Genomic DNA, 144,179 nt, shown 5'->3' with positions numbered 1-144,179 from the left:
CCGTCTCACGACATAAATTTCCGGTGATCCCTCTTCATACCACATGCTTTTTCTACTTTTTCCTGGCCCCATCCCTCCAAAAGTGCCACTACGTTCTTATACTAAATTTAAATTACTCATCTCCAATAATTTTCGTTATTTAATTTATAATTAATATTTAATTTAATTAGGTAAAAAGCATATTTAAGCCCCTGAACTTTACCTGTTTTAAGGATCAAGCTACTGATCAATTATTTTTCCACATTGAACCTCTGATCATTGATTTTGTTATGGATTTGGCCCTTATTTAACTTTTCTGTCGAGTTTAGGAGATGAGAAGATCAATTTGGCAATTCTAATGTTGAAAATCACAAAATAAGAGAGAAGAAAATCGAGTTTGGAAGAATATACTAAAAATTAATTTCTATAATTTCGTTTTAATTTTTGATTTTTTATCTCTCCTAGTCAAAGAAATCTTTTTTTTATTTGTCCATGTCAACAAGCCGAATCGCTCTAATGATGTATGCAGTCTAAACTCGACAGAAAAGTTAATAAGGGCCAAATCCATAACAAAATCAATGATCAGGGGTTCAATGTGAAAAAATAATTGATTAGGGGCTTAATCCTTAAAACAGGTAAAGTTCAGGGGCTTAAATATGCTTTTTGCTATTTAATTATTAATTTTTGAGATAAGTTACACGATTTTGTTTTATAGTTTTGGAGGAATTTAACATAAACATAATCTTAACATTTATTATGTTATCCAATTTTACATCTGAGATTTTCTTCCTAAATTATAAAGACATCTCAAATACAAAAGAAGTAAAATCAGAATGGTTCGACTTGAGATGAGTGTGACATGTGATATTTCCATGGTTGTCCCTCCCACGTGGAAAATATAATTATATGGTAACTTAAGTTATTATTCCCTCCCACGTGGAAAATATAATTATATGGTAACTTAAGTTATTATCTAAATTGTTAAAATGTGGAGGTCTTATATGAGTTACTAGGATATATGTAAGAGAGTGGTTCTTACGGACTCTTTTAAAATTTTCCCGAAATTCGAGTTTTGTAGAGATAATATACATCAGGATTTAGCTGGCTTCAGCCAATTTAGATTTTCTTAATTTGTTTTGCCTCATTTGACTGTGGTTCATGTTCTTTGATACTGCTCTGTAACGATATTTCATTTATTTTTTATTATATATATTCTTTCGGGTTCGGTTCTGCCCTGGGTTCGGAGGGTGCCAACCTAGTTGGCATGCTCTGACCCAATGGCTATACCGGATTCCAGCTTTCATTCAAAATTAGTGGTGTTACAATACTTGAAAAAAAGGAAAGGAATTCCTGCTCGAGGCAGAGTAAGATTAAACTGGCAGTCAATGGAGGAGATTATTGGGATGCTTATTATTGGAAATCCCGTGTTATATAGAATGTGAGATAAGTGAAAATTATATAATTGATAAAAAAAATTTAAATAATTAAAATAATAATTATTTTTTTTCTCAAAAGAAATTCATTATTTTAATTCTCCAAATTAGCTGTCTATATTATGTTCCAAAAAGAAAAAAAAATGTTAAATATAGATTTTGTATTTCATTTCTTGGTGCCGCCGTAGTTTGATTAGCACTTTCTAAACTCCAATACAACTAATTAAATATGTTTAGAGATGGAAAATTGGTTGAAATTAAATAAATAAATTATAGAGATGTTGCGTTAATTATGACATCATAGTCAGGGAGAAATTTTCCACATAAAACAATTAAATTAGAATAAAACTTTATAGGAATTTTTGGATTTAAGTGAAGCTTCACATCACTTTCCCTCTCCAAATTATACGACTTTTGTAGCCTAAGATTGGTCGGAATACTTGTTTCTTAAGATACTAGGAAAAGACTAATGAATTTTTTTTTTTTTTTGGAAGAGACTAATGAATTTATAAGGACCTAATTTATCTAAAAAATGTAAGTTAATAAATAAAATTTTAGATTAGTTGTTATGTATTTTTTTTACATGCTTTCATATACAAATGTTTAGTAGATTTGATGAAGGGTGTATAATACAAACTCTACCCTTTATATATTAAAATTTAATAAATGAAATTGCTAAAATTTGAATATTCGACTAGTTAGTCCAAGAGTTTCTGATACATACAGTATTATTGAATCGATTAAGGGACATAAAATTCATATTATTTAGTACAGGTTTTAGTGTCTTTATGTTACATATCGGTTTCGGGACGTGTTAGTTTTAATTGTAAACTAACAAAGATATTTTTCTCTACCTAAACTAGAAGGAGTGAATCCCGGGTTTACGGCCTAAATCCGTAAGAAAATCATAGATTCCCCCATTGTTGAATGTTAGAAACCTTAATAAAACTTCAATGAAGAAGATGTAAAATTGTATTTGATAAAAGTTAGCTTTCCTTACAAAGAAATAACATAATGCAAAAGAATAAAAAGTCTAACTTGGGTTATACACAATAGAGAGTGATAAGATGTAGAATATTTAGGAAATTAAAAGAAAAGTATAAACAATAAGGTTAAAATGACATAATTGTAATTAGGGATATAAGTAATTGTGGTAGTCTTGGCCCCATTGTCCCCTAACCTTGTGTGTCTTTTCTTCTTGGTATGAAAAGCCGGTCGTCAGTAAAGATCAACATTCCATTACTGAAAGTGGATTTTCCATCGCAGAAAAGATTCGCTAAAGATCATCTCATTCCTACGAATTTATAAATTTTCTAGGTCAACCCAGGAGTAGATTAATATAGAAAATAACTCAAATCAACATATCACTGCCTAGATAACGATCCAAAACCGAGTAGTCCAATAGTTGTGTGTGGATTTGATACCTAGACTTCTCCGGATTATTACTTGATAACGACAGAGTATATTTATCCCTTAGCGAGTCTTTGAGCCTCATCACGGGACACATCACATGACCGATGAGTGTCAACTTCAACGATGGGATCACAACTTGATTGAATTGACACAGGGTTTGGACGTGTAATCTCTTCCGGGAGGTTACTCGTCCCGACATTCGAACTCGCAGTAGTTGTTTATCTATTGCTTGCAGTTCGAAAGTAACATATAGTTGGATCACATCGTTTGGATTCATTCAGAAATACTCTATGAAGTAGTGATCATCACTGGATCAATAATAGGTACTACTAAGTCAAGAACTTTGTTTGGACCATAAGTTGTTTGTATGGCCATACGCAGGTCAAATGAGGTTGAATCAACATATGCAGAAGTATAGACTATCTCTTGTAAAATCTCGAAGTTGATTTTTTTACTGAAAGCTAAAGCAAATTCAATTCACCACCCACTTATGTCATGGCTTTTCACTTTGTTTTTCATTGGTCGTTCCACGTGATCATACACAAAACATGATCGATTGACATAATGCTACTATTGAGAAATAAACACATTATCAAAACAAATTAAATAAAACTAGTCAAAAGTATCATATCATTTTTCGCAATTCAAACAACTGCGGAACATGGCAAAAAACTGCGAAGTTTACTTCGCAGTTAATTTAATTGTGAAGTCAATTTGCTTCACAGTACTTCACATTTAAATTAAATGCGAACCATTTTCCCATAAACCCAAAACATCCGCACTGTGGAGGCTTTTGCTTCGCAGTTTACGATTCTCCGGAGCAAAATTGAAAACCACGAACCCATCAGATTGGATAAGCCCTCCGAATTTCAATTTTCCAAGGTGCAAACTAACTTAAAATACACAGAATTAAACTATATAAAAGAATTTATGTATGTAAAATCAACAAAATATTCACCTGAAGAGTTTGGATCTTAGATTGATGAATTGAAATTGGATTGTATAAATGATGAGCAGTGAAGTATAAATGGTGTTAAGTGATAATATACTAAAAGTATTTCGGGAATGTAGATAATTAATGAAAGTGCCTAGTTTGATAGCATATGTTGTAATTGGTCTAAAAATATAAACAGACTGCTCAATTGAACCAGTTTCATAAAAAAATTAAATGATGAATACAATTATAACTTATAAATATTTGAAAATCTCTTGCTGAAATAAAATTTGATTAGTATAATTGCTTTGTAGGAAGTTTCATCCAATTTTACTATAAAATTTCAAATAAAACCACTGTGGTTTCACTAATTTTCAGATAAAAGATTGTGGTTTACTTTTTATCAAAACGAGGATTAAGGTTTCGCACTTTTAAAAAAACAAGGACCTTTTGGATTAATGCTATAAAACCATCTTTAATGACCTAAAAATGAAAATTTTCAAGAATTAAAGTTGTTCAATGTCATATTTGCTATGGAACTACATTTTCGATTTTCGAAAATCATCTTTTTTGGAACTTTCTCTCTCTTTACCAAACATCATCTAAATAATCTCAAAATAAAAAAAATTGACGAATTAAAGTTGTTTAGAATATTAGTAGTTCTTAAAATATATCATTTTTGAAGTTGTCAATGGCGATTTTAATAGTATCAATTGAAAAAGTCTTTATTTTGCTAAAGTTGAAAAGATCAATCCCTACTTTGAAAAAAAAAGTAAATTACAGTTCTTTATCTGAAAATTAGTGAAACCAGAATGGTTTTATTTGAAATTTACCCTAAAAATATTAAATATATATATATATATATATATATTAAATTTCCGTCTGTTAATTATATCCATTGGACTTTGAAAATAAAAAAATTAAACCATAACTATTAACTATTATTTTTAAAATGAAAAATTGTACATTACATCTGTTTCGGTTAACCTAATTTTCAATTCGATTTCAATTTGATTTTTTTTCGGTTTTTTGCTAATGTGGATTTTGTGTGCACCCACAAGACTCATCTCCTTCACCACTTCTAAATTTTATACGTAATTTGCCTATAAATACATTTAATAAATGTTAAAGAACATATATTGAAAATAATAAAAACATGTTTGAAACTTATATATGAACTTGATCAATTGGTACACAAAAAGATATCCCATTTTCAAATAAAATTTTCTCCTAAGATTGCTTGAAGAAATAAAATATTTGATAAGTATCTTTTAGTTAGCCTAACTCACTCACTTCTTTTGACAATCAAAACCTCACGTGGGGTTAGCTTCATCAAATTAGTATCTTTTTACGTACTTATATTGACTATTTTAGCTTAATTCATTAAAAGTTATGGTAGAGGTTAAATGTATTTGAATATTTCTTGATTAAAACTTTATGCTATTTATATTTAATGTATATGATTATGCATTACTAATTCCAAAACTAAGAATCTTATTCTCTATATCTTAATTTAGATTCAAAAGTCTTAATTATAATAGCAATTGTCGGTGCTTAAATTCTAGTCTCAGATTCCATTGTCATTTCCATGAAACTTACCTATTCTTTTTTTTCTTTCTTTCTTTTCTAAGGAGGGTCACTATTATTCCATGTACAATTATTATTATTTTTAACTCTTTTACCAATAAAATAAAATGACTAATTGATATGATTCCACATACTTATGAATAGAAGAATATCATGTTTTTATTACATAAATAACAATGTTCTTTATATAAAATGTTAACATATTTCATGTGTAAAATTTAACCATTAATGTCTTGTAAAAATAAACATGTATCACGTTAGCAATTTTTTTTTTAATTTACTTTACTAAAATATAAAAGACAAGATATTTGTTGAGAAAAGTATAAAAATAGACTTTGTGATTTGACCGATTTGGAAAGACATTCCTCGGGATTTAAAAGTTTGTAAATAGGGTCTGTACTTTTTGTAGTTTACAAATTTATTAATTCATTCAAAAATTGTTGTCGTGACTACTTACCCAAAAGAAAACAATTTTAGCAATTAAAAAGATTGAATTTGCAAATTATCCAAAATACAAGGTCTAATTTTGCAAGTTAATTAAACCACAATTATTATTTAATCGATAAATTGACTTACATATCATTGAACTACAAAATTCATAAAGTACAAATTTCTGCTTATAAGCTTTTAAATTATGAGAACTGTCTTTGTAAATAGGATAAACTACCAAATTTATTTTTTATATTTTTCCATATTTGTTTTATAATGAAATTTTCTAGCTTCCCCACTTACAAATGGGTATAGGAAGCTTCCATTGTGTTTCTTTCTGAGGCAATGCTATGGGCATCGCCTGCAAAGTACTACTATTATATAATTATGAGTTATTAGAAAGTTTGCATGCACAAAAACAAAAGGAAATAAATAAAGATTATAGATTTTTTTGAAGAAAGAAAGAAAAATATATTAATGTAGATAAAGTACAAAGTTAGGCAAATAAAATATGGTGGTATATAATGAGGCCATTCTAAAAGTCTTGATCTAGAAGAAACATCTCTGGCTAGTTCGTAAGACACACCATCACAAAACGATTAACAAACTTAATATTAATGTTAAGAAGAAAGTAAAAATTTATATTTCTCTAAAATAAGGTCATATGCTGACCGAAAAAAGACATTGTCTAAAATGTTCAATTACTATTGTTGCATCAGTCTCAACTAAACAATTATCCGAATCATAATTTTTGAGCTAACTAAGAGCCTCTTTAATCTCCATAATAACATTTTCATCTTTAGCTAATAATTACCCATAGAATGTTGTAAATAAAGACCTAGCTCACCCTAAAAGGTACCTTGAAGGGAAAAGATTGCCTTACACATATAAGGAGACCTATATAGCTCTCTAATAAAGTAATGCAGGAATTTTCACATGCACATTAATGAGCAAGTAAATTTGCCCATTCACCGTTAGATATAGACTTATTAAATCTAAGCCTCATGATATTTTGAATCTCCACCTTAGGATTCTAATAAGCCTAGATCTGCCGGTGAATGATCAAATTTTACATGCTCATTAAGGTGCATGTGATCAAGACTGTAAAGTATTGTGTGATGTTTACCGAACACCATGGTTGTTGCAAATAAGATGAAAGATGACGAATTAGATTTTAGGACTCCTGCATTTTCAATCTCTCTGGATTTTCATAAAAATAATCAACAATCAAAATATTATTGGAAGGCTGGAAACTTAGGTCAGTTAAACGAGCAACAACTTTTGCAGCATGCGACACAATCTCAATTTCATCCAAACTCTTAGATTTTAACCAGTTCAAGGTCTTTTGAAAACCCATGGCTTCCTTATCATGAGGCTAAAACTCCCCATGAAGGTGACGAGAAAACGCCCAAAAAAACTCACTCTTATGATTTTGCACAACAACGCGAATTCTTAGGACCCCAGAACCCGCAAACACCGAAACATCTACAATCAACTCCAGCTTAAGTAGGTCATCTGAAAGACGATGCATCAGATCCCTAGAAGCAGACCGACGAGCACGTTCAGAAATCCCATAAAAACTAGTACATATTACCCCAAACTAACTTCCGTATCCACAAAATGCCGATTACAATTTAGAATTTTAACCATCGCGGGAAGATACTAGAATAGACCCAAATCGTCACTCCTTCCTTCGTAGTCATCATTTACACATTCAGTAAACTTAATTCTTCTTCGAAGTGTAACTAAACGATTCAGACAGATGCGAAGCTAAAAAAGAAAAACGATATCAAGTTTATGTTGATGGACAAGATCCATAAAAACTCATACTACCCGTGGGTTATACAGCCCACACAGTTTCAAACTATTAAACTTATAACAGAAACTAAACAAAACTTGCAAATTCGACAAAACAAAACAATATAAATATATATATGTAATTATTGTTAATTAATTAATGCTTAACATTATAAATTCAACATTGTCGACCCGTGACATTTAATTGTTTTGTTAAACCACCTTTTTCGTATAATGTCTTAGACAATCTTTGTCTGGTAATTAATTTTCTTAATTAAAAATAAGATAACTCATTAAGAAATTATTATATATGAACTTAGAAAGATTTTCTTGCAGACTTCCTCATTAGAAGTTAAAAAGAAATAAATCCATGCCAGGAAAGGTTGAGGTATATACACGTAATAATGAGACAGAAATTAATAATAAGGAAAAGCTGAAATATATGATAAAATAATTATAAAAGAAACAAATTAATAAAAGAAGAAAATCGCTGCTGGTTTTGAATAAAAATTAGGTTATAGTTTCACTCACTTACAAGGGGCGATGTATAAAATTGTTTGCTTTAGTTTTTGTCAATGTTATCAGAACCGGACCGGACATCAAACCGGATTTATAACTGGGTCACGGGTCACTTGGTCAGATCGGATGGCTCGGATTGGTCGGACCGGATGACGTTATAAATAAAAAATAATATTTATATATATATAATTAATTTACATGAATGTACAACAATAATTGGTCCTCTTCACGGATAAACGAGCTAGTCCAAATTTGGTAGTGATTCGTTAATATCTCAAGTACTCATTTTGAATCAAGTTTTGATTGAATTGAGTTTTGATCAAATATGACTGAGCTTTGACTAAGCTGAGTCTTTAACAAGTTTTAACCAAATTCATCAAACATGTATAGAATAAGTACCGTATTTAACAAAAAAAAAATGGCGGAAATTCAAGAATAATAGATGTTACTCGTGGTGGAAGAACACAAACTCACATAAAAATTAAAACAATGAAATATATATTAAAGTTTATAATGTATTTTATTTTTATTGAACCTAATTTTCTAACTAAAGATCCAAATACCAAAACTGATACGGATCGGTAGTCAAGTGAAGATTTTGATCGTAAATCCACAAAAAAGTTTCTTCTCAAGCCAATACTTGAAGGAGTAAATCCTAAGTAATGAAGAACACTCCAATACTGGAGGCTAGGTTTTTTTTTATTAGATTGATAAAAAAATTACTTTCAATACAAATAAAGAGGTTTATATACCTTACCTAATTCAAGACAAAAGAATGGGCATGGCTAAATCAAAAGGTAAGTAATAGGAGAAAATATGGAAAGTAGAGGATAAGTGGCATTTAGGTATTTAAACCTAAGTGGAAAAACATTAATTATATGAATGGAAAAACAGTAAAATCAGAAAAAATGACAGTAAAACTGGTGTGTTGTCTGAAGATTCTTAGTGTTGGAAATCGTCCCACACACCAAGTCACTAACCACGACGTGTGAGTCAAGTGACACGTCAAGTGGGAAATTGGCTCGGCGAGTGAGTGACCTTTTGCCCGTTGTCGTCCGAAACTCGCTTTCCTCCACTCCAGTTATAGACTCACACAGCGTGTGATTTGACTGGCACGCCATGTGAGGGTCATTTTCTTATTGGTATCTATGCCCTTATCAAAACTTTTTTTGTGTGTCATTTTTTGGATGTAAGTTGTGAATTATGATGAAAAACTAATAATTATTAAGGAAAAAAAATTAATATATATATAATAATAATTTAATGAAATATATAGTAATTAAAAAATAATCAAATCTGTTCACGAGCTTTCGAACCGAATCTAAAGAAGCTCACATTCAAGGTCATTAGTGCTCGAGTCAGGACCGGTTCTGACAATTTATGTACCATTAACAAAATAAGAGATAAGAACCCCTTTAATAATAAAAAAACCTCTGCTTAAAAATTTAAAATATATTTTAATAAATTAAAAAACAAACAAATATTTCATTAATAATTGTACGGTACGTATTATTATATTCGCCAAATATATCTTTATTTATCCAAAATCAAAAAGATGTTTAATAATTCTCTTAATTAGCCCTTATTTTATATTAAAAAAACCAATTGGATCATTTTGAAGTCTAAAATATCAATTATTTAGGTTCTTTAAAACTAAATAATATTAATATATGTATATATATATAAAAAAATTACTCCATATATTTATAGACCTATTTTTTTTTTTGGCCCCTGCAGCCTTGGTTCGAGCCAATCTCAAACTCGTGTCGAATCCTATCAAACCGAACTTTAATCGAACTGAACTCGAATAGTTTGCTAATGGTGATTAACACTCATATTTCCTCTATTATACTAAAGATAAATTAAAAATCTATCATTCTCATAAAATTTTGAAAAAAGAAATAAAAAACTCTATAATTAGGATTAATATCCTACTTTTAATAGAATGATTCCCTAAAATTCCTCTCTATTCACACAAAACCATTTTGCATGAATTTGGATCTCATTCATTCATTCATTCATCCATTCATGCATGAATTCCCAAAACATGATGAAACATCGTAGCAAGCAATTGCAAGAAGACAGATACAAGATGCGTAGCAGCAAAAGAATGGGCATGGCTAAACGCGGCATGAAATCACTCGGCGTGGCACTTTCATTACCTCTTTCACTCACTCTTTTAAACATCTATTTCTTCGGCAGTGGCACCTCCAATGATAATAATGCTCGTTACACCGCTCTCGCTAAACCATTCTGGTTCCCACCTATATGGGCCCTGCATTTAACCTGCTTGGCTTCCAGTTTTTTGATGGCCCTATCGGCTTGGCTCGTCTGGGCTGAAGGTGGGTTCCATAAGAAACCTACGGCGTTGTCTTTTTACCTGGCGCAGCTAGCCCTCGGTTGCATTTGGGATCCGATTGTGTTTAGGATAGGAGCCAGTTGGGTTGGTTTGGTTGTTTGCTTGGCTATGTTTGGTGCTCTTCTGGCCTGTTCTCACCTGTTTAAACAGCTTAATCCTATTGCTGGTGATTTGGTTAAGCCTTGTTTGGCTTGGGCTGTGTTTTTAACCATTTTAAATGTTAAGCTTGTTTTTCTTTAGAGATTACAAAATCTTGTTTTGTTATGTAAAAAAAACATGTTGTTAGATACATTTTCTGTCTCGTTACAATTGCAATACATTTGAGATTATTTAATGTTAGCATGAGATGCATAAGATAACAACATATAGTTTGAGATTATTTTTGATATTGAATTTGTTCAGGATTCGGTTCCCTTTGATCTAAAAAATCAAAATTCATTTCCGAAATCAATAAAACGCAAACAACTAATCCTAAATGATTATTTCTACCGATTACTAGCATGCATTCTCTCTGATACTACTGAGGGTTTTCTTAAATGTAAAAAATGATGCGGAATAAAATATTTTCAACAGAAAACTGATCCATAGGATCACATGCATCAAGTGATTGTAAGAAAAGTGCCTTTCACTAAAGGAACCGAGTAGAGAACTTTTGAATGGAGATTAGAAATCATAAATGACAATCTCCTCTACCCTCATGCACACCAAAATCTTCCGAGTGAATGCTTTTGTGCTAGTACTTTTTGAATTCCCCGTTGGAATACGACCAACAAGTGTTTCTTCAAGTGGGGTGACAAGGGCTTGTTTTTTCTCTCCAGAAGAAAAATATGAGTATATGATCGTGTTGAAATCGGACCACCAAATCTTTCTTCAAGTAGGGCGACAAGGGCTTTTTTTTTCTCCCGAAGAAAAATATCAGTGTATAATTAAATTAGGTTAGATTAGAAAATAAAACTTATTTTCCTTTTATATTTTAGATTAGAATATTCTTTTTTTGAAGAGTTAGATTAGAATTAAAACCATTTTAATTCTTTTTTATTTATGTTAATCAATTAACGAAATAAAACCTAATGTATTGCTAGGGGATGGCACACACTTAGTAGGGATAGAAAGTCTTTCAATTTTTTTGAACTTTGATCCACTAATCATAAGATAAAATCTATCACCTTAATTAATTTAATTAGATTATTATCCTTTTTAAAAGATAATAATAACTAATAATTAATTAATTAAATTATATATAATTATTATATATATATATATATATATATATATATATTATCTTATTAGATTAAATCAAATGAAAAGATAATGTTTGATTTTTTAATTTATAATATCCAATATTACAAATATAACTTATTATATGATTTATATTCCAACCACTTGAAATATAATTTCCTATCAGATAATTCTTCTATTATTATTTATTTTTTTGGATTTGGGCTAAACTGAGTTTTAATCCGATTAAACTCTAGTTCACTCAAGCTAGATTCATCAAATATATTTCTGTTTGAATGTACATAACTATTAATATACATTCAAAACTACACTCAATGTGCATTCCAACCAGACTTTCTATACGTACAATCTTGTAGGTCTATCTAATTTTTGTAGTGGGCCCGAAAAATGCTTTCGCCCTACAAATCATAAACGGACTCTAGCAAGCCATTATGACAATGCAAATTAGATAGATACCTCATATCAAAAGATTGAGACTAATATTAATATCAAGCAATCCATGTTATTTGATATCAAGTCCTGCCTTTCGAACATTTCTTGATTTCCATGTGAATTGATAAGGTCGAAAGAGCAATAACTCTAATTGCATCATTCAGGTGTGGAAACACACTTCTTAGCTTCACTAACTCTCGATGATATCCCTCTACTGTAGGAAAGTAGCAATCTCTACACTTCACTCATGGCTCCTAAGTATGATTCAGAGTATACCCAACTAAACTCGTACTTGGCACCCAATCACGAGCTCATTAGGTGAATGATCTAAGTATATTGTGTCTCATCTATGTCTCATAGTAACTTTGGGTCTAACGACTTAAATATGAGTAATTATATGAGAAATACATGACACTACTACCATGTGGTGTTCTCATAGCAGATCGATCCAGCACTTACTGTTTCATAAGCCCTTGCGCCCTTGGCTGACTTCTAATTTCCACGACCAGTGAAACATCATCACCAACCAAGGTGCATACTAATCTTTAGTTCATCACCGTTCTTACTACGAGAACAAACTACAAATGTTTGAAAATAATATCTTATTGTCTTATGGTTTCATTTGTCCGGGTCCATAACTTGTCAAACATGAACGTATAACTAATCTCAGATATTCTATAAGGTTTTGCATAAGTAAATCAACAATATAAATTATTGTCTTACAATTAAGGGCACTGTCAAGATTATAATCTCTCAGGACTAGAACATACACCAACATTATCTTCTTTGGATGACCCACTGTTGGACTTCCCTTCTTGGTTCCACTAGCGTGGTGAAGAACCCTCATTAAAGTTTTCAGTGCGACTTCTTGCATATTCATCCTTATTTTTTAGAGAAAATCCACTTGCACAATCTCACATTGGATTCACCATAGCGGTAGAACGCTGGACAAACTACACAATTAGCACACCATCAACTCTCATATCATATCACTAAATTAATTGAATAAAAAAATTTAAGCTAGACGGTCTCAAGAATAACTTTTATTATTTTATGAACATATATAACATAATTATAATTATGACACCATAATCTATTTTTACATCCTGATGAGGGCATCCTTTCACTAAGCCCGAGCCCGGAGCCAAGAGACGAGAATGGTGAAAACCGGGAGAACTAGCCCAGCACGCGGGGCGTACTCGCCAAGGCGCGGGGCGCGAAGGCACCAATTCTCGAAGATGTGCCCAGAAGCTCAGGAACGCGGGGCGTCCGCCTAGGGGCGCGGGGCGTGGATTCGGCGTCGGAGGAGAAACCAACCCAGGAGGGCCAGCACGCGGGGCGTAATCCCGAAGACGCTCCGCATGAAGTTCACCAACCCTGGTCACCAGAAGCAGAAGCTCCAACACGCGGGGCGTGACTCCAGGAACGCCACGCGTAAAGCCCTCCGTGAAGATTCTTCCGGATCAGGAGCCGCGTTACGCGGAGCGTACCAAGACCCACGCGGGGCATGGACTGCTGAGAGAATACTTCTCCTCCAAGTTCTTACCAAGAGGGGACCAATACTGTTGGTGTTTATTTACTGTTTTGCCACCAACCTTTATTTACTAAACTACCATGGACTCTTTCCTTTCCCATTCTACCCTTAGGCACATACTTTGCCCAAAACCCTATGCATGGGTTTTTGGTCTTTATCCTTGTTATTTTGGAGAGTATTTAAACCCTCCTCTTTGTAATGTTCCTTAACTTTTGAATGAATTAAAACCAAAAGCCTCCATTGGAGCTTGGATTATCAATCCTTGGGTTTACTCAATCCTTCTAGTTTAGCTAGAGAAGTTTGTATTCTTTGTTGGTTTACGACTAAAACCTTCAGTCGATTTCAATCTACATCAGTTGGTATCAGAGACGAGTCGTTTTCCTTCCGGAGACTTCTTCTCGGAAATGGTTCAACCACGTATCACAAATGAAGCCACCGGATCCATGGAGCAACGAGTTGAGACGCTAGAAGGCAACGTGAAGCATATCATGGAGTCTCTAAGGGCGATAGAATAGAAGCACGACACGAGTACCCGAGATATTCATCTCATTCTTGAAGAACTCACTTAACAACCCACAATAATCAAGCTCTCTTAACCGGAGAGTCTCACCGTCGGTAAGAAGAACAAGCCCGTCCTCTACTTGACCGACAACAAACACCACCACCAAGGAGAACTTATACGCCCCAAGCCATGGACCCTCGGGTTCAAGAGGTAAGACAGACTAATCCCGTAATCATTAGAAATGCGGATAGTGATAGTGATGGGGACTTGTTTGATGATTACGATATGCCTAGGATTGCTAGGAATATGGGGATTAGGATGGATGATAATGCTATGCATGATAGACCTAGACATGATGTGCATGTGAATGATGTTGTTGGTCCCGCGCATGTGCGTGCCGAGAATATGGATATTGTGCATAATGATGTTGTAGGTGGTTATGAGAGGGAGAATGTTGGTTTGAATGACCCATATGGGGGTCGGGGTAATGAAAGAGGCGGATATAGAGGTGAGCCGAATGTGAGAATGGGGTTTGGAGGCAACTTTGAGAGGGACGACGCCTTCAAATTGAAAGTAGACTTACCGTCATTCGGGGGAGAACTCGACATAGAGGGTTTTCTCGATTGGTTGTTAGAGGTGGAACGGTTCTTTGATTATGCGGATATACCGGAGGATCGGAAAGTCCGTTTGGTAGCTTACCGATTGAAAGGAGGAGCTTCAGTTTGGTGGGATAATATGAAGGAAGGGAGAAGATGAGAAGGAAGGGAGCCGATTAGATCTTGGCTTAGAATGAAATCGATGTTGCGGGAAAGGCTTCTACCACCCGACTATGAGCAGTACATTTACAGTTCCTATCGGAATTGCTCTCAAGGTGCTAGGAGTGTGCACGAATACACCTCGGAGTTCTTGCGGCTTTCGGTAAGGGCTAACTTGTCGGAAATCGAAAGCCAAAAGACTTCAAGGTATCTTGAAGGATTGAGGTACAACATCCAAGATCGGATTGGAACACAGATGGTGATTCGGGTGCAAGACGCCCGTAATTTAGCACTGAAGGCCGAGGCACAGTTGAGTTTGAGGGGACATGAAGGCTATAGGAGAGTCGGGGCTGAGAGCACTTATGGAGGGAGAGGAGCTCCCAAGGGAATTGATAAGGGTAAAGGAATTACAAGTTCAAGCGATTCTAAGGCGCCAAGTGCGGGAAAGGCACCTAGTGGAGATATGAGGCCTTTTAAGGCGACACAACCCCCTAGGGGCAACAACCCCTATGCGAGACCGGCTCCATTCAAATGCTTCTGATGTAATGAGCCGGGTCACCGCTCAAATGAGTGTCCCAAGAGGATGAGTGCCAACATGGTTGAGCGATACGACGATGATGATGAATATGATGATGAAAGGGATGTTTGTTGTGATCCCGTGGATGATGAGTATGAGGGAGAGTATGAAGGGGGGCAGGCCATACATGTTGTGAGGAGACTCTTGATCTCAAGTAGAGTGGAGACGGACCAAAGGCATCAATTGTTCCGAACTCGATGTTTAGTTCAAGGGGTAAAGTGCAATGTGATTATTGACAGTGGTAGCCAAGAGAACATCATTAGCGACACAGCGGCTAAGAGGTTTAGGTTGGTTATCGAAGCACATCCGAGTCCGTATAGTGTGGGTTGGATCAAAAATGTCGGGGAGCTGAAAGTCACTCAAAGGTGTAGGGTACCTCTTGAGATAGGAGAGTACCGGGATGAAGTCTATTGTGACGTTGTGGAGATGGATGCTTGCCACCTATTGTTGGGACATCCGTGGCAATTTGATAGGGATGCTACCCATGCCGGAAGGAAGAACACCTATCGGTTTGTGAAGGATGGGATTCGTTATGTGCTTACACCTCTTGTAGGGGAATCCAAAAGCAATGAGAAATCTACGTTGATCGTTTGCCCAACTCACAAGGCGTTCATTAACGAGTGTGAGGAAAGTCAAACGGTCTATGTAGTGATGGTGAAATCTAGTACACCGTCGGAGAGGGTAGGTAGCGAAGGGGAGGAAGTTCCGGAAGAAGTCAGAAATTTGCTTAATGAGTTCCATGATGTGTTCCCGGAAGAATTACCTTATGGGCTACCACCCCTACGGGACATCCAACACCATATCGATCTTGTACCGGGAGCTAGCTTGCCTAGTCTTCCTCATTATCGGATGAGCCCCAAAGAGAGTGAGGTGATGAAGGAGAAGGTGGAAGAGCTGATAAGAATGGGCTATGTTAGGGAGAGCATGAGTCCATGTGCGGTGTCGGCCTTGTTGACACCCAAGAAAGATGGGTCGTGGAGGATGTGTGTGGACAGCCGGGCCATCAACAAGATCACTATTCGGTACAAGTTTCCAATTCCCCAACTTGATGACATCCTTGATCAATTGAGCGGATCCAAGGTCTTTTCCAAGATTGATTTGAGGAGTGGGTACCACCAAATCCGGATCAAGGCGGGAGATGAATGGAAAATGGTGTTTAAGATGCGTGATGGGTTGTATGAGTGGCTAGTGATGCCATTCGGGATGACCAATGCACCGAGTATATTCATGAGGTTGATGAACCAAGTATTGCGTCCGGTGATTGGTAAGTTTGTGGTGGTCTACTTTGACGACATCCTCATCCATAGTAAGACATTGGAAGAACATGTGGAACACTTGAGGACCGTACTATTCTTGCTTCGGGAGAACCAACTGTTTGCCAACACTAAGAAATGTGATTTTGTGATGGAAGCTTGGTGTTCCTCGGGTATGTGGTCAGTGGGAGTGGTATCCGGGTTGATGAAGAGAAAGTTAGGGCAATTCGGGAGTGGCCGACTCCGAAGACCGTCGGGGACATTAGGAGCTTTCACGGGTTGGCTACTTTCTACAGACGGTTCATCCAGAATTTCAGCGCCATTATGGCCCCCATGACCGAATGTTTGAAGAAGGGTAGAGGTTTCAAGTGGGGAGATGAGCAGGAGAGCAGCCTCGCCTTGATAAAGGAAAAACTAAGTACCGCTCCGGTTTTAGCATTCCCAGATTTTGATAAGCTTTTCGAGGTTGAATGTGATGCAAGTGGAGTAGGAGTTGGGGGTGTGTTAATGCAAGAGAAGAGGCCCGTAGCTTATTTCAGTGAGAAATTATGTGAATCAAGACAAAAATGGGCCACCTATAACAAGGAGTTTTATGCAGTAGTACGGGCTCTCAAGACGTGGGAACACTATCTCATCGGGAAGGAGTTTATGTTGTACACCGACCACCAAGCCCTCAAGTACTTGGGAAGTCAAAAACAACTCCGGAGCTCCATGCGTGCTAGATGGTCCGCTTTTGTGGATAAGTTTCCTTATCAACTTCTTCACAAAGCGGGTCAACAAAACAAAGTGGCGGATGCCTTGAGCCGTAGGATAACCCTCTTGAAAACAGTGGCTTTGGAGTTAGTGGATTTTGAGCACATCAAGGAAGAATATGAGGAGGATCCGGACTTTGGGCTTGAATGGGAGAAATGTAGGAGAGGTACCGAAGAGAGTGGGTATCAATTAGTGGATGGGTTCCTCATAAGGGGCAGTCAATTGTGTCTCCCATACACTTCCATACGGGACAGAGTGATCCGAGAGTTACACGGAGGGGTGTTGGGGGACACTTTGGAAGAGACAAAACCTTTGAAGCGGTTAACTCCCGTTACTATTGGCCTAGAGTAAGGAGGGATGTGGCATACATTGTGGAGCGATGTGAGGAGTGCCAATCTTCCAAGGGGCATGCTACTAATGCCGGATTACGCATGCATCATCCAATACCGGAGACCATTTGGGAAGATCTCTCCATAGACTTTATGTTAGGGTTGCAGAGAACTCAACGGGGTATGGACTCCATCTTTGTGGTGGTGGATAGATTCTCGAAGATGGCCCATTTCATCCCGTGTAGGAAGACTAATGACGCCACCGCCATCGCCAAGTTGTTTTTCCGTGAGGTAGTGAGGCTACATGGGGTTCCGAAGAGCATAGTGTCGGATAGGGATACGAAGTTTGTAAGCCACTTTTGGCGGACTCTTTGGGCCATTCTTGGAACCACATTAAAGTTTAGCACCACGGCCCACCCCCAAACGGATGGACAGACCGAAGTCGTAAACCGGACTTTGGAAAACTTATTGAGAAGCAAGTGTCGAGACAAACCCAAGATGTGGGATTATGTGCTCGCCCAAGCCGAGTTTGCCTACAACTCCGTCGTGAGTTCTACTACCGGGAAGTCCCCTTTCGAGATAGTATACACCAAGGCACCCAACCACTCACTTGATTTGAGCAAAGTTCCCAAGGGGGAGAAGAAGAGCGTAGCCGCACATAACTTGGCCAACGACTATCATAAAATGCACCAAGAAGTACGACATCGCATTGAGGAGAAGAATAGTCGGGTCAAAACCAAGGTGGATGAACGCCGACGAGATGTACAGTTTGAGGTGGGGGATGAGGTGATGGTATACTTGGGCAAAGAACGTCTTATGCATGCCCCAAGTAGTAAGCTAAGGCCGAGGAAGTATGGCCCCTACCGGATCACGAAGAAGATTAGTGCCAACGCGTATTAACTAACCCTTCCCAATTGGCTTGGGAAAATGTCTTCTTCTTTTAACGTGCATGATCTTAGCTTGTGGAAGCCGGAGGGAACGTTGCCAACCAAGGCATCGGGGGCGGAGTCCGACTCTTTCGAAGAAGGGGAGAATGATGAGGGCATCCTTTCACTAAGCCCGAGCCCGGAGCCAAGAGACGAGAATGGTGAAAACCGGGAGAACCAGCCCAGCACGCGGGGCGTACTCGCCAAGGCGCGGGGCGCGAAGGAACAAATTCTCGAAGATGTGCCTAGAAGCTCAGGAACGCGGGGCGTCCGCCTAGGGGCGCGGGGCGTGGATTCGGCGTCGGAGGAGAAACCAACCCAGGAGGGCCAGCACGTGGGGCGTAGTCCCGAAGACGCTCCGCGTGAAGTTCACCAACCTTGGTCACCAGAAGCAGAAGCTCCAACACGCGGGGCGTGACTCCAGGAACGCCACGCGTAAAGCCCTCCACGAAGATTCTTCCGGATCAGGAGCCGCGTTACGCGGAGCGTACGAAGACCCACGCGGGGCGTGGACTGCTGAGAGAATACTTCTCCTCCAAGTTCTTACCAAGAGGGGACCAATACTGTTGGTGTTTATTTACTGTTTTGCCACCAACCTTTATTTACTAAACTACCATGGACTCTTTCCTTTCCCATCCTACCCTTAGGCACATACTTTGCCCAAAACCCTATTCATGGGTTTTTGGTCTTTATCCTTGTTATTTTGGAGAGTATTTAAACCCTCCTCTTTGTAATGTTCCTTAACTTTTGAATGAATTAAAACCAAAAGCCTAGCTTGGATTATCAATCCTTGGGTTTACTCAATCCTTCTAGTTTAGCTAGAGAAGTTTGTATTCTTTGTTGGTTTACGATTAAAACCTTCAGTCGATTTCAATCTACATCACATCCCCACCTCAACTAAATGTCAAGAAAGAACCTAACATACTATATATTAAATATAAAGGTCATTGAAGACTCTAGAAATCATATATAATTGTTTCAAAAAAAAAAAAAAATCATATATAATTGGTGTTTCATGAAGGTTATATATATTCTGAATTGACCAATAAATAAATTGATATATTTGGAGAACATCTTTGACCGTTGAATTCATTGCAATGCCGGTAATTATTGTGCAACCAAGTCTACCATTTTTCAGAATATTGGAATCCAAATTTTACCTACCCAATTTCCTTCAATTTTTTAAATAAAAAATGAATTTCCAGACGTATGAAATGGTCTAACCATCTATATAATGACTACTAATTTACTATTACAAAATTATTAATTAATTAATTAAACATGAAACGTGTAATTAGTGACTAATAGAATACTCAGTTCTTGACGAAAATAATAATTAGCCAAATCACATTTATTAAAGGGGGTGTTTGGTAACTACTTTATATGCTCATGTTTACCTTTTTACTTCAAAATGGAGAGTTTTAGGTGTTTGGTTAGTGATCTCCTATTTGTCTTTTACACCTGAAAAGCAGCTTTTTACAAAAGCAGAGAATCCATGTCCAACAGCAAACAGCAAACCGTAACAGCAACAACAAACCGTAGATAACAAATGGGAGTACCCATTTGTTTTACCTACTGTTTGCTGTTGAAAAAAACTATTTTTCTAAAAAGCAGAAATTTCCTATTTTTGTAAAAAGCTGCTTTTAGGTGTAAAATGCAAACACGATATCACTAACCAAACACCTAAAACTCTCCATTTTGAAGTGAAAAGACAAACAGGAACATGAAAATGAGCAACCAAACACCCTATAATCTTTTTTTATTATTTTTAATTGGGAATGTCATTTTCAATTAACTTGCATTGACTGATTTTTTATATATATTTTTGTTTTAATGTACATGAAATTTGGGTTAATTGTATTAATAATGTTGATAAACAAAATTATGAAATAGACTTATAACTGATTTGAAACACCTTGATGTGATTTTGGTGCTTCTCGTACATTGATGTGATATCACTTTTTCAAAGCATGCAATTCCTTTTAATTTTTCAAACAATCTAATGTCAATTATTTATAGAACCGTCCAACTAAATAATTTAAATTCATTACTTATACATATAATATAAGTTTCCTTTTTTTTTTCTATTATTAAGATATATAATTAGAAGAGGCTTAAAGAACGTTTTGGCCCCTGACCTATCCAAACTTTGTGCATTTGGCCCCTGACCTATTATTTGGTCATATTTGGCCACTGACCTATCAAATTAGATAAAATTCAACTCATATTGAATGAAAAATTAACTTTGTTGGAAAATTAACAGCAGTCACCAATACAAAAACGACACATGACACATAAATAAAATTAATTCTAAAAATGCATAACGCTTATTTGAGTTCCTAAACTAAAACTTCAAAGTCAATTAGGATTTTATACTATCAAAATCATGAATTATATTCCTAAAGTAAGTATAAATCATTAATTGACTCATCATTTTATCTTAAAATCAGAAAGTGTGATTATTTGATATGGACTGTAATGATATCTCCGTTGGCTCAAAATGAGTTTGAAAAAGAGGGTTTGAAACTGTTTAACTGAATGATTTTCGACAAGGACTCAATTGGTGATTTTTACTTATGATGGGGACTCAATCGATGATTTTTGCTTAGTTCATAGACTTAATTGATGATTTTAATAATTTAAGGTTCTAATTAACTTCCAAACTTAAGTTTGGAGAGTCAAATAAGTGTTATACCTTCTAAAAAAATATATTACACAAGAAATGAATGGCTAAATTTATACTCAGTATTTTAATAATAGACCGTTTACTCCTTTATTTTTGTTATATTTAACAGTTTAGTCCTTTAAATATTCACATTTACTTTGGGACGGATCCACCAAAAAATTAATATATGAAAAATTGATGCATCGACTGAAGCACAAAATCTCTATTTGCAAACTTTTAAATTATGAGAATTGTTTTTTTTTTCAGATCAGTTAAATGGTAAAGTATGTAATAGAATTTGGCCCACATGGTTTAAGAAAAGATTAATATCTAGAAGCTCACAGATGTTACTGTGTTCTCCTTTCAAAATAGTTATTAACGGCGTAGTAACCAAAACACTTATATGTTAATTACCACTATATGAAGTAAAACAGAAAGAAAAAAAAAAAACAATAAATGACTGTTTGGTTTAGCTGTTAAATTGTAACTATTATCATTAGTTATTATTGTAGTTGTTTGTGACAATTGTAATTGTTGTAGTGACGGATTTAGTATTCAATAACAATGTATGTGTTTTTTTTTTTTTTTTTTTTTTTTTTTGATTTTTGGGTGTTCAACTCCGCGTGTGAGGGTCACTTGGTGGCCTTTACAGCCGGTCCCAAGCCCGGACAAAGGAGGAGGGTTGCGGTAGGTTTGTGGCGGCCAGCGTAAAACTTAGTCACATCTTATGACATGAACCATAATATAAATACCGTTGGGGCGTTCCCTACTCAGCGACGCGCTACACTTCCTAGACCCGGGTGTAGTGATAAATGTGCAAGGGTTGCTAGGTCGTCGCCCCGAAGCGGCGCGCCACCCCAGGACCCGGGGGTGGTGTCAAATATGCAAGGGTTGCGGGTAAATAAGCTAGTCCACGGTAATGGTAGGGGTAGGGGTAAGGGTAGTAGGTTACGCTTTGGGACATGGAACATAAGTTCTTTGACAGGAAGATTAGCTGAAATTGTAGATGTTATGAAGAGGAGGAGAATAAATATATTATGCCTACAAGAAACCAAGTGGGTTGGAGCTAAGGCTAGAGAGATAGCTCCTTGGGGTTATAAGCTTTGGTACTCAGGAAAGGATAAGGGTAGAAATGGAGTAGGTATTCTTATTGATAGGGAGTATATTGATGAGGTAGTAGCGGTGTCTAGGAAGAGCGATAGAATTATGAGTGTTAAGCTAGTGATAGGGGATGAGGTTGTGAATGTCATTAGTGCATATGCGCCACAAATAGGATTAGATGTGTCTATAAGACAAGCTTTTTGGGATGACTTAGAGGAAGTGGTGCAACAGGTTCCTAGGGATGAAAAAATGGTACTAGGGGGTGATCTCAATGGACACGTGGGTTCTAGGCGAGATGGGTTTGAGAGTGTTCATGGAGGGTATGGTTTTGGAGATAAGAATGAAGCAGGAAATGATATTTTGGAATTCGCATCAGCCTATGACTTGAGTATCATGAACACATGGTTTATGAAGAGAACATCCCACTTAGTGACTTATCGGAGTGGCGGTAATGCGAGCCAAATTGACTTCTTCTTAGTAAGGAGTGCTTGGAGAAAGAGTTATATTGATTGTAAGGTGATCCCTGGTGAGAGTACGACAACCCAACATAGAGTAGTGGTGCTAGATTTTCGAAGTAGGAAATGTATAAGAAAACAAACACCTCAAGTAGAGACTAAGATTAAGTGGTGGAAATTGCAAGGGGAGAATCAACAAAAATTTGTGGATGAGATGACGAAAAAAGATATTTGGACTTGCAATATGGATTCAGATATAGATTCGATATGGAATAAGATGGAGCATAGTATAAGGGAAGTAGCGAAGGAAGTTCTAGGGGAATCTAAAGGTAGCATGCCACCGGGTAAGGACACATCTTGGTGGACAGAAGAAGTACGACAAGCAGTAAAGAGTAAGAGAGAATCCTATAAACTATTGGGGAAATGTAGGAGTGACGAGAACTACGAAAAATACAAAGAGGCTAAAAGGGAAGTAAAGAAGGTCATACGAGATGCTAGAGCAAAGGTGAATCGGGATCTGTATACAAGATTGGATACGAAAGAAGGGGAAAGAGACATATATAGAATTGCTCGGATGAGAGATAGGAAGACGCGAGATCTCGGAAAAGTTAAATGTGTGAAGGATGTGGACCAGAAAGTCCTAGTTGGAGATAAGGATATCAAGGAACGATGGAGGTCCTATTTTGATGACTTATTTAATGGAGATCGCCAACAAGATGTTGGAGATATAAGTATCCATCACGATATGATAAATCATGAATGCCTGCGGAGAATTCAAAAGGGTGAAGTCAAAATGGCATTAAGTAAGATGAAGTTGAAGAAAGCAGTAGGACCTGATGGCATCCCTATTGAGATTTGGAGATGTTTGGGAGAAAGAGGAATCGAATGGTTGACGACGTTCTTCAACAAAATTTGGAGAAACAATAAGATGCCATCAGAATGGAGGAAAAGTACTTTAATCCCTTTGTATAAGAACAAAGGCGATGTCCAAGATTGTGCCAACTATCGGGGAATCAAATTAATGAGTCACACTATGAAACTTTGGGAGCGAGTGATTGAACAAAGGCTAAGGAGGACGGTGAAGATCTCGGAAAACCAGTTTGGCTTTATGCCGGGAAGATCAACTATGGAAGCCATCCATCTAATGAGACAATTAATGGAGCACTATCGAAATAAGAAGAAAGACTTGCATATGGTTTTCATTGACTTGGAGAAAGCATATGATAAGGTACCAAGGGAAGTACTTTGGTGGGCCTTGATAAGGAAAGGCATTTCGCGAAAATATATTGACATCATAAAGGACATGTATGAGGGAGTATGCACGAGTGTACGTACTAGTGTTGGGAAGACTGAAGAGTTTCCTATTACGATTGGAGTGCATCAAGGTTCCGCACTAAGCCCATTTCTTTTTGCCATCGTTATGGATGAACTAACAAGTTCACTTCAAGATGGTATACCATGGTGCATGCTGTTTGCAGATGATATTGTGTTGGTTGAGGAGACGAAAGAAGGAGTGGAGATGGAGTTGGAACTATGGAGGCAAACTCTAGAATCTAGAGGCTTTAAGTTGAGTCGAAGTAAGACAGAATATTTGGAGTGTAAGTTTAGCGGCCGTAGGAGTAGGGAGGCAGGGACAATCATCCTAGATGGGAGAGTTGTTCAGGCCTCGGATTGCTTCCGGTATTTAGGATCTATTATCCAAACGGATGGAGAAGTAGATGGAGATGTTGCTCATAGGATTAAAGCTGGTTGGTCGAAGTGGAAGAGTGCTACGGGTTTCCTTTGTGATCCCGGCATGCCTAATAGATTGAAGGGAAAATTCTACCGGACGGCAATTAGACCAGCATTGTTATATGGTACGGAGTGTTGGGCAGTGAAACACTGCCACATCCATAAGATGTCGGTGGCGGAGATGCGTATGTTGAGATGGATGTGTGGTCACACGAGAAAGGACCGGGTGCGTAATGAAATAATTAGGACAAAAGTAGGGGTCACATCTATTGAGAATAAAATGAGAGAAAACCGACTAAGGTGGTTTGGCCATGTGAGACGTAGAGCGCTTGATGCGCCGGTTAGGAGAACCGAAGAGTGGCAAAGGGATGTAGTGGTGAGGGGTAGGGGAAGACCTAAGCAAACTTGGAGGAGGGTGATCGAGAGTGATATGAGTTTATTGGGAATTGAGGAAAATATGGTAGTGGATAGGACGGAGTGGAGGGAGCGAATCTGTGTCGCTGACATGACTTGATTTTCACGGATTTATATGATGGTTCATGTTAGCCGACCCCGAATCATTTCGGGACTAAGGCTTTGTTGTTGTTGTTGTTTGATTTTTGGGTGTTCAGTTGATAATTGTTGGTATTTTTATAAAAAATATTAATGTTCTTACATATTTTTTTTATAGAATTTTCTAGCATTCTCCTTGCATCTGTCTTTTTTTTTTGGTGTTGTTTTCAACTTTTAGATTTTAATCGATTGATAAGTAGAAATTGAGAATTTTTTCATGAAAATGAATGTTGTAAATTAATAAATAAAAGTAAAAATGATAATTTGGTTAAAAAAACCATCTAGTTTGACTGATTTGCAATCACAGTTCTCGTGGTTTAAAAGTATAAAAATAAATTTTAATGCTTTGCGAAATGTGCATCTAAATAATTTATTAAACATTTTTTGATTAGTTAATTTTCAAAGTTAGATCTTATATTTTGGTTAATTTAAAAAATTAATCTTTTTAATTAGTTCAAATTGCACTTTTTTTTAACGAAATGATTGAATTTATAAACTGTACAAGATATAAGTCTTTTTTTTTATAAATATTTTAACAGAAACTATTTTTTATATAAATCAATCAAACCATATAATTAATTTTTATACTTTTCTCAAAAAAAAAAAATTCTTTAAAATCTACAAGAATTACATTTTTTCCATTAAAGAATTAAAATCTGCTTTTTAATAAATTTAATCAAACAATATATTCTCTAACTCCTCCAAGAATCAGAATCAAACAATTTTTAAATGTCATAGGATTTCAGAATGTTTTAACATAGCCGACTTATTATAACACCTCAAGTAAATATATTTTTCCCTTTTCCTTTCCTGTGTAAAAAATAAAAAAGACAAATAAAATGTCAAACCCTTTTAAAGGTGTTTTTACATGGCCGACTTAGAAGAAAGACACCTCAAGTAAGTTTCATTTTATTTAACTAGAAAGTAAATAAATAATAATTGAAGATTATGATATGTGGTTGTTTTATCAGTTAGTGGCCCAACTTCTGTCAATTTACCATTCCTACCCCTCCCTTCTTCCGCGTGTGGTTTTTTTTTTTTTTCTTTTCCACCTTTTTCATCCCTTTATTAACTCCCTCTCCCTCCTCTCTGTTGCATCCCTTCTTCTTCCTCCTCCTCCTCTCTGTTTTCTTCATTTCCCCCAAAAATGACGAACAAAAATGGAGTTCCGTCCGATTCAAAACCCTGCACTGTCGATTTCCGAATCAGATTAATCTTACCTGATTCTCTCTTCTCTTCTCATCCTTCCAATGCTATTGCCTGGGTTGATTCCATGCGAGATTCTTCTCCTACTCGTCTCAAATCCAATTTCCCCCAATCTGAACACATCTCCGATTCCTGGATCGTAAGTGTTCTTAATTTTTCTTTCGTTTACTCAAATCTTCTTTTACAATTGATTTAATTAAAATGATTTTGCTGTATTATCAGAGAAATCATCCTTCAGCTCTGAATATGTTCGAGCAGATAGCGAATGCTTCGAAAGGAAAGAAAATCGTTATGTTTCTCGATTATGATGGTACTCTTTCCCCCATTGTTGAAGATCCTGATCGAGCATTCATGACTCGTGAAGTTAGTTTCTACTTCTTTATATTTCTATTACGATTTTATTTATTTATTTATTTATTTTTGTTTAGTTCACTGATTTTGATTTTATTTTCCATTGATTAGATGAGAGAAGCAGTTAGAGATGTAGCAAGATATTTTCCTACTGCTATAGTCACAGGAAGGTGCAGGGACAAGGTAATTAATAAAGCAAAAATAAACGGATTATTTCTGTAAATCGTATTATCCTGTGAGAAATTTATCGCTTATAATAATAATAATGTTTTTGTGAAAATTGCAGGTTTATAGCTTTGTAAAATTAGCAGGACTTTACTATGCTGGCAGCCATGGTATGGACATAAAAGGACCGTCTAAACGACGTAGTTACAAGAAGGTAGTTCAATATAAGAAATACAGACTCAATTTAAACAAAAAAAAAATTTAATATAATGTTGATATTAATATTTATGAATATTTGGGAATATTTCAGGACCATCAATCTCTGTTGTTTCAACCTGCTGGTAAATTTTTGCCCATGATTGATGAGGTTAGTGTGTTTTTTTTTTTTATCTTATTTAGTATGGAGTTACTATAATAAGTAAAAAATTGCATGCATGAAATTGGAATAAATTCTTATTTATCTATTAATTTTGGAAAATTCAGGTGTGTAAAATTTTAGAAGAAAAAACAAAATCGATCCCAGGAGCAAAAGTGGAAAATAACAAATTTTGCCTCGCTGTCCACTTTAGATGTGTTGAGGAAAAGGTATAAATTATATATTTTTATTATTATTATTTTTTTTTTTGAGGAAAATTATTATTTTCTTTTTTGAATAAAAAATCCAAAATTAAAAAAATACTTATTATTATTATTTTGCTAAAACCAGATGTGGGAGGAATTAGCTGAAGAAGTTAGATCAGTACTTACCGATTATCCCATGCTTCGACTGACTCAAGGGAGAAAGGTAATTATTAATTAATTAATTAAATACTCTTAATTATATTATCTTTTTTATTATATTTTTAAATGTACCTAATTAATCTTATTTTATTTTCAAATTAACAGGTTTTTGAAATTCGACCAACCATTAAATGGGATAAGGGCAAAGCCCTTGAATTTTTGCTTGAATCACTCGGTAATTAATAAATTAAATTAAATTAAATTAATCTTATTTATTCTTTACAACAATAATCATTAATAATCAATGCATATAATGACATTAATTTTTTCTTCTCAGGTTACGCTAATTCTAACGATGTTTTACCCGTCTATATCGGAGATGATCGTACCGACGAAGACGCATTCAAGGTTTTACGAAACAGAGGGCAAGGCCTTGGGATTCTTGTATCTAAATTTCCAAAGGAAACAAATGCATCATATTCTTTACAAGAGCCAGCTGAGGCAAGTTCTTCATTCAATAATCATATATTAATTAATTAAATTTAATGATATTTCTTTTTGCGGAATTTAATTATAATTAATTATTGATTAATGCAGGTTAAAGATTTCTTAAAACGTTTGGTGGAATGGAAGAAATTATCTATACGAGGAGTGTGAAATTATAAATTATTTTTATTTAACAAGAATATGAGTTCCGTTCCACCCTATCTAGCTATAATACTTGCTCAACGGGTGGATTGGAATATGTATTTTTTTCTTTTTTTTTCTTTTTTTTCTTAATTAAGAAATTGTAAATGGAAAAAAAAGAAATTAAGAAAATGGAATACAAGAATTCCATAATTTTGGATGATACTTTTTGCTCTCTTGTCTTTTGCATAGATTGTGATGGTATGAGTTGGTTTATTATGGGCAAAAGCAATTATTAAGAAATCTAATTAAATAGAAAATATTTAAGTTTATGATGTTACATATTTTATATATAAATAAATGTAGAATAATTGAAATATTGGAAACTTAAGTTATGAATGAATGAGTGGCAAAGGTGGAAGATTATTATTAGCATTATTGTTATTAAATTTATGTAGAGAATAATAAAAAAGGGCAAAAAAGGGAATAAAAAGAAGGTACTAAGTAGTTACATACATTAATGGGTTAGAGGTACGTGTTTCCAAAGAAGGAATGAATTGATTTTAGTTTATATTATATGAAGGATTTAATTTTATGATTGCTACATGCATATAAAAAGGTTCCCACTTTAATCATTGATTTCACACTCGGACATATCAATCTTCCTTTGGAAATTTTTTATTTACCTTCAATACTCGAATTGAACCATTCAATTATTATTATTATTATTGTCAAAAAAAAAAAATTATTATTATTATGATTATTATTATATACTTTGTTGAAGTTCTAATTTGTAATTTTAATCTTAACAATGTACTATTTAACCAATAAGAATTAGTCCGAGTGGTTTGGGGTTTGAGATTTGACTATCTACTCCGTCAAAATTTGGCCATTATTTATAAATAACCTGTAAATTTCTATTTAAATTCTCATCAAGATCTATAATTTATCCCGGCATCAAAAGTACGTAAATCTACTCATACCTAAATTTTTTGGAACAAAACAAACAATCTACTATCTAAATTTATAGTATTGCCTTGAGTAACTTACTATTATTATTATTATTATTATTATTATTATTATTATTATTATATTATTATTATTATTATTAGGGTAAAGTACGAAAAAAATGCTTGTGGTTTACCTTATTTGCAAATAGAGGTCCGTTGTTTAAAAGTTTACAAATAGAGATATGTGGTATGTTTTTTTTACAAAACAAAGTATTTAAAATTAAACTTTTAAGTAATTGATGACAATAAGAGCATTTTTTAAATTTTTTTAAATTATATTTATATATTGACAAAACACAGATCCCAATATCAAATTGAAACGGTATAAAATGAATTTAAATATTAATTTAGTTCATAAACTGTCAGATTAGTAAAAAAACGTAAAATTCCACCATATTATTTATTATTTCGATTTAGTAAGTTGTTTTTTTCGGAGGTTATGTTTTGCTAATATTAATAATAAATTTTTTTAAGATAAAAATGTCCTTAGTTGTAGTCAGAACTTAACTGCGTAATTGTAATACTTTGTTTTATAAATAAAACATACCACAGACATTTATTTGTAAACTTTTAAACCACATATCTCTGTTTGCAAAATGGGCAAACCATATGCATTTTTATCGTACTTTTCCCTTATTATTATTATTATTAAATTATTACCTTAAATTTTTGAATTGAATGGTGCAATAATATGCATGGGCCTGATCTCAAGAGGCTAGAGTTCAAACCTTCGTAGCTTCGTACTTTTATAAAATTTGAATACATATATTGTGCAAAGTTACCAATATACTAAGGTTTTAAGATTAAATAAAAGGGTAAAGTACGAAAAAAATGCTCGCGGTTTGCCTTATTTGCAAATAGAGGTCCATGGTTTAAAAGTTTACAAATAGAGGTATGTGGTTTGCTTTTTTTACAAAACAAAATATGTAAAATTAAACTTTTAAGTAATTGATGACAATAAGAGCGTTTTTTAATTTTTTTTTTTCAATTACATTTATATATTGACAAAACATAGACCCAAAAATCAAATTGCAACTATGTAAAATGACTTAAATATCAATTTAGTTCGTAAACTGTCAGATTAGTAAAAAAACGTGATATTCAATCATATTATTTATTTTTTCGATTTAGGAAGTTTTTTTCGGAGGTTGTGTTTTGCTGATATGTAAGAATAATTTTTTTTAAGATAAAAATGTATTTAGTTGTAATTAGAACTTAAATGTGTAATTGTAATACTTTGTTTTCTAAATAAAATATACCACAAACCTTTATTTGTAAACTTTTAAACCACATGCTTCTGTTTATAAATTGGGCAAACCACAAACATTTTTTTCGTACTTTTCCCTAAATAAAACTCTAAAATGGTTAATGTCTTCGAGGATCTGACTAATAAATAAAAAATAAAAAATAAATTACACCATAGTTAGAATTGATAAATTATTTACAAGTGTCTCATTCTCTTAAACAAATTTATTAAAATGTCAAATTAGATAGATTTTTTTAAAAACTGTTTTTTTTCCTATAAGTGACTAACTGAAAATTTGATAAAAACAAAATTAAAGTTGGAATATTCTGATATTTTAATATTTGAAATCGTATACATATAAATGATTTTCATAAATGTAAATAAAAACTAAAATCTGATTTTTTGATGTAATTTCCTCTAAACAAAACATCAATATATTTACATATATACTTTTTAATACTTGTTTTTTTTTTTTTATATACATGCCTTTAAATTTAAAGTAGGAACAATCATAAGTTTGCAATTAAACGGAATTGCATTTGAATTGAAGGAGAGAATAAACACTCTCTATGAAATTAAAGTTTGGAAAACAAAATACAATTATAGAAAAAGTAAAAGTAACGTCTAACTAACAAGAGAGATAAAGCAAAAGCAAGCGCAAATGATGAGCTCATCCCGATCGAACCCTAATTTAAAAATGAAGATACCTACAGTTAATCAACAAAACTTCAAATTATTGAATGAATATGCAGTAGATGAGGTCCAACTAACATGCAGATAGTATATTAATTTCACATATTTAACATTTGAATACAACGTATTACTTAAATAAACCCTAATAAAATACTTACCAAGATGAAAAATTCATGAGGAAGAAGGCGATTCAGAAGATGTAGATGATAATGGAGAAGATATAGTTGAGTTTAGGGTTTTTAGAGGTTAGCTCAATGAAGAGGACGAGTGAAAGAGTGTGTTTATTCATAATGACCTTTTCCCTTTCAATTTGTGCGCGCTAAATAAATTTGCTAACTTTATGCTCCCCCACGAAACTTATAATAGTTTGCTGCTTTTTTATTTTCAGACAACCATGACAATCATATATAACTAGTGTCATATGATTATTATGTACTTTTTCAATTAAAATCACGTTTTTTAGGGATAACAAACGTGTGTCATCGTAACGCCACATGTGATTTGAGGTTGTTTGGACTTAAACGTTCAGATGAAATAAATTTATTATACTATCGCGAAAAACATTTAGACGACATGAAAATAAATGTCTGTCATATATCTTGTGACATGTCATGTGAGAGGGAAAATGGTGTAGTGTTAGCATTCCGCACATCGTATCACATTTTCCACACATTGTGCGAGGTTTAACAGTCAATAGTTATTTGTGTGCCCAACATGCATCGCTAATGACATTTATAGAAATTAATAACACGATAAATAGCAACACACGTTGGGCATGCGGATTGCAATTGACTATTGTACAGACATTCTCACATGTCGTGTGAGGTCTAACAGTCAATAACCATGCGAGTACCCAACGTGCATCGCTATTGACTGCTATATAAATTAGTAAAACGATGAATAACGATGCATGTTGCGTACATGCGTCGTTATTGACCGATCATTAGCGACACCGATTGAATAGATGTCACTATAGTCTATATTTACATAAATTATAAAAACGATTAAGGGTCAATAGTGATATTTGTTCCCTACTAGCGTCGCTAGTAACCATCAATAATGACGCATGTTATCTACATGTGTCACTGTTGACAGTCATTTGTGATGCTCGTTATATTGGCGTGTCACAAATGCTACATTTAAATATCATTTGCGTTGAATATTTGTTTAACCGTTGCTATGGTGGCATCACTAATGCCTATTTTTTCACCAGTGACTTATTCTATTGTTAATCCTATCTTTCATGAATGGAGCGAACACATTGAGGTTGGTTTTTTTTCTTTGTTCGAGATTGTATGTCCAAAAGTCTTCTCCATGTTTACTATATTTCTACAATAGATTAAGTTATTGATGTTCTTATTAAATATTTGTCTACGGATCACTTCTAGATTCTTTGTCACAAGTTAAGCATTTATAAAAAATACATTTAGGGCTTGATTGGATGAAGGGTAGGGAATGGTTAATAAAAGAAGGGTAGAGAAGGGTAGGGAAAGGTAAGGAAAGGGAAGGGTAATTTCTAACCCTTCCAAACCCACCAAATTGGAGGGTTGAAAATTGGATGGAATTTCTTAAAAAGAAACCCTTCAAAACCCCTCCAAACCCTTACCCTTCTAATTTTTGTGTGTTCCAAACATGGGTTTATAGAAACCCTTACTAACCCTTCCCCCTCCCAAACAAGGGTTTCTATCAACCCTTACTAACCCTTCCCTTACTAACCCCTCTAAACCCTCCATCCAATCAGGCCTTTAATATACTTGAGGGAGGGTGATAGAGATGTACATGGGGAAGGTTGATATGGGGTAGAAGTCTTATAAAGGAAGGTTTATATAATTAGTTTTGATTTATGTAATGTTCTTGTGTAGGAATATGTAATTAGGATTGTTAATAACTCTAACATTGGAGTGTATATAAATTTTATATATTTTGTGAATAAAGACCCTGTTAGCTGATTATTTTTTTGGTTAGCTGATTTGATTAGCGGATTGTGTAAACTTGTTTGGCAAATTTAGCTGATTGCTAATATTTGTTTGTGTAAAATGACATATAAGAACATGGTAAACTCTTTATTTAGAATTAAAGGGTAATAATTAGAGGTAAAAATGGTATTCAAAAGAGATTGAACAATAAGCTAATTAAAAAAGCTCCTAAAATGAGATTTTTCAAAATTAGCTTTTTGTACCAATAAGCTCTTTCAAATCTCTATTTACCGAATAGCACAATTAGAGATTTGACTAGTCAAAATCTCTAAAGTGGCTCAAACATCTAATTTTATTTCAAGAAGCTTTTTACCAAACAGGGTCAAAATCAAATAGCGAAACCTTCTTTAGAGCATTAATGTCAAAGATTCATTTAATAATTATAATAATAATTAACCTAATTAGTAAAACTCAAACTCTTAATTGAGGTGTTTAAATTATTAACAAATTATGGGTGCCTCTGGAAGAACTCGAACTCTTAAAATCAAGAACTCAGATGTTTAAATTGTTAAAAAATAACACATTCTTCAAGGATATTTTCTATATATATATATATATATATATATATATATGGTATATAACTGTATATTTAGTTATCGAATAAAAAGAAGAAAAAAAGGGTGGTAATAATGGTAAAGTGTAAATGTTAATTATATGGCACATGATGTCACTGAGGCATGCTCTTAAAATAACAATAATTCAGCTAGAAATAATAGCATTCCCTCGTGTGCAGCAAGGAAGTATAGTCCATTTTCAAAATATAATTGGTTGATTATGGATAACTATGACAACATCAGAAAAAACAACTACTCTTAACTATATCTCTGTTGCTTCCAACTATACAGTCAGTCTAAGATCTACCAGGTTAGATGGGGATTTAAATACTCCCTCATTATCGAATAACTATACAGTCAGTCTCAGATCTACAAGAATGAACTGAATCCTACGTCAGAAATCAACAGAGAGTGATTGTGGTTTTATTAGTAATGTGTGTATTAAATACATGTAGATGCATTTTAAAGACGTAATGACCAATGTGTTGGATTTGGCTCAAAGCTGGCAATATCTACATAGTATATATATGCTCAACATGTTACAATTGGTAGGTCTAATACATGTAGATGGGAGCTGGAAAGTCTGTAACGATCTGGTCCGGAGTGGGTGGCTACATGATAGAAAGACTAAGTAAAGAGCGACCCTTAAACGGATGGAGATGGGGCAGTAGTGAACTGAATCACATATCGAAAATGGAGAGAGAGTGACTGAAGCTTATTAGTAAGTTGGGAATCTAATACATGTAGTTGTATTTTAAAACCATGAGACCCAAGGTGTTAGATTTAGGTCAAAGCGGACAAAATCTAAATAGTATTGAGCTCGAATGTTATATATAAATACTTAAAAAATCCCAATTGAACATCCATGAAAATGAAAAACTCTTTATCACTGAATCATGGATCTACTACTACAAGAGAAAGAAAATCTTTTATCTCCATTCTATGTCCCTCTCATAAAAAAAAAATAGCATTTAATTAATTAAAATAATATATTTTATAAATTAGGATGATCCACATATTAAAAATGGACTACTTTTTATAAAAATGACATGAAAGAGAACAATAAAATGAAAACAACATATTTTCTTTCACTATAAGGCTACTTAAACAGTTATAGTATTGGGCTAGTAATGATCAATGCGTCAAGATCATATTAAAAACTATTATTCAATATTAAAAGTATGAACTTAATTTTTTTATTCAAATAGTTCATTAACATGATATTATAATCTCTTGGATTAAATGGTCGAAAATTCGAATTCTGACAATCCCATTTATCATGGAACATCTTTAAGTTCATATTTATGTTAGGAGTTATCGTAAATTATAATAATGTAACTATACTGAAGTATCTCTGTTAGTGAATTTTGGATCCGTTGACACCTGTCCATATATATATATATTGAGATGTATGGCCTGTTGTGTGGGTGTCTAGCAGTCTTTATCAAACTCTTTTTGACACCAAGAATTAGGCAAATGGAATTGTGGGCAGTCAAAATATACAAATGTGGAATTCTTGAAAGTTGTGTCCAAATAACAGCAACTCAATAATAGAGAGCATCTTAGGCCAACAGTTGTAATGATGCCACCAGTTCCTGTCTTAACTAATGAAATGCTCTTATTGGACATCTGTTGCTTAATTATAAGTATTATTAATTAATTAATTTCGTTCAAACCTAGGATTTGATTTGTGTGTCTGTTACCTAGGTTTTCTGCTTCTTTACTTCTTAAACCAATCAAACCCTACCAATACGGATTTCTATCACTACACTTGTCAGACATATCACAACCTTTTCAATTAAAAAGTCCACAACTTCAATTCTCATAACTAATAGATTTTTGGTGGTCGAATCTCTAGTTCTTCCTACGTGCGGTTTACTTCTTTTAAAATAAACAAACGAGACTATAAACGAGGCTATAAACGAAGAACTCTATATGTTTTTAAAAAAAAAACAGATAAAACAAAGAAAAATAAATAAAAGTATGTCAAAACATACCTGGAATCTTTTCAAGCCCTATATGAGGTAGTCTGTTATTGTCCTAATTAGAGTAGGATTTCACTTCTATTTAGAAGTAATGTCTTAATAGGAAGTTACTACAAACCTATCCATGTCGGACATCCAAGGGCTATGAATTATAATCGCAATGCAAGATTTGGATCCTTCCACATCAGAGTTGGGTCATTCGGTCCAAGATCTATTCACAAACCTAACAGATAATATTTGCATGTTATCATACAATAAGATGAAAATACGTTGTACACATTTCAAGATCAATAGGTATTAATAAGTGTATCAAAGATAATAATAAAAGTTAATATTTGACTTTACCAATCATCTAACAATAAAGATATTCATAGGTTTTAACTATAAACTGCTTAATTGGTTTATTATCATGGTATTAAAGTTGTTGGATAAGTAGCTATGGTCGAATATGTCATAACCGTCCCAATTTAATAATAGAATTTGAAGACATGATAAAATGGATCTGTGTTGTATATATTTCGAGTCCATGATGCATTCAACAACTTTGCTATGTATCAATAAAAAAAAATACATTTAGATTTTAACTATCAACTTAATGCAATTGATTATCTGATAAATACTATCGTCAAGAGATAAATTTAACACAACTTTTATATGGTATCAAACTCATGACAATTCATAAATTTTTAGTTTGCAAACATACAGCTCATAATATTCAACGAGCATGATGTATAAGTTAAAATAAGAGATTTATTATGTGTTTGCAATTTTTTTTTACTATTTTATTTCAAACAATAGATATAAATTGTTTGATTAATAATACAATAGATATAAAACGTTTGGTTAATATTAAAAATAATTATGTATAAATTCTTTTTTTTTTTTTTTTGAGAAATGTATGAATATTTGTTTTAAATAGTACTAATAATATTCGTAAATATAGCTAATAACAAACATTAAATAAAGGAATTAAATAACTTTAAATCCTGAAAATCTCATGTTACTAATTTTAGTATAAAGTATAGTGAGGCTATGTTCGTCCACGTTTCAACACGCATTACAAAGATATATATAATAAGTTTATATATTATCTTGAACTAAGTGACATTAAAATTAAATTAACAACTACCTAGTATATATATAACTATATAATATACAACTTGATGATTAAAATAGCAGCTATTTGAATGATATATATGATCAATCTATAGGTAGGCACCCTACTCTTGGTATATGCTATCAAGTTGAACCTTTTTCCTATCTATGGTAATTAAAAATAATATTAAATTAAATTACTATAGGTTACAATTATTAATCTAAAAATTGAAAAATGTTTTTATTACATTTATGTTTTCATATTAGTTGGAAGTACTGTACCCACTTTTAGCAACCTTGATATATATATTATATATTATAGTAATAATTCTAAAAATCATGCAATAGTACACCACACTATATATTTGTATGATGAACCCTATTGTTATTCTTATTTTTCACCTTTTCAAAAGAGATATTTTCCTTATTTAAATTCAATTATATTGTAAAAACTTTCCATTTTCAATTGAAATAATTTGAGTTTGACATATCCAACTAATTTAAAGGGTGATGGATTAGATCATCCATTATATTGAATAGGAAAATTATGATACATCTATTTAGGGGTAGATGTCGGAGTTACGATTGGAACATTGATCTTCTGACTCGGAATTGAAATAAAAAAATAAAATTAAAAAATACTGATAGAAATTTATAAAATATATATTTTCTGTTTAAAATTACAATCTATTCAGAATATATAACAGATTTAGTGTCAATGATATGGAATCGGTTAGAAATAGCTATTGATACGATGCAAATAAATAGACCTGAAACGCTTAAGCAGTAATTTAAGGCCCAGATCTACCATCTGGGTCTAAGTTTATTAATCCCATAGAGTTGAAGCGAGAAAGCTTAACATCGAAGAAAGCTTCTTTGAGAGCTGTCTAGGCGGACATGTAGACCAATAATTGTTTTGGATCCCAAAGATACGCTCTCAGCTTCCACTTAATGCGGCACAATAGGAAGGATAGTGTTCGAATCCATTGAGGAGTTGTCACGTGTAAAGCACATTACTCTGAATTACCTATAAATAGCTTGTGAATTAAGGATTTAGGCACGTCATTCTCAATACTCTCTTTCATATTCAATTGCTTTCTAGCTTTCATATTTTCTCAAGTACCATTTTGACTTAGGTATCAAGGAGGATTCGCTGGACTCCGACCCCCTTTTCTAACCTTTTGTTATCATCTCAGATCACCAAAAATAGTTAGGAAACAAAATTTAGTAACAAAGACATCATTGTTGTTTAATTTCAAAGAAAAACTTATAATTTTTAATATTTTTTATACATTAACACAAGATATTAATTTAAGTTAACTTGAGGCTAGGAAGCAAGAAGAAGATATATTTGATAGATATGGTAAACATCTTATCCATTGAAACTATACATTTTGATATTTTTTTTCAAGTCAAAATTCTCATTCCAAAATCCAAAGTCATATCTCCTAATAATAATATGTCCTGTTACCTTAAATAATTGGAGGTATTAATAATTAAGACTAAGACAAGACAAAAAACAAAAACACATGTACTTAATTAGGTTTAAAAGATAGAAAGAGTTGGCATCCATATAAGGTACATGAAACACTATTATTTAATCACATCTCAATATCTTTTCTAGATCTTTATGATACCCAAAAGCAAATAATTTTTCTACTTTTTCTAAATTATTTTAATCTACCCCCATAATGAATGGGGGCAAGACGCGGAGGCGGAAGCACAGATACCAATACACATCGTCACCGAAACCATTTTTAAAAGGGGTTTTGTCGCTCTCCTCTATAAAGATGATTAAGATAGAGTTTAAGCACGTACTAATCGCCAAAAAAATCAATTGAATTCGTGTATAAAATTTAAATTTTGTAGAAATACCTATAAACATTGAAGAATCACTATCAGTAAATTCTGAATCCGTCACTATCGACTCCACTCCCTCTATTCATTTATGAGGATGTTGAAGGCACCTTCAATTGATGAAGGTGTGCAACCTTATCTTTGGGTTGTACGCCTTTTTTCACAGCTCGACGAAAACACAGTCCTTCTGGCTTAAATAGGCGAAATTTTCTACATTTTTAAGAACTTGTCGTAATATGTCTCTATTATGAATAGGAGGAGACCGAGAGGCATAAGATATCAACATACACATAGCTAATGGAACCACTTTTGAAAGGAGTTGTTATCACCACATTTTCTCGCCATTTTATTAGCACTCTCATCGAATGAAAAGTCCAACTTTTTTGATATGACACTTTTTTTGTTATCTTCGATCGACCAAAATAGTGTCATTTTGGTTCAGGTTGGGGTTAGAAAAGCTTACCGAAACCCTAAAATTTTAGAAAAGTTTACCGAAACCCTAAATTTGCATCCTTAGTTTTAGAGGCTGGCTCCACCACTGATCATGATGGGAGTATTTAATTGATCTTAATTAGTAAATTATGATTTAATTAAGTAAGAAAATAAAAACAATAAAGTAAAAGAAGATATTAGAAGATGAGTGGAAATAAGGGGAAGTGATATAAGTAATGATGAGAAATTGAAATGTAAAGAAAAATGATTGGGCAGTTGGATTTGAGAGAGCCCACATTAGTAGATCAAAGGAATCTATATTAATATAGAAATAATAGATAGTTTAATGGTTATTTTCAAGGATTAGGTGGTGAAAGGGAAACCCACTAATGTGTGAAGGGGAATCCATGGTTGAAGTAGAGTTGGATTCCACTTAAAGTGCTTGATTTGAAGAGGACATACATTTTTTTATGGGGACACCCAACATGCTTCTTAATTATTTTCAATTATATAAATGTTTTTCTTATTTTAAAGATTTTTAAATATATAAAATTATAATTTCCTTCCTTCCTTGCTAGCTCTATCAAACGTGAAAAGAAAAGGTTCCCCACTAGATTCAACCCATCATTGGTGCTTTAACTTCAAATACATTAGGTTACTAGAAGCTACAATAATTGGTGGAGAAAATTAAACGTAGATATTGTTCGCTTTAGTTCAAATCCAATGGATTTAACACTTTAAATTTTACGGTTTTAAAATACGTCTATATGTATTAAAAACTAATCTTATAAATAAGTCTCAATCAAACTCTCTTCATTTTCAATGTGGGATTTAGTGCATTATTGGCTTCACGTTATTATCTCGATCCTTTAGAACCGCCCATTACTTACACCTTCTACCTTAACGCCCATCTAAAATCGTGTCGTACAGGCCATCAGCTTTCGCCCGGTTCGTCCCGAAACCAACACATCTTACGTGAAGTGTCGTCTCTGATATTAATTGTGACAGTTTGATCCAATGTCATGTAGTGGTGTAGATATTGTCTACTTTATCCACCTTACTTATAAGCTTGAGCTTCATGGATTTAAAATGTGTCTATATGTTTTAGAAATCCATCTAGTCACTTTCTCTCTATTTTCGTGTGGGATTTCAGTTCATTCTTACTCTCATCGCCGCCCCGTAGAACCATTCCTTATTAAGGCCTTCTACTCTGACATCACTCACTCTAGATCAAATCATTACTCTCATCGACACTCTATAGTTCCATTTAAGCAAAGGACTGTTTCACGTAAAAATGCATTATTTTTAGTATCTTCAGCAATGACAAACTAGTTTAGTTTTCCTATCTCATTTAACAACCCTACATTTTTTTATTCTAGTTCCGACATTACTCAAAACATATATGGCATTTAGAATGCATTTGACATTGCTTTTCTATACTCTAAAAACAGTTTTCACAGCTTTTGAAGCTAAAAGCAGCGGTTGGTAAACATAGAACTGCTTTTCTCAAAAGCTTAGAAAGCTACTTTCAGAAAAAAGCTACAATTTGTAACTTTTGGGGAAGTGAAATAAGTTATGATCAGAAATTGAGTAACATCGCATTATAATTAAGATTGTTGTTACTTTCAGAATCATACATTTAAAGTTTGAATAATTGCATATTCTAATTTGTATAACATGAATAATAAGATTGTTGTTACAATTATGCAACTGAAATCTATTGAAATGAGCTTAAAGGAAAATCATACAATAGGTGAAATCAGTTGAAACGAGCTGAAAGCCAAAAGCAACTAGCTAGTTTGCACCCTGAAACCAGTGAGATGCCCTTCTAGAAGATATCTCACTACGTCATTATCCATTCGAAAGATAAAGCAACCAATAGTAACCTAAGCAAGTATCACGTCTCCAAGCTAATAATAGAATCATCATAAGTCATTACACCTAACATTTTGTGAAAGTGCAATCTAATAAAATGTAAAATTTTATTCATAACATTTTCAACATGGAGCAATTTTCAGCCTAAACAATGGAGAGTTTACATTTGATTGCTTAAAGTGGAAAATATAAAAACATGGATTAAGTTTAAATATTTGTTTTGTCCCTATTCAAGTCAAAATGATATCGTTTTGGCTTGAGTTGGATCAAAAAAGAAAAAGATGCACAACCATATATTTCGTGAGAGTGCAATATTACTAGCACCCGACGTATAAAGATAAAAGGTGATCAAAGGAGGAAAAGGAGGAACCAACATTTAACCTTATAAGGGGTGATTCCTGACTATTAAAAGACCCCCTACCTCCATCTTCGAGTTCAAGTAACAGTCTCGTTTTATATATTATGTTACTTGGATATAAAATTACCCTACATACCATTATTAATTAGGGCTCAAAATTGATCTAAATTGGAACCTATAATAATTAATTTTACTATTTCTTGAAGTTAGAATTATATCTAAAATTCTTCAAAAAGTATTAGGATATAATTGTGATCTTATCCTAAGCATCCAAGATATTTAATAGCACTAAAAAGACATTGATTATACATTCCAAAGTTAATTACAGCCTAAACCCATCATGCTTAACCATTATTCAAGACTCAAAACCCAATTATAAAAACACATAAACAAGATTAATTAATTGACCAAGTACCTACATGCTTATACTAATTAATTAATTAATTATACTAAATACATGGTCTTAATTAATTTAGAGACGTGTCCTTCTAGGCTAAATTAATTGGTCCCCGCTTAGAGGGTCGAGCAAACACATGTATCCATAAATTAAATAAAATGATAAATATGTACGGTGAAATTTTATTTGGTAACATATGATAATTGAAATGGCATGGCATGTGACCCATATGATCATAACTTAGGGAGCAACTGAATTATGTGTTTGTATAATAGGGTTTGAATCTTGAATATTCCTATTCTTTCATTATTGGTGCAAAAAGATTCTTTCTTTCTTTCTTTTTTCATCAAAATTCAACAAAATATTATAGTATACTGACAAATGTATAATTAACTAAAAAAGCCAACTATTTTTAACGAATTCAAATAAATATATATGTTTGGGTTCGGTAGAATCATCTAAGAATATCCGGTGTTCAAGGGCATTATATTATTATCAGGATGGAAATATTTGAATTTGATTGTATGAAAAGATAATTTTTAATCAAAGATTGTATGAAAATATTGGATACAATATAATCTAGGATTTAGAAAACAATATATATCATACAATAAGGTACGTTAACACTAATATCTCGCACCTATTGATTTAAGCATCGAAGCGAGTTCTGGCCCCTCTTTGACCTCTGGTTCTATTTTACAAGTTGACTCGGGAAGATTCGGTAAGACATTCAGACTCTCAGTTACAAGTTCAGATACACAGTTGTTAGTGGTGTGGTAAGCATGGACCTCGAACAAAAATAAGTAGAATTCAGAAAACTTAGAGATGGAAGAAACAAATCGCATCTAGTCAGAAATCTATAGAGACAATAGAGAATAATCCACTCAAGAGTCTAGACGCCAGCCGCAACTGGAGCCTCACTAGCAAATATTGGTGGATGAAGTTTCTCGTCGATTTTGCCGAAACTTTAGAATGATGCAAAAGGAGATGGATGGCATAAAGGTTACATATGCGAAGAGATGACAGAGCTTAAGGAAAATTTGAGAAAAACCGAAGAGAATCTGTGAAACAATCTCAACAATACAGCAAAATCCAGCCATCAATAAAAAAGAACACCTGAAACCCGTCAACAACGAGAAGGTATTCTAGATCAATAAGCCCCTCTAGTCGAAGGGAAAGATAAAAAAAAAACCCCCAAAAACAAGCCCATGTGCTAGGGGTGCACGTGGTCGGTTAACCAGTCCATTAAGGTTGATTCGGTCGGTAAACCATTTTATCGGTGTTTAAAAATTAGTAAGTAAATGACTTTCCATGAACCTAGTCTTTGAAAGATAGAGTAGTCCCTCGTGATCACCTTTACTCATCTTTTCCCGTTGGCTGGACCAGGTGGCGACTCCACCTTTTAAAAACCAAGTGCTTCGAGTTATTCATATATATCGAACAATGTGAAATTATTTCTCATATACCCAATGTCGAACTACATGGTGCAGTTATTAAGCTCTCCCGAAAATAACCAATATTTAGATAATGATCTGCTTACTGTTCCTCTAAAGTAACAACTAAGTAAGTGATAATCGAGGTGCGAGTTTTCGGCCGCTTACACCTGTATAGTCTTCATAGTAAGAATTTTGTTGTAAAATGAAAGCCTAGATATTAGGGATATAGTCTTTATATCCTAATTCTATTATATATATTCATCATTATCTCAATAAAATCCTAGGGGGAATTGCACAATCCTTTACCAATTTGGAAAGAAAATATATTTTCCACATTTTCCTATCTCTATCTTCTATTCAATTTCTGACACATGTCATAATTATCTTACTTCAATTCTATTAACTTTGGTTAACTTATGTTAACAATAATTAAAATAAGATAATTACGTCACATGTTAAAAATTGAATGAAAAACAAATAAGAGAACAAGAAAATAGAGATAGCAAATTTTCTTCAACCAATCTGCACCACTTTCGCCTTTCCAATACCAAAATGGTGTCATGTAGATGAAGAGTCGACAACCCAATAACTTCGATCTTTAGAACTTCCTCTGATTAAAGATCATAAAAATTAGAAAAAATATATGAAAAAGGAATCTACGTTGTTTATCGATTTGCAAGTATAGGATTTTGTGTGTACAAAAAATGATATGTACTTTACGCAGTTAGGAAAAAAAAAAGAATTTGAATAGTAATGTTTATCAAGTTATCAAATCAACATGTCATACCATCAAATTAACATGTAACGTGGTTATCGAATTTAACATGTTATAAGACTAACTATAATTTTATATTTTGAAATGGAATAACTTTCTGAAAAAGTTACCAGGGCTTTTTATATAAAAAATATAGAATTAAAATCCTAATAAATTATGAATAAAATTGTAATCTAATTAAAAAGAAACATTAAGAAAAGAGGAATGACAGTGAAATTAGGTTAGGATATGGTGTTGCTATTGGTAGTGCAGTGAAGTGCTTTATCAGATGTTATTTCTTGTTCTTTTGTGGACGTGGCATCATTCTATAGTTTTTTTTCACCAAAAGAATGGCTAATTTCATTTTGAAGCCTTTTACTTGTCAGATGAACACATTTTTTTGGAGAATTAAATAAATTACACTCATATGTATAGACACATGTCACTTTATAACTAAGTTGATGAAAAAAAAAAAACTTGAAATTGTGAAATAAGTTGAATTTAGTTAATCATGGTTTTGTATTAATTTAAGAAAATAAAATGCACATATACATTTTCTTTTTTATTCAAATGGGCTTGATCTCAACTTCTAAGTTTTGTCACAAGTCCATTGTGGCCCAAAACACCATATAACTGCATTGATTCATTTTTTCTTATGTAACCTTAAGTATTTATTCAAAAATAAAACCCTAAAATGTCTACTAGCTCTATTGTTGTCTCTGACCCGTCGCTACCACCACCATCGCCGTCACTCCGGTCACCGATTCACTACTTGTTTTCTCCAACTGCTTTAGTATGTCGTTTGTTGTCAATACTCAAACATCATCCCTCTCTCAACTCCGACAACACCGACTCTCACTGATTCCGCCCTCTTTTTCACCATTAATGTGACTTGAAAAATCCCTTCAGACATGTCCTTCTTTTCATTTTTAAACATCACTAGTCAATTGATAATCAAGTTGAATGCAAGCAATTTTATACTTTGGAGGGAATGATTAATGTCCTGTTACATGGATGAAGGTAAGGTTGTAAAAAATGTTAGTCGTTAGCCGAGCGTATAGAGTCTTTATTAATCAGATTTGTATTTTTATATTTTGTTGAAGTTTTAAATTAAATTATTTTATAAATATAATTAAAATGTGAATTATACTACGTAAAAATAATAATATAAAAAATTTAAAATAGAAAAACATATCTATTTTAGGTCTTTTTTTTATAGTTTTAGGTTATTTAATATTTTACTTTAAATTGAAAATTTGACATAACATTTAAGGTTTTTTTTTTAAAAGGTCGCTTAGGTCCAATTGGGATCACCTAGAGCCGTCTAGATTTGCCTAGGCATCCAAAAATTGATAAATTGATTTATACTACCAATTTGAGAAAATCAGAACGATGTTGTAATAATCCCGACCCAGTCAGCTATTTGGGCCGATCTTTAGAACATTGGATGTAGGCTAACACATCACTTGGACAAAAATATTGCTCCACTGGCAAAGATTTTGTCGAATGACACTCCAAAACCGGAGTTTGATAATTGGGAGCAACATGACCAAGATGTCATCTGTTACTAAATCAATGCTTTCCCAAATTGTTCATGCAACTACAACTTTTGTTCTTTGGATAAGGTTGTGCGTGCTTATTCTTCTAGATCATATCAATATTCAGAATTTGAGAACTCCGCTGATTGGCTTACATAGAGGGAATGATAATTTACATCTTGAAAGCCTAAGGTATTTATGATCAATTCCTCTGTCTTCAACATCATAATATTGAAGATGATGTAGTTGATGTTATTCTTATGGGAGGCACGTCTTGAAGCCATTATAGTTTTGATGATGTTTATAACCTATTGTTATATGAAGAACGACAAATTGAAAGAGAATCTTCTTCTCAAGACACCACTTTACTACCCTCAATACAAACTGTTATTTTGGCTTCTCATATAACAAAAGAAAGGTTCGCCGGTATGAGCTTCTAGAGAGAACCGCATCAGATCCTGAAAAATAAATGCATTATGTCACGAGTGAAATAACAATCTGATATTTGAAAATGTAATTTGGAAGAGCAATATAGCTGAAACAATGTAGGCTCTCCACCTAGTTTTATTAAACTTGCAAATTCATCATAGTACATCCAAAGGTTCGACTACTGCATCTTTCAAAGGTAGGTTCGTGAGCAATCAGTTACTCATCCCTAATGTTAAATTATTTTAAACTTTAAATTATTGGTTTATTTTATATGAAGTGCTACGATTGATTGGTTAATGCATGTTAATACAATGGTTTTGATAAATTAATTAATTAATTCCATATTTACAACAAATAGGGATATAAAGAGAAAAATCTATTAGATTTGGAATTTATATTGTATTAGATTTTTAATTACGTGAATTATCTTAATTAATGATATATAATTTATATGTTATATAATTTATATATAATTTATATATAATTTATATGTTATCTAATTTTAGTAATTCTGTTCTATTTATTAATTTGCAATATTTAAATTTTGTATGATTTGGAATTCCCTTACGACACTCTCTTCTTCCCGTTTCGTATGTAGTGTGGCTAGAGCTGTTTTTTTTGGGCAATATGCTGCCTTATGCGGTCCTGTGCAAAGGAAAATATAAAATAATTATATATATACAAATAAATACTAACTTAAAATATCCAAACATCAAATTATACATGTAAATAAACACTTTTAGTATTTAACTCATTTTTAAAACATTTATTAAATAAAAAATTATGAAAAAAACTTTTAAAATAATGGTTCCCATTAAATGGAAACCATTTTTCTCCCATTCTTATGTCCCATAAGAAGGAAGGATATAGGGAGGGTTGGATTACAACCCTCCCTATCCAATGCTTCTTAGATGAAGGAAACATCATCCCTATTTACATGGTTGACTAAAAATCCTAGAGTAAAAAGTACAGTAAAACCTCTATATAGGAATACGTTTGGGACCGGACAATTTGTATAACAATTGGGAGGTTATTCTTATATAGAGTTTGGTACCCAAAAAAAAAATTCAACACTTAAAGTTTATAAATTTAACAACAATAAGAACTCTCTAATTGGAAGAGTTTTGAGTTTAGTTTAATAAAACAAATTAATGTTTAGCATATCAAGTCTACGAGTTTTATTTCCAATATCTAAAGAATTGGAAGAGTTTTGAGTTTAGTTTCCAATACATAAAGAAAAGAGTTTTATGGGAAAATGGTAAGAATTTATAGTTAAAGTTGGAATTTGTGTGCCAACTCATATTTAATCTCAATAATTTTTAAATTTTTTAATAAATTTTGTTTAAATCCTTAATACATATATACATTATTTACATAATTATTCCTATATAGAGGTATAGTTTCTAAAGGTGGGACTTGGATTATGTATAACAATTAACATTTGGGAGGTTATTCTTATTTATAACCGGCCCAAGTTGGGACCGAAATTTTTTATAACAAATTGGAGGTTATTCTTATATAGAGTATTCTTATATAGAGGTTTTACTGTAGTAAGGATAAAAATAAAAGGTATTTACAATAAAACTTATGTATTTCATGAAAATGTAATCTAGACTATTCCACATGAAGATAATATGTCGAGATATACTATTCTTTCTTTCAGTGAAACTATTGGCGGGCAAATTTCCTCATCAATCTTCGTGTTAAATATACTTATAACTCTTGAACTTTTGTGTTCATAACATGATGATACTTGAATTGCAAAATCGGGATATAAAAATTCTTAAACTTTGCAAATTGACCAAATTACTGTTGACCATATAAAACGACCAGGGTGGAGCTAGGGGGTCGGGACGGTCGGTCGACTCTCTGGCCCCATCGAAAACCCCCCCTGAGAGGGGGTTTTCAACCCTAGCTCTGCCAGGGGTCGCCATGGCTAGAATATACAAATGCTTTTAATAGTTTGATTGTATGAAGTGTTTTGAGAGCCTACTAAGCAAATGTAAGGAATAGTTAACACAACATTAGTTCTATTTTATATAGTTTCGAAGTTTAAGGCCTATAATATTAGCAACGACTGAAGTTCATAGGCCATGAGTGTATTTTACCCCCAAAATCTCCTAAATATGACCGGAATTTATTAGACGTTCTACACTCATTCCAGAGCAGATTGATTCGGGAGTCCGAGATTACTAAGATGTTGCAAGATGTACATCTAAACCGTCTGAACCAGTCTTATTCGTGATCATAGTAGAAATTTTGGAAGTTACACTATCTAGTATATTTTCAATAATTTCACGAAAAAAATTGACAAGTAGGAGAGCCATGCACAAACAATATGTAAAAAAAAAAAAACAAAAAAACAAATCTAGAAGAAATTGCACAATTTTAGAATTAAAAAAAATGACTTGAAAAAACAATTAATACAATTGATGAGTATATTCAACTAAACTATCTCATTTTCTTAATTCTATTCATTATTATTATCGATTATTCGTTACACATTTCTGATTAATTACTTTTGTTCCTTTCCCCAAAGTATCTACCTCGAAATTACATGAAATCAACAAATTCATCTCTTTCTTCGTTTTAATCTTCGCCGGTAAATTCATCTTTAAAGAAAACGAAACATTCGATTTCGAAGACTTCCCATTTTTTATGCTCTTCTTCATTTTTTCAGGCAAAGCAACATTTAATCCCTTCACAATTATTTCAATCTCCGTCGAATCATTACCATCTTGATCGAAACTTGGAAACTTCCCAGCCCCCAATTTTAAATCCCCAGAAAAAAGAGAAGAAACGCCGCCGTTTTTGTATCCAATCTCCGATTTTCCGTTAGGGTTTCGTACCAGTAGTTTAATATCATAATCGTAGCGGGATTTAGCGGCGGATGATTCTTTGACGGCGAAATGCCGGACTTTGAATTCAGGCTTTTTCCACTTCCCTAAACCGAATGATAACCCTACAGAAACTCCGATCACGAGCGCAGCAATCAAAATGAATGCGAAACAACACGAGCAACACCACCGCCGGTAAGGACAAGAAGATCTCGGTTTCTTCTGTTTAGGAGCTTGATGTTGTTCAACGTATCTAGCATTTTCTGGCGGTGGAATTCTGTAGATCTGATCTTTGGGGACTTGAACGACGTAGGTGCCGGATTGGAAAACTGGCGTGGATTGGGAGGAAACGGGATCATGGAGGCTAAAGGAGGGGGGATTTGGGAGATCGGAGGAGGAGGAAGAAGGAGGAGGAACCCGCTCCGCCATGAACAAATGGGGAGCGAGTGGTGGATGTATTAGTGATGAAAAAATGGAGGAAAGTTTGCATTGGAATGGTGGAAAACAGGTAATTAAAATTTAGATTGGCAATTAAATTTGTTTAGTTTGGATTATTGGAGAGATTAGTGCTATAATTAGGGTTTGTTTTACTTGGTCAATTGATTTACCATTAAAATTATAGTTTAGATATAACATCAAAACAAATTAAAGATTTCTCCTAATTAGCTTTGATGTATTAATCTAAGGTAGAACAATGGAAAATATGAAAGTCCCGTAGGGACTTACGTGATGGTTTACCTAGTTCTCCACCGATAGAAACTCCAATAATAACAACAAGAATCGAATTCAGATGGAGTGTAACAAGAGTCATTTTCTTATCGTTGAACTCACTCTCGCAAGTTTTGAGTTGAATTATATTGAATTAAACAATCTATGTTAACATGACAAGGTTAGAAGTTTATTTTCCACAAAATGAGAGTTGTTAATTATTTAAAACAATTTAAATTGGATTCCAAACTCGTGACCTTCTATATTAAAATCTACATCTTAAAACAATGTAATCATCTTGAAATATTTTTTTAAAAAAAAATACAACGATTGCATTAAAATAAGTCAATATTAGAGGAGCGGCCAGGTGGCGTCATCACCCATCCTCAAATGTGGTACTTAGGGCTACACAAATCTAACCGAAAAATAAGTATCAAAATCGATGGATTAAATTATAGTTTTTTATTTTAAAAACCAATGGTTAATCAAATCAAAAAAATAAACTAATATACATATATAGTTGATTTGGAAAACTGTTCGGACTGTGTGATAAAGTGGAATTTATTTATCTCAATGTAAAGGTTTTTTCAACTGCTTTAAGCTTATCTAAGCTGAGCCAAAATTTTGATTAGGAAAAAGATGTTGATTAACTGGCATCCACCTAGCATCGGATGAGTGAGAGTCAACTCTGATCACGCGAGAAAGGTGACTTAGGGCATGTTATGGTTTGAGAGTTGAATGGTGGTCTGTGTGCTCAATTAGATTGGCAGATATTTGGGGTTTTTCTTTAGTCTCCATATATCTTAGAATAAGCATTTTAAACCGACTGAAATATAGATTAATCGACCGATACAATAGGTCAACTCATGATATATAGCTAACCGAATTTAATGACTCATTAATATTTTTTATTAATGGACTGGTTACCTAATCATATACATTCCTAATAGTATTGGATGCCGGAGGGTTCTGGTTCTCTCGGGCGGTAAACTAGCTCCACCCATAGTTTGGATGAAAAGTAAGGATGGAAAAATTTCTGAAATCTATAATGAAAAATTCCCATATCCGTTCCTATAAGTGTTTGGGAAGCTCAATTTTGGTAAAGAGATTAATATGAGAAGAAAAATACTATTTGGAGGACTCTATTGTAAGAAAGTAATGAGGTTAAGGGGGGTTTCAACATTTTTATCTTTTCATTGCCAGGTCAGGCCCAGCTTGACTGGGCGTGGGTTCACTCCTCTGAAAAATAGGAAATTAGTTATTGAGGCCCAACACAGTCTTTATGCAATCCTATCTCTGCCTAAGCCCAACAAAAGTTTTAAAAACAATGTTTCAATTTCATCCCTATTCAACCGACTTTGAAGATTTTTAGTTTTATTGGATAATTTTTAAGTTTTTATAGAATATAATTTTAATATTCTAAAGTTACATAATAATATAATATATATATATATATATATATATGGATTATTTTTCAATGGGTATTACCCATCCATGGATACTCTTGAATGAAAAATGTGTATATTTATTAGAAATGATTTATAATACAAGTTACAAAATATAGTGTAATTAATTACACTTTTACATTTCCTAGACTAATTAAAGTCTTAGTTGAACTCCATTGTCCGTAACCTAAGTAGCCTAAACCATTATATCCACTATCATGTTGGCTTAATATATTTTCCTAGATTTTTTTTTTTTTTTTTTTTTTTTTTGAGGTAAACATTTTCCTAGATTTAGATAATTAAAGTCTTAATAAAACCCCATTATCACGTTAGCTATTGTAGATTTAGATAATTTAATAGCATACATCATTGCGTACAAGGAAAAAAAAATTGATTGGCTCCTGAACTATTAAAGATAGTTCATTCAATTTATGTAAAATATTCTGATAGCCCCCGTAATTTACTTAAAATGTTATCAATTAATTATTCACTTACAAAAAAAGTAAGTTGCATGACTTGAAAATGTAAAATAACTAAGGTCAGAGTATGAGGTTCCAATATTACAAAAGACAAATTTTACAGTTGAACAAGTAAAAATTTCTTCTTCAACATGCTTTAATCTATAATGTGAATTATGTAATAACATTTCAAGCCATGTCCAACACATCTTCCACGTGTAATTTACTTCCTTGCAACAGAGTGATTAATTGACTATATTTTAAACAATTTGAAGAAACTATCCGGACATTTTAAACAAGTTGAATGAGCCATCGAGATATTTTGCAAGTTCAGGAGTCAATCAAGCTTTTTGAGCAAGTTCAGGGGCCAATCAAGCTTTTTGAGCAAGTTCAGGAGCCAATCAAGTTTTTTGAACAAGTTCATGAGGGAAAATTATGTATTAAGCCTAATTTAATATTACATAGACTATAAGCACTAGATGAGCGGTTTGGCGTTCAACTCGATAAAAGCTTGATGGTGTTCGACTCAATTTATAAATGAGTCGAGTTTGAGTATGATTTTGAGACTCGATTTATAAAGGAGTTGAGCTTGAGCATGGTGAAACTCGAATCAAAAGCTCACAAACATGCTCGGTTATAAGTTTGTGAACAAGCTGATGAATAAACTCGATTATAATGTTCATGAACAGACTCGTGAGCAAGCTTAGTTTGACTTTTTTTTAATAATATTATTTTTATAAAGGGGAAAATATAAAGCTATGTAGTTTTGTATCAAACTTTTGTTTTGTAGGTTTCAAAACTATGTAGCTTGTGAACATAGTTAATGAATTATTCACGAGCAAAGTTTATGAACATAATTAACGAGGTACTTGTGAATAAAAACCGTGAACAAATAAATAAGGTGCTCGCAAGGAACTCAGAATCAAATAATTTTCTTAATGACCAAGCTCAAACTTGAGCTTGTCCATTTTCTGTCGAGCCGAGCTTGAGCATGCAAAAGCTCGACTTAGCTCAGTTCGTTATGTTACGTTACATTATGTTACATTACGTCACGTTACGTTACGCTAAGTTACAATAAGTTACGTTACGTTATGTTACATCACATTTCGTCCCATTCCGTCACGTCACGTCACGTCATGTTACGTTACGTTATGTTAGGTTATGTTACGTTACGTTACGTTACGCTATATGACGTTACGTCACGTTACATTACGTCACGTTACATCACATCACGTTACGTCACGTTATGTTATATTACGTCACGTTACGTCACGTTATGTTACATCACGTCACGTCACGTCACGTCACGTTACGTGATGTCACGTTACGTCACGTGACATTACGTCACATGACGTTACGTTACGTCACGTCACGTCACGTCACGTGACATTACGTTACGTCACGTCACGTTATGTTACGTTATGTCACGTCACGTTACGTTACGTTAAGTTAAGTTAAGTTAAGTTAAGTTATGTTATGTTACGTCACATCACGTTACATTACATTACGTTACATCACATTATGCTACGTTATGTCACGTTACGTTACATTATATTATGTTACACCACGCCATGTTACGTTACGTTACGCCATGTCACGTTACATTACATTACGTTACATCACGTTACGTTACATTATGCTAAGTTACATTCTGTTAGGTTACATTAAAATAAGTTATGTTACGCTAACTTACATTAAGCTTCGTTAAGTAAAGGTAAGCTACGTTACGTTACATTACGTCATGTTACGTTACATTAGGTCATGTCACGTTACGTTACGTCACGTTACGTTAAATTAGGTCACGTTATGTTACGTCATGTTACGCTATGTTATGTCACGTTATGTTACGTTATGTCACATTATGTCACGTTACATTATGTTATATCACGTTATGTTACGTTACGTCACATTACATTATATTACATTACGTTAAGTTACGTTATGTTATATTACGTTACCTTACATTAAATTACGTTACTTCACGTTACGCCACGTCACATTACGTTACATTATATTATGTTACGTTATGTCACGTCACGTCACGTTACGTTAGGTCATGTTACGTTACATGTTATGTAATGAGTTCAATTGCAACACGTGGGGACCTGATTGAAATGAGGAGGGATCAAATTGAATTGAACTTAAACAGTTGAGGTCTAATTAAAATGCGGAGGGGCATAATGAAAGGAATTAAGAACAGATAGAGTTAAATTGAGAGGGGTCAATTTGGGAATCTGGGATCCAATCGAATTAATTAAAACAGTTGGGGTGCGATTGAAAATGGGAAAGAGCTTAATTTTTATGGATATGAATCAACGAAGTTGAATTAAGACAATTAGAAATTTTCGAGGGTTGCAGTGATCGAAAAATTCAGGAGTTAATTAGTGAATGAAGAAACAATGAAAAAAAAAAGAGTATTATTAGGCTCCTGATCTTTCATTTTTTTTTGTTCATTAAGTCATTGATCTTTTATTTGGATACATTAAGCTCCTGATCATTTATTTTTGGTCTTTATGAGCAAATTAGTAAGTTATGAACATCTAATTCCATTAAAAATACATTATTAACTTCATCTGTATTTGAAATTATTAAAAAAAATATTTTTTACAGTTTATATTAAGGTTTTAACAATTTTTCCATAATCACATTACACATTCAAAACTGCTTTCAAACAGTGAAAAAGTACAAATTTCGAATGCATGTGCAATGAATAACAGTCAGTAACCGAATTTTATATTCAAAGTTACTTTTTTAGTCATAAAAAGCTTAATGAGACAAAAAAATAAATGATCAAGAACTTAATGTATCCAAATAAAAGATTAATGGTTTAATAAACCAAAAAATGAAAAATAAAGGGTCTATTGATATTTTTTGCCAAATACAATTAATGCGATTTTCATCGAAAACAGAAAAAATAATTAATGCTAAAAGCTATGGTGAATAATTATTTTTTATTTGGCTTAATACATACCCAACCCCTTAAAGTTGTCCATTTTATTCATTTAACCCCCTCAATTTAAGGGACATCCTTTTAACCCCCTAAACTCCAAAAAAACGCTACTTTTAACCCCATATTTTAGACTGTCGAGATATAATGTTGTCCGTGTGTATCACGCGCGTGACACGTGTGTATCCCGAATTACCCAGCCCCCTAAAGTTGTCCATTTTATTCATTTAACCCCCTCACCTCACGGGACAACCCTTTAACCCCCTAAACTCCAAAAAAACGCTACTTTTAACCCCATATTTTAGACTGCCGAGATATAATATTGTCCGTGTATATAACTTCAATTAGGACTTCTGCTCGGCGAGCAAGAGCATATGTGCTCGTCGAGCAAGGGCTACCTTTCTTGTATGCATTATATTGTGTAATGGTTACCTTTCTTTTTTGCTGTTGTTCTTATATTGTCTATGCATTATCTTGTGTAATAGCTACCTTTCTTGTATGCATTATATTGTGTAATGACTACCTTTTTTTAATATGATGAAATAAACTTGATTTGCTCTTTTCTTTCCTACTTTCTTCTTTTGAAAGTCCTTAATATTGAAAAATTGCTATAAATATCATTTATTCATCACTTCTCTTCCACTGTATTCTATACTTCATGTCAAATCAGATTTTAACTCTTCTTTTGTATTGCCTTCCACTGTATCTATATACACTGTGGTCATAATTCATACAAAGTTAAAGCATTTTTTACAATTCCAACGTGGATTGAGACCAAAAAAAGCACCAATTAAAAATTAGAAAGACACCAATTAAATCTTCTTTATCTCCAATACCCGTACTTGAGTTGGAACTAGGATTTTTTTGGAGTTTAGGGGGTTAAAGGGTTGTCCCGTGAGGTGAGGGGGTTAAATGAACAAAATGGACAACTTTAGGGGGCTGTATGCATTTTTTTTCCCGTTGGAGGCAAGAACAAAATCCTCCCACGCGCCTCCTGTGTTTGAGACACAAACGTTGACTAGGTCAATGCCACGTCGGACGATATGGGATTAAAAGTAGCGTTTTTTTTGGAGTTTAGGGGGTTAAAAGGATGTCCATTAAGTTGAGGGGGTTAAATGAATAAAATGGACAACTTTAGGGGGCTGGGTATGTATTAAGCCTTTTTATTTACTACTATATACACTATGCGTGAAATATATTTATGAGGGTTAAATTAGACATATTTTTTTATAGTTGTAAATTTCTATTCATTCTAATAAAAAAAATTACCCAAATATGAAAGTTCATAAAATTAATTCAAATTGTTTTTTTCAAGAAAACATTAATTTTCAAAATACATATTTTTTATTTTCTAGAAATTTTTTTATTATGAGAGATAAAATAAATTAGAGTAGAATAGTTGTATAATAAATTGCATTAATTGAAAAAAGAATCTCTACTTGAAATACACATTTTTCTAGGTACCCATGGCTAGGTAATACCCATTAAAAGTGAACCCATATATATATATATATATATATAAAGATGATATATCAGATTTTTTTTTATATAAATTTCGAAAATACACACAGAACATAAATAGAGCTTTTTTAGGTATTTCGTATGAAATTACTTTTTTCTTAAAAAAAAAAAACCTTTTTTAGACATTTTGAAACTTATTATGTTTTTTATGAAAAATATATTGTATTAAATATCAGAATGAACACAAAGTACATAAAACAAAGACACTGTCTTAATCCAAAGAAAAAACTCATTTATCACAACTAAAAAAAACTCAGCACCTCATAAAAAGGAACTACAACACCACAAAAAAGATGAAAAAACCATGAACAACCCAAACTACAGAAGCATAAAAAAACCAGAAACAACTACATAAAAATCAACCAGCCCCCGGATTAATGCCACACCTCCCAGTTACATATATGAGATCTATAATAACAATTCATGCTTAATGTCCGAGCCTTAACACAAGAATAAACATTGTTGAGCACTTTATGAGAATCAAAGGTCTTTTGACAAAAAAAAAACCACTTCATTTTTTTCTCTCCACAACCAATACACTATTGCATTCAGAACTAACCTTCGGATTGCAGAGTAACAGATTTCCCACGAGCCCTTCTAACATACCAGCTGATAATTCTTCTTCAATTATACATGTGCATTTTTTTTATAAAAATTGGGACGAGACAGAACTTGGGCGGGGTGAGCACCCGTGGCCCAAGAACTGACAAACCCGCAATATATTAATAAACGAAAAATGAGTGTTTGAACAAGAGAAGTGGAAGGAGAACAAACAAAAAGAAGGGAGAGGAGAAAAGTTTAGGAAAGTCAAGAAAAACGCAAGTGAGAAATACTACAAATGTCATCATTAATAAACCTGTGGCAAAAAGCAGGAGCTGAAGGCCACCAATTAATCACTGAGGAAGAGACTCCAAACTTTGCCAGTGCATCAGCAACTCTATTTCCTTCCCTAAAGATGTGTGAAAAAAAATGTTCATCCTAGAGCAAATGCTGAGACAATGCAACCATTCTTGACGAATACTCCAAGGAACATCCATGGAACGATGTCTAAGCAGATTAACAACGTACATTGAGTCTGACTCAACCCAAAGCTGATGCCAATTTTTTCTCCCAAGCAAGTTCAATTGCAAAAATAGTGGCTCTCAATTCAGCCATGTAAGCAAAAGAATGATGGGTAGAAAAAGCAAAACAGCCTTTGGGAAATCCACGATAGTTGCGAAAAATACCTCCCGCTCCTACCTCGCCTGGAGTGCCAAAAGCAGAGCCGTCCATATTGACTTTAACCCATCCCGGAGGAGGTTTAAGCCAATGGACCGGAATAATGTTGGGAGCCGGAGGCGGCCTAGGAGAAGCCAGAAGACGGGATAAGATAACATCATCTCTCCGTGAAGATCAAAAACCTTTAGAAGTTGCAAAGGACTCTCGAATCATTCGAAAGAGGGTGATCTTCGAGTGCTGAATAGAAGGAGAAACTTCCTTAAAGATTGCTTCATTCATGCAATGCCAGATTAACTAGATGCAAGTGACAGCGGCAACACGCCAGATCATTGACACCTGTGAGCCAAAATGAATGCTATGAAGAGAGCTGAAGAAGTGGATGAATTGTGAATAACGAGGCAAAGAGCAGTCAAAGTGAAACTCAAGGGCCCTACAAAGAGAATCTGCAAAAGAACAGCTAATGAATAGGTGGTTAATGGACTCAGCATCCCTACCATATAGAACACAACGAGAGGCAAAGGAGAATCCAAGATGCTGCAGGAGGTCGTGTGTAACATCCCTAAAACCCTAACATATACATCTTCCCACATTCATATATGTTTTCATGATTGAATACATACATTTTAGATTCATCGCATTGTCATTAGAAGTTTCATATGCATAATGCGATTACCGTGCGATTAGTAGACGATTAGTGTATCGTTAAGATGTAACGATTGGTTAATTGAGTTAGGACTTAAATGAATGAATGATTGAATTCATATGTCCTAAATTGATTAAGTTACACTTTAGGAGGGCTGAATTTGAGGTTTGTGAGCAAGCACGAGGTGTCACCCCAATATTAAGATAAAATACACCTCTTCATTTGCCAAATGATGTGCACAACTCATTCTTTATCTATTCCAGCCACAATTTCGACCAAAGCTTCAGCAAAACCTTCCTTGTTCATACCCTAAACCTCTCCAAAGAAAACTCTTCCAATTTCTTCCATTTTCGAGTCAAACAAGTCAAGTTAGGAAGCATACTAGGTGATAGACACGAGTTGAAGGTTAGTATGTTGTTTTAGCTTGTTTTCTATGAGTTTGAGATTCTGAAATACCTAGGTATGATCATAGGATTTGTTGTGGATGAGTTGTGATGGAGTTTGTTGAGTTTTGGTGTTGTTTAAAGTGGTTATAGGCTGTCCAAATGAAAGATATGTATCAAGTTCCCTAAACAGAAATCTAGGGTACTGCTTTCAGTCATTTTGGAGCATGTTTTTCATATTGATATTCTTCGAATTTGAAGATACATAAAGAATAACATATGTTGCTATATGTGTTATGAAACCCTCTGTAAAATATGGGACTTTAATTCCATATATAGATGAAGAAAACCTAGATGGAACATGACTGCCTCGAAATTGAATGTCATGTGAGGCAGCCATGTTGATGTAGCATTTTGAGGACCTTAGAGTCATAATTTGAGAAAGGTTATTTATACAAAAGTGTTACTAACTACTTGAAGTATATGTATGTAAAAGCTTTTGGCAATCCATTGTGTTTAGTGTGAGATAGGTTGAGTGCATTATGGTAGATGCAAATCTGGATAGTCTGTTTCTTGGCTGGAAACAGGACAGAATCATTTTGCATGCCATATATTGTGTAGAAGTGATATTAAAGTTAATTTTGGATATGTTATACCCATATATGTCTAGTTTCAGTAGGTTCAAGAATCAGGGAATTTGGATTAATATAGAGAATGTTATGGCAGAATGTGTGGAAGTAGGTCATGTGATGATCTAAGACAAAAAGATTAGATCGCATGAACTTTGTGGAGTTAGTGTCTTATAAATCATATAGCATTCATTAGTTTATATTTTTATTAAGTTTATGTTAAGGCTAATTGTATAAATGTTATGTGACATTAGGAGGGCAAGGTGCAACTGAACGCACACCCGATCGTGTTGAATAGATCGAACCAAGTGCGACGGTAAGCATATTGCTTATATATGTGTATGAATGTATTGTGCCTTGTGACTTGTTGAGTGTGAGATGTGGTTGAATCTGATGTGGATAATGTTTGAGTGTTTGTGATACGTCATGAGTGATAAAAAAGTGATATGATTGAGTATGTTGCAGTGTTATGAGTAAATACGGCATGTTGAGCCTTGTGCACATACTGGAACTGGATAATGGTTGGATTATAAATGAATATAAGCTTGCTTAGATGGATATGTGAAATGGTCCAAGTTGAGAGTGCTATCCGAATATTGTGAGCCGGAAGCACATGTGTTGAGATATATGAGTACGCGAGTTGAGTGTAACTCCTCCGTAGCACAGATGATTGTATTCCGAATTTAGTGAGCCGGAATACAGATTGGGCCCAAGGACCATTTTATATATATTGTTTAAGTACAGCAAGGCCTTTCTAAAATAAGTATTACTATAATAAGTGAAACAGGTGAATAAATTCTAACTTGGTATTGATGATCTGTAAAATATGGGACTTTAATTCCATATATAGATGAAGAAAACCTAGATGGAACATGACTGCCTCGAAATTGAATGTCATGTGAGGCAGCCATGTTGATGTAGCATTTTGAGGACCTTAGAGTCATAATTTGAGAAAGGTTATTCATACAAAAGTGTTACTAACTACTTGAAGTATATGTCTGTAAAAGCTTTTGGCAATCCATTGTGTTTAGTGTGAGATAGGTTGAGTGCATTATGGTAGATGCAAATCTGGATAGTCTGTTTCTTGGCTGGAAACAGGACAGAATCATTTTGCATGCCATATGCCACCAGTAAAAAGGTCTCAAATTTCTGTACATCTTTGTCATTCCTGGGTGCATAGCATAAGGAGAATTATGTGCTTCTTGTAGAATTTCTGATCTTAAATCTGCTACATCTGGAACACATAATCGACTACCTATCATCATAGTTCCATCATCTTCCACAGAAATATCAGGTCTTTTACCTTGTGGTACACGATCTCGCATTTTCTGTAAATAAGGATCATGCCATTGTGCTTCTTGGATCCTTTCTTTCAAATCTGGTTTTACCCGTAGTGTAGCCATCAAACCTGTTACTTCATTTACTTCTAACTGCACATCCATGGCTCGCATCTCCACTAGTGAATTTAAACTATAACTCTTCATACTAGCCACAAAACCCTAACATATGAGTCTTCCCACATTCATATATGTTTTCATGATTGAATACATACATTTTAGATTCATCTCATTGTCAGTAGAAGTTTTGTATGCATAATGCGATTATCGTGCGATTAGTAGGCGATTAGTGTGTCGTTAAGATGTAACGATTGGTTAATTGAGTTAGGACTTAAATGAATGAATGAATGAATTTATATGTCCTAAATTGATTAACTTACACTTTAGGAGGGCTGAATTTGAGGTTTGTGAGCAAGCATGAGGTGTCACCCCAATATTAAGACACAATACACCTCTTCATTTTACAGATGATGTGCACAACTCATTCTTTATCTATTCCAGCCACAATTTCGACCAAAGCTTCAGCAAAACCTTCCTTGTTCATACCCTAAACCTCTCCAAAGAAAACTCTTCCAATTTCTTCCATTTTCGAGTCAAACAAGTCAAGTTAGGAAGCATACTAGGTGATAGACACGAGTTGAAGGTTAGTATGTTGTTTTAGCTTGTTTTCTATGAGTTTGAGATTCTGAAATACCTACGTATGATTATAGGATTTGTTGTGGATGAGTTGTGATGGAGTTTTTTGAGTTTTGGTGTTGTTTCAAGTGGTTATAGGCTGTCCAAATGAAAGATATGTATCAAGTGCCCTAAACAGAAATCTAGGGTACTGCTTTCAGTCATTTTGGAGCATGTTTTTCATATTGATATTCTTCGCATTTGAAGATACATAAAGAATAACATATGTTGCTATATGTGTTATGAAACGCTCTGTAAAATATGGGACTTTAATTCCATATATAGATGAAGAAAACCTAGATGGAACATGACTGCCTAGAAATTGAATGTCATGTGAGGCATCCATGTTGATGTAGCATTTTGAGGACCTTAGAGTTATAATTTGAGAAAGGTTATTCATACAAAAGTGTTCCTAACTACTTGAAGTATATGTCTGTAAAAGGTTTTGGCAATCCATTGTGTTTAGTGTGAGATAGGTTGAGTGCATTATGGTAGATGCAAATCTGGATAGTCTGTTTCTTGGCTGGAAATAGGACAGAATCATTTTGCATTCCATATATTGTGTAGAAGTGATATTAAAGTGAATTTTGGATATGTTATACCCATATATGTCTAGTTTCAGTAGGTTCAAGAATCAGGGCATTTGGATTAATATAGAGAAAGTTATGGCAGAATGTGTGTAAGTAGGTCATGTGATGATCTAAGACAAAATGATTAGATTGCATGAACTTTGTGGAGTTAGTGTCTTGTAAATCATATAGCATTCATTAGTTTATATTTTTATTAAGTTTATGTTAAGGCTAATTGTATAAATGTTATGTGACATTAGGAGGGCAAGGTGCAACTGAACGCACACCCGATCGTGTTGAATAGATCGAACCAAGAGCGACGGTAAGCATATTGCTTATATATGTGTATGACTGTATTGTGCCTTGTGACTTGCTGAGTGTGAGATGTGGTTGAATCTGATGTGAATGATGTGGATAATGTTTGAGTGTTTGTGATACGTCATGATTGATAAGAAAGTGATATGATTGAGTATGTTGCAGTGTTATGAGTGAATACGGCATGTTGAGCCTTGTGCACAAACTGGAACTGAATAATGGTTGGATTATAAATGAATATGAGCTTGCTTAGATGGATATGTGAAATGGTCCAAGTTGAGAGTGCTATCCGAATATTGTGAGCCGGAAGCACATGTGTTGAGATATATGAGTACGTGAGTTGAGTGTAACTCCTCCGTAGCACAGATGATTGTATTCCGAATTTAGTGAGCCGGAATACAGATTGGGCCCAAGGACCATTTTATATATATTGTTTAAGTACAGTAAGGCCTTTCTAAAATAAGTATTATTATAATAAGTGAAACAAATGAATAAATTCTAACTTGGTACTAATGATATATTTTGCTTTGTGCTCTTTACATTACTTTTGTATATACATATATGCGTAATATGTTTATTGAGTAGGCAGCTCACCCCTTGCCAACAGATTTTACAGGTTAGGTGGAGTTCTTCTTGCTTAAGGTCGCACCAGCAGTGTCAGTCCATTCTCATCTAGGCATTTTGGAGTCTTGTGATGTACTTTTGTTTTGTAAATCCTCTATGCAGGATAATGACTTAAACGTGTATTGTAAATTGTAAATGCTTTCTCTTGTGTATAATATGTAAAGTTTATATGAGATTGAGGTTTATATGATTGAGAATTGAAAGCATGTCTATAACTGATATTGTGTGAGATATCATGTGATCCAAGTACATTATTTTGATTTGTGCTCTTTACATTATTTTTGTATACATATATGCGTAATATGATTATTGAGTAGGCAGCTCACCCCTTGCCAACAGATTTTACAGGTTAGGAGGAGTTCTTTTTGCTTAAGGTCGCACCGGCAGTGTCAGTCCATTCTCATCTAGGCATTTTGGAGTCTTGTGATGTACTTGAGTTTTGTAAATCCTCTATGTAGGATAATGACTTAAACGTGTATTGTAAATGCTTTCTCTTATGTATAATATGTAAAGTTTATATGAGATTGAAGTTTATATGATTGAGAATTGAAAGCATGTCTATAACTGATATTGTGTGAGATATCATGTGATCCAAGTGAGGGGGTTACATCGTGAGTCGGAACCCGGCCATGCAAAACTCTCCAGAAAGTGAAGGAATGAGAAGGGAGAGTGTGAGCATTCCAAACAAATTTATACCAGTCCACCGAAGAGGAACTAGGACTGATAATCGAATAGTACTCTTTGGCAGAGAAAATATCCTTCGTAGAGGGCTGCCAAACGCAGAAATCAAGATCATCTCTACCCCTGTGAATAGATCGAATACTGTCTTGAACAACCAAAGGAATAGTGCCTAAGTAAAGCCACTCCGAATTAACCAAAAAATCATCAACAAAATTAAAGCGTGAACGCTTATCCTGATGATCAAGACCCAATTTGTCTGCCACCGATGGAATGATCCACCTATCTGTCTAGAAATTAAGCTTTGAAGACTGGCCAATCCACCAAAAGGTCTGGTCCCAAATGGATGAATAAACAAACTTACAAGAAGATCAAATCGAGGACGGAGCAATGGAAGCTTTAGGCAAACCAGTGACAGCCAGAAATCTAGACTTCATCAGAGAAATAGCAACACTGGTGCCTTGAATTAATTCCCAACACATCTTACCCAAGAGAGCCTGGTTAAAGATTCTAAAGCCCTTAATGCCCAAACCTCCATCCTCCAAACTTTTGCAACAAGTTTGCCAGGGAACTGTGATTGACTTTCTCTGGTCAACACAACCCGTCCAAAGGAAATTCCTAACATTTCTATTGAGCTTATTCAACAAACCCACTGGCCAATTATAGATCAAGAATAAGTGAACCAGAGAACCAGTAATAGCAGATTTAATTAGAGTTAAACGCCCTGTAAAGGAGAGAGAGCTACCTTTCCACTTGCTAAATTGAGAGAGAAATTTATCTGCAAGGCTACTGAGATAACAAGCTCTTGGAGCTCCTTTAAATAGAGGGACTCCTAAGTAACTGAAAGGGAGAGACTCTAGACGGATGCCAAGACAGTGAGCAAGACGAACCCTCCTCGAGGGACTCACCCGAGAACCAAAAAAAGACAGCAAATTTGTCCCAACTAACCTGCTGACCAAAGATCTGTCCATATAGCAGGAAGAAATTCTTGAGAGCATGCAAATTGCTCAAGGATACCACTCCAAAAATGAGTATGTCATCGGCAAAAAGAAGGTGAGAGGGAAAAGAATTTCCACCAGAATAATACATAGGAGAATAAGTACCATCCATCACCATCTTAGCAAGCCAACGAGAAAATAAGTCCTCAGCAATGTCAAACAGAAGAGGAGAGAGGGGGTCCCCTTGTCTAACCCCTCTAGAACAAGAAAAGTAACCCTTTGGAGAACCGTTAATCATCACAGAAATACAAGCAGATGCCAGAATGTTTAGGATCCAATCTATGAAAGTGAGAGAATACCTAAAAGAGTCCAATACAGCCAAGAGGAAGTTCCAATCTAAAGTATCAAAAGCCTTACGAATATCAATTTTTAAGGCCATGTGACCACCAAAACGTTTTCTGTCAAGCATATTAACTCCCTCAGAAGCTAAGGCAATGCACTGGTGAATGCTTCTACCTTTAAGGAAACCATACTGGTTGGGAGAGACAATCCTTGCTGCAATAACTGCAAGTCGATCTGCAAGAATTTTTGAGATGATTTTGAAACCAAAGTTACTCATTACAATTGGACGAAAATTCTCTATTCTGACAGCTTCATCAACTTTAGGAATTAGAGCCATAATACTAGAGTTTAAGCCAGGCAGGATGCAACCATGATCAAAGAAAGCCTGAACCATATTGCAAACATCCTCCCCTACAATATCCCAAAAGAAACGGTAAAAAGTTTCCCCAAAACCATCAGGACCAGGGGCACTGTTAGGATCCATGGAAAAGACCGTATCTTTAATAGCTTCAATGGAAGGTTTAGAAATTAATTCCTCATTCTCCAAAGAAGTTACTAAGTTAGGAATTACCTTATTAATTGGAGAAAGATCAATATGCTCCCTAGAACTATGAAATAGATTAGAGAAATACTCAATAACATGATCAACTAATCTTACCGTGTCAGAAGTGGGACCCCCATCGCCGATTCTTAAATGATAAATGGCGGCCCAAGTCTTTCTAACTTTAGCAGACCTTTGGAAAAAACTAGTGTTCCTATCCCCCTCTTTAAGCCACTTAACACGGCTTTGCTCTCTGTACATCATCTCATGCCGAAGAAGTTGTAAATAAAGGTTGGAGCAGGCGGCAGGAGCAGCACTACTCAACTTCGGAGAATCTCCTTGCTCTGAAATGCTTTTGAATATCGGCAAGATGAACTTCTGCTAGATGGATATTAGAATCAATTCGGCCAAACACGTTTTTATTCCAATCCCTGAGAATAGGCCTAAGAGTGCGAAGTTTATGACATAATAGTTGTGCAGTAGGGAGAGAGATGTGGGATGTTGTCCAATGATTAGCAATTACCCCCTTTAAAGAATCATTAGTGGTCCACATGGCATGGAATCTGAACCTCGCAATCCTTGGTTCCCCAAATCTGCATTGAAGGAGGATCGGGCAATGATCAGAACTATACCTTGCCAAAGCCATGCAAAAGATAGAGTCCCAAGAATCTAAAAAGCCATCGGACACCAAAGCTCTATCCAGGCGACATTCAACATGAGCCGCCCCATGCCGACCATTGGACCAAGTAAACCTCTGACCCAAAGTATTAATATCAATAAGATCACAATCATCAATAAAATTCCTGAATTCCCTACAGGATCCAGCAGCGGGAGGAGAACCAAGTTTCTCATGAGAGCCCGTAATAGCATTGAAATCCCCAAACACCAACCAATTATTATGTGGAAATGCACAACCATAAAGAGAAGACCACAACTCCCTTCTTTCCGAAGCCAGGTTACTACCATAGACAAAAGAAAGCAGAAAAGACTTACCATCCAACTGGTGTTGAACAGTAACATGTTGGACATGAGAAGAATGAAGAGAAAGAGAAGAAGAATCCCTAGAAAGAAGCCAAAGAGTCGGCGAATCCTTATCATTCCACGCAAAGAGAGAAAGACCCAGAGATCTCCAAAATCGATCAGAAGTGTCACTAAAACAAACAAGAGGTTCTGCAAGACATAAAAAATCAGGACGATGTTGTTGGCACAGAAGTTTCAGGGCTCGTTGAGTGCGATCATTACCGATGCCCCTACAATTCCAAAATAACACAATCATTGAAACCGCAAAGGCGGCTTGCTATGCCATTTACCACTGACCTTAAGGGGAATGCTGTTATCTTTGGGCTTCTTTCTTTTCTAGACTTTAGACCAAGTCTTTTCCTCTGGTTCATTAACCACCTGCAAACTATCACTGTTTTCTGAATTCTCAATGATTTGCAAAGTAGGAAATTTAGAAGCCTAAGGATTGGAATGAGAGGTTTGCCAACCCAAGATTCCCAGCTCTTTATCAAGTTGATAAGATGGAAAGCCAAGAGAAGGAGAGGCGGGGGCCGTGCCAAAATCAGAATCAAGAACCGACTCACTCATCTTGACTGAACTATGAAGTACCATCTGCAAATCACAGTTAGGTTTATCAGACTCTCCTTTGTCAGGAGCCCCTTTAGAGGATTCACCAGTAACAATATGAACTCCTGGCTTCTGTTTCCAAATCCGAGTAACAGACCTACCTCGAGGCTCGGGAGATCCCATCTTTTGCTTCCCATTTCTTTGCTTTATGTCAACATGTTCTTCACGACGAAGGTCCTCCTACAAGCTCCAACAGCATGACCAATGGAATGGCAAATGGAGCATAAGTCAGGAAGCCTTTCATATTCAAGGGAAATCCAATGCATAGAGGTGTCATTATCCACCCTTAGTTTGTATTGAATTTCCTTAGAAAGCTCCACATCAATCAAGATCCGAGCATAATGACCCATTTCACCCTCCACAGTATTCTTGTCAAAACGAAGGGGCACGCCAATCGCCCTTGCAATGCTTGCCATGATCCGCTTATCCCAAAATTCCTAAGGAATATTGTAGAATCGGACCCATACTTGAGCAGATGTGATTTATGAGAGTCCGGATTAAATCCCGGGCTCCAAGGAATGAAACATATAATCCCAGGCCTAAGAGCAATGACACCACGACTCCAAACAGATTGGAGAGCCTCTGCGGATGAAAGAATGATCTGGTAAAAACCTCTACCCAGAGAAATCAATTTCCAATTAGGAGAACAACCCCAAATAGATGAAAGTTTGGCCTTCAAGTCCGGCTGCTTCCAAGGAGATTCCCCTTTAGCAAGAATGATACGCCCGATAATAGAATGCTTACAAAGATTGAGCCTTTCATTGTAAATATCCTGCTGAATTTTGATGGCCTTAAAGCCGCCTTCTTCAAATATAAGAGATCGGTCCACGGGGGGAGGAACATCAGGAGAAATAGCCGCAAAAGGAGCAGCACCAACAAGAGTAGCCGCATAGGACCTAGGCCCAGCAGAGGGCCCGGGTCTCGAAGGAGGACAAATCGCAGCATCACGAGATCCAGGCAAGGCATGCTTTAAGAAAGAGGATCTAGAAAAAAAGGTGAGCAATGGAGCAATCCATCTCCATCAGATCTGCGAGAGAGAGGACAGATCTGAGAAAGAGAAGACAGATCTGAGAAAGAGAAAATAGATCCGAGATCGAATGAAGACAGATCTGAGAGAGAAGACAGATTTGAGAGAGAGAATAGATCCGAGATAGAATGAAGACAGATCTGAGAGAGAGAAGACAAATCTGAGAGAGAGAAAACAAACCTCAAAATAACCAAACCATAAGCCATAGCTCCCACGAGAAGGAGAAAACCATAGCTTCCACGAGAAGGAGAAAACTTCTCTAATGAAAGAAAGAGAAAACTTCTCTCAAGGAGAAAACTTCTCTAATGGAGAAGGAGAAAACTTCTCTCAAGGAGAAAACTTCTCTAATGAAAGAAGGAGCTAATAGTTTATAGCATAATATATTGATCCAATTATACATGTGCATTGAATTATACAACATCTGACACTTATACAAAAGCTTTCTCCAACTTTCATTTTGCCGAGGGTCCGAATCATGGTAACCTCATTAGTTGAGAAAATTAAAAACACATGGTGAGATGGACCTTTATTGTAGACGTTGCAAGCCCACCTTAAACTTTTAGCTCAAATATCTCCTTAACAATTAATACTCTTTATCCCATAATTAATCTAAAATTACAATTTAAGCATTTACATGGCAATTTATATCTACTGGAATTGAAATTTATCGAAAATAGGAACTATAGACCTAACCCGAGATAAAATGAATTAAAGCAGAATTCTGGATTACTAGAACTGTAGTCAATTGGCTGCAGTGGGTGGCCGGTCGGCCACCTTCATCAGACTTCCGAAATTCTTCTTCAAAAGTCCAAAAACAGCAGCAACATATACGAAATTAAAAGCAAATTAGCATTTTAAGGAAGGGTTTTAAACCCTTCATATTGTTACCTTCGGAGATTTTAGCGAGCTTTGTCTAGTGGTAGACTCACGAACACAGATGAATAGAACCGCAACCGAAACTCGAGTGCAGTGTCTGGAATGGACGGAATTGAACCAGAATAAAAGGAAATAGTTCTAACTTGATGATTAGAAGCTTATTCCTTGTCTATAAGATTGAATTAGACTTTGAATTTGGTGTTTAATTGAGCAAAATCAAAATAGGAAACTTTAGAATTTGCTCTCTCTAGAAACTATCTATATAACTCTATTAGATCAAACGGTCGAGGGTTCGAATCATGACAATCTCATCAATTGAAAAAATTAAAAACACATGATGAGATGAGCCTGTGTTGTACATGTTGCAACCCCACCTTAATCTTTTAGTTCAAATAGCTCCTTAACAATTAATAACTCTAACAAGTTTATAATCACTAGATGCAATCAACTAAGGAAAATCGAGATTCGAGGTTTCGAACCTCGCATCTTGAAAGCAACCTTGTCGTAAGCAATTATAATGACCTCTCACCGCTAGAAAACACTCAAACTGTGATGGAAATTTTCATCACTATACGTCTAATTTCGTCGCTAAATCGTCTTAGTGACGGAAATTGTGACGGAAGTAAATTGTGGTTATATCGATCGACGCATATGCTTATTACGTTTATTGTGATGGATTTTAGTGACGGATATCTAAGGAATTCCGTCACTAGATGAGATGGAATTCAAGACGGAATTGAACGTTAGGACATATTGATGTAATGTACTAACATATTCCCATCAACCCCACTCCATGTCTATTTTATTTTGTTACAGAATTAAAGAATAATACGGCATTAAAGATCAGATAAGAAGGCATAAATCTTAGAAGTTCATAGACGGTTAAATGTAGTCCTCGGATAAGAACTAGGAGAAAGAACTCTAGCAATAGGGAAATCAATCAAATATAAAAAACAACGAATCAATGATCCTCAAATATAAAAACAACGAAACAATGGTCCTCAATATAAGGACGAGTTATAGTGGGTGGGGGGACTTTACTAGGTTTGCTTGACATGTACCTATTCTTGATTCATTAGGGTAGAAAAAATAGTAAGCTCAGTTGCCTACTCGAGCCCCGAACTCGCTTAAGGGAAAAAGAGCATGGAACTGATCTATGACCAGCCTCACGCACCTCAAAGACTATGCTAACATTCACTTAGCATGCTAACTTTGGTGGTCTTATTGCTGTTACCAAGGATGATAAACCTAAACTCCTAAACAAAAGAGATTAGCTCCTAACTCGTTAACTTGAGGATTTTACTGGACTTTTTATCACTAGGATTAGGCCCTCAGCCAATTATCGGCAATCTTGGGCGACATCCTATTATATCAAAATCGGCCAATTATAAAATCAGCCAATTATCAGCCAGTTAAAATCAGCAATAAACCTGTATGACCCATCTGGAACCCCTGGACAATTTATCAGCCTACCTACCTATTATATCAGCCCAAAATTGGTCTAATGGTAAAGGGAATATTATTTCTTTGCTTCACCTATGGGCCTTACCTTCTCTTGACGTACCACATGGCAGGGTTCGCGAAACTAAGAAGGCCAAAAGCTGAAAAAGGAGGTATATAAACTCACTAGAGCGAAAGATTTGGATAAAAGCCCAATTCAGATACAAGAAGCGGATTAAGCCAATAAAAGGATACACAAATATTTGGATAAAATGTTTTGTATCTTTCTAATAAAAAATAGAAAACAAAATTTAACTTCTACAACCAGTTATAAACAGAACCAAGATAACAGAAGACCAGTATATGCAACTCTTGGTCATAATAACGTTCTAATTTATATATATTAATGGTATCTTAAATATTAAGTTACTTTCAATAAGCTGATGAAAGAATAAACTAAGGACATTAATTCTAAATTGAAACAGAATAAGGATAAAAGGAAAAAGTGAGGAAATATATATTTTGAAGTGAAGAATTGAATATTTTAAAGTCAAGAATCAAACAAAAAAGCATAAAGATTACCTTCTTGGTAAGCGGACTAAAAACCCCCAATATGTACGATGTGATTAAATTTGAAGTTCATAATCAAGGTTTTATTGAAGATTCAGAGTTTGAAGTAAAGAATTGAAGGTTTCAAGTAAAGAATCGAACGTATGAAGCAAAATGCATAAATATTACCTTCGTGGAAAGCAAACTAAAAACCCCCCAACCTGTATGCCTCTGATAAATTCTGAAGTGAATAATGAAGGTTGGAAGTGAAGATTTGAAGTGAGAATCAAAGTTCCAGTTGAAGATTGTGGAACGTGCCTGGAAAGGAACTAGGGTTTCTCTTGGGAGAGCATTGCGGCGAGGAAAAAGAAAATGACAGCTGGCTTGTGAGAAAGAAAAACCTAATATATATATTTTTAGTTTAATATAATTTTTATATAAAATAAAATTATAAAGTATTATTTTTTGTTGTGACGGAAATCATAAAACGTTTCTGAAAATATCAAGGATGTTAGACGGAAATAATTTCGTCAGATTCCCCCTCAAAGGATGGCGGAATTTCTCCCGCCTTTAAATTTTAACGGAATATTTCATTTCGTCTTAGATTTCGTCTCCACCGTGTAACAAAAAACTTAGTGATGGAATTTCGTAACCATTTAGTGATGAAAAATTTTCTGTCATTCTGTCACGGTTTCAGAATTTTCTAGTAGTGTCTAGTTTCTTGTAAGTCCCAAGTCAAATTCTCACTCCATTCTTTTGTCGAATCCTTGATCTCCGTCGCATGAGGCCCCGTTGACCTTCTTCTCATTCCCCCACTCTGCCTCTGTGGTTTTTTTCTTCAGTGAATTTTTTTTTTTTTTTTACCGTCAAATTTACTTGATTGGAATAAGCATGATTTGGAGTACTCCGATATGTCTATAAACAAGCCTTCAATAAAATTTTCAATCATGCCCTTCATAAGTTTGTGAATCACACTCCAACCACATCAGATTTCTAAATTGCCAACTTGGAAAATAAAGAGTCAAAATTATAACAAAGAAGTTAAGTTGTGCAAGTGTAATAGGTACAACCAATAGTTTAGGTGCCAAAAGGTAAAAAATTACAAGTTGAAGCCATTTATTTATTTTATTGTGAGGTCATCTCTAATTTTAGCTCATTGTTTAAAACTTGAATTCGTTGGTTTTTCGTTTGAGAATAGTTGGAATATACATATGAATATTTTATTGAATACTTGTGATAGTTGTTATTTTATTTAAATATATACATGATAGGATTCATAATATATCCCATTAATCAACGTGTGCCTCGAGGAATATATATTCTCTTTTAATTTGATTGGACAATCTTCTACGAAGTAAGAATTCGATTCAAGCATATTACTAACTACTTAAAATACATCAATCATTCGGAAACTAATATTTATCTAAAGTGAATATCCATATCAACTACTAGTTTTATATTTGACTCCATGTGAATAGAATTCAACTTCATAGTCATGGTACATACACATATTTATTGTAATATACTCTCAATTGCTTAGCGCTCTCATCATATACCTTACTAATTTAGGTATTCAAGTGAGATCGTTGGTCAACTGCCTCGTCTTGATCCTTTTTCTTTCTTACTTCAGACATCGAATTAGTTCTCACCAATGTCGAAGTACCATTGCATAAATTCAGTCGTATCAATTTTAACATATTTTCTCACACGAATACATTTGAGTTTGGAGCGTGTACAACATATACATGTATGTTTTATGTTGAAATTCCATCAATAAATGTGTAAATAAAGACATAACTTATCCACTAAGTGCCTCAAAAAAAAAAAAAAGATGATTGTCTCACATATATAAAAGGGTTAACATACATATTTGTCAATGTATTATTACGGAAAAACAGATATGCACTTATATAAAATAAACCCACAAAATTATCCCTGAATTTTCTACAAACCTGTAATTATACCATAATCTAACAGACTAACTTTATTTGACCTAACACCATTAGTCTAGTCATCAGATTACTGACATACCACCAATTAACACACTACACATCATTGTCTTATTCTTCTTTCTCTCAAAATTCAAAAGCTTAGAAAGTATCGTCGACGACAGCCATCTCCTTCATTCTCTCTTCTTTGAGTGGGAATGAATCTGCCATTTTTTTTCTCGAAAATCCGACTGGTAGTTCGACATGATATGCACCCATATGTTTTCATCACCCAAAGAGATCAATGATCGGATAAACATATGAGCCTAGACACTCGAACAGCTCGACAACATAATGAAATTGGATTAAAGGCCTATATCATGTTCGTGAGCTTCACCATCTGTTTCCCTAATTCCTCAAGCTTAATGAGTTTAACTGGGTCAATGTTTTTAGTCACGAATGAAAGTAAGAGAGAAATGTAGGAGATGAAGTGAGGGAAAAAGGGAGAATTGTCACACCCGACCTTAGACGACCTCAATTGGCATCGGGCGTGAAATAGAAAGATCATAATAAATACTTAGGAGTCTCCAATTTATCTCAAATATCATAATATCATATTTATTTATGCATTTTGGCCTTCCTCTTCAATATATATTCTAAAATAATTCATATTTCTACTACATTAGTCATTCGAGGACCTCAACATATATTTACAAACTCCCTTATATTACACTTGAAATACCAAGGTTCTAACCATAATTCTAACAATAAGCAGCCAACTTCCAAATCTCGCCTAAACGGTCGGTAACCTGCTTTATATCCTGTACTTTCTCACCTAAAAATATTAAAACATTTAAAAACATGAGACAAAAATCTCAGTAAGAAACTATCAGCTATAAAAACCAACTCCGCCTATGAGGGTCACTTGGTGGCCTTTACAGCCGGTCCCAAGCCCGGACAAAGGAGGAGGGTTGCGGTAGGTTTGTGGCGGCCAGCGTAAAACTTAGCCACATCTTATGACATGAACCATAATATAAATACCGTTGGGGCGTTCCCTACTCAGCGACGCACTGCACTTCCTAGACCCGGGTGTAGTGATAAATGTGCAAGGGTTGCTAGGTCGTCGCCCCGAAGCGGCGCGCCACCCCAGGACCCGGGGGTGGTGTCAAATATGCAAGGGTTGCGGGTAAATAAGCTAGTCCACGGTAATGGTAGGGGTAGGGGTAAGGGTAGTAGGTTACGCTTTGGGACATGGAACATAGGTTCTTTGACAGGAAGATTAGCTGAAATTGTAGATGTTATGAAGAGGAGGAGAATAAATATATTATGCCTACAAGAAACCAAGTGGGTTGGAACCAAGGCTAGAGAGATAGCTCCTTGGGGTTATAAGCTTTGGTACTCAGGAAAGGATAAGGGTAGAAATGGAGTAGGTATTCTTATTGATAGGGAGTATATTGATGAGGTAGTAGCGGTGTCTAGGAAGAGCGATAGAATTATGAGTGTTAAGCTAGTGATAGGGGATGAGGTTGTGAATGTCATTAGTGCATATGCGCCACAAATAGGATTAGATGTGTCTATAAGACAAGCTTTTTGGGATGACTTAGAGGAAGTGGTGCAACAGGTTCCTAGGGATGAAAAAAATGGTACTAGGGGGTGATCTCAATGGACACGTGGGTTCTAGGCGAGATGGGTTTGAGAGTGTTCATGGAGGGTATGGCTTTGGAGATAAGAATGAAGCAGGAAATGATATTTTGGAATTCGCATCAGCCTATGACTTGAGTATCATGAACACATGGTTTATGAAGAGAACATCCCACTTAGTGACTTATCGGAGTGGCGGTAATGCGAGCCAAATTGACTTCTTCTTAGTAAGGAGTGCTTGGAGAAAGAGTTATATTGATTGTAAGGTGATCCCTGGTGAGAGTACGACAACCCAACATAGAGTAGTGGTGCTAGATTTTCGAAGTAGGAAATGTATAAGAAAACAAACACCTCAAGTAGAGACTAAGATTAAGTGGTGGAAATTGCAAGGGGAGAATCAACAAAAATTTGTGGATGAGATGACCAAAAAAGATATTTGGACTTGCAATATGGATTCAGATATAGATTCGATATGGAATAAGATGGAGCATAGTATAAGGGAAGTAGCGAAGGAAGTTCTAGGGGAATCTAAAGGTAGCATGCCACCGGGTAAGGACACATCTTGGTGGACAGAAGAAGTACGACAAGCAGTAAAGAGTAAGAGAGAATCCTATAAACTATTGGGGAAATGTAGGAGTGACGAGAACTACGAAAAATACAAAGAGGCTAAAAGGGAAGTAAAGAAGGTCATACGAGATGCTAGAGCAAAGGTGAATCGGGATCTGTATACAAGATTGGATACGAAAGAAGGGGAAAGAGACATATATAGAATTGCTCGGATGAGAGATAGGAAGACGCGAGATCTCGGAAAAGTTAAATGTGTGAAGGATGTGGACCAGAAAGTCCTAGTTGGAGATAAGGATATCAAGGAACGATGGAGGTCCTATTTTGATGACTTATTTAATGGAGATCGCCAACAAGATGTTGGAGATATAAGTATCCATCACGATGTGATAAATCATGAATGCCTGCGGAGAATTCAAAAGGGTGAAGTCAAAATGACATTAAGTAAGATGAAGTTGAAGAAAGCAGTAGGACCTGATGGCATCCCTATTGAGATTTGGAGATGTTTGGGAGAAAGAGGAATCGAATGGTTGACGACGTTCTTCAACAAAATTTGGAGAAACAATAAGATGCCATCAGAATGGAGGAAAAGTACCTTAATCCCTTTGTATAAGAACAAAGGCGATGTCCAAGATTGTGCCAACTATCGGGGAATCAAATTAATGAGTCACACTATGAAACTTTGGGAGCGAGTGATTGAACAAAGGCTAAGGAGGACGGTGAAGATCTCGGAAAACCAGTTTGGCTTTATGCCGGGAAGATCAACTATGGAAGCCATCCATCTAATGAGACAATTAATGGAGCACTATCGAAATAAGAAGAAAGACGTGCATATGGTTTTCATTGACTTGGAGAAAGCATATGATAAGGTACCAAGGGAAGTACTTTGGTGGGCCTTGACAAGGAAAGGCATTTCGCGGAAATATATTGACATCATAAAGGACATGTATGAGGGAGTATGCACGAGTGTACGGACTAGTGTTGGGAAGACTAAAGAGTTTCCTATTACGATTGGAGTGCATCAAGGTTCCGCACTAAGCCCATTTCTTTTTGCCATCGTTATGGATGAACTAACAAGTTCACTTCAAGATGGTATACCATGGTGCATGCTGTTTGCAGATGATATTGTGTTGGTTGATGAGACGAAAGAAGGAGTGGAGATGAAGTTGGAACTATGGAGGCAAACTCTAGAATCTAGAGGCTTTAAGTTGAGTCGAAGTAAGACAGAATATTTGGAGTGTAAGTTTAGCGGCCGTAGGAGTAGGGAGGTAGGGACAATCACCCTAGATGGGAGAGTTGTTCAGGCCTCGGATTGCTTCCGGTATTTAGGATCTATTATCCAAACGGATGGAGAAGTAGATGGAGATGTTGCTCATAGGATTAAAGCTGGTTGGTCGAAGTGGAAGAGTGCTACGGGTTTCCTTTGTGATCCCGGCATGCCTAATAGATTGAAGGGAAAATTCTACCGGACGGCAATTAGACCAGCATTGTTATATGGTACGGAGTGTTGGACAGTGAAACACTGCCACATCCATAAGATGTCGGTGGCGGAGATGCGTATGTTGAGATGGATGTGTGGTCACACGAGAAAGGACCGGGTGCGTAATGAAATAATTAGGACAAAAGTAGGGGTCACATCTATTGAGAATAAAATGAGAGAAAACCGACTAAGGTGGTTTGGCCATGTGAGACGTAGAGCGCTTGATGCGCCGGTTAGGAGAACCGAAGAGTGGCAAAGGGATGTAGTGGTGAGGGGTATGGGAAGACCTAAGCAAACTTGGAGGAGGGTGATCGAGAGTGATATGAGTTTACTGGGAATTGAGGAAAATATGGTAGTGGATAGGACGGAGTGGAGGGAGCGAATCTGTGTCGCTGACACGACTTGATTTTCACGGTTTTATATGATGGTTCATGTTAGCCGACCCCGAATCATTTCGGGACTAAGGCTTTGTTGTTGTTGTTGTTGTTGTACTTAACATAGCTACATATATACATTTATAAAGGGATTTAATCAAAATCTTATAAAATATACTCAAAACTTAAGTTCATATAACTTTATATATAAAATGCATCTTATCAAAACGAATCAAAACAAATAAACGTTTCATCAAACCATTTCATAATCAAATAAATGTTTTATCAAACCAACTCGTAATCAATCAAACGTAAAACCTTATATCAAAATCAATCATAACCGAAAACATAATCCAAATGAACTTAAAACATTGTATCCATCCTCGAATTTCTCCCCTTAAGTATCAATCCATAACCACATATATAGTCGAGACGTCTCTTAACATTGTCTATCCCCTATGGTCTTACCCAACACTTCGCTGCCATACCCAATAGGTCTTCAGACTGTGTACACAGGCCATGTCCCTCACTGAACATGGTCTTCAAATATAAAACCACCGATCCGGATAACTCTCGATGGATATAAAATCATAAAATCATAACGTGCTCAAATTTCCTTTCACAATCAAATTCCAAACTATTTCATCACCATAAATCATTTGGCTCAATTAGCCCTTTTGTAAAAGTAACCACAGTTATTCAAAATATCAATCCTTAATCAATAAAACTTCCAAAGTTAATCAACCAAATTAAACCTTAAATCAACATAATCAAGTAAAATCTGAAATTCACATAGAAGCATCGTCAATAGCTTCATTTGAACCATAATTTCACAATAAAAAGCAAAATCATAAAAAATCCAAATTTTACAAAATTTCTGCATAACCTTAAAATATCAATTTCTGAAACTTCTTTGATTATATACATAAAACTCAAAATATAGTTGATAGTTACTTACCTTGGCTACTAATTGAAGAAAACACACTCGTTCAATTCTCCTCTAAATTCTGTCTAAGACGTTTCCCTCCAAACATTACCGAAACTCAAAAAATCTTCGGTTAGGACTTAGATCTATGCATAAGAATGCTACATTTTAAATTTCGAGTGATTCGGACGGTCGAATCTCCGTAAATCAAAGAAACGGTGGAGAAACGGTCGAAGATCGATGAACTGGCAGAAAAAGAAAAAAAAAACAGAAAAAGAAAAGTGATAACATCGCCCACCTCTTCGATGATTTGGAAGATATATATCCAAATTTGTTAAATATCATATTTGATCCTCCATCTTTCTATAATCTTTTAAAACTTATCATAAACTTTTAATTTACACATAAAACCATCAAATTAACTCCAAACTTTTCCTATAGCACCAAATTAACTTCACGCATCCAATAATCATAATATATATTACTATTAAGGTATAAATTCTAGAAATTTAGACACGGACGTGACAAGAATGAATGAGATGACTGCCATGGATGAAAGCTTCCTAAACTTTTGAATTTTGAGAGAAAGAAGAAAATGTATTGTTTATGGTGATGACACCGTTTATGCCAAATAAGATAAGTCTATTAGATTAGGGTATAATTGTAGGTTTGTGGAAAATTCAGAAATAATTTTATGGGTTTATTTGATAGAAGAGCATATCTGTTTTTCCGTGATAATACAGGAACAAATATGTGTATTAACCCTATATAAAAAGCTATTCAGCAATATGAAATATTTAATACACCAATTCATGTAGAATGTGAAGCTAATAGCATTACAGAGAAATTAATTGAATTATAACATTCATACAATCTAAACAAAAAATTTAATCAGTCTAAAGATATTTTCAAAAAGTATGATTGTCTCACATATTTAAAAAAAATATATATTACTACATGAATTGTTATTTTTAATTAGGGCTGAAATGAAAAATATATGTGTATTAACCCTATATAAAAAGCTAAGGATGTCTTGTTATTTTTTTAAATTTGTTTAAAACGATATAATTAAGTTATTTTTAAGAGATTTATTTATTAGATTCTTAAATTAAATTTTAAAAAGTTTATGATAAAATTTAAATTCAAGAATCTCTTAAATCAGAGATCAATATATTACTTTGAAGAAATTCAATAGATTATTTTATTCGTTGTAAGTATATTTATTTAGTGAACTAATAGATGAGTTGAAATAAATTCAATTTAAAATGTATTTCAGACTAAATATTGTCAAAATTCATTGCTTAATTTCTTTCTTAGACCAATTACAAGAGCTTCGATACATTAAACTTGAAGCCAATAATAAAAGTTTTGACAAAAGTATAACATTACGACTGCTGGTTGCACGGTTTGGCATCCGCTATCGGAAGGTTTTCTCTCGTGTTGTGTTGATACCGCATGTTTTAACGCTGATGGGCGTGCAGAGATGAGAGCAGCAGTACGAGATGCACGAGGACAATTTGTAATGGGGAGATGTGCGGGTTTGTTATGTTGTCCGACAACACGAGAATGTGAGGCCGAAGCTCTATTACAGGCTATGCAATGACTCGAAGCTGATGGAATAAGGAATGTGGTTTTCGAATCTGATGCTAAACAAGTGATTGATGCAATAAATTCTAGTTTTGTTGATGATTCTGAATTTTTGGATAGAATTATTCAAATACGATCGATTCTAATATCAAATGGCTCTTACTCAGTCAAATGGATACGGCGGCAAGCGAATGGGATGACACATGTGTTAGCACAGTCTTTTTTTTTTTGAATAAAACATAATTTATTATTATCTTAAATCAGAAGATAGAACATCAAGTATAAATGATGGTGGACAAGCCCACTCACCACGAACAGAACTAGAAGTAACAGCCTTAGCAAGACTATGGGCTGCTAAATTCGCTGATCGTTTCACAAAAGAGATAGAACAAGTGTTCAAATCTCGTAATAAATCACAACACTCACAAATAACATCAGACAAATATGATAATCGAATGTTTTGATGTTGAATATCCCGAACCACCGCCAAACAATCAGATTGAAATTCGACGTGTCTTAGATTGAAATCCTTGACCCATGATAACGCTTCGGGGATCGCCATAGCCTCTGCCAAGGGAGGATTAACTGTATCTGCAAGATAGCCCATACGAGCCGCAAAACATCGCCATTGGTGATCTCGTAGAAGAAAACCATATGAACAGAAATTATTTTGGCTATCAATGCATGCGTCAACATTGCATATGAAGCTGCCGAAGTTGGGCTTTTTCCACTTACTCTGAGCATTTGAATATGGAGTAGCCTGACTCGGATGACAATTCTGTGCAGCCTGCCAAGCCACAAGTTCTGTGTTAGCACGGTCTTTTCGTTATCCATTTACCCTTCATTTTTTACTTTATTACCGAGTTCTGTTTCTAATTTATTTGTTACAATTTTACCATGTTCTGACTCATTAATGCATTGTTTTTTTTATTAAAAAAATATTACATATTCAAATACAAGGGCACCTGTTAGCTATATCTCTGTCGTTTACGTTTTTTTCGGGTTTAGCAAGAGCTGAAACGTATTATTTTATTCGTAGATTTACAGATCTACGGGGTTGCACCAGTAAAACGGACTTAGATCCGAGTAGCCGGAAGGGATTAAATGATGACGATTGGTTTGCAGTTGTCTTCCTGCGGAGTTGGATTCCTGAAAAGTATGAGTTTTGTTGTTTTACTGATTTAGTTGTACCTTTCATGGTTATTTTTACTCTTTGTAGTGTTTTTATTGCATCTATGGACGTTGTATTAGACATTAGTCTGTACTTGTGTAAGGTTTTTTTCCTTACTCTTTTCATGATGTACTTGTACTTTATTATGTACTTGTACTTTGTTATCTATTGAAATGATGAAACTTTACTATAAAAAAAATACAAGGGCATTGATATATTATTAAACTTAAAATAAAAATATGTTCTTATCCAATTTTATTATAGTTAATGGCTTAATTCTTAAATACTTGGAAGTTCAAGGTTTAACTATGTGCTTATCCAATTCTATTTGAAGAAAATTTCCTTAGTATCTAAGAAAAGCCGGCATTAAGGGAAAAACGCCAGATTTGCATACGCCACTGGCCCACTATTCCTTAGTATACTTAATTACGTCAACGGTCAAAAACTTAAGATGGGATTATAAAAACCCCAAAACTCATTTCATCCTCCAAAGATGGACGGCTTTGATCTGCTTCCAGATTCTATCATCCTCCTCATCTTCAACTCCGTCGCCGATGTCAAAACTCTCATCCGCTGCCGATCTGTTTCCAAACGCTTCAATTCACTCGTTCCACAGACTGACTCACTTCTTCTCCGAGTCGATTGCGTCATCTCGCCTGAATCGGATCACCAACCGCTTCTTTTCGCCTTCCTCAAATCGCTTCTCAACTCAATCCACGATCTCTTCAACTCCGATCTGAACTCATCCACAAACCTAACCCTAACTCAGAACTCCCCCGCGCAAATCCTGTCGCAGTTTCACCAGATCCGCCACCTCCAAATCGAGTTACCAGCCGGCGATTTGAAATTAGACAAAGGAATCGCCATCAAATGGAGAGCCGATTTCGGTAAAACGCTGAGAAGTTGCGTGATCTTCGCTTTCCGTACAGTCGATGGGATCTCGGAGGAATCGAGCGCCGATCTCGGTTTCGCGGGAGGTTTGAAGGCGAGAGTAGTATGGACGATAAGTGCACTGATCGCCGCATCGGCGAGACATTATTTACTGAAAGATGTAGTGAAACAGCACGAGGAGATGGAGATCTTGGTGTTGAAGGACAAGGAAGAGGAAGGGACGGTGGTGATGGAGAAGGAGGGTTTGAGGGAGTGTAGGAAGGAGATGGAGGCGCGTGGTGGAGAGTGGGAGTGGGAGGCGAGTAGGACGGTGGTGCCGAGCGTGAGAATAAGGATGAGGCACGAAGCTAGAGTGCAGATGAAGAATGGGAAATGGGTGGAGGGTGCGACGTTAGTGATTGTAAGGTCTTGTTTGGGTAAAGACGGCGTGGATTCCACGGCGGAGGATAGCGAGTTGGCTATGAAGGCATTTGGTGGCGGAGTGTATAAAGAGGCTGTGCAGCTACTTCTGAATAGCAAGAGTTATTTGCTGGAAATGAACTCCTTTTAAAACATAAAACAAGTGTTTATGTTAAATCATGTATCATCTTTTGTACATAATTCGAGAGTATGTTAATCAAGAATTCTAAGTTTGTTTTTTAAGACTTCGTTGATTAAACTTTAATCTTTCCATTCAACACATTAAACTATCAATCAATCAATTACATAGCTTAAGGCTAAGCTCTGTTTTCACAAAAAATTTAGCTCTTACATTAAATTAGTTATAACAATCTTCACAAATCTGACTATGATACGAAATTGTGAGTTGCTCTAATAATAAACTATCTTGTTAGTTAATCATAAGGAGTGATAAGGGCATCAAGTTGACCAAATATGTTAAACCGGGTAGTTCGAGAGAAGTCGGATTAAAGGGTTCAACTTGAAGCAATAGAGAACAATCAGAACTCATTATGCTCTTATTATCTCGAGAAATTACTACATGCCTAGTGGAAGAGTTCCCACGACGAGTTCCCACGACGTGTAGACTTCTAAACATGTCATGTGAACATTCAGACGACGTATCAACAAGCCACATATCGTGTGTTTTAGCTCCTCAAATTAGAATTCCTTGGAGGAATAAATTGCTTATTATCTTCGTCAAGCCACATATCGTGAGTTTTAGCTCCTCAAATTAGAATTCCTTGGAGGAATCAATTGCTTATTATCTTTGTAGGAAAGATTAATGACCATACGCTTCTATGGGCTTATGGTCCATGAACCATGGTTATTTCTCAATGGTTCAAGAAATTCCCACTATCGAATAATTATACTCCGATGTCTCAATAGTTACTTCTTCTTCCTCCTTCTCTTCTCCTCTTATTCGTTTTGTATGCTACCTCATTTGTTAAAGATGATATATAGATAATTTTATGTGCATAAAGTCCGAATGAGCCAACTATAGGTATGTGCTATGTTTTTAAATCTAACTTTAGGTATGTGATAGGTTTTTAAACTCAAATATAAATGTATAACAGATTATTTTAAAAATTAGGGGTACCAATAAGCAAAATGTGCAAAGTTTAAAGGTGTAAATATATATTAACCCTAATTCTAAACTAGCAGTGAATCATTTGGAATGCACTTATAAATAGGAAAAAAAAAACTTAATACATCATTTACCTCCAGAACTTTCAATGTGTCCCGATAGCCTTTTGAACTTGTATAAAATGTACAGTTAGACCACTGAATTTGCATAAAATATAATCAATTAATCACTTGGTATTAAAAAAAGTAAGTTAAATGCGAAAGATATGTTGCACGCATCTTAAAAAAGTAAAACGAACAAGATCAGAGCATGTGATTCTAATATTAAGGAATAACATTTATATAAAAAAAAATTAGAGAAAAAAAGTTTTTATTTTTTTATGAAAAATATATTATATTAAACATCAAAATAAGCACAAAGTACATAAAACAAAGGCACATCCTTAACCCAAAGAAAAATCATCAACCACAACTACAAAAAAACTCAGCATCTTATAAAAAGGAACTACAGCACCAAAAAAATGAAACAAAAACCATGAATAACCCAAACTACAGCAGCATAAAAAAAATCCAGGAACAACTACATAAAAATCAATCAGTCCTCACATTAATGCCACACCTCCCAATTACATACATGAGATCTATAATAACAATTCCTGCTTAGTACCTGAGCTTTAACACAAGAATAAACATTGTTGAGCACTTTATGAGGATCAAAGACCTTTTGACAAAAAAAAAAACCACTTCATTTCTTTCTCTCCACATCTAATACACTACTGCATTCAAAACTAACCTTCGAATTACAGCATTAACAGGTTTCCCACGAGCCCTTCTAACATACCAACTGATAATTCTTCTCCAATTATACATGTGCGTTGAATTATACGACATCTAGCATTTATGCAAAAGCTTTCTCCAAATATCCCTGCTCACTTAATATTCAAAAAATAAGTGAGCAATGGTTTCATCTTGCCTTCCACAAAGGATACATTTAGAATCAATAGACAAATTCCACTTATATAAATTAGCCTTAACAACCAATCTACCTCGAAGCGCAAGCCACAGAAAGAAACTATGCTTAGGAATGTGCCTCTAACCCTAAGAAATAATTCACCAAGTCACTTTATTCTTTTTAGGAACTAAAACAATATAAGCACTTTTCACAGAATATAACCCTGTTTTAGAATGTTTCTAAGTAACAACATCCTCTTCCACCCCAATGCTCAAACCACGAATAAGCTCCCAAGCAGAAGCAGTATCAGAATTACTAGGGTCAGGTAAATTCCATTCTTGCTTCCAAAGGTCAGCCACTTTAGCCTTCTTTGGGATATCAGTTTCTTCTACTGAAATATCGGACACAATCTCACTGATACTTTTATTATTCAACCATGGGTCAAACCAGAACGAAAACTTCTTTCCATTATCCAATTTATAACAAAACATATCCTTAAATTCGTCTTTAATCTTATGCAGCCCTCTCAAACACCAACTTGCATCAAATGGCTTCACAATGCCCCCAAAAACTCAAAAATTTATATTCAATAACCCATTTCGCCCACAAAGTATTTCTGCAACACATGATATCCCATATTTGTTTCCCGACAGCCGCTTTGTTCCAAAAAGTAAGATCTTTTATACCTAAGCCCCCCCTCAGACTTCAGTAAGCAAATATACTTCCATGAAACTTTTGCCCTGAATGAAATAGAGCTAGCACCTGACCATAAAAGTTTTTGCATTTTCTATCATTAGCTTTAATCACCTCCTTGGGAATAAAAAACACTCCCATCCAAAAAACCTGCATGCTCCGAAGAACAGAAATAACTAATTGAACACGCCCTGCAAAAGATAAAACCTTTGCAGCCCAAGCATCAATTTTTCCCGAAATTTTATCAACAAGAATAGCACAATGACGCTTAGATAGCCTCGAAGAAATCAGAGGCACCCCCAAGATATTTTACAGGCAACTTACCCTCCTTAAAAGACAAGATATTAAGGATATTAGATTTGTCACAATCACTCAAACCGCTAAAAAACACCTCACATCAAAATCCCATAAAGCTCTCTAACTGAATTCACATCAGCTTTAGCAAACAAGAAAAGATCATCCGCGAAACAAAGATGAGAGAAGAAAAAAGTCTTATAGTTGAACAAGTAAGAAATTCTTTTTTAATATTTTTTTAATCTATTTTGTGAATTATGTAATAACATTCTAAAGCACGTGCAACATATCTTCCGTATTTAACTTACCTTTTTACAACCGAGTGATTAATTTATTATATTTTACGCAAATTCAGCGAGCTAACTGAACATTTTATGCAAGTTCAAGAAGCTATCAGAATACTTTAAAATTTCAAGAAACCAATCAAGTTTTTTGGACAAATTCAGAAGGCAAATGATGCATTAAGCAAAAAAACAATAATCCATTATGATGCATGTTTAACAAAAGCAGTCTTTAATATAATGACAAAGACTTAATACATCATTTGCCCTCTGAACTTGTGTAAAAAAGGTTGATTGACTTTTTGAACTTTAAAGTATCTTGATAGACTCATCAATTTGTATAAAATATTCAGTTAGTTCCTTGAACTTATGTAAAATAAAATCAATTGATAACTCGTTTGCAAAAAAAAAAAAGTTAAATGTAGAAGATGTATTGCACGCATCTTTGAATGTTATGACATAATTCAAGAATAGATTAAGAAGAAAGTTCTTACTTGCTCAACTATAAACTTATGTTCTCTAATATTAGAACCACATACCGTCGTTTTACTTTTTTTTAGACGCATGCAATATATTTTCCACATTTAACTTACTCTTTTGCAATTGAGTGATTAATTGATTACATTTTACGTAAGTTCAAAGTGCTAATTGAATATTTTATACAAGTTGAAGGGCCTATCAAAACACTTTAAAAATTAGAGAGTCAATCAATCTTTTTGAATAAGTTTAAGGACTAATGATGTATTAAGCCAATGGCAAAATAGTTACTTGCCAGCATCCTTTGCACTTGAAGTTCTTTATCTTTTCATTCTCACAATTGCACAAACTCCAACTTTTACAAATAAAAGTCAATATATTAGCCTTAAAATTGTTATGAAAGATTAATTTTGGCACGAAGTAATTCAATATTACCTCCTTGTATTAAAATGGTTTAATGTATATTTAAGGGATAAATACAAAAAAATGCCTGTGGTATACACTTTTTGCGAACTCGAACCTGTGGTATTTTTTTTTTTTTTTTTGCAAACAGAGGTATGTGTTACATGCTGTTAGCAAACAGAGGCTAAATTAACTAACGGTGTTAAAATTCAAAGAGAAAAAAGTTAATTTAGTCCTTATATTTATTTATTTTATAAATTAACCCCCCTAATTATCTAATTATCACAAATAAACCCCAAAATCAAAAATAAAAATAAAAATACCATCTTCTCTATCCCTTTTTAATTTTCATTCTTCTTTCTCTCTCTTCTCTCTCCTCTCTTCTTCTTCTTCTTCTTTTTGTTGATTTTCCTGATTTTGTTCACTCACTTTCTTTCTTGCTCTTATCAATGGAAGCATCGTCACTTCATGTGTTTCCTTCTGAATCTTGATGAACTCCGACCAACGTTTCTTTAACAGAATTTAGTCAATGCCGGCCAGTAATTAAGTGTTTCGAATTTCAGTTCATTGCTAACAACACAATGCTCTACCCTCTTGATTTCCTTGATTTGTTTCTCATCAAGTTTCTCTCCCAAACACATAACACCTAATAAGCAATACATAACGTATCGAAAATTATCCAAAACGCTAATAGGATCGCCGGAATTCGACTGAGATTGGAAGCGCTGGAGGAGAATTTGTAGAGTCCATTTGCGAGCATGGGAATACGACTTCACCCGTGAAGGATGGAGTATTTCCGATGTGATATTCCGGCGGAGGAGGCGCCAAGTAGGACCGTAAAAGGATGAGCTGATAGCAGTGGCGAATCTAGCCCGGCGCCCGTGGGGGCGCCAGCCCCCACGGTGCCGGCGCTTCCCCTAGAAACATATAGACCTAAAAAAATTAGCCCCCCCCTTAAAAAAGTTGCAGACAGCAGCATCCATGGGTGCTGCTGTGTATTCCTTCTCGACAGAGAAGGAAACCTAATCTCCTTCTCTGTCGAGAAGGAGATGGCCTAGGTGCCCAGCCCATGGGCTGGGCACTTTTTTTTAAATTAGGCCCTTAACCAAAACGACGTCGTTTTGGTAAGGGCCTAATTTAAAAAAAGTAAAATATGTTATATAGCTAAGCCGCAACTTTCCTTCTCTTCTCTTGTTCTTTTTATCACAATTACTTTTCTAATCCTTTTTTTTCTATTGTTTTGTTCTCCTTCCCTTTTTATTTTCTTTTTCTCATTCTTTCTTCTTATCATAAGATTTATTGTAGTTTAAATTAATTTAGAAGTTTTGTTTGATGTGTTTAAATATATGAGATTTTAATTTAAGAGTTCTTTTGCTTGAGATTTTAATTTAGGGGTTTTAATGTACGAAATTTTGGTTTGGAGATTTAATTTAGCTAGTATTGTTTCAATATTTTAGAGTAATTGAATTGGTTTAAAATGTATGGTTTGAGGCTAAAATGGTACAAAAAAAAAAACAAACTTTTAAGGTACTAGGAGCTGAAAAAAATTGCCAGCCTTTACGGGCTGGATTTACCGTCAACCATAAGCCTAAATTAGCCCCCCCAGGAACGAATTCCTGATCCGCCACTGGCTGATAGTATGCTGATTGCTACTAACAATTAAATTTGTAGCAGTAGGTGCTGGGCGGTTAGAGAAAACAATCCCGTTCTCGACTAAGGCTTGGTGAGCAAAGGAATGGTCGGCGACAAAGATGGACGGCTGAGATCCGATGCGGAGAGTGATTATGGGGCCGAGCTTCGAGTGAAGGAAACGGAAGATCAATTCAATCTCCAATTTTTCGACCATCTTAAGTGTCCGATGATAGGTACGATACGGGGCCCCGGCGGGAGCTTGTTAGCTGGAATCTTGGAAGAAAACAAAAGGTTTAGAAAAGCTCTGAGCAAGAAAGCAGAAGGGAGAGAAGATGAAGCCATGTTTGTGTAAATTGAAATTGATAATTGAGAAATTGTGTGTTTGGTTGAAGAGAAAAGAAAGGAAAGTGGGGCTGCAGTGGAGAGTTAAAGGTTTGGTGTGTGAAGAAGAAGAAGAAGAAGAAAGGAGAGGAGAGAGAGAAGAGAGAGAAAATCAAAAATTAAAAAGGGATGGAGAAGATGGTATTTTTGATTTTGGGGTTTATTTGTGATAATTAGATAATTAGGGGGGTTAATTTATAAAATAAATAAATATAAGGACCAAATTAACTCTTTTCTCTTTGAATTTTAACACAGTTAGCCAATTTTGCCTCTGTTTGCTAACGACGTTTAGCACAGACCTCTGTTTGCAAAAAAAAAAAAAAACCACAGGTTCGAGTTCGCAAAATGTGTATACCACAGGTATTTTTTTTTTGTACTTATCCCTATATTTAAACCCTTAAACTTGGCAAGTTTTGCTTATTGACACTCTGAACTTTTTAAATAACCTATCATACACTTATATTTGATATTAAAAACATATCACACACCTATAGTTGATTTTAAAAACCTATCACACACCTAAAGTTAGCTCATTCTGACCTCTTGCACACAAAATCGTTGATCTGTCATTTTTAACAGACGAGGTCGTTGTGCGTACTATAGAAAAAAGAAAAACGTATTAGTTCTTTCGCTATGTCTCCTCATATGTCAAAGATGATAGATCAATATTTTGTGTGTGTGAGGTCCGAATGAGTCAACTTTAGGTGTGTGACAGGTTTTTAATATCTACTACAAATGTGATAGGTTTTTAAAGCCACCTATAAATGTGTGATGGATTATTTAAAAAGTTCAGGGTGCCAATAGATAAAATTTACAAAGTTTAAGGATGTAAACATGCATTAAACTTATTAAAAACCTACTCAAGGGATTCTATCAATATGTACTGATAAAAAGGATAAAATTGACAAGGGGATAAAATTTGAACTAGGACAAAAATTAACCATTTTGTATGATAGTGTCAAATGAATCTTGTCCAATAGATGGGTGATAGTTATTTTTCCCATTAATAACCGTAGAGACAAAATTTACCCCTAACTCCTCTAAAACTATGTTGCGGAAGACTTGGGGTAAATGGTATCTGTCACTACTGAAATTTGAAAATAAAACAACAACAACAAAGCCTTAGTTCCGAAATGATTCGGGGTTGGCTAGCATGAACTATCATATAAAACCGTGAAATCAAGTCGTGTCAGTGATATAAATTCTCTCCATGCACTCTGTCCTATCCACTACCATATTTATCTCAATCCCCAATAAACTCATATCACTCTTAATCACCCTCCTCCAAGTTTGCTTAGGTCTTCCTCTACTCCTCACTACTACATCCTTTTGCCACTCCACTAAAGGAAGTAGGCCAACAACCTGAAATATTCGGTCATCTTACTGAGTGGATAGTTTGGTTATCATATTTCTTTTTTATTTCATTGTTAAATTCACAACAATTGGAATATTTATTTTGATTAACAATCCGAAAAAGCAGCATCTTTTCCTTCGGATTGACATATGAATGTCGATGTTTCATGTCGTCACGAAAGATGTGGGGTTGACATCTTGAGGATCAGACCAATTTCACATTAATTATGTCATCTTTCTCTGTCACTTATAAGGTCAGTTTGACGTTGCTCAAACTCTAAAAGCAGCTTTCGCAGCTAAAAGCAGTGTTTATTAAATGCATACTTATTGTTCTTAAAAGTTCTGAAAGCTAGGACAACTAATAGCATAACTTGGTAAATGAAGCTGTTATTTCTTTAAAAGTTGGAAAAACTGTAAAAGATGCGTACTTTAAACTGCCACGTGACAACCATATGACAAAATAGATATATTTTTAATTACTTAATTTAACTATGCATTTTAACCTGCCATATGACAGTCCTTTTTTAGATGGTATACACTTGGTTGCACGCAGCTGTCATGTTATGCATAAAAGTACGTAAACTCTTTATACGTGGTTGTCATGACATTGGTTGAGTGACTTTTTGTTCATGAATGGATTGGAATCCCTTTATTGAATTAAAAACGAAAGTTGGATAATTTTGTTGAAATCAAATAAAATTTGACCCTAAACTTCGGTAACTATCAACACAATTTAATTAGAAGACTTGAGATGAAACTTGACATTGTATATTTTGTTGAAAAGACATTTTAAAGCTTGGATATAATAGCATCTTCTTCATCACTAAATAATTGATCTTTTATGATATTGTGAAGCTCCATCTCAAATCTTTCCATTGCTTGCTTTGGCAAACAAAATGGAAGCACTATCGCATTTTTCTGTTTGAATTGCATTTGATAGTACCACCCGTAAGTTGGCATACAAATAACAGGACCACCATATAAAGCTTTACCCCATCCAAAATCCACATCTTCTAACCCTGCATGTCTTAGATCCGACACAAAGTAATTCCTCTTACTTGCATGTGAATCTGTTTCAGATCGGTCGCGATATGGATCAAAGTTCACCTTTTCCTTACCATTTTCTAACAGTTGTAACGTATAACATAATGGATTCTCTAATATTTCTTTAGCAGTTGATGTTGCTATTGAATACCCAAGTGCATTCCCATAATAACCACATGGTATATAATGATTCAGCTTATTACCACGCAGATTGACGGGCCAAATCAGACTCGTTGTCTCTTCTTTTGAGTCTGATTGAAGCGCAGCAACGCGACATTTCCAAATAGCTGCAGTTACTATTTCGAATGTAGAGCAATGGTGAAGATGAAGAGGGAGATATCTGCGTAGAGCTGAGATTTCAGTTGGTGTAAAGATGAAAGATTTATAACATAAATCGTGTTCAAGAGGAATGTTCAGATCATTAGTACTCTCGGATTCAGATACATCATGATTGTGTTCAGGAAGTGGTGGATTCATGAAGTTAAATACATGTCTTTTCCATACTGGGAACACAGACGGAGAAGTTGCTCCTCTTGTCATTTCCCCGATTGCAGATATGAATTGAGCTGTACCAATAGTGTCGCACATGATATGGTTTATACAGACACCGCAAATAAAACCCCCACACTTCAAACGTGTCACCTGCAAATTAATTTCACCTACTTGTACATGTATTAATCATTAGCTACATCGTGAGAAATGATTTAAATTCTCTCAAATTGAATTTCAACTTTAGTGGTGAAGTTTAAAATCTCAACCAGTAAATACAAAATCAACAGATCAATAAATTAAGAGTAAATAATTTATTAGTCCCTTAGTTTTTACCTAACACACTATTTAATCCATTTATTTTGAAAAACACATTTTAAGGTCTCTACTTTTTTACCAATATTAACTTTGTGGTCCTTTTATCTATTTTTTTTTAGATTTTTAACTGAACATATCTTAGCTTTTAGGACAACCACAGGACAATACAAGTTGACCATGTTACTCTGTTATTTTTATATATATCTGTTTATCCTAAAATATAATGGTTAGAAGTCTAAAAAAACTAGACAAATGGACAAAAGAGTTAATATTGGCAAAAGTTAGGAACCTTATAATATGTTTTTTAAAATAGGAAGACTAAACAGTGTGTTAGATAAAAAGTAAGGGACTAATAAATTATTTACCCATAAATTAATAATTAATTTATATTCTTTTTCGTTTTTCCTATATATGGTTTAGGATTTTTCACTAATATAAATAAAATATTAAGAAGGTTTTTAAAACCTAATTGGATCCCTAACTTATACAATAAAAGTCAATCATGTCCATAACCTTCTAAAATCATCGATTACATCCTAAACTTATTACTTAAAAATCAATTAGATTGTCAACCTATTCTTGGAATCCTAAACTTATTACTTAAAAATCAATTAGATTGTCAACCTATTCTTGGAAATCAATTAGATCAATAACCTTCTAAAATTATCAATTAGGTCCTGAAAATAAAAAAGATCCATCATGAAAACTTTAATTTCAATGGAACATAGATCACTAGATTTGAGAATTTTTCATACCTGAATATGTGGTTTAGGATTTTTCACTAATATCAATAAAATATTAAGAAGGTTATTAAAACTTTAAGTTTAAGGTTTAAAGCCTAACTGGATCCTTAACTTATACAATAAAAGTTAATGAAGTCCATAACCTTTTAAAATCATCAATTACATCCTAAACTTATTAGATAAAAATCAATTAAATTGTCAATCTATCCTTGGAAATCAATTAGATCAATAACTTTCTAAAATTATCAATTAGGTCCTCAACCCATTTCTTGAAAAATCAAAGAGATCTATCATAAAACTTTAAGTCCTAATCATCAACAGCTCCCTGAAGTTGTCCATAATAGTAGATTGACTCCCTCAACTTTATAAGTGTCTCACTAGCTCCCCAAACTTACTTATTTCGTATCACAAGCTCCCTAAACTTGTCCATAAAAATTGATTAGCTCGCTGAACTTTGCAAGTATCTCACCAGCTCCCTAAACTTGCTTATTCCATAACAACTAAATACAAAAATCATAATACTAACTCGGATTAAGATGCAAAAATACATCTAACGTTTTAGCTCAAGAGTATTTTTACCCCTAACGTCTAAAATGGTGCAATTTTACCCGTAGCTAAGAACAAATTTATAAATTTGGTGATTTTTTTGAATTTATTTGTCCAATTCATAAAAAATTCAGTATATTTTTTTCACATCCCAACATATGTTTGTGATTTGTTACTGATAAAATGATTGACCGAGAAGACGGTTTGATGAATTATTTCTCAAATTAACTCAATTTATCAATGGCAGGGGTAAAATTGCTCTTGGCTTCCAATGTTAGGGGTAAAATTGCATTATTTTAGATGTTAGAGGTAAAATTAATTACTTGGGTATTTTTGTACCTTAATCAGAGTTAGTATTATAATTTTTTATTTAGTTCTTGCAGAATAAGCAAATTTAGGGAGCTGGTGAGAAACTTGCAAAGTTCAGGAGGCTCATCAATTTTTACGGACAAGTTTAGGGAGCTGGTGATACGAAATAATCAAGTTTAGGAAGCTGGTGAGACACGTTCAGGGAGCCAATCTACTGTTATGGATAAGTTCAGGAAGTCGATGATGTATTAAGCCAAACTTTAATCTAAAGAAAGAACCATTGAAAGCTTTAATTTCAATGAAACATAGATGACTAGATTTCAGAATTTAACATACCTGAATAAGTACAAGAGGGCAGTTCACAATATCAGCAGAACCATGTTCCTCATAAAGGAGCTGATCCAAGCATGAAAATGGAGGTACAAGCGGATATCCGAATTGGTCAAGAGTAACATCAGTATCAGCCTCAGTAAACAAGATACCTTCGCCGGTGCATTCGACAGTAAGTTTGCCAGCAAATGGATAGTAAAAAACAAGTGTTTGAGCAATAGCAGTTTTTATCACCTTAGCAGGATCAACCCCAGTCATAGAGGGATTTTGGGGATAAAACGTTAAGCTATAAACTTGGGTTCTAAACCAATCTAAGTCTGATACTGGCTTGAATTCATAAGGGGTAGGCTTGGCTGGGGTTACTAGTTCAGGTGTACTCCTTTGAACCGTGAACACAATGGAAGTTGGAGACACTGCCCGTGCCATGGTTCAACACTTAGAAAATTATAGTAATTGTTGATTGAATTGGTATCTATATATACATATAAAAAAAATAAATTCATACAAGTTGACTTTCACATTTTAGTAGACCAACTTGTGCAAATTTTGCAGCAATAAAAAATTAGGGACATCACATTTGTTTTTGGTCAACTTCTTGGACAAAGAGAGATAATATTATAGTATAAGATTACATCACATTTCATTTCATTTTAGAGATAGTTAATCAAGATACATGCTAGAGCAACTCGGTTCTGAGGAGCGGTGCACGAGGTAGAAAGTCTGAGCGAGAAATTGATCTAAATGATGGCAACAAGGGTAGGAAGAAGTGATTCCTATAATAGAAATAGAGAGAAATGCTTTTTGCGTTTATGAGAGTAAAAGAAAAATTAGGACTTGAACCAAAATAGATAATATCTAGATAGCATCGGACAAGACTGTTACAATTGGGATTTTCTACTTATCATGTGTTGGTTCGGAATGAACCAGACCGAAGTTGTTGGACTTGTAACGATCTGGTCCAGAGATGTGGAGTAAAAGGTCTAAGCATAGAGTTAGCTAGAATGATGATGAAAGTACGTATTTTTAATGCCTAAAAAATGATGGTGATTGAGGTAGCAATTAACTCAATCTCATTTTAGAAATGATACATTGAAGCATATACATGTTCACTTTCAGATTTTAGCATAGAATTTGCGCAACTTGCAGCATTAGAAAAATTAGGGACAACACATTACTTTGTCAACTTTTTTTTTTTTTTGAAAGAGTTACTTTGTCAACTTAATTATTATATAACATCACATCAGATTTCATTTATATTTGTTGACAGCTGTATAAGTTGACAACTCAGCTCGGCTCAACTCAGCTCAGCACAGCTCAGCTCAGCATAGCTCAACTTAGTTTTTGTAGTCTGCTATATAAGCTGTATTTCTCTTCAATAATATTCATTCGGTTTTATCCATTTTCATTCTCTCAACTAATTCAATATGGTATCAGAGAGTAAGGTTGAGGAATTCATGCTTTTTCAATGGTAAAGCATTCATATTCCTATCTACATGCTTTACAGACAGAATTCGAAGATGAGAGACTTGAAGATGATTTCTCTGATTCATCAGTAGAATCGACCGAAGGAAATCAAGACGATCAATCTGATTCTTCAGCAGAATCGATCGAAGAAAATCCAACAGCATCGCATCAGAGATTCGAGATGAGTCAAATTTCAGATTCGTTTCGCTCAACACTACAAACAGAAAATCCTGGTTTGATTCTGGTTCCTACGCTTCTCAACACTAGGAATTACATCTCATGGAGTTATGCGATGATTCGAGCTCTTCGAGCTAAGCGAAAACTTGATTACATCTTAAAGGAAGATTTCGAACCAAAGGAAGATACGCCGGAGCATATTCGCTAGGAAGAAGAAGACAGCCTTGTGTCCTCCTGGATCTGCAATTGTATTTCGAAGGAGTTTGCTGAAGGTTTTCTCTACACTACTTCTGCATATGCTTTGTGGAAAAATATCAAACAACGCTTCGGTGCGAACAATGGAATCCTCTTTTTCCGTTTGAAACAAGAGGTAAACAATATTATTCAAGGTTCAATGTCAGTCACTTCTTATTTCACAAAACAAAGGAAAGTCTGGGATGAAATGGCAACTTTGAGGCCTATTCCTTCTTGTAGTTGTGGAGTTCAGAAGTACTGTAACGAAGATCAATTGATGCTGTTTCTTGGTGGCTTAAATAATGAGTTTGAGCATGTTAAGAATCAGATCTTGTTGATCGATCCTTATCCAGAGTTAAATACAGCTTTCTCTATGGTTCTACGTGTTGAGAAACAAACTGACTCAGAGAACACAGTAGAATTTTCTACTCCAACTGTTAATGCAGTTCATACTCGCAATGTTGATTCTCTTAAGAAGAAAACTGCTCTTGCGAAGGCAGATAAGCAATGTTCACATTGCAAGAAAGGAGGTCATGTCAAGGAAGAATGCTTCAAAATTGTTGGCTATCCGGAATGGTTCAAGTCGAACTATAAAGGAAAGAAGCCTCAAGCAGCTTGTGTAGCCTATGAGATTGATTCTCCATGTGAAGTGCAAAATGACAAGCTCACTGAAGGCTCTTCTTCAGGAATGTTTGATAAAGGATTCTCTGAGATGATGCAGAGGGAAATGCACAAATATTTCAGCGGCAAAGGCACGGGAGGCACGGGAGCTACTGGAACTGATTTCTCTGCTTTTCCTAAGGGAGATTGCAGTGGTATTGTACACTTTCATGCTCTCTCAATTAATTCTAATGCTGTTAAAACTAGTGATAACCAAACATGGATAGTTGATTCTGGAGCTAGTGCTCACATGTGCAACAACAAAAATTTGTTCTCTAGCATTCAGAGCCTAAGAATGCCTAGAAAAGTTTATTTGCCAGATGGATCAACACAAGCTGTTACACATTTTGGAGTTGTTGATATCAACTCACAATTACAGCTGAAGAATGTGTTGTACATTCCTACCTTTCAGTATAATTTACTATCAGTAGGAAAAATAGTTGAAGAGAATCAACTATGTGCTAAATTCCTTGTTGGAAAATGTGTATTGCAGGCCCTGGATTCTGATTTGGTCATAGCTATTGGAGAACAAACAGGTGGCTTATACCAACTACAACAATTGGGAGTAGCTAGTAAGAAAGATATTTCTCATAGCTTTATTACTAATGTTGTTTTACAAAATAATGATGAAAATGATATGGTGCTTTGGCACAATAGACTAGGTCATATTTCATCTAGCAAAATAGCTCATATCAAAGATTTGTCATGTAAACAAACTGATCTTGTTTGTGATGCTTGCCACAAGGCTAAACAGCATATATTTTCTTTTTCTAAGAGTGAAATAAAATCTGTAAAGTCTTTTGAACTCTTACATCTAGATGTCTGGGGTCCCTACAAACAGACATCTATCACAGGAGCTAGATATATGCTGACAATTGTGGATGATTACTCTAGAATTACATGGATCTTTTTGTTTGCTAACAAAGATCAAGTTCCTTCATTAATTCAAAGATTTTTACATCTGGTCAAGACACAATTTGATGCTGCAGTTTGCACCATACGAACAGATAATGGCATAGAATTTACTGGTCAACAAACTCAACAAATATTGCAGAATTTTGGTGTTGTTCATCAAAGATCCTACATTAACACCCCGCAACAGAATGGTGTGGTGGAACGGAAGCATAGATTTTTAGCTGAAACTGCTAGATCCTTGCTTTTCCAGGCAGGTTTGTCAAACAAGTTTTGGGGAGAGGCTATGTTGCATGCAACCTACCTTATCAATCTTATGCCGACTAAAGTTCTGAATTGGCAAAGTCCTTATAGCAAATTTTATGATAAGGATCCTAATTACAAAGATCTCAAGAGTTTTGGTTGTCTCTGTTATATTACAGATACACAAACTCATAAGGATAAATTTGCAGCTCGATCCTATAAGGGTTTATATTTAGGATTCTCACCTGGTCAAAAGGGTAGTAAGGTGTATAACTTGGAAACGCATAAGATTGGAGTTTCTCGTGATGTTAAGTTCTATGAATCCATGTTTCCTGGAGATAATACCAGGAATCAGACAGCAGATGCCTTTATTCCTCCTTCTGAAACCGCTGTCTTACCTTCAGATATCTCTTTTGCACCTATACATTTACCCTCCACTACTTCACCTACCAATACACCCTCAGTTAATGTCTCTGAAAATTCACATGCTCCTTCCTCTCCAACAACAATGCAAACTCTGACACCCACAAATGATACTCCTCCTACTTTTCCTATTTCTGCAGAACCATCAACACCTGTAATATCACCTGTAAGACACACAACCAGAATTTCTAAACCTCCAGCTTGGATGCAGGATTTTGTTGTCAATCATGTTGACCAATCTTTGATTTGTACTGATGATCATTCAGCCTACTTGATAGAGATCATCAAAGTCAAGGAACCAAACACTTTTGCAGAGGCCAATGCTCATCCTGCATGGCAGGAAGCAATGAAAAAGGAGTTGCAAGCTTTAGAGGATAATGAAACTTGGATTTTAACTAAGTTACCTGAGGACAAACAGACTGTTACTTCAAGGTGGATTTTCAGAGTTAAATACAATGTTGATGGAAGTGTTGAAAGGTATAAAGCAAGGTTGGTGGCCAGGGGTTTTGATCAGAAATTTGGTGTTGATTATACAGAGATTTTTTCTCCAGTTACAAAGACAGTGACATTAAGATTGTTCATTGCTGTATCTGCTGCAAATGGTTGCCCAATAGAGCAAGTGGACGTGAACAATGCTTATCTTCATGGTTATGTAGATGAAGATATATATATGGCTCCACCAGCAGGTTACACAAAGGCACAACCAGGTCAAGTCTGTAAATTGACTAAATCCTTATACGGGCTGAAGCAAGCAGGCAGACAATGGTATAAGGCTTTTACTTCTGTTTTGAAGAATTTGGGCTTCACTAAATCCGTACATGATTATTGTCTATTCACTAGACAATCAAATGGACATTTTACTGCCATTGTCATCTATGTGGATGATATGCTGCTGACAGGTTCTTCACAGCAACAAATAGAAGAAATTAAAGCTGCTTTACACCAGGAATTTACCATTAAAGATCTTGGTACTGCCAAGTATTTTCTTGGAGTGGAGTTACACAGGTCTGAAGATGGCATTTTGCTTTCACAAAGCAAATATATTACCGACTTGCTGATTGATATTGGTTTAGAGAACTGTACATCTGTTTCCAGCCCTCTTCCAAGTGGAATACAATTAGATGATCTAGATGTTAATACTTCATCTCCTGCAATTCATGATATTAACAAATACAGGAGGATCATTGGCAGGCTTTTGTACTTAGGATTCACTCGTCCTGACTTGGCTTTCATTACACAACAACTTAGTCAATATATGAATGCTCCTACAGAGATGCATTGGGATGCAGCTATTCATGTGCTTAAGTATCTAAAAGGCACAAAACAGTTAGGCTTGTTTTATTCAGCTCAGAATACTTTTGTTTTGTCTGCTTTCTGTGATTCAGATTGGGGCAGGTGTCAAACTACAAGACGTTCAGTGACTGGGTATTGTATTTTGCTCGGTAATAGTCTCATTTCATGGAAGTCCAAGAAACAACCTACAGTGAGTAAGTCCTCAGCTGAGGCTGAATATCGAGCCATGGCAACTACAACTTGTGAGTTAAAATGGCTTAGTTACCTGCTACCAGAAATTCAGATTTATGTAAGCCTACCTATTCAACTTCGATGTGACAATCAAGCTGCTATTGCCATAGCTGCTAACCCAGTATTCCACGAAAAAGTTAAACATATCGACATTGATTGCCATATAGTGCGGGAGCTTTTGCAACAAGGATTTATCTCCACACCATATGTACCTTCACATGAGCAGTTAGCAGACTTGTTAACTAAGAACCTTACTAGTGCTCAAATGCATACAGCTTTATCCAAGTTAGGTTTGATGATATATGCTCACCCAACTTGAGGGGTGGGTGTTGACAGCTGTATAAGTTGACAACTCAGCTCGGCTCAACTCAGCTCGGCTCAACTCAGCTCAGCATAGCTCAACTTAGTTTTTGTACTCTGCTATATAAGCTGTATTTCTCTTCAATAATATTCATTCGGTTTTATCCATTTTCATTCTCTCAACTAATTCAATAATATTTAAGGTATAGAAATGCCAATCATAATAACACAGCAGAAAACTTTATATATATATATATATAATTTATTTAACTCAATAATAGAATCAATAATACCAATTAAAATTTGTTAGAATGGTAAGAATATCAAGTTGTTTAAGTTGAAAATTGGGAAAAGTATAAAAATAAACCTTGTGATTACACCTGTTTTCGAACAATACCAATGTAGTTTAAAAGTTTGCAAAATGGTACATTAAGATTCATTTCGTTAGCAAACACATACCAAATTGACTAACAGTGTTAAAAGTCAAAAGACAAAGAGTTAATTTGATTCTTATATTTATTTATTTTATAAATTAACTCACTTATTATCTAATTATCACAAAAAAAATTTCAAAATAAAAAATAAAAATCAATTACACTATCTTCTCCATTTCTCTTTAATTTTTTTATTTTTTTTTCTTTTTTCTCTTTCTTCTTTGTAATTTCTCTCCAAAATCGTTGAGTTTCACCCACTCTCACTCCGTTTAGATATATTTAACAAGTTAATTTCTTCATTGCATAAGTTCCATCATCTGCGTATTTCAAGTATCACTCTTTAGCCCGCTATCATCTTAAAGAAGGAGACGGACATTGCCGATTGGATCTTTAAGGACGCTTAGAAATGGGCTGCACGTTTTCGGGGCTTAATGCGCTATACGACGCAGTCAATGGCAGAGGAGACGTTTGGATCAATGAAAACAGGTTCAGGATCGTTAGGCAGCTCGGCGAAGGTGGTTTCGCCTATGTCTATTTGGTCAAGGAGGTCGTTACCGACACCTCTGCTTCCAGTGATGCCGTTGCTGGTGCTGGCCTCGCCAAGAAAGTCAAAGACTCTTCCCATCTATCTGGTGATTTATTCAATTTCTCTTGTCTTCCAATGCCGCTCAAACGCTTCTTTAATTATTTGTATGTGTGTTATTGATCTCTGATCCATGGATTCAGCTGCCAACTGCGACAAATTTCAATGGATTCTATGGTTTTTTGAGTATTTAACGTTTTCAATCTTTGATCTATAATTGATCTTTTATCCTGAATGATAATAGCCTACTTTGTAATGTGGATTGCCATTAATTGTTGATGTTGGTGACTGGAATAGAATAATTATGCAGATGATGGAACCTATGCAATGAAGAAATTAACTTGTTAAGATACTTGAAATATATCTAAAGGGAGTGAGAGTGAGTGAAACTCAATGATTTTAGAGAGAAATTACAAAGAGGAGAGTGAGAGGAGAGAGAAGGAAGAAAAAAAATAAAAAAAAATTAAAGAGAAATGGTGAAAATGGTGTAATTGATTTTTATTTTTTATTTTGAGATTTTTTTTCTGATAATTAGATAATAATAAGGTTAATTTATAAAATAAATAAATATAAGGATCAAATTAACTCTTTTCCCTTTGACTTTTAATACCGTTAGTCAATTTGGTATGTGTTTGCTAACGGAATGAACCTCAAGGTACCATTTTGCAAACTTTTAAACCACATGAGTGTTGTTCGAAAACATATGTAACCACAAGGTTTATTTTTGTATTTTTTCCTTTGAAAATTTTGAGTTCCACTTCTAATAATTGGAAAATGAGACACCTAAAAATATATATATATATATCACAAACTTATTGATATTCTCATTTTACCTTAACATCATATTGATAAAAGTGGTCTTATTTAAGTTAGGGTTGGTTTTAAAAGAAACCTTCGTGATTACATTATTCTGATTACATTATTCTGCAGATCGAACACTGTGAGTTTTTTTTTATCAAAAGAATGATTGTGGTTATCACTATTAGCAAATCAAAGACTTTGACCTAACACTGTAAGAAATGATGTGACAAATGACAAATATAATTTTTTTAATAATTTTTTTTTGTCTCGTTCTTTCCTTCTTCATTTTTCATCTTCTTCTTCAAAAGGAGCATAAAAATTAATAAAAACCAATATTTCTGAATTTTGAAAAGTTAAAAAAAATGGACAAAAATATGCTTTGTCATGTCATCATTTCAGATGGTGTTAGGTCAGAGTCTTTGATTTGCTAACTGTGATAACCACACAATCACCCTTTTGACAAATAATAATAATAACAGTCATCCATCTACAAAACTGTGGTTCCACAATCACCCAAATGCCATGCTCATTGTAAAGATGACAAAATTATTATAGCTGCAAAAAGAGATCACAATTTCCAAGTGAAATTAGAGCAATACTTGTAATACACAATTATTCCAATATTTGTTTTAGTCCATTAGAGATATAGATCTTCATTATGTTCTATACTAGAACTCATTTTGTATTCATAAAAATCAGAAGCTCTGTTGTTTGCTTCAGTTATAGGCAAATAACAAGAGAGATAGATAGTTGAGTGTGAGTGTAAAGGAATGTATTTTATAGAAGCTCTGTCTATTGTATAAAGGTGTATGTTCTACTCGTGAAAGAGTGTTTTAGTGGATTAAAGCTCAGAATAAGGTATTCTGAGGACTAAACGTAGGCTAGAGACTGAACTAATATAAATATGTTGAGTAACGATTTCCTAACTCTGCCTTTATGGATTCTGATTATATTGCTTGCTCTAACTCATTTATCTCATATATAAGCTTTAACTATTTAAACACACGCCTAATCTTAATTTCTGAGAAGTCAGAAGCTCTGTCCAATAAACCATCTGTTAAGCGCACCCGTCTGAATTAGAATCAAGCTCAGTAGACTGTCAACGTCTCATGTTGTCATAAAAAGGCAGGGTTGTCATCTCGAGGACTGGATCAAACTCACATTAATTATGTGATCCGGCTTAATTTCTCTACCACTTATAGGTCAGGTTTGCCTTGCTTTTCAATATTCTAAAAGTAGTTTTTCGATTTTTAGAGCTAAAATCAGCATTTGGTAAATATAAAATTACTTTCCTTAAAAGCTGCGGAAGTTAGAATAGCTAAAAGCAAAGTTTGGCAAATGAAATTTTATTTCCTTAAAAGTTGGGAAAGTTGTACAAATTGTATCACTTGTGAAAGCCGCTTATAAGGAAAGCTGACTTTCTTCTTCTTCTTTATGTGTCGTTCAAAACCAAACCGAACCGAATACCAAAATTACTAATAATTGACACCGACACCGAATTAAATATTATGTAAAATTGAATTAGTTAAAAAATATAAAACAACACATAGAGATTACTATATTTCCTTATTAAATTTATCTCAACAACAACAACAAAGCCTTAGTCCCGAAATGATTCGGGGTCGGCTAACATGAACCATCATATAAAACCATGAAATCAAGTCGTGTCAGCGACACAAATTCTCTCCCTCCACTATTTCCTATCCACTACCATATTTTCCTCAATCCCCAATAGACTCATATCACTATCGATCACCCTCCTCCAAGTTTGCTTAGGTCTTCCCCTACCCCTTACCACTACATCCCTTTGCCACTCTTCAGTCCTCCTAACCGGCGCATCAAACGCTCTTTGTCTTACATGGCCAAACCACCTTAGTCGGTTTTCCCTCATTTTATTCTCAATCGATGTAACCCTTACTTTTGTCCTAATTATTTCATTACTCACCTGGTCCTTTCTCGTATGACCACACATCCATCTCAACAACAAAAAAATTGAAATACTTCCAATATATATCAATATTGGTTTATTATCTCAACCATATTAAGAAAAACTAAAATTGTAACATTTAATATATATATATATATAATGTAGAATATGCGTAATTCAGTGAGGTTCGGTTTTTTACATTTTTTGTCAAACCGAATGCTGAAATGAATCTAAAACTAAAACCGACACCGAACCGAAAAACCGACTACAATCGATTCAGTTCGATATTCGGTTGATGTACATCCCTATGCTAAACTGTCTCATGATCAAGTTGAATATGAGCCACTTATAGAGGCCTAAGGTTCGCTTTAATAATAGTGCGAGGAACCTTACAAGTTATAATAATTCTAAAAGCTTAATGCATATTTACACCTTAAATTTGTCAAGTTTTGTCTTGTTGACACCTTTAACTTTTAAAATGGCATATCAATACTTATAGTTAGTTTTAAAAACCTATCATACACCTAAAGTTAGCCTTAAAAATATATCACGTACCTATAGTTGACTCATTCGGACATCCTACACACAAAATTGTTGATATTTCATCTTTAATAGATGAAGTGGCACTTGCATGCGCCACCTCATCTTTCAAAGATGACATATCATGAATTCTCAAGAGGCCAACCATTCGGTAGGACTTAACATGGCCCTCGTTATCTTTTTATAATATCACATGAAATTTAATCCCGATAAATGCATCTTTGGCATTGAATAGGTAAAAAAATTGGGGTTTGTTGTTTCAAAGAAAGGAGTCCAACAACGTGAAGTATTTAGTCATCTTACTAACTTGATAGTTCGTTTGTCACAATTGATATACAATTTGAGCTTCGTTCGACAATTAAAGACCAAACACTTTCGATTTCATCGTTGAATTCATAATAATTGAAAGGTTTGATTTTGATCAACAATCAGAAAAAGCATAATATTTTCCTTCGGATTGACATATGAATATATATCGATGTCTTATGTAGTCACGAAAGATTTTGGGTTGGCATTTTGATGATCGTACTAAATTCACATTAATTATGTCATCTTTCTCTATAGACATTCAATTCTCAAACCCTCAAAGCAGCTTTTCCAGCTAAAAGCAGCATTTGGTAAATGAAAATTGCTATCCTTAAAGCCCGAGAAAGCTGAGATAATTAAAACTAGAATTTGGTTAATGAAAATTTGAGTTTCTTAAAAGTTGGAAAAACTGTAAAAACTACGTACTTTAAATTGCCACGTGAAAGCCAACGAAAAATATATTTTTTAATTACTTAATTAAATTATGTAATTAAAACTACCATGTGATAACCATTTTTTTGTTATGTGGTATGCACATGGTTGCACGTGGCTGTTATGTAAGATGTAAAAGTTATTTTCAACGAGATTGTCATGTCACTGGTTGAATGACATTTTCTTCCTGAATTGATTGGAATGCCTTTATTAAATTAAAAATGAAAATTCAATAATTTTATTGAAACAGAAGAAAGTAAACTTTGGTAACTATGGATGCAATACTTGAGATCAAACTTGCTTATGATATTGTATATTTTGTTGAGAAGACATTTTAAAGCTTGGATATAATAGCATTTTCTTCATCACTAAATAATTGATCTTTTAAGATATTGTTAAGCTCCATCTCAAATCTGTCCATTGCTTGCTTTGGCAAACAAAATGGAAACACAATCCCATTTTTTCCTTTCGATTGGATCTGATAGTACCACCCAAAAGTTGGCATACACATAAGAGGACCACCATACAAAGCTTTACCCCATCCAAAATCTACATCTTCTGACCCGGCGTGTCTTAGATCCGACACAAAGTAGTTCCTCTTACTTGCATTTGAATTTGTTTCTGATTCGTCGCGATATTGATCAATGTTCACCTTTTCCTTACCATTTCGTAGCAGTTGTAACGTATAACATAATGGATTCTCTAATATTTCTTTAGCAGTTGATCTTGCTATTGAATAACCAAGTGCATTCCCATAATAACCATATGGTATATAATGATTAAGCTTATTATTACTACGTAGATTAACCGGCCAAATCAAACTCGTTGTCTCTTCTTTTGAGTCCAATTGAAGTGCAGCAACACGGCATTTCCAAATAGATGCAGTTACTATTTCAAATGTAGAACAATCGCGAAGATGAAGAGGGAGATATCTGCGTAGAGCTGAGATTTCAGTTGGTGTAAAGATGAAAGATTTATAACGTAGATCATGTTCAAGAGGATCGGATTCTGATACATCATGATTGTGTTCAGGAAGTGGTGGATTCATGAAGTTAAGTACATGTCTTTCCCATACTGGTAACACAGACGGAGAAGTTGCTCCTCTTGCCATTTCCCCGATTGCAGATAGGAATTGAGCTGTGCCAGAAGCGTCGCACATGATGTGGTTTAAACGGACACCAAAAATGAAACCCCCGCACTTCAAGCGTGTCACCTATGAATTAATTTCACCTACTTGATTAATGTATGTAAATTCAAGAATAATTAATCACTAACACATGATTTGGATCCTCTCAAGTTGGGATTCAATATATTAGAGGTGAAGTCCAATGTATCTCAACCATTAATTAATAAAATTAATAGAAATTAATAATCAATTTATACTTCCTCTTGTTTTTTCCGATATGTCATTTAGGATTTCTCAGCAATACCAATAAAATATTAATAAGTCAATCAAGTTCATAACTTTCTAAAATCATCAATTAGGCCCTCAAATTATTCCTTGAAATAAATTAGGTCCATAACCTCCTAAAATTATCAATTAGATCCTCAACTTATTCCTTTGAAAATCAATGAGATCCATAACCATCTAAAATTGTGAATTAGGGATACAATTGGTAGTTTCAATACGATTGAAGATCTAATTAGTAATTTTAGAAAGTTAAAGATCTAATTAACTTTGATTTCAATGCAACATAGATCACTAGATTTCAGAATTTTTCATACCTGAATAAGTACAAGAGGACAGTTAAGAATATCAGCAGAGGCAGGTTCCTCATAAAGGAGCTGATCCAAGCATGAAAATGGAGGTACAAGCGGATATCCGAATTGGTCAAGAGTAACATCAGCATCAGCCTCAGTAAACAAGATACCTTCGCCGGTGCATTCGACAGTAAGTTTGCCGGTAGCACCTTCTCTAATCCTACCAGCAAATGGATAGTAAAAAACAAGTGTTTCAGCAATAGCAGATCTAATCAACTTGGCAGGATCAACCCCATTCTTGGAGGGATTGTGGGGATAAAACCATAAGCAATAAACCTGGTTTCTAAACCAATCTAAGTCTGATAATGGCTTGAATTCATAAGGGGTAGGCTTGGCTGGGGTTACTAGTTCAGGTTCACCCCTTTGAACCGTGAACACAATGGAGGTTGGAGACACAGTCTGTGCCATGGTTCAACACTTATTGTTGTTTGAATTGGTATCCATGTATATATGCAGGAGAAATTCAATATATTAAAGCAAACAAGTTGACTTTCACGTTTTAGTACACAATTTGCGCAAATTTGCAGCATTAAGAAATTAGGGACAGCACATTAGTTTTTTTTTGTCAACTTATTGGACAATGAGAGATAATATTGTATAAGATTACATTAGTTTTTTTTTTTTTTTCTACTACCTTTCAACCTATTATAAGAGTTAGTTTTCTAAGTTTGAGAGATTGAATGAATGAGAATAGATAGTTAGTATTATGGTTTTTATATTTAGTTGTTACAGAGTAAGCAAGTTTCTGGAGTTGGTGAAACACTTGCAAAGTTGAGAGAGCTAATCTACTTTTATGGACAAGTTTAGGGAGCTGGTGATATGAAATAAGCAAGTTTATGGAACTGGTGAGACACTTGCAAAATTCAGGAAGCCAATCTAATATTTTAGACAAGTTAAGGAAGCTGTTAATGTACTAAACTTAAGTCTAAAAATCCATTTTCCATGTACGACGCGCTGATTTAACCTCATTTTTATTGGAGAAGAGAGGAATAAACTTAATCCCATTAAAAATGATACATTTCACTTTCAGATTTTAGCACAAAATTTGTGCTATTTGCAGTATTAAAAAAATTAGGAACAGCACATTACTTTGTCAACTTAATTATTATATTAGATGACATCAGACTTCATTTATATTTAAGGTATAGAAATGCAAATTATGATACCAGCAGAAAACATACAACTATATATATATATATAATTTATGTAACTCAATAATACAACTAATGAGTATAATATATCCGGATTAAAATTGACTTAAATGCTAAGAGTTTCAAATCATTTAAATTGAAAAATTTAAATCTGACTTCTACTTTTGAGAGATGAACCACTCTAAGCAATAAATATATATATAACAAACTCTTGTTATTCTTATTTTAACTTACCGCCAGCTTGATAATAGTGGTTTTATTTAAGTTAAATTATCTGTGGAAATCCGATATGATTGGATGGAGAGTTGTGAGAAGTTAATAAAAGAAGGGATAGTAAATGTTAATGATAACCCTTGTTCGGGAGAACCCGTTTGTTTTATTTGTTGTTTCCTGTTAGGAACATAGAACCTCTCAAATCAAAGTAAGCATGGTTAACCATCTCATCTAGCTTTAAACATTGAAATAATACTACATGGAGTCAATATAATTCTCCCCAAAATATTATCAAACACCATTACTAAAAAAAAAAAAACTTAATTCTCCAGCGGTGTGCCTGGGCTCGAGCCTACCCCAACCCCCTAGTCCTGCCCCTGTGTCAGCTTGATAAGTGTGGTCTCATTTAGTTAATCTATCTCGGGAAAAAGAGTTTGATTGAATGAAAAGTTCTGAGGAGTTCATAAGGAAAACGATAGTAATTTAGATAATGGATGGAGGCAGCTCGACACACTACGCGTCGCCGTTGAGCGAGGGTCCGGGGAGGGGTTCCACCACAAGGGTGTACTGGGAGCAAGCCTTCCCCGACAACAACCGTGTGCCAAGGCTCGCCCTCAATTTAGATAATGGATATTTAAATAATTTTATTATTTATTATAAACCCTTCAAACCAAATAAGCTTAAGATTGGGAGGAGTTGCTAAAGAAAGGAAAGGAAGCTAAAAGAAGGAAAATGAATGGAGAAAGATATAGGTTTACAAGCTTGTGTTTTTTACATTGAACTGAAATCAGTCCAGACGGAAATATATTTTTCCACATAAATTCTTTTGTTCTTCAAGCTTATGTTCATCTGTTCTTTATGTCCTTGGTTGTGGTGGTTACTCTCTGCACACGATTAGAATTCGACTAGTTCCTGTTGTATCTTAGTAGACGAAAGTCAATTGCAGGTAAATCTGTCTTTAAGGAAATTGATGTCATCATGCCTCAGCATCTTCTTCCATTCTTTGTCAATTTTTGTAATTTTAGTTTAGTTATATTATTTTTGATTAAGTATGCATTTTTTCAAATGGAGCTACATATTCAGTCGAGTAATCTAAAGCAAAGGTATGCCACGGCAACCTCAAAACTACTAGTGTTCAAAGCCTTGTTGAGGATTTGTAGAGACTGAAGACAAGAAATGCTCAAATGTGCATTATATGTATTTCCATATTTTGGTTCTTTTGATCATTGTAAAAAAATAGAGGTGCCGTACCTATCCTGTCGGCGATGATTTTTGTCGCTAATCCTTATGTGCGGTCCCTTTTGGCTACAAATTTGGGCAGTCAGCAAAACCTCCCCTGTTATTGTTGTAGTGGTCAGCCTATAGCAGTTCGCATCAGTATTACCTAATTTTCCTTTGTGATACTAAGATCACTATATGCTATCCTCCTAAAAGCTTCAACTTGATTGAAATAAATAGATTTATGACAAATTATTGGTTTGCATTTTGTTCGTTGAGAAGTTGTAGCAGATGATTGGTAGTGCGACCGGACCGTTTTTTTTTTTAGAAGTTGTAGCAGATGATTCTATCGATCGCATGTGTTTGGCAAAGATCTATGAACTACATCATATGATCCAGATCTTGATCTTATTGCATAATATTGAACTTGATACAAGAGTGAGTATTTAAACCCAATATGTTATTGTAAATCAAAAGAGAAAAACAACAAACTGGTAAGTAAGCATGAATTAAGCAAACATTCATCAACAGATATTTTGGTGAGCAAACATTTTAAAGCTTGGATATAACAGCATTGCCATCACCAATAAATGGCTGATCTTTCAACATATTATTAAGCTCCATCTCAAATCTTTCCATTGCTTCCTTTGGCAAACAAACTGGCAACATTATCTCATTTTCCCCTTTTTCCCTATTGAATTGGGTTTGGTACCCCCCAGCAGTTAGCATAGATTGAGCAAGACCAGCATATATAGGTTTATTCCATCCAAAATCCACCTCTCCAAACCCTGCATTCTTCAAATCTGTCACTGTGTAGCTCGTCATACTTGCCATTAAATTTATTACAGATCCTTCGTAATCTTCAGTGTTAACCTTTCGCTTAGAGTTTCTTAGGAGTTGTAAAGCATAAGATAATGGACTCTCTAAAATATCTTTTGCGGTTGATGTTGATATTGAAACCCCAACTGCATTCCCATAATAACCTGATGGAATAAGTTGATTAAGCTTACCACGCAGATTAACTGACCAAATCAAGCTCGTTTCTTTTGTAGGATGCAATTGAAGTGCAGCAACGCGACATTTCCAAACAGATGCAGTTACTATTTCAAAAGAAGAACAATGGCGAAGATGAATAGGGAGACATCTCCGTAAAGCTGAGATTTCAGTTTGCGCAAATATGAAAGCTTTATAACACAACTCATGTTCAAGAGGAAATTTCATATCGTTAGAACTGTCGGATATATTATGATTGTGTTCAGGAAGCGGGGATGTGGGTTGTTGTGGAATCGTGGAGTTAAGGACATGTCTTTCCCATACTGGGAGCACAGAGGGGGAAATTGCTCCTCTGGCAATTTCTCCAATTGCAGACAGGAATTGAGCTGCACCAACAGCATCGCACATGGTGTGGTTGTGACGAAGACCGATAACAAAACCCCCGCACTTCAAACGTGTCACCTTGCAATTAATTTCACCTACTTGATTACTAAAAAGTTAACAAAGAATGATGCGAGAAACTTTAATTTTTAATGATTTCCACTTTCACAAACTTTTTGACCTCAAAAATCAAAACTTTAAGTTTGAGTCCCACAAGTGTAATTCATGCAACATAGATCACTAAATTTAGGGATTTCAGATACCTGAATAAGCATGAGAGGGCAGTTAAAAATGTCAGTAGGTTCCTGATAAAGGAGTTGATCCAAGAATGAAAATGGAGGTACAATTGGATAGCCAAATTGGTCAAGAGTAACATCAGCATCAGCCTCAGCGAACAATATACCTTCACCTGTGCATTCAACTGTAAGTTTGCCTGTAGTACCTTCTCTAAGCCTACCAGCAAGTGGATAGTAAAAAACAAGTGTTTGAGCAATAGCAGTCCTTATCAACTTAGAAGGATCAACCCCATTCATAGAGGGATTGTGGGGATAAAACGTTAAGCCACTAACATGGGTTCTAAACCAATATAGGTTATCTAAGTCTGATAATGGCTTGAATTCATAAGGGGTAGACTTGGCAGGGGTTACTAGTTCAGGGGCTCCCCTTTGAACATTGAACATTATGGAGGTTGGAGAATATGTCTGTGCCATGCTAAGAAGTTTATGTACTTGTTTTTTCAATTGTTATCTACCTATATATTGAAGCATACAAGTTGACTTGGCATTTTAGCACACAACATGCGCAAATTTGCAGCATTAGAAAAATCAGGGACAGCACATTACATTTTTGTCAACTTAATTTGACAAAGATGGATAATATTATATAAGCTAACATCAGATTTAACTTATATATAGGTGCATCAGTTAATTAATGTATTAACAACAATTGCTCTACAAACCCACCTTATAGGTAGATAACAATATTACTTTTACCGACCATCGTCGATGAGAATTTAAAGTGGAATCTACAGATCTCTTATGAACCCGTGCCTTGTCCAGTAAGGGCACTAAATCCAGTGACCGCCTAAGAATAACAAAATAGACCACAACAAACGGGCTAAAACTAGTATTCATGTTAAGTGCATGATTACGAGTAAATTCTTCCTGACACAGTTTCAAATCCCAACTATTCACTTTTTCACCAACCAAACATCGCAACAGGTTTCCTAAAGAACGATTCACAACCTCAGTTTGCCCATATGGCTGCGGATGGTAGGCACTACTGAAATTCAAACTCGTATTCTCCATCTTCCACAGACTACGCTAAAAATGGCTAAAGAACCGGGTATCGCGATCAGAAAAAAATAGACACCCGTAAGCCATGCAACTTGTAAACTTCCCTAAAGAACAAGTATGCCACCTTAATAGCATCTATGGTCTTTTTACATGGAATAAAATGCACCATCTTAGAGAATCGATTGACCACCACATAGAATCATTACCTCGTTGAGTGCATGGCAATCCAAGCACAATATCCATGCTAATGTCCACCTAAGGCTGAGATGGAACCAGTAGTGGAATGTACAAGCCCGCATTTTTTGTTGTTCCCTTAGACACCTGGAAGCCTCCGACGCAAACCTTAAAATAAAGATTTCAGGAAAAATAAAATTAATTCTTATGAATCGAAAAACTGTCTAATACATCTGCTTTAAGACTTTATATAGCAAATCTTAAAACCTAATCCTAAAGACAAAAAGGAAATAAAATAGAAAATTTACATAATAGGCCCAAAAAACAGTCATTTCCATTTTTTAGGTCCGAAATGTTTGAATTTGGCCCAAAACCGACAGAATTCACAGCAAATTGGTGAGTTTCGACTATTGGCCTATTTCCAATCAAATTAGGGTCCGAAATTCGCAAGTCCTCATGAAATCTTGTGATCATATTTATTCGAAAACCTAAAAACCAATTCCTCCACTTCATCAACTTCTCATCTTATTGCATAATGAACTTGATCCAAGAGTATTTATACCAAATATGCTATAGTGAATCAAAAGAGAAAAATAATAAACTGGCACTAAACATGAATTAAGCATGTTGCCACATCAAATAAGTAGTTGCGGTAAACAAACTGGTACCAAACTTGAATATCCTGATATGCTTTCTATTGTCAATCTGTGTTCTGCATCAGCTAATACCTTTTAACTTCAGCTTGACTTTGAGCAATCTTCATTCATTGAGAAGACATTTTAAAGCTTGGATATAACAGTGTTGTCATCACCAATAAATGGCTGATCTTTCAACATATTATTAAGCTCCATCTCAAATCTTTCCATTGCTTGCTTTGGCAAACATACTGGTAACATCATCTCGTTTTCCCCCTTTTCCCTATTGAATTGGGGTTGATACCCCCCAGCAGTTAGCATAGAGTGAGCAAGACCAGCATATATAGGTTTATTCCATCCAAAATCCACCTCTCCAAACCCTGCATTTTTCAAATCTGTCACCGTGTAGCTCGTCATACTTGCCATTAACTTTATCACAGATCGGTCGTGATCTTCAGTGTTAACATTTCCCTTAGAGTTTCTCAGGAGTTGTAACGCATAAGATAATGGATTTTCTAAAATATCTTTTGCAGTTGATGTTGATATTGAAACCCCAACTGCATTCCCATAATAACCTGATGGAATAAGTTGATTCAGCTTATCACCACGCAGATTAACCGACCAATTCATGCTCGTTTCATTTGTTGGATGCAGTTGAAGTGCAGCAACGCGACATTTCCAAACAGATGCAGATACTATTTCAAAAGAAGAACAATTGCGAAGATGAATAGGGAGACATCTCCGTAAAGCTGAGATTGCAGCTCGCCCAAATACAAAACCTTTATAACACAACTCATGTTCAAGAGGAAATTTCATATCGGATATATTATGATTGTGTTCAGGAAGCGGGGAGGTGGGTTGCTGTGGAATCGGGGAGTTAAGGATATGTCTTTCCCATACTGGGAGCACAGAGGGGGAAGTTGCTCCTCTCGCCATTTCCCCAATTGCAGACATGAATTGAGCTGCACCAACAGCGTCGCACATGGTGTGGTTATAACGAAGAGCAATAACAAAGCCCCCACACGTCAAGCGTGTCACCTGGGAATTAATTTCACCTACTTGATTAGTATATAAAGTTAACATAGAATGATGTGAGAAACTTTAGGAATTTCACATACCTGAATAAGAATGAGAGGGGAGTTAAAAATGTCAGTAGAGCTAGGTTCCTCATAAAGGAGTTGATCCAAGAATGAAAATGGAGGTACAATTGGATAGCCGAATTGGTCAAGAGTAACATCGGCATTAGCCTCAGTAAACAAGATACCTTCGCCGGTGCATTCGACTGTAAGTTTGTCTGTGAGGCTTTCTCTGAGCCTACCAGCAAGTGGATAGTAAAAAACAAGTGTTTGAGCAATAGCAGTCCTTATTAACTTGGCAGGATCAACCCCATTCATGGAGGGATTGTGGGGATAAAACATTAAGCCACGAACATGGGTTCTAGACCAATCTAGCTTATCTATGTCTGATAATGGCTTGAATTCATATGGAGTAGGTTTGGCAGGGGTTACTAGTTAAGGTTCACCCCTTTGAACCGTGAACATGATGGAGGTTGGAGAATATGTTTGTGCCATGGTTCTGGTTTGACAAATAATTGGGTATTTTAGATAAATTGGTAGCAAATTGTGGTTTGAATTGTTATTATATATATATGAGAAATTCATACATTGAAACATGCATGTTCACCTAGAATTTGCAGCCTTAAGAAATTATGTTGGAAAAATTACACATATGTCCCTACATTTTTTTGCTCATATCCCTTTCAAAAATTTATACCTTGTTCAGTTTCACACAAATGGTCATTCCAACTGCTAATGTATCATCTGAGTTGAGGGTCACATGAGATTTTTCCTTACTTTCTTTATGATCTCTGAACTTCAAAACTATACTTAATTTTACCTTTTATAAACATATATAGAATCCCCTTATACCATTAATCAAGTAAATAACAAAATTAATGAACTCTTATATCTCTAGTTTTGAAATTTAGAGAATATAAAAAAGCAACGATAAAATTGAAGGGTCTCGCATGTAATTTACTTCAACTTTTTTTTTTTTTTTTAACAATTTGCCTCAACTTAATTGGCAAAGATACGATAATGTATATAAAATAGGTTTAAAGCATTTTTTGGCCCTTGACCTCTCCAAAATTTGTGTATTTGACATCTGATCTATTATTTGGTCACATTTGACCCCTGACCTATACAATTACGTAAAATTTAACCCATATTAAATGGAGAGTTAACTGTATTAAAATCCGTTAATGACGTGGCAATAGTCACCAATGAATAAATAACATGTGGCACCGCACAAAAATTTAATTTCCACGTTCAACAAATGACATGGCAGCAACAAAAACAACTAATTACTAATCCACCTCCTCCAAAAGAAAAGCGTAACTCCTCCTCAAATGAAAAACGCAGCTCCTCCTTCCACGGTCGTCGCCGTGCTCCGTCAGCTTTCTTCTTCTCGACCTCCATCTTCTTCCACAGATTCCGGCGTTCTCCTTCCCTTCGGCGACAGTAACGATGGTGAACTCCTTCCCTCGGCATGGCGACGACGATGACGGTGAGTTTTTTTCATTTCATCTTTTTTATTCTCGTTCTTTCATCTATTCTATTTTTTTTTCGTTTAGGGTCTAGGAAACGTTCGAGATCTATTGATTAACGGTGAATGGTGGTTCTCGGTGACCGTCTCGGGACAAAGGAAGGCGGTGGTGGACTCTGGCGGCCTTCCTAGATCCGGTCCAAGGGAGTAAACTTACTAACCCAGGGAGTTCTTAAATAACTGAAATGGAAGAAAATCATCTGAGTTGATTGTGGGTTGGGATATACTGAGAAACTTTGAAATTAGGTTGAATCGCGGCAGTCCTTGGAATCGTGAGAAGATGAATGGAGTTGAAGAATTCGAAGGAAATTTTGCAGATTTTAGATTTTTAATATGTTAGTAATTAGAGTTAGTAAGTTTACGGTTGCATTATCATTTGATCGAAGTGGAAATTATATTTTTGTTAGGTGCCAAGTGTTATTTATTCATTAGTGACCATTGCCATCTCATTAACGGATTTCAACATAGTTAACTCTTCATTCAATATGGGTGAGATTTTATGTAATTGGATAGGTCAGGGGCCAAATGTGACCAAATAATAGGTCAGGGTCAAATACATACATTTTAGATAGGTCAAGGACCAAAAGATGCTTTAAGCCATATAAAATATATACTTTATCAACTTTTTTTTTTTAAGTATATTTACTTTATTTACATATTTTTTTATAGTACTTTATTTATATTTCAAATGCAAAGTAAATATCCTTTATCAACAAAATTAGATACAGATACATCATATTATGTAAAGACTAAATAATGCGTGTAAATTTCAAAAGAAAGAACAATAATGCGTATAAAATATTATCAACTTTTTTTGAAAAAAATATACTTTATCAACTTAATAAAAATGCAAATCATGATTTAATAAAAATATGATTCTAAATTCGGTTGAGTATGTTAATTATAGAACAAAAAAAGGAAACGTGGTCAGTTGTGTATCTTCTAGAATTGTTGGTGAGGATAAAAACATTTCAAAGTTATTCTTGATTAATTATCAAACCGTTACAGTGTAATTTTTAGGGAAAATTACACAGAAATTTATCTTTTAAAAACTATTTACAACTATGTCAAAGTCATAATTTTGGATTATGTCAAACTAGTAAAATCAGTACTTTTAATATATTTTAAGGATAAAAAATATAAACTAGAAGTCTAGAATATATTTTCTAGGGTTTATGATTTATGAATTGGAGTCTAAAATTTTTAAATTATGGTATAAAATATATAGAGAATAATGACATATTAAAAATTAAGTTTGCTGATATGATTTAATTGTAATTTTGTACTTAATTTATGATATTCATGTATTTGACTCTAATTTTTACATGTATAATATTATAAATGATGGGCTATCATATATGTTAGATTTCACCAAATTTAGTTTATAACCTAAGATATATATAATTGGTATTGGTTTAATTATGTTTAAATACATAGTTAGTAATATACTAATTATTTGAGCCCATACCCTTCACGAGTAAATTATTTTGAGCTCATACCATTTTATATAGGGTACGAATAATCCCATTAAAATCGGATAGTGTCAGATACCCGCGAATACAATACTCGTTCCAATCCCTAATCCCAAGCAAGGACTGTTTTTAACTTTTTCCTTTATTAACCTCTCGAAACCTACCTCCCAAACAGACCCTCGGAATGAAGATTTACTTAACTAGAAAAGGAAAGGAATACAATAGGAATCAAATTGAATCCATAAATTCTTTGGAGATTGACCTTTGAAGATATCTCATTAGTCTATTGAATTTACTTAAATGATTCGTTGACTCTCTGAACTTCAAGGGACCTATTGGCCCATTTAAACTTGCTTAAAGTAATGTATTTCCTCTAAACTTATTTACGCACTTCAACTTATCTAAATTGCCTCTTACTGTGCCACATAGCACTAGTGGATTAATCATGTCACATAAAACAAGTTCATGGGGCTAACTAGACATCCTTAAAGTGCAAGGGGTCAATCGATTTTTGGACCAAGTTCAGGGGACATTTGATGTACTTAGCCATATTAATTAGTTTATAAACTTTTTTTTTTTCGAAAAAGTCCGGAACTTTAAGGCTTACTACATCTCTAGTTTCGTGTACTTGTCCGAAAAAGTCAATTGTCCTTATATTTTGAAAACGTCATATTTACGCCTTGAACTTGCATAAGGTGATCTATTGGCATCCTAAACTCCCTAACAATGATCTGTTGACACCTTGCTTAAAATGTACATACTTCAACTTGTCTAAAATCTCCCCTTATTCTGCCACGGGGACTTTGGCGATCAATAGACTTAAAGCAAGTTCAAGGGATAAATAATATACAAAATATATAAAGAGAGAGAGAGTTTTTGTCACTCAACAATACAAATAGATCTATCAACTAAGGAATATTTGCTTAAGACCTATGCATCAGTTAATGTATTGTAAACAACACAAAACAAGTGTTGCTCTTTTCTTAAGCAAATTCTTATTTTCAAGTCCGGGCTTTAACCTTTGCCTAATAGGGTGAATAAGCAAGTAATTGTTATTCATGTAATATAGCAGTTCATATTAGATAAAATTCTTGATTTTGTAAAACTAAAAGTTCTTCTTAATACCAACAATGTCTGCCCAGAAGCAGAGTTTCGAATTCGTACCAATTAGCCAAAAGCTCTGCGATTTCACGAACCAAAAACAGGCCTTTATAGAACTGAAAATGGAGGAAGTAACCGGAGTCCGTTTCGGCAAATTACTCACAGCAAGGAAGCGATTCTAGATGACAGCAGGAACCAAATCATTAACCTGCAATATGCGCCAGCTGAGTTTGTGTAACATCGCATCATTCATAACTGAAATTATTTTTATTCCCAGCTCCCCTTCTTGCTTGGGATGACAGCAAAAATTCAAATTCACAGTGACCAGTTTCTGAATATTAACATTTTCCGTCCATTAGAAATTCCGCATAGCATTATTCAAACACTTCATTGAAGAGCCAGGTCATTTGTAAATGGCGAAGGAATACAGTAATGAGCTGCTGATGACCGAATTGATCAAGACCAATCGATCTGCCATGGATAAAGAATTCCCTTTCCAGCTAGAGAATCTATTAATAACTTTATCAGCAATGGGTTCTAACCAGCAGCATTTAGGGACTCCTAAGTACATAAAAGGCAGGCTTCCCACATTAATTCCCAGCAATTGACTCAAGCAGGCAGCTCTACAACCCAAAATGGAAGGGCCAAGGTAGCAAGTTGATTTACTTGGGTTCATAATCTGACCATCCGTTCAATATTTATTTAAATATTATACTTATTAAATTTAAATTTGTAAGAACAAATATGAAAGCTAGGCCTAGGACCTCTAAAATACTGGGGCCGACCCTATTTATATATATACATTGCACAAACTCATTGTTATTCATGTAATATAGCAGTTCATATTAGATAAATTCTTGATTTTGTAAAACTAAAAAGCAGTTCCTAAAACCAGCAATGTCTATAGTTTGGCCTAACTGCATATAACATTCAGACAAAAGTTATTTTACCTTTCGGTCAGCTTGATAACAGTGGTCTCACATAAGTTAAACTATCTCCAGAAAAGGGCTTCAATCAACCAAAGTTTTAAATGCAAAACTGCTTTCAATGTTTTGAATTCTATTCAGTCAGCTTATAGCAGTTCCCATCAGAATACTAGTACAACATCTGTAATGTGAAGATAACACAAATTTTTGACTGCTCAACCACTAATCTATTATTAATTCTTCAACTGTTGTTTGCATATTATTTAAATACTAGTCACACATATGATAAATGCTTGTAAAAGTAATATAATCATGGTGAATATAGAATGAGTTTAATCTAACTCAGAAGAATGTGCACACACGATCTTTAACTGAAATTGAATTTTATTCAGTGCATTAAACTGTAAGCATTAAATTCATTAAGCATACTACACGAAATACCTCCAGACGACATAATTCTCTATCGGCAAGACAGAAATTGTTGGCTATGAACTATTGAACATTTGAATCTTCTCCTTCTTTTGAATAAGGAATAACATACTTTTGCGCAAACTGTGCATCAGTCATCTTACAAAATGAGTATAAACTGTATTTTTTCTTCAGTAATTTCTTACTTTCAAGGACCTTGAGCACTTCGAGTCGGGGCTTTAACTTCTTCTCCACACTGTAAGTAAGCAAATCTGGGTTGCTGGCAATATAAGAGATGTCCAAGTTCTTAACACTAAGCAACAGCTTCGTTACCTCCTTAATCTTCCTTTCTGATACTGCAAACGCTTGAGGTGCTCTCCTAAACATAAACAGAATATGCTCTTCTGAAAATCCGAGTTCGCTGAATAGCTTCAATTTGAGATCCCAATTCTCCTTACTCATAGAACTCATCACTCTAACAGCACAAAGAAACTTCTTGGATGTCCTATCAACGCCCATTTCATCAACTCTTTTAACCAGGAGCTTCATACTTTCTGGTTTGATAAGAAACAGGCGGCTAAAGCTAAAAACATATTTTGTAATCTGCAATGGCTCCATACCACAACTCTTCAAATATTCTACGTTAGGCAACATTTTCCTTTTCAAATCATTTGACAGAAGCCCCACACGAGTTTTTAACAGCCTACAAACATCGGCATTAGATCCCAAAACACTCTTCAATACTAAAATAGACGGGGCAATCCTATTATCAACACTTCTAGTGAGAGCACGAGGATCACGACAAATTATCTCGGCAACATCGGAGGAGTCAAAATCCAAGTCTTGAAAAACCTTGAATTTCGGCTTAATGCTTTTCTCAAGATTAGCAGAGAGAATCTGGGGTAGTTTTTTAACAACATATTCTATCTGGTGCTTAGAAAACCCACTTTCCTTGAGGAAATTAAGAACGGAATCGGCATTTTGGGGTTTCTTGAGGTACTCAAAAGATGGTAATGATGAGACATTTGAAGCGGATTTTGGGGAGAAATGCTGCTTATTAACTAAGTAATCAAATGTTGTGACATTGGATTTCGATTCTGAAGTGGAAAATGAAACGAGATAGATTGATTGGAAGATTGGATACTTGCGAAGACGATTAGAGGTGTTCGAAGAGGATGATATCAGAGTTTTGCAAATCCAGGGAATCATTTCTCTTCTGGAATTTCAATGAGATTGGAGCTAAAACCAGCATAATCAACAACACAACAGAGCAATAGAACTCAGAAAACGAAATGAAGCATACCTCGGATTCGTTTCTGCTAACCGATTAGCTTTTGGCTGTTTGATAACCGAGCTCATTCCCCCAACTCGAACCTCATGATACAACTGTTAGGATTATAAGACTTGAACGAGCTGGATTTGCCGATTGAGGAAGAGAGATGAATGGAGGCTTGAGGTTGATTCGGCCAGCATGAGTGTGGAAGTTGGACTACAATCCATTTCAGATCCAAGTCCGACTAGCAAATGGGGCAGTGTGGGATAGGCCCGTCGGTCCAGATGGCCAATTTACATAGAAACTCATTTTTTAACAAATATTTATAGGGTTTTGCTACTCACCGTCCCCTCTGGGTCATTTTCGCCCTTTTCATTTTTTCATTTAAAAACTTAAAATCCTCTCTCACAAGCAAGAAATTGGAATTCTGAAAAAATAGACCTGAAAACTTCGGAAATGGACGATTTGGTACACGAGGTAATGTTTCGATCCAACAACTACTGAAATTTACGAAATAATTAGAAATCGTAAATTTTACGTTGAATTTTGCCTAAACGGGTAGTTCGTCCTGCCAGAGCCTAGGGGCTGACGGATGAACTACTTGTTCGCCCCTAGGACGGGTCGAGTGCGTCACCCATTGAAGTTGGCCTGGGCGGGTCATTCACACCGCCTCCTACCCTAGGGCCGGTCGGGTGCGTCACCCGTTACCCCTAGGGCCGAACGGGTGATTCACCCATTATCCCCCAGGGCTAGCGGGTGGTTCACCCGTTATCCCTATGGGGTGGACGGGTAGTTCATCCACCCGGCCCTAGGGCAGGCGGTTTGAATCACCCGCCCACACCAACTTCAACAAGTTTTATCTCTGAATCCGGAGACAGAACTCGTGTTTTCAATTCAATTTTTTTTTTTTAAAATACCCAATGGATCATTGGTCCTTTTCTTTTACCGTGTGGTCCAGCCATGAATGTTATTCTGATTTTTTTATTTTCGAAGGAATTAAAGAGAGAATTTCAGCTTTTGAGTTGAAAAAATAAAAAGGGTAAAAGTGTCAAATAGGAAGCGGTGATAAGTAATTTATGGACGGTAAATAGGAGTCCACTATTTATAATTATGTTAAATAATAATTTCAATTATTTCAAACTAACTAAATATTTAATTTTAATATATTTTAAGAACTAATGTTCATAAATTAGGCATAATACTCATTTGGCTCCCTAAACTAAAGCTTCAAAGTCCAGTAGCCGAAAGCATTACTAGCTTACGCTCTGACCCGAGTAGCATGGGGCACGTGGAATCCCGTGTGAATCAGCAAGGACCACCTTGCAAGGCTCAATCAGGTTTCTAAACTAGTTAAAAATCATCAAGTGAGTCTTCATTTTAAACAAAAATCTTCAATTGAGGCTTTATAAAAAAACCATTCGGTTGAATAATTTCATACATTTTTTTCCGAACTCATTTTGAACCAACACAGAGATTAATTACATTTTATATCAAATAGTCACAATTTCCGATTTTAGGATAGGATGAAGACGCAATTGATGATTTTTGCTTAGCTCATTGATCTAATTGATGATTTTAATAGTTTAGGATCCTAATTGATTTTTAAACTTTAATTTAGGGATTCAAATAGATGTAATGCCTAGAAATTATGAGTTTAAGATATATATTTTTTTTAGGATTTAAAATTTGTAAATTGGATTCTATAATTTTTAAATTAGGATATAAAACTACGCTTTATTTATAATATATATAAAACATAATACCATATTTAAAATTACTTTGATAGTATAATTAGTTGTAATTTTATACCAAATTATTGATTTTTACTAGAAAAAAAAACCCCAAAAAATTCCTAATTTTTGGCATCTACAAGGAACTTATTACATCAACCTATCAAATATAAATCAATAAAACTTATCCAAATATAAAACCGAATATCTAAATATCTAAATAAACTATAAATTATTTAACGTAAACATAGCATATATAATATTAATTTATTTTTATTTTTTTTCTCAGGTATCATTTGGTTCGCAGAATGGAATGGAATTCGCATTCTAAAATAATAAAATAGCAAATAGTTAAATATAAATTTCTTAGAAATAACTATTTCTATATTTGGTTGGTAGAATAACATAGAATAAAATAGATAATTTTTTACTAAAAAGATAATATTACCCACAAATGTAATTTTTTATTTTATTTAAAATTTTAATTATTACTATAAATTGTTCAAATATTTAATATATATTATTTTAAAATATATATATATAAAAGAAAAATGGAAAATATGAAACACGGAAAAAAAAACACGACAAATAGAAAAACCATTAAAACGAAAAACAATAAAAACATAAAAAATGGAAAAATTATAAAAACACAAAAAAAGAGAGATGGAAAACATTAAAAACACAAAATGTAAAAACACAACAAGAAAAACATTAAAAACACAAAAACAAAAGGAAAAAACAAAATAAAAGTGGAAAATGGTGAAAACGCAAAAAAAAAAACATATAAACTTGTTAACAAAAAAAACACACAAAACATGAAAAAACACACACAAAAAATATGTAAACGGTAAAAAAAAAGTAAAGACTTGGAAAGCTATGAAAATGCAAAAATAAGAAAAAATGTACAAAAAAAAACACATGGAAACAAGAAAATGTAAAACAAAAAAACAAAAAACGTGAAAACATGAAAATGTAAAAAAAAATGAAAACCTAAAAAAAATATGGGAAACAGAAAAACGTGAAAAAACGCAAAAAAAAAAAATTATATGAAATTTTATGAAAAACACTAAAATATGAAAACACAAAAAAAGAAAGTAATTGTTCAACAAACCAAAATGAACCGGCCGGATCAACCGTGAATCGGTCCGATTGAGCGGTTTGGTCCGGTTAGCCATTCACACATGTTTAACTTAAAAAATATAAATATGTTGAAGATGTGATTTGAACCTAAGCCTTTAGGGACCACTAAGCTAAATACATCTTACCATTAAGCTAGTTTTCAACTTATGATTAAAAATAATATATATTATACTGATACTGAAAATCTAAAATTTTATTTAGTATTTACTTTTTATATGATTTGATAAATATTATTAAAAATTTAATTAATCTTTACACTATAAATAAAATTAATTTAGTATTTAAATTTTAGATATACATAAAATAAAATTTTAAACTCTTAGTAAATTTTATAATTTAAATGAAATTAATATATATATTATTAATGACGTCATCCGGTTCAACCAATCCGAGTTAACCGGTTGAACCAATTGACCCTTGATCCAGTTTCAATTCGGTTCGACGCCTGGTCCGGTTTTTAAAACATTGCAAAAAAGTGAAAAAATCATGAAAAGTAAAAAAATATTAAAAACAAAAAAAAAACATGAAAAAGTGAAAAATCACGAAAATGTGAAAAAAGTGAAAAAGCGAAAAACACGAAAACGTTAAAAAAACAGGAAAATGTGAAAAATATGTTTATAACGTTTTTTCATATTTTCATGTTTTTTGCATTTTTTTTTACGTTTTTTCGTGTTTTCCATTTTTTTTTTGTTTTTCGTATTTGTTCATATTTTCGTGTTTTTTTTTTTTGCATTTTGTCACGTTTTCGTGTTATTCACATTATTGTGTTTTTTTTTGCATTTTCTTCGTTTTTTCACATTTTCACGTTTTAGTTTTTTGGTTTTTTCCTTTTTCACGTTTTTATTTTTTTCGCGTTTTTGTATTTTTCACATTTTATTACCTCTTCGTGTTATTCACATTTTTTTATGTTTTCCGTATTTTTTTATGTTTTCGTGTTTTTTAAGTTTGTGTTTTTTTTTTTGCGTTTTCGTATTTTTATGTTTATCCCGTTTTTCATGTATTGTCACGCATTTTCGTGTTTTTCGTATTTTTCTCACGTTTTTATTTTTTCGTATTTTTCACGTTTTTTTGTATATTTCATGTCTTGTCACTTTTTCGCATTATTACTGTGTGTTTGCTTTTTTTTGTGTTTTCTTATTTTTCATGTTTATTCACATTTTCATTCTTTTCGCGTTTTTTTTTCATATTCTCGTGTTTGTAACATTTTCACGTTATTCATGTTTTTTGTGCTTCATATTTTTCGTATTTTTATATTTTTTAACGTTTTTCTCATTTTTACATTTTTCGCGTTTTTTTATGATATAAATTATGGATTCGCCAAAATTTATAGGACTTGAGAAATTGACTAGAGAGAGGATTGAGGATTTAATGGAAGGTAATTTTATAAATTACAAAAATACAATATTAAAGAATAGATTATTTCTTAGATAAATTGAAGAATAGCTATTCCATGAAAACAATGAATATGGATTCCATGGAATAGATATTCCATTAAAAGAATTGTAACCGTTTCGAAAAACATGGGCTTTTATACTAAAGAAAGAAAGAAAGAAAGAGAAGTATGTAGTTTGTGCCTTCGCAATTGCTCAAATACTCTAAGCATATCATCTAGATGTAGTTGTTTTAGTAGACAAAGAAGGTGTATTTTTATTTAGAGCAAGAAGTCAAAAAAGAAACTACACCACAACCACATCCCGAAAGAACATGTGACAGATATTATGTGTTCCCCTTCTTGGGGAATTTCGGTTTGTTCCACTATATTTTTAAGTCTGTAATGATTGAACAGATGAAAACTAACTTCAACTAGACTCTGAAACTGGATCAAAGACAAATAAGCTATGGATTACTAAAAAGACCAAAGTGTTCCAGTCATTAACTCAACCTTTGCCTAACTCTGTGCCAGCAGCTGCGGTATTACAGAGGATGCAAATACGAAAACACACAAACAAAATCGAAAACCCTAACTTAACATAAAGTATACAAATATTGAAAGATATCTTAACATGCTTTACATACCTTGATTGATACGTTATATCTTAACCTCTTCGAAATTTTGTTATTTGTTTCAAATCTTCGACTTTAAAACAATATGAACTTCAATGAATGATTGTACTCTTCAATTATGAGTGTTCCTTTTTTGTTTCAATCATTTGATTTTGGTAGGATTTGATGATATCAATTGAAAGTGAAAGAGAGGAGTGTTGTATGCCCTAACATCCACTACGTGTGTGTGTGTCTATGTGATTTTGGAAGGCAAATGACAATTTATAGGTCTTATCTTTTGGGACGAAAATACCCTTTGTCATGTCATCCCAGTTGACGGGATTAACAAGTTTTTCTTAAGTTGTGTAACAGGGAAAATCACAGTTCTAAAAAAAAAAAAAAGCAAATATAAGTTTGAAAAAAAAAGTGAAAGGATAAGATTTTTTAAACTTTACCCTAATAAAAAAAAAGGGAAATTTAGGAAGATAAATTATTAAAATCAAATCATTAAACAGATTCTTAAACTAAGTAAAAAAATCATTAATTAGGATACGCGGAACAGTGATCCGAGCTCCCTTCAGGAATGGTGCTCGTGTTCTTCGAGAGTCGTCTCTGTGCGGGGAGCGGTCCCTGGGTACACTCCGACGATCAAGACAGTTAGTCGCTCAAGAGAATTATATATTTGTTGGAAATGAGTTAGGAATTATGTTACCCGATCCCCTTGTCTTGGTTGTCTCCTCCTTATTTATAGTGAGTCCCCTTGGGCCTTTGAGGTCTCTCGCCCCTTGGCTCCTGGGCCCTGCTGGGCCTATGGGCCAGCCGGGCCCTAGGCTGATATTCTGAATCAGGTAGTCCCCCCCCCGGTCATGGATACCGAGTATTGCATGCGAGGTGTAGTTGGTTTGTGTTGGTCCCTTGTTTAGTTGCAAGTATAGTTCCAAGGGGGGGTTAGGAACTATTTAAACTTTTTTCGCAATTTAGGCAGACTTCTTTTTCTAAAGAAAAAGGTTTGAACAGCGGCGCTGAGTAAACAGCAAGATACTGGCTTAGTCAACAGGTGACTAGGTCAGTTCCTCAGCTTGAGTCAGGAGATAGCACTTGGAGTCTATTCTTGAACTCAGATGTTCAACGCGCACAACTCAACTTGACCTCTTTACTTGGTCAGTTTTGATTATTTAAAGCAAGCAATATAAATTAGGAGTTAAGGTTTAGAAATACTTCACTCAGCAGATTTATCCAGGTTCGGCTTCTTCTAAGCCTACGTCCTGTCCCCGGAACACTTCCGAGATTTCGAATTCTCTACTGAGCTCTTTAAAGGTAGAGCCTCAAACCTTTTACAATATCAGCAATTGAGTATGACAAGAGTACCTTCCTCTATACTTCTACTCAATCCTAATCTCTCCGCTGAGTACTTAAAACCGAGTACTCAGCCTCTCCTTTCTACTTCTAGAAATGATAAAGATTTTGTCCTAAACAACAATTGCTAGAACACCTTAGATGATTGAAAAACAATCACTCTAGACTTTTACACAAATGAATAGACTTTGTAGTGTAAGAAATTTGCTTTGCTTCTTGCTTACAGAACTTGTAGAGATTTGGTCAGCGTAATGGCTTGATCAAGTTCTGTGTGTTGTGAAGCTTGTGATGGCACTATTTATAGAGACGTCTGGTCATTCGGTCATTTCGAATTTCGAAATAACCGTTGGAGGGAAACGGCTATGTGTCGTTGTCATCCTGACTTGCACAGAGCTCTTGGCCAATCACAATCGTGTATCTTCTGTCCTCGGTCAGCACAGCAGATGGTCTCTCCTTTTATGGTAAAGTCAACTGGACAGCATACTGTGTCGTCTGAACTTTGCTAAAAGAAGAAACACTTTTTCTGGAAGTTTTCCTCTACCGGTCTGCTGTCTTGTACGCTTTGTCGAGACTACTCAGCAGCTTCATTGTGAAGTTGTTCCTGAAGGTCTTCTAGATCATTCCGTTTGCTGAGTTGCGTTTTTGTCCAAAACGACAACGTCTTGACATACGCGGGCCGAGTGTACTGAGTTGTTTAACTTGGGCCTTGGCTTCCGTATTGGGCTTGGGCCTTCCAATCCTTATGACTTATAACATTTATACTCAACATTGAACAAACACATTAGTAGAATAAATCAACGCATTTAAACTTAGTGTGGTTAGAATATGTATTCTAATTTATACTTAAACAATTTTGTCAAATCAAAATTATGTGGAAAGGTGTTTCAACAAACTCCCCCATTTTGATGTTGGCAAAACTGTTCAGCAAGGAACTCAGTATGAGCTCCCCCATGATAGTTGACCTTTTTAATTAAGTGAACTCCCCCGTAAGGACTGAACTACTGACTTAGTTTTATTCTAAACATTCTAAGGTTTAACTGAATAAGTCTAAGATCAGATTTCAGGTATAGGTCAGCTTATGGGTCATATTCTATTTTACTCAGAATTCAGCGGAAGTAATGTATAGTGACAGAGCGCGCTGAGCAAATTATTGTTCAATGAGTTCTTTATCAGAATGTATCATAAGATCATAGTATGATGTCAAACATGTTATCAGCATATCATTTAGTCAATAAATATTATAAGTGTTAAGCATAGCTGATATAACGAAGATACATAATAACTCAGTACTTAATAGCATATATCATAACTCAGTATTTGAATAAGAAAAGGAAGTATGATATATTGATAGAAGTCAGCAGTTGCACAGCAAAAGAAATAAATTAGCAAAAATTAAGACCTAGCCTAACTATTTCTTTTTCTTGCCCTGTGACTGACTTCTCTTGTACTGACGTTGCTCATGCTGAGCTCTAGCAGCTTGCGCTTTCTCCCCCGTTTTGTCAACTTCAGGGAGCTTAAACGCATTGGTTAAGACAGCACGAGAAAGTTCTTGTGAAAGCTCTTTTATTTTGTCAGCACTTTCGTTCACGCCATCAAAAATGGCAACCCCATCAGCTGAGACTTCTACTGGTATATGAAGATCAGCAGCACTGAGCATATTTACACTGAAGGCTTGAGCTTTGGCTTGCCAGATGAGAGCTTCAGAGAGGCCAACGAAGACTTGGTGGAATGTCTTCAGAAGTGCTGAGTCATAGTGATGTCGTTGAATATTACTATGACGGATATGGTTGAAGGATTGTTGTGCGAGGGACAGCAATTCATTCTGCTTCAACGCGTCAGTATCCATTTCTTGCTTGTTCAGGTTAAGTAGCCTGATAGCCTCACTGATTTGCTCAACTGAGCACTGACTATAGGACACCATTTGCTCATTTGTCTTGAGTTGCTCAGTATGCAGCTGAGCAAAAAGCATCTTCAGTTCTGAGGAAGTGGCGTAGTCAGTGTTCACAGCAGATAACCTCTGGACTTGCTGATGTAGCGAGTTCAGATGTTGAATTATGGACAGTTGAATCTCTGCCAACTTGGCAAGTGAGTCTTGCTTTGCTAGCTGGGCTTGAAATGATAAGACGACATTCAGCATGTCCTTGAGTCCCTTGACTTCGTTGAGAAGTAGAGTGACTTGGGAGAGCTGAGTTGTCTCTGGGAATGAGGATCCAGCAGCAGGTGAAGCAGACTGTTGAAGATCTTGGATGAGAGCTTGCACTGAGTCGATGAGATTCTTGCCGGACTCAGTGGCATCCCTATGTACATCCGTATGACCAGAAGAGAAGGGTGTGAGAGGAGTACCCTGGTCAGTGACAGGATGAGTTTGCTCAATCTGCACTTGAGATGGAGGAATTGTTGTGTGATCGGAAAGAGAGATTGGTTGTAGAGGTGTTAACTCGAACACTGTCTGTGCTGACGGCAGAAGGATGGGGAGTCAGCACCATGCTTGAGGAGACAGCATGAGCAGTGGTCGGTTCAACCTGACTGGTTGAAGTAGTGGAAGTATGATGCTCGGCATGTTCCTGTTGAGAAGAAACAGAGGCTTGTTTTTCCAACGGCGTTGTAGTAGAGGAAGTTGAGGGCCGTTTGAAAAATTTTAATTGGACGGTAGAAGGATCCTTTGTTGTGTTGGAGAGGACAAGTTCAGGAATAGATGGTGATTGCAAAGGGGGTTCACTGACCATTGTCTCACTGGCCTTAACCAGTTTTCGCCTTCTACGTGGTGGAGAGGTATGATGAGCAGGTTCTTCTGAGTGAGTAGGTTCTTTTTCCTCATTATGGGTCTGGTCAGCTTGATCCACTTGCTCAATTCCAGCAGCTAACTCAGTGTCAGTCTGCACAGCTCCACCAGCTAACCCAGTGTTAGCATCCTCAGCTTCAATTTCGCTGTCATACTCTTCAGACTCCTCAGCGTCATCCTGACCGCTGGTTTCATCGTCTTCTTCTTCTTCTTCTTCAGTATTATCTCCATCAAGTTCTTCCTCAACTTGGGAGATGAAGTGGTCATCTAACTGGCATTGAGTGAAATGAGAATCACCTGGTACAATAAAATCTGTCGGCATGACGTCGAGAGGTGCCAGTGTTGAAGACTTCTGCTTCTTCTGAGATAGCTCAGCAGCTTCCTCAATGTCAGGCTCATCTTGCCTGCTTCTCTTCTCAGCTGACTTTCCAGCTGACTTCTGCCTCTTTGCTGGAGACATAGCATTAGGTGCCTCAGCAGATTTTCTCTTGCGAGAAACTGGGGCCTTAGTTCTTCGCCCTTTCTTAGGCTCAGCAATAGTCTCCACAGTCTGATCAGCTTGGCCAGCAGCAGCAGCAGCTTTTCCTTTCTTCAAGGGCTGTCCAAATTTAAGTGCCCTCAGCGAGGCAGTTGTGATTTCAGTTCCTCTAAAAGATTCCTCACCTTCGAGGTCAATCTTGTGGTCGATGAGGATCCTGGTGATGATTGATCCCAACCTCATTGTACCCGTGCTGCGTAGGAACCCAACAACTAAGAAAACTGGCATGTTGATGGGGGTGTACGTCAGCATGTGCCATATGAAGCACTGTTCAAAGTTGGTTGCTGATGTAGTGCAGTTGATCTTTGGGTAAATGAAATAGCTCAGCAGCAGGTAGTGAGCCATCTTCTGATGCTGTCCCATTGAAGATGCTAAGATCTCTCCTGAGTGACCCTCAGGTTTGCAGAAGGTATGGATGTAGTCGGTCTTGTCCTGATCTCCTGACTTTCTCAGCCTTACTCCCTCAGTTTTGAGCTGGAGGAGATTTCCTATGTACAGAGGGTTGATGAAGATGGTTTTCCCTTTTACTTCAGTGCTCAGGTAGTCGGCGGAGTCACTGGCAACCTTGAGGTTGTGGTAAAATTCCCTCACTAGGTCAGGATATGTCTCATCCCTGACCGAGAACAGCCCAGTCCATTCATTCTTGGAAATCCACTCAGCAAATGGCTGTTCGTTCTGTACAAAGTGCTCTGAAACCCATCTAGAGGGTTCTACCTTCCATTCACGTACATTGTCGAAGACCTTTGAGTAGGTCCTGATCTTAATAGCTTTCCCTTGGCCAGAGGTTTGGTCAGTTTTACCCTTGCTCGGTGTAGAGGGGTTTCGTGAAGGTTCATCGGAGCTGGACTTATTTTGGCCGGCACCGGAGACGTTGAAGGATAGCTTAGTCATGCTTCTAAGATGGAGAGAATATAGGTATTTGAGAGAGAGAAATTTGGGTGATTTCGTAGCCTTAAAGATTTGTTGAGCGTAAGGAGTAAAAGATGGGGAATTGCCCATGATTTATAGACGAGTTGAACGGTGTGGATCTTAACCAAATCCATGTGTCAGTTGCCTTGGGATCATGTACCGACAGGGATCCTGGCATTTATGACACATTACGGCGAATACGTCATCCTAGGTTATACGCGTGCTTGGAATTTATGCTAACGGATTAATCACTCAGTATTTAGAATGTCAAGCGTTTGATATTCTGAGAGGTCAGTGCATTATTTAAGGATGATTTTAAGTTCAAGTTCTAAACTAATTTACTCAGTGTGCAAGTTTACTCAGTATTGTATATTCAGTCAGTTTCAAGAGATACTCAGCAAACAATAAATCATTCAGCATGTAATTCACTCAGCATTCAATATTCATTTAGCACAGGAATTTACTGAAGAGGATTAAACATACCAATTGCTTCTCTCAGTATGCTGAACTGCTCACGAGCCAGTGGCTTCGTGAAGATATCCGCCAGCTGTTCGTCCGTTGGGACATAAGTCAGCTTAATTTCTTTCTTAAGTACATGATCTCTGATGAAATGATGTCTTATGCTGACATGCTTCATCCTGTTGTGCTGGATTGGGTTCTTTGAGAGGTCAATTGCACTTTTGTTGTCGCATTTGACTTCAATTGTCTTTGTTTGAACACCATAATCTTCAAGCTGTTGCTTAATCCAAAGGACCTGAGCAACACAGCTTCCAGCAGCAATGTACTCAGCTTCAGTTGTGGACAGGGCTACTGACGCCTGCTTCTTGCTGAACCAAGATACAAGACAGCTTCCTAGGAATTGGCATCCTCCAGAGGTGCTTTTTCTTTCCAGCTTGTCTCATCCATAGTCAGCGTCAGTGTATCCGATGAGTGTAAAGTCATGAGTATTTGGATACCACAGACCTGCATTTACTAAGCTTTGCAAATATCTAAGGATCCTTTTTACAGCTATGTAATGGGATTCCTTAGGGTTAGCTTGATATCTAGCACAATAACATACTGAGAACTGAATGTCCGGTCTACTTGCTGTTAAGTAAAGTAAAGAGCCAATCATACCTTGGTATAACTTGCTGTCTACTGGCTTACCATTCTCATCAGCGCAGAGGACAGTGTCAGTGCCCATAGGAGTGGATATTGGCTTGCAATTTTCCAAGTCATATTTCTTTAAGATCTCCTTGGCATATTTTGCTTGACTGATGAAGATGCCATTGTTTCCTTGTTTAATTTGAAGATCGAGGAAGAAGTTGAGTTCTCCCATCATAGACATTTCAAACTCAGTCCTCATTTGTTTGCTAAACTCCTTGCACATTGATTCGTTAGTTGCACCAAATATTATATCATCAACATAAATTTGGGCCAGCAGGGTATCTTTACCCTTTTTCTTAATGAATAAGGTTGTATCAGCTTTGCCCCTGACGTAATTTCTAGTCAGCAGAAAACTGGTCAGCCTCTCCTACCAAGCACGTGGTGCTTGCTTGAGGCCGTACAGAGCCTTTTTGAGTTTGTAAACATGGTTTGGGAACTTAGGGTCCTCAAAACCTGGAGGTTGATTTACATAAACCTCCTCGTTTATAACTCCATTAAGAAATGCACTTTTGACATCCATTTGGAATAATTTAAAATTCATGTAAGATGCATATGCACATAATATTCTAATTGCCTCCAGCCTTGCCACTGGGGCAAAGGTCTCACCGTAGTCTATACCTTCTTGCTGACTGTAGCCCTGAGCTACAAGCCTTGCTTTGTTCCTGACTACGTTTCCTTGTTCGTCCATCTTGTTCCTGAAGACCCATCTTGTTTCGATGGTCTTTTGACTCTTTGGATGAGGCACTAACTCCATACATCATTTCTTCGAAATTGATCGAGCTCCTCTTGCATTGCGTTCATCCAGAATTCATCGTACTCAGCTTCAGCGAAATTCTTCGGTTCTTGTACTGAGACGAAAGCAACATTGCTGAGGTATTTCCTGAGTTGATTCCTCGTCATCAGGGTATTCCCAGCAGAATCAAGGATTGCACTTTCGGAGTGCCCTTTAGGAATCCTTATTTCTTTGGGTAGATTCATGTCTTGTGCTGTTCCTGTTTCAACAATCTCTGCAGAAGTAGATGGGTCAGTAAAAGTAATCTTAGGTTCACTCTTACTCTTGGTCAGCCTTTTCGTGAATGACTCAGTAGCTGGTTCTGAGTCAGCGATGGTTACTGAGTTTGGATCATCTTCAGTCAGCGGCTGGTATCTACCTGCAGGGTCAGTTTCATCGAACTCTACATGTATTGACTCTTCTAAAACTTGAGTTCGCTTATCAAAAACTCTGTATGCTTTGCTGTTTGTTGAGTAGCCCAGAAAGATAGCTTCATCAGCTTTTGAATCAAACTTTGCTAAGCTATCTTTGGTATTTAAAATAAAACATCTACAGCCAAAGGCGCGAAAGTATCCAATATTGGGCTTTCGTCCTTTCCAAAGTTCATAGGGGGTTTTCTTGAGTATAGGTCTAACTAGAGCCCTATTAAGAATGTAGCATGCTGTGTTAACAGCCTCACCCCAAAAATACTTTGGAAGCCTATGCTCATCCAGCATTGTCCTGGCTATTTCAACCAGAGTTCTGTTCTTCCTTTCTACAACCCCATTTTGCTGAGGTGTTCTAGGAGCAGAAAAATTGTGGTCAATGCCGCTGGCTTCACAGAATTCAACAAACTTTTGGTTTTTGAATTCTCCACCGTTATCACTACGGATATGAGCTAATTTTAAGTCTTTTTCATTTTCAATTTTTCTAACCAAATTTGAAAATGTCTCAAAGGTCTCATCCTTGCTGGTCAGCAAGATAACCCACGTATACCGAGAGAAATCATCTACAATGACCAAGGAAAATCTTCTTCCACCCAGACTCAGCGGCTGGACTGGACCAAAGAGATCCAAGTGTAGTAATTCTAACGGACGTTTAGTTGAGACAATGTTTTTACTGTGAAAAGATTGTTTGGTTTGTTTTCCAGCTTGGCAAGCGTGGCATAATTGATCTTTTTGGAATTTAAGTTCAGGCAGTCCCTCAACCAATTGCTTTCTTGCTAGTTTGGCCAGGAGGTCCATGCTTACATGACCAAGTCTCCTGCATAGCCAGGAATTTTCTTCCTTTGTTACTAAGCACACAGTTTTTGAAAACTTTTTCTCTAAGTCTAGCATAAAGACATTATCTATCCGAGTGGCAGTTAAAATTAACTCATTAGTTTTACCCTCGTATATTTTACATCCAGTAGCATCAAATATAACTTTTCTCCCATTGTCACATAGCTGAGCTACGCTGAGTAAGTTATATTTGAGTCCGCTGACTAGGGAGACAGATTCAATAGTAGGATTACCTCCGATGGTTCCTGAGCCTACTATCTTACCCTTCTTGTTGTCTCCAAAACTTACGCTTCCTCCTCGTTTACGTTCGAACGTGATGAATTGAGTTTCATCACCCGTCATATGCCTTGAGCATGCGCTGTCAATATACCACATTTTTTACTTCTCGGCACATCTCAGGCTTACCTGCATTGTAATCAGTTTCCTTTAGGTACCCAATTCTTTTTGGGTCCTGACTTGTTAGGTTCAACAGGTAAAGCATCATATTTTATTTTGTGGCGACATACATTAATAGTGTGGCCACTTTTTCCACAGAAGTCACAACTGACTTTCTGTTTAGGACTCTTTACTGACTTGTCAGCACCCCAGTGCTGAGCGTGCCAGCACACCTTAGTGGTGTGTCCTAACTTCCCACAAAAGTCACACTGGACTCTTCGCTGGGGATTTCGTCTCTGCTGAGTACCTTGGTACTGAGTACCTTGATACTTAGTTCTCAGAGGAAAATTATTTTTGTTTGGAACCTTTAGTTGGTTCTGAATGGTTGTGACATCCTTCCTCAGTTTCTTGGAAACTGACTGGACTTCAACTACAGACTCATGAATGGTTTTCATATTTTCATGCAAAACTGAGTTGTCTTGAAGAAGGTATCTGAGGTCACTCAGTTTGACCTCTTCCACCTCATCACAGCGCCGACTGAGTGTTTTAATCTTTTTGTTACACTTTTTGACAAGTGTGTAAAGATCACTCAGGGCATTACCCATTTCATTTCTGAGTTGAGAGAGTGAGATTACCTCATTGGATTGCTCTTCATTGTCTGACTTATCAGATTGGTCAGCATGCTCAGAAATGCATGGCTCAGCAAGTTCGTCAGCCATGAAGCATATCTTCGCTGACTCGGTGGCCTCAGTTTCTGTTGATGAAGATTCATCACTGTTACTCCAAGTAGCCACCATTGCCTTCTTCCCACTTTTCTTGTCTTTCCTCAGCGTGGGGCAGTTTGACTTAATATGGCCATCTTGGTGGCACTCAAAGCATGTAATGGGCTTTGAGCTGTCCTTTCTGTATTTGCTGTCGCTTGAGTCAGCCTTATACTTATCAAACTTTTTGTAAGGCTTTTTGGAATATTTGTCGTTCTTCCTGAACAGCCTCTTCATCTTTCTTGTGAACATAGCCATCTCCTCATCATCAGTTGAACTCCCGTCAGTGGAGTCAGCCTTCATGACAAGTGACTTCTGCTTCTTGTCATCAGATTTTTCCTTCACCTCAAAGTTCTTCATTGGTATCTCATGGGTCAATAATGAACCGATGAGTTCGTCATATTTGTAGGTGGTTAAATCCTGAGCTTCCTCAACTACTGTCTTCTTTGCTTGCCAGTCTTTTGGAAGACTCCTGAGTATCTTTTTGACTTATTCTTCCTCAGTGAAGATTTTCCCAAGTCTCTTGAGCTCATTAATGATGTTGGTGAACCTTGCGTTCATGTCTGAAATGCCCTCATCATTGTTCATCTCGAACAGCTCGTACAGTCTCATCTGCTGATTCACCTTGGATTCTTTTACTTTGTTTGTTCCCTCGTAGGTGACTTCCAGCTTTTTCCAGATCTCTTGTGCCGACTCACAACCTGAGATTTTGTTATATTCTGCAGCATCGAGCGCACAGTGAAGCATATTGATAGCCGAAGCATGGTTTTGAAGCTTCTTAAGATCATCCTCTGTCCATTCAACCTCAGCTTTAACAACTGACTGGCCAGCAACAACTTTCACAAGTACAAACGGGCCTTGGACTATAGATAGCCAGGCACTCATGTTTGTAGCTTGAATGAAGTTTTTCATCCTATTCTTCCAAAAGGTATAGTTTGACCCGAAGAATAGGGGAGGCCTGGTAATGGACAGCCCCTCAGGTAATATCTGAGTTGTCTGGTTTCCAGGGAGAAACCGAGTGCTGTTTTCGCCCATGGTATGGATCAACTCAAGGTTGTTAGACCTTTAGTAATGAGCTTTTAGGCTCTGATACCACTTGTTGGTCCCTTGTTTAGTTGCAAGTATAGTTCCAAGGGGGGGGTTAGGAACTATTTAAACTTTTTTCGCAATTTAGGTAGACTTCTTTTTCTAAAGAAAAAGGTTTGAATAGCGGCGCTGAGTAAACAGCAAGATACTGGCTTAGTCAACAGGTGACTAGGTCAGTTCCTCAGCTTGAGTCAGGAGATAGCACTTGGAGTCTATTCCTGAACTCAGATGTTCAACGCGCACAACTCAACTTGACCTCTTTACTTGGTCAGTTTTGATTATTTAAAGCAAGCAATATAAATTAGGAGTTAAGGTTTAGAAATACTTCACTCAGCAGATTTATCCAGGTTCGGCTTCTTCTAAGCCTACGTCCTGTCCCCGGAACACTTCCGAGATTTCGAATTCTCTACTGAGCTCTTTAAAGGTAGAGCCTCAAACCTTTTACAATATCAGCAATTGAGTATGACAAGAGTACCTTCCTCTATACTTCTACTCAATCCTAATCTCTCCGCTGAGTACTTAAAACCAAGTACTCAGCCTCTCCTTTCTACTTCTAGAAATGATAAAGATTTTGTCCTAAACAACAATTGCTAGAACACCTTAGATGATTGAAAAACAATCACTCTAGACTTTTACACAAATGAATAGACTTTGTAGTGTAAGAAATTTGCTTTGCTTCTTGCTTGCAGAACTTGTAGAGATTTGGTCAGCGTAATGGCTTGATCAAGTTCTGTGTGTTGTGAAGCTTGTGATGGCACTATTTATAGAGACGTCTGGTCATTCGGTCATTTCGAATTTCGAAATAACCATTGGAGGGAAACGGCTATGTGTCGTTGTCATCCTGACTTGCACAGAGCTCTTGGCCAATCACAATCGTGTATCTTCTGTCCTCGGTCAGCACAGCAGATGGTCTCTCCTTTTATCGTAAAGTCAACTGGACAGCATACTGTGTCGTCTGAACTTTGCTAAAAGAAGAAACACTTTGTCTGGAAGTTTTCCTCTGCCGGTCTGCTGTCTTGTACGCTTTGTCGAGACTACTCAGCAGCTTCATCGTGAAGTTGTTCCTGAAGGTCTTCTAGATCCTTCCGTTTGCTGAGTTGCGTTTTTGTCCAAAACGACAACGTCTTGACATACGCGGGCCGAGTGTACTGAGTTGTTTGACTTGGGCCTTAGCTTCCGTATTAGGCTTGGGCCTTGCAATCCTTATGACTTATAACATTTATACTCAACATTGAACAAACACATTAGTAGAATAAATCAACACATTTAAACTTAGTGTGGTTAGAATATGTATTCTAATTTATACTTAAACAATTTTGTCAAATCAAAATTATGTGGAAAGGTGTTTCAACAGTTTGCTCGTCTAGCGAGCAGGGGGAAACTATGAAAACGCTGCTCGCTTTGGTAGACAAGAGAGAAAAAGACCCTTCCAATTGCCGCATGCGCTTCTAGTTTTTAACGAAAAATTAATTGCCTCTTCATTAATGCTTCTGCATGCGCCGTAAAGTGTCGTTGGGTACCATGCTCTGCTGGCGCCTCCGTTTGAGATATAAATAGGGGAAAGAAGGTTTTATTTCTTTTTGCAAAGTCTCACTTGGTGTGTATCCTTCGTCTGCTTCTTTCCTAGGATTCTTTATTGCCTTATCGGCATTGCGATCTGTGTTCCGCTCTTTGTCAGAATTTGTTGAGCGCCGGGCTTGTCTGCTCGTGGCGGTCGTCTGAGAGTAGTTTCTCCTTATTGTCGAGATGCCGTTTGAGGTCAGTTGTGCCTCTTTCTCATCTTTTCTCTTTCGTTGTTATTTCATTTATTTATCTTGGGAGGGAGAGTATGTCAGAGGGTTCTTCACGGGGAGCCTTAAAACGACTGTCGCCAATGACACCGGGTGACTTTACGCTTCGTGACGCCTCTCGAACACAATCTGTGAAACGAAAAAGGCGAGTAGGGATGAAAGAGGAGGGTGGTGTCGCTGTTGGAAAGAAAAGGAAAACCGCCATGGTGTGTGCGCCACCCAGTGTTGAGCGGCCGTTAGGAGGAGTTACCGCCGGCATTCTCGAAGTGACTGTGGTTGTACCGGAGGGCGTGATTACCGAAGATCGACCCTTAGCTTTGATTTACGAAGAGATGCGTGAGAGAGTGTGGACGCAGTCGCCGGGTGTGACTAGTGTTGATGGTAAACGTTATGAGGGGAGGCAACCCCCGAAGAGGCCGGAGTCCTTTTCGGTGGACGATGCGTATAGCATCATAGTGTCTACGGACTTGGCCGACATCTCTGCAGTGTACCGATTAGGGAAGCCCTATGAGCTGGTTGCGCTTGAAGAAGATGATCGTGCTCATCATACGGGTGGAGCAAACGAGCTGGTTGTGTACGAGGAGCAGTTAGAGTCAGGGATGCGGCTACCACTTCTCCCCTTTTTTGTGGAGGTACTGAAGGAGTACGACTTGTGTCCTGGGCAGATCCATCCAAATGGGTGGAGGATGATGGTGGCGTTCTACTCACTGTGTCGATCGGCTGGGTATCGAGCTATTGGGCTGGTGTTTCACGAGTTCTTTCATCCGAACAAGGGACCCCGATCACAGCATGTGACCTTCTCGCACCAGAAGTTTAAGGTTCTTGGCGGGTTGAAGGATAAGGTTCCCGAGTATCGGCATCGCTACTTCCTGGTGAGTAAGTTGGATGGCGATTTTCCTTTCCATGTGTCATGGAATGGGGATCCCATAGATTCTAGTCGGTTGCTAAAAACGCAACCTATGTTGCCATCGGAGGAGCACCTCATAAAGTACCTAAAGGGTCTGCCGACGGATAAGGAACGTAAGAAAGATGTGGATGAGCTCGTTGGTCATTTTCTTGCCGCAAGGTATTATATCTGGAACCAGTGGCGAATGGCTCAGCTATCTGGCTGGTCACCGGCGGATTTCGAGAAGTGGAAACGTGGGTACAACTTTTCAGCTGGGGAGCTAGCGGAGTTAGAGGCGATAACTATAAATGTTGCTGTCGTAGGTGAGGGGTCCGGGTTGTGGGTTTTGTTTTGCATGTGTTGCGTGTGTTTGCTTGAAATATATTGATTGTGTTGCTACTTATGCAGGTCCAGGTGATCCTCGCGTGAGTATGGATTTCGACCCGAATGAGTTTGGTGTTGGCTTGGAGACTGCGGAGAAAGCATTTGCCGGTGCATCAGGTTCCTTGGCCTCCTGCTCTTCGCTTGAGGATGCGAATCAAATGGTCCAGAGTATGGGCGGGGTGATTGCTATGCACGAGGATACTGGTGTGACTGGTAGCATACCGCAAGGTATGCCCATGCTAGAAAGTGAGGCGAAGGAAGCTGCGGAGGTGATAGCTGCTGAACCGGAACAGGTCGAGAACCAGATTCAAGGAGTGCTTACCCGGAAGCGTAAGAAAGATAAAGGTAAGTGATGCGCCTTCCGTAAAGAAGACTCACTAAGGGATAAGTGTACCCCGTCGTTATCAAGTAATAAATTTCTGGAAAAGTCCAGGTATCGTCCACAGGATTTATTTCTGCAAGTATTGGATTACTTGGTTTCAGGTGTTATCTAGGCTTTGGGGGTTTTGAGTTGGTTTTTCTTAAATTAATCTACTCATAGGTTGAATTATACTACTCCTAGCTAAGTTATCTGATACTAACTAAGTTATTCTATGCCTAATTAAGTTACTCTACCCCTAATTAAGTAAAACTACTCCTAAGTGATCTTTTACCAATGCAATTCTCCGAAGGAACATGAAGGGATACGATGATAATGAAAATAGATTGTTTAAGCAATTGAATTAAAATCTAAGTCACTTGTGTCCGAGGCGATTAACCCGACCTATCCTCCTAAAGTCCCTAGTTCGTGATTCCCTTGTAAGGCCGAAACTAGCTCTAAGGCTCAGCAATTTGGGCTTAATCTTCTATAGGGTCGTCAATCCTATAGGCACTGACTAGGTCAGATTCAGCTCGCAATATGTGCCAACTTAATTTTGGGATTATCGAATGAGTTAAACCAATCAGACAAAGCGTAAGACAAAGATTAAAGCATTAAAACAATTGAATAAACAAAAACTATAATATATATCAAAGATGAAAGTATTGTCACGAAGATACAATGAGCCTAGGATTCATAACATGGATCAGAGGCTAGACAGAATATAAAAGAAGAAAAATCCCTTTCAGGGAACCTGTCTACCAATGCAGGCGTCTTCCTAGGACTTAAGGATGGAGCTTGAGCAATCCTCGGTGAGCGGAGCTTCGGAGGTTTCTTCAATGGAGGTTTGAAGGATATGGAGGAGGTGGAGAGGATTTCTCAAGATGAAAAGCTAAGAAAATTACAAAGGAAAAAAGATACTTAATTACATTGGAAAAATCCTATTTATAGGCGTGACTTGGGCCCTTTTGATGACCTATTTCGTGTCCTTATGTAGGTAGGAAGTTGTGGGGCCGATCGTGGAGTCGTGGGGGCGAAATTGGTCTTTTTGACCAATTCCCGCAGGTCTGCTCGTCGAGCAGGACGAGCTGCTCGTCGCGAGCAGGCCTCTGAGGGCCTGCTCGGTGAGCAGGCCTCCAGAGGGCCTGCTCGGCGAGCTGGCATAGCTAGCTCGGCGAGCTGGCCTAAAATAGGCTAGTTCGTCGAGCAGTCTTGCCCGATACGCCCCCGCGCGGTTGCCGAATGCCAACAATGTGTTTTTCGCCCGAACTTATCCCTGCGCATGCACAAAAACTCCAGATAACATTAGTCCAAAGGCTAAATTGACCCGCCAATCGCTTATTTTGAGCAAACGCTTCGTTTAGTGCGACTTTTGACGGATCAATTAGCTTCAAAAGATAACGGGATTATAATATGCATGCCATTTTGGCCGTATTTGCCTAAATTGATCATAAAATGAGCCTAAACAACGAAAAGTAAATAAAACATTTCCAATTTCTAACTAACTCACACAAAAGCATTTAAATGCGAGAATTGCTCGCTTATTAACTAAATAACGCTAAAACCCGTCCTAAAACCGTACCCAAAGATAGGGGTTTTTAACCCCTATCAAACCTCCTCGCACTTAAAACTTTACTTGTCCCCAAGTAAACTAAAAAACTAAACCCGCAATCACAAGCAAGCTAGAAAACCTCCCGGTTTGACTAGGTGCTTGACACAATTTCGAGCATCTGTAATTACATGCATTCGGAAATACAGAGTAGAGACACGATATCCAAAAGCCGCTTTTTAATTATCATAGGTCATATGTTTTAAGAAAAAGGACACATGTTCAATTAAACGAGCTTGAGGGGATCGCTAAGTAAAACACCTCACCATAGGTAGTTCACTCATTTCACACAATTTTGGTGGCTAAAATGTTTACTCTCGGCTTATGTTCTTGCTTAGGATTACGTTGATTTTGCACGTTCATCCGAGTTCCTCTACTATGCTATATGACTCCGATGATATCAAAAACAGCCTCGAATTGGGGTTGTAATGTGGTTAGAGGGTTAAAGGTACAACAAGGGTTAATAGTTCTAGCGCTAGAAAAACAAAGTTCAAATGGCTTTAGCAAATATGAAGTGACTGAGCTTTTTATTCATTCATTATTCTCTTTTTAGGACGTTTTCTTGAGACGTTTTGATTTTAAGAACTGGGGAATGAAGTTCTCCCCTTTTTGTTCGTCTCTTTTCTTTTCTTTTTCTGTTTTTCTGTTTTTCTTTTTTCCTTTTCCTTTTTTTTTTCTTTTTGGGATAGTGATGCTCATTCACTTTTTAGCCTTTTGGCTTGCTACTATGATGCCATAAACAAAGATAAAGCGCTAGAAACGACAAAGGCTCGATGTGAGCTTTGCAAAAACTTAGGGTTAAGTAGCAAACCAAATGATGGTTTGCAAAAATTGGGTTAGAACGAAAGAAAAATCTATAAACTACAAAAATATAGGCTCAAAGGGGCTTCATAGAGTGGATGAAAAAGAGAAAATAAGGTAAAGAAAAGGGTTAATTCTAATGAGGCTGATTCATCGTTTATCATCTCAAATCATTGCATGTAGGTTCAACACAGTATTAGGTGCAAAATATGTAATCTTTCCACAAGTCAAAGCATTCACACAAAAATGTCAAGACAAAGAGCTTTTTGATGTTCGCTCTTAGGCTCAAATTCAACTCACAATTCTTTGGGTTTCAATTTTTTGTGTTTACTAGTTCTCCCCAAACTCAAGTTTAACATCACATGCCTTCAATTCTTAAGTTATCTACCTAAGTAATGATTTTAGCATTTCTTCAAAAGTAGGGTCTAAATGCAAACTTTAGCTCATGCTTTTACAGATACAAGGATTGTGTCCTACACCTAAACTAGTTGTCATGCAATCTTAGATTCGGTTCTCAGCTCTCAAAGACAAATAACGAAGTTTAGATTCGAAGGAGGTTCACGGTTTTAGGTCCTAAACATGCAAAACATAAATAAAACCCGAAAATGCAAAACCAAACTAGACATGACGCAACAAAAATTTAAAAATTATACAATTTTTGTAAGTTTGTCTACCCCTCCTCCTCACGCTAAAAATATGCAATAAGTTCCAACATTGCATCACAAATCATAAATAACAAGTGTAAAAAGTTAGGGTGGAGAAGACAACTTACTGATCATCCTAAAGACGGAGAATTTGGACACCCGAATTGTCTTTACCGAGATAAAGTTTGAGTCGATGTCCATTTACTTTCTGGGTGGTTCCATCTTTCAACATAATCTCAACCATACCGGAGGGATGTGCGTCAAGAACTGAGAATGGTCCATACCATCTACTCTTGAGCTTGCCAGGGAAGAATCTCAATCGGGAGTTATAAAGCAGTACTTGGTCGCCTTTATGGAAGGTTTTCCGCTGTATTTTTTTATCGTGCACCCTCTTGGTTCGTTCTTTGTACAGCTTGGCATTCTCGTAAGAGTTATATCGGAGCTCGTCCAGTTCATGTAGTTGTGTTAACCGTAGGTCACCTGAAAGTTTAGGGTCAAAGTTTAGAAATTTTAGCGCCCAATAAGCTTTGTGCTCTAGTTCAACAGGCAAATGACAAGATTTCCCGAAAACTAAACGGTAGGGGGACATTCCTATGGGAGTCTTGAATGCTGTCCGGTATGCCCAAAGAGCATCGTCCAGTTTAAGACTCCAATCCTTTCTAGCATTCCCCACTGTTTTCTCAAGAATACGTTTTAGCTCTCTGTTTGACACTTCTACCTGACCACTCGTTTGAGGATGGTAAGGTGTTGCGACCCTATGGGCTACGCCATACTTCTGGAGCAACGTGTCAAACTATTTATTACAAAAATGGGATCCCCCATCACTAATGATAGTCCGGGGGGTTCCAAATCTAGTAAAGATATTCTTTCTAAGGAATTTTATCACTACTCGAGCATCGTTTGTGGGTAGGGCTTCGGCCTCTACCCATTTAGAGACATAATCAACCGCGACAAGAATGTATTGGTTGTTGTGTGACATAGGGAAAGGTCCCATAAAGTCTATGCCCCAAACATCAAATAGCTCACAGACGAGTATGCCTTGCTGAAGCATCTCATTCCTCCTAGAGATATTCCCTACTCTCTGACATGCATCACAGTATTTAATATAACTATTGACATCACTATGCATTTGTGGCCACCAAAATCCACTTTGGAGGATTTTTGCCACTGTCCTATCTGGCCCAAAGTGGCCGCCTGGTTCCCTAGAGTGACACATGTTAATCACTGACTCTACCTCCTCCTCAGGTATACATCTCCTAATCATGCCATCAGTGCAGAATCGAAATAAATAAGGTTCTTCCCAAAAATATTGTTTGCTTTCAAACAAAAACTTACGTCTTTTGTTTGCATCTAAATCAAGAGGAAGAATGTTACCGACTTTATAGTTCGCGATGTCTGCAAACCAGGGGAGAGTTTTTACCGAATACAACGTTTCGTCCGGAAATACCTCCTTGATTGCCTCATGCTCTAAGGATTGCTGATCTGACTCTAACCTGGATAGGTGGTCCGCTATCACGTTTTCTACTCCTTTCTTATCTCTGATCTCGATGTCAAATTCTTGGAGTAGTAAGATCCAATGAATCAGCCTAGGTTTTGCATCTTGCTTGCTCATCAAATATCTTAAAGCTGCATGGTCAGTAAAAACAATTACCTTAGATAGCACCAAATAAGATCTAAATTTATCAAAGGCAAAAACTACGGCTAGCAATTCCTTTTCAGTTATTGAATAATTCTGCTGTGCATCATTTAAGGTTTTGCTAGCATAGAAGATTGGGCGAAAAAGTTTATCCACCCTATGCCTAAGACAGGCTCCTACAGCCAGATCACTGGCATCGCACATTAACTTAAAGGGAAGGGACCAATCCGGGCTTACCATAATAGGTGCTTCGATTAATTTCTTTTTCAGTAATTTAAATGCAGACATACATTCTTCATTGAAATTAAAATCAGCATCTTTTAGTAATAATTGAGTGAGGGGTTTAGTGATTTTTGAAAAGTCTTTTATGAACCGCCTATAAAACCCCGCATGTCCTAAAAAGCTCCTAACCAATTTTACACTGGTAGGAGGTGGCAGTTTTTCAATCACCTCAATTTTTGCCGGATCGACCTCGATCCCCTTTCCTGACACCTTGTGTCCTAACACTATGCAGTTTTGGACCATAAACTGGCACTTTTCCCAATTGAGTGCCAAGTTTTTGTCTTCACAACGTTCTAAGACTCGGTCCAAGTTTTCAAGACATTGATCGAAAGTAGGTCCTACAACATTAAAATCATCCATGAAAATTTCTAGGAACTCTTCGACCATGTCAGAAAACATAGCCATCATACAGCGTTGGAATGTGGCAGGGGTATTACACAATCCGAAGGGCATCCGCCTATATACAAAAGTTCCATAGGGACAAGTGAATGTGGTTTTCTCTTGGTCCAAAGGGTCCACAGGAATTTGCATATAACCGGATAACCCATCTAAAGTACAGAAAAATTCGTGCCCTGCCAACCGTTTCAACATTTGATCAATAAATGGTAAAGGAAAGTGGTCTTTACGGGTGGCCTCGTTTAATTTTCTATAATCTATGCATACACGCCAACCCGTAACCTTTCTAGTTGGGATTAATTCCCCTTTTTCATTTTCCATTACCGTTGTTCCCCCTTTTTTGGGCACGCATTGAACCGGGCTTACCCATTGGCTATC

General features: G+C 35.5%; 8 protein-coding genes and 1 long non-coding RNA gene across 9 annotated transcripts; 4 read left to right on the top strand and 5 right to left on the bottom strand.

The window, feature by feature from the left end:
* The first annotated feature begins 10,138 nt into the window (after positions 1-10,138).
* On the top strand, positions 10,139-10,690 carry LOC136200473 (translocator protein homolog). Its single transcript, XM_065990849.1, has one exon. It carries the CDS (start codon positions 10,139-10,141, stop codon positions 10,688-10,690), a length of 552 nt encoding a protein of 183 aa, XP_065846921.1.
* A 15,660-nt stretch (positions 10,691-26,350) lies between these two features.
* LOC136201554 (probable trehalose-phosphate phosphatase D) lies at positions 26,351-28,548 on the top strand. Its single transcript, XM_065992242.1, has 10 exons — positions 26,351-26,599; positions 26,683-26,823; positions 26,923-26,994; positions 27,098-27,190; positions 27,287-27,343; positions 27,460-27,561; positions 27,683-27,760; positions 27,862-27,931; positions 28,034-28,197; positions 28,294-28,548. Exons 1-10 carry the CDS (start codon positions 26,402-26,404, stop codon positions 28,351-28,353), a joined length of 1,035 nt encoding a protein of 344 aa, XP_065848314.1. The 5' UTR covers positions 26,351-26,401; the 3' UTR covers positions 28,354-28,548.
* Positions 28,549-80,394: 51,846 nt separating this feature from the next.
* On the top strand, positions 80,395-81,489 carry LOC136201499 (F-box protein AUF2-like). The gene has a single exon (XM_065992179.1). The coding sequence runs from the start codon at positions 80,448-80,450 to the stop codon at positions 81,393-81,395; it is 948 nt and encodes a 315-aa protein (XP_065848251.1). The 5' UTR covers positions 80,395-80,447; the 3' UTR covers positions 81,396-81,489.
* Positions 81,490-89,623: 8,134 nt separating this feature from the next.
* On the bottom strand, positions 89,624-93,039 carry LOC136200472 (benzyl alcohol O-benzoyltransferase-like). Its single transcript, XM_065990848.1, has 2 exons — positions 92,620-93,039; positions 89,624-90,520 (listed from the first exon to the last, which is right to left on the bottom strand). The coding sequence occupies exons 1-2, from the start codon at positions 93,037-93,039 to the stop codon at positions 89,624-89,626; spliced, it is 1,317 nt and encodes a 438-aa protein (XP_065846920.1).
* A 10,868-nt stretch (positions 93,040-103,907) lies between these two features.
* LOC136200471 (benzyl alcohol O-benzoyltransferase-like) lies at positions 103,908-105,742 on the bottom strand. Its single transcript, XM_065990847.1, has 2 exons — positions 105,299-105,742; positions 103,908-104,786 (listed from the first exon to the last, which is right to left on the bottom strand). Exons 1-2 carry the CDS (start codon positions 105,740-105,742, stop codon positions 103,908-103,910), a joined length of 1,323 nt encoding a protein of 440 aa, XP_065846919.1.
* Positions 105,743-108,305: 2,563 nt separating this feature from the next.
* Positions 108,306-110,088, bottom strand: LOC136235004 (benzyl alcohol O-benzoyltransferase-like). The gene is made up of 2 exons (XM_066024523.1): positions 109,554-110,088; positions 108,306-109,371 (listed from the first exon to the last, which is right to left on the bottom strand). The coding sequence occupies exons 1-2, from the start codon at positions 109,998-110,000 to the stop codon at positions 108,469-108,471; spliced, it is 1,350 nt and encodes a 449-aa protein (XP_065880595.1). The 5' UTR covers positions 110,001-110,088; the 3' UTR covers positions 108,306-108,468.
* Positions 110,089-111,267: 1,179 nt separating this feature from the next.
* LOC136235005 (benzyl alcohol O-benzoyltransferase-like) lies at positions 111,268-113,023 on the bottom strand. The gene is made up of 2 exons (XM_066024524.1): positions 112,513-113,023; positions 111,268-112,432 (listed from the first exon to the last, which is right to left on the bottom strand). Exons 1-2 carry the CDS (start codon positions 112,810-112,812, stop codon positions 111,539-111,541), a joined length of 1,194 nt encoding a protein of 397 aa, XP_065880596.1. The 5' UTR covers positions 112,813-113,023; the 3' UTR covers positions 111,268-111,538.
* A 547-nt stretch (positions 113,024-113,570) lies between these two features.
* Positions 113,571-114,430, top strand: LOC136200719 (uncharacterized). Its single transcript, XR_010673465.1, has 2 exons — positions 113,571-113,959; positions 114,027-114,430. It is a non-coding gene; the product is annotated as an uncharacterized lncRNA (long non-coding RNA).
* Positions 114,431-116,463: 2,033 nt separating this feature from the next.
* On the bottom strand, positions 116,464-119,449 carry LOC136201439 (uncharacterized). Its single transcript, XM_065992099.1, has 2 exons — positions 117,939-119,449; positions 116,464-116,779 (listed from the first exon to the last, which is right to left on the bottom strand). The coding sequence occupies exon 1, from the start codon at positions 119,112-119,114 to the stop codon at positions 117,990-117,992; it is 1,125 nt and encodes a 374-aa protein (XP_065848171.1). The 5' UTR covers positions 119,115-119,449; the 3' UTR covers positions 116,464-116,779; positions 117,939-117,989.
* Between the last annotated feature and the right edge of the window lie 24,730 nt (positions 119,450-144,179).

The sequence above is a fragment of the Euphorbia lathyris genome, chromosome 7 (assembly GCF_963576675.1).
Source record: "Euphorbia lathyris chromosome 7, ddEupLath1.1, whole genome shotgun sequence".
Lineage (NCBI taxonomy): Eukaryota > Viridiplantae > Streptophyta > Magnoliopsida > Malpighiales > Euphorbiaceae > Euphorbia > Euphorbia lathyris.
The sequence above is the reverse complement of the archived record's forward strand: the minus strand, read 5'-3'. Positions and strand labels throughout refer to the sequence as shown.

Coding starts and splice junctions, on each gene's coding strand:
- LOC136201499 (XM_065992179.1), top strand. CDS start 80,448: ATGGACGGCTTTGATCTGCTTCCAGATTCTATCATCCTCCTCATCTTC.
- LOC136201439 (XM_065992099.1), bottom strand. CDS start 119,114: ATGATTCCCTGGATTTGCAAAACTCTGATATCATCCTCTTCGAACACC.
- LOC136200471 (XM_065990847.1), bottom strand. CDS start 105,742: ATGGCACAGACTGTGTCTCCAACCTCCATTGTGTTCACGGTTCAAAGG. Junction 104,787..105,298: donor GTCCTCTTGTACTTATTCAG/GTATGAAAAATT, acceptor ATTAATTCATAG/GTGACACGCTTGAAGTGCGG.
- LOC136201554 (XM_065992242.1), top strand. CDS start 26,402: ATGACGAACAAAAATGGAGTTCCGTCCGATTCAAAACCCTGCACTGTC. Junction 27,191..27,286: donor AACGACGTAGTTACAAGAAG/GTAGTTCAATAT, acceptor GGAATATTTCAG/GACCATCAATCTCTGTTGTT. Junction 27,761..27,861: donor GACTGACTCAAGGGAGAAAG/GTAATTATTAAT, acceptor TCAAATTAACAG/GTTTTTGAAATTCGACCAAC.
- LOC136200472 (XM_065990848.1), bottom strand. CDS start 93,039: ATGGCACGGGCAGTGTCTCCAACTTCCATTGTGTTCACGGTTCAAAGG. Junction 90,521..92,619: donor GCCCTCTTGTACTTATTCAG/GTATGTTAAATT, acceptor ATTAATTTGCAG/GTGACACGTTTGAAGTGTGG.
- LOC136200473 (XM_065990849.1), top strand. CDS start 10,139: ATGATGAAACATCGTAGCAAGCAATTGCAAGAAGACAGATACAAGATG.
- LOC136235004 (XM_066024523.1), bottom strand. CDS start 110,000: ATGGCACAGACATATTCTCCAACCTCCATAATGTTCAATGTTCAAAGG. Junction 109,372..109,553: donor GCCCTCTCATGCTTATTCAG/GTATCTGAAATC, acceptor ATTAATTGCAAG/GTGACACGTTTGAAGTGCGG.
- LOC136235005 (XM_066024524.1), bottom strand. CDS start 112,812: ATGTTTTATCCCCACAATCCCTCCATGAATGGGGTTGATCCTGCCAAG. Junction 112,433..112,512: donor CCCCTCTCATTCTTATTCAG/GTATGTGAAATT, acceptor ATTAATTCCCAG/GTGACACGCTTGACGTGTGG.